The 134,342-nt window shown below is 37.9% G+C and overlaps 1 protein-coding gene across 3 annotated transcripts; it reads right to left on the reverse strand.

The window, feature by feature from the left end:
* Positions 1-545: 545 nt before the first annotated feature.
* Positions 546-82,521, reverse strand: ltl (larval translucida). Of its 3 annotated transcripts, none has more exons than XM_067757224.1 (5): positions 81,642-82,521; positions 79,773-81,242; positions 4,685-5,699; positions 2,816-3,014; positions 546-2,750 (listed from the first exon to the last, which is right to left on the reverse strand). In XM_067757224.1, exons 2-5 carry the CDS (start codon positions 80,072-80,074, stop codon positions 1,699-1,701), a joined length of 2,568 nt encoding a protein of 855 aa, XP_067613325.1. In that variant the 5' UTR covers positions 80,075-81,242; positions 81,642-82,521; the 3' UTR covers positions 546-1,698. The 3 variants fall into 3 exon arrangements, with proteins under 3 accessions (XP_067613325.1, XP_067613324.1, XP_067613322.1); XM_067757223.1 differs by having other exon boundaries at positions 81,567-82,521; XM_067757221.1 differs by having other exon boundaries at positions 79,773-82,096.
* Positions 82,522-134,342: the final 51,821 nt, after the last annotated feature.

The raw sequence follows: 134,342 nt of genomic DNA on the forward strand, positions 1-134,342 counted from the left end.
ATTTCTTCTATATCTGATAGATCTTTGTATATACGCAGTTGCTTCCATCTGCAGATATCTAACTTTCAGGAGATTTCGGTGAATCCTATTTGTTTGTTTTGTCAGAGTACTTCTAGGCAACATATAAGGCGCAGCTTTCAGTGGGAGTTTGCCTCTGACGCTAATATAAGCAGGAAAATGTTATGTTATCGACCAAGGTAATAAAATCTCGGGGTCTGGGTCTGTCCGATTTTACATTATACGATCATTGAATTCAATTCTGTTAGCGTTTCTTTTTGTGTTTTCTATTTTTTCTATTCGCGTGTGTCGATACAAACCTGAATGCACGAATTGATAATGTAAAAGTGGACTAATATTTGAATTCAAGATCTCAAAAACGATAAAGAAATACTATAATACAATACTTGGTTTTCTTCCAAATTAAAACCGCTAAAAATGTAAACGCACGTTTTTCAATGCTCTATTTTGAAAATTAAAGAGGAGCACGACGCAAATTGGAAGCGAAGCTCGGCCTAAAATCTCTTCGGAGGTTATCGCGCTTTACATTTTATTTTTTTTATTTTGAAACTTTTTACGAATACTCCAATATGTCGTCGCTTAGTCATATATAACCCATTGTTGCAGCGCGTTATTCAATAAAATTCTCCAAGAGGCCATTTTCGCAGTGGCAGTCGATATAGAGCGATATTCCACTTATCAGCCAATGTTTTGTTTGGGACTACCCTCTCTAGCTCTAACTGTTGCAGGGGTATTGGTTTGTGAGAAAAATGTTTACAAAATATCCCACAGCGCGAACCGATATGAATTTTGCGAGTTCTAACTTAAACCAAACTTAATGGGAACATGTGAGAAGAAACCGCAAACCCTGCTTATTACGATTATTACCATATATATACAATTTCGAGCAGGGATGACAAAACGTCAACTGACCTACCTTGAATTGACTGACTATGACCATTTCAAATTTCCCAAAGCCAATTAAAGTTATAACCATATGATATGGTCACGTCAATGTAAATGATATTGACATTATGACCATCCTACTTTAAATTTAATTTCTTTAAACTAAGAATAACATGCATTTAATTATAATTTCATTAAAGTTCAAAATCGGATTAAAAGCTGATCTGGTGTGGTTTCATTGAAATAAAAAGAACAACTTATCAATCCCGCAGAAATTGTGTGCTTTTGTGTTAATCTTAAATTACTGCATATAGTTATTACAGTTTTCTCCAGAAATGGTGAAAACGTCAAACAGAACCATTTAAAGTGGGCATATTAAAATTGATGTTATGGCCACGTGAAGTGGTCATAACGTCAATTTACCTTTTGGCCCTTAACCTTATGTCATAGCAAAAAAAATTTCCTAACTTGTTTACCAGCAGTAGTATGCCCATATATGATTTCAGTGTATGCATGTGCGTGTGTGCGTACGACGTATATGTGAGATTATGCAAATATCGAAACAAATTATATATGTATAATAATAATATTAATTTCAACTATAACTACTAAAAACTAAATACGATAAACAAATTTAAATTAATTTATAATTAACTTTTAGCGGGGACAAAAGACAGCACATTTTTTGGGAGTCTAGGTAGGGTTAAGGCTTAACTTAAACTTTTATAATGTAGTTACTTTATTTTATATATATTAATTTTGTTTTAATTGTGTTTGTGCGTGCGACCCTAAAATTTAAGGATTTTCAGGCGGCTCATCCGGTGTTAATAGACTTTGTGGTGCATTATCGAGATCGGCCAATACGACCGATGGATATTCCAAATGCACTGAATTCGAATTCGAATCTTCTTCAAGTGCATTCGGTGGTGGACGATTACCCGATAGGAATTCATTCAAATTTGGAATATACTCAACAGTGGCATACTCAGTTGGTGGCACCAATGAAGCGGTTTCATGTAGAGGAATTGCAATGGGAGTCTCTTCAATTGTGGACGGTGGTGGAAACACAATTGGCGTAGCTACAATTTTTGTTAATTCCGATATTGAGTGCTCTTCTTGCACGGATTTGTTTTGCATATTCATTAGAATTTCTATTGAGCCCTCGTCCACAGAAGTTGGCTGCACATTTTCTATATTGAGTCGATCGTCAGTTTTAGCTCCTACATTGCTTACCAACGTTGTGTTATTATTCAAATCAATCACTTGTGTTGCTTCTTTTGTTGTGTTTGGTGCTGTTGTTATTGCATTTGCCGCTCCCAAATCTTTCTTAATTCCATCAACTAAACTACCAATTACACCGGTCTCATTAGTTTCCACGGTAGATGCTGTGGGTCTGGTTGGTGCGCCCAAAGTCTCCATTGGTTCATGCACAATAGGTTCGATTGTAGTTGTGGTGGTAGTTGGTATAGTTGTTGTAGTAGTAGTCGGTGCGGGGGTAGTTGTAGTCGTAGTAGTTGTTGTTGTTGTAGCAGGTGTTATTTGGGGCATTGGCGCAATTATTAACGGTTTTATAAGCGGTTTACCTAATGGCGCAATCAACGGAGGTAAAATATCATCACCATTATTGAGTAGTGGCACTATGACGACAGGCTTAGCATTGGCCAAAACTTGTTGACTCAATTGTGGTGGTATAATTAAAGGATAACTATTGACGAATAACATTGGTAGCACAGTGCACACTTCCTGATCACTTTCGAAGCATTGCGATTTGCCCCGGATGCGCGTCTCCTGCTTCAACATGATAGGGCATATTTCATTCAGGCGATTGTCACAGAGTATTGGATTGTCTATAAGAAAATGGTAAACCATTTAGTCAAAATATACAAGTGGACTATTGAGTGGATTTGCTCACCATCTAAATACAATTCCAATTTACCAGGCACATTATGATTCATGCATCTTGTATGTAGCACTAATTCGGAAGAAATTGATGATATTTGGTTGCTGGTCAAGTTAGCTTGGCATAGCACCGGTAAGCCATGGAAATCTTTTTCCAATCGTGTAATGTTATTGTAGGCTGCTTTGAGGATCTTTAGATTTGGAAGGAATGTCTGAAATGGAAGAAAATTAAGTTTAAATTTGACGGATTCCAGTGTTAGTTATATGATACACTAGCAAACCCGACAGTCGTGGTCTTAAAAGAACTGTCTCTCCTGCCAGCACACTTTACGGTTTCTCCCACCCAATTGTCAACCTCACCTCCCCATGGCGAATCCGGTTTCTTTAACAGCTCAGTCTCTGACGACCCCAAGTTCCTCATGGATCAAGGGGGCGGAAGGTAGGGATGGCCTAGAAGGTTTCTGGTGGTCATACTAAATCGTTCCCGAGATGGACGGGCAAAGGACCATCAACTTCGATAAGGCCTCCGCTATAATAACAGACACGGACCTGCCTGAAATTTCCCCTACCTGCCTATTTTAAACTCTCTTTCTCTATTCCTCAATCTTCTGCTTCTTGCATCATCTCTCATCTCATTTTTGTCATTTTATATGTCTTTATTTTTCCTAACGTTCCGCTCTTCGCATCCTCCATTTTCTTGGGCTATCCCTCCCTCTCGCTCTCTAATTTATTTCGCCTTTTCCTTCACTTTCCATCTCTATATTTTCTTCAAGCAAATCGTGCTATAAATAAAATAGCTTTTGGGGTTTTTCCAATGCCAGTTCTTTAAGCATATTATCGACAGAGGTGTGGGTTTTTTGGTTTGAATCTGTCCCAAAGATGCCTTTAAGTCACATAATAAATATATCGATCTGTTTAGTTAGGAGGTGACAGGAATTGAAAATTCTCTTGTTGCAGTAAATCCCGACATTAGATTTATTCTCAGTCTGCATTTTCTGCTTACAATTCTTGTTCCTCTCAATACTCTTCTACCTGAAAGGAATTTGAGTGAAACAGAGGGTTGGGTGTGTGGGGCTTTACAAAGTTAATTGCATGTGTTGTACGAATTTCCAGAGTACTCGACCATTAGGAACTTATGTAGTGTTATCCGTGCTCTATCAAATAGTCTCAGAGTGGATCTGTTGAATATGCAAGCCTTAGAAGTCTGTAGACGAGACGTGATGGACAATGGTGGGTGACGCGCCAGTGAATGTCTACATATGTATGATGGGGGTTTTCAACCCAACTTCATATCTAGGCCGCGAGTCCGGAGGTGGGTTCGCCAGCCGATAAAGTAGCTTCGACCGCTCGAATGTTTAGTGACACTGCCGTCGGGTATCACGACCGATAGAATGCAAGACGTTTTAAGTAGGTAATCAACTGGTTGTAGTGCGCTTGCGGATTGAAAGAACTGGCGCCTTAAAAATACCGTGTTGGAAGACCTGTGTTGGGGATCGATTTGGGAGTATCCAGACATCCTCTTGCGAACTTTATATTCGCTGAGTTCGAGCAGTTTCAGAAACTTTTTTTTATTATTTTTCTAAAACTGTTTCGGCATCATTTCGTAACTATTTGGCCATTGTTTTCGGGACTATTTTGGGATGATTTTCGGGATTATTTTAGAGACCATTGCAATGATCCCAGGACCATTGCGGTCTAATATTCGGATTGCTTTGAGGATGATTTCGGAAAAGTTTCAGCACTATTTCGGGATCATTGTGGATTTCGGAATATTGTTCGAGTAATTTATAACGGTTCATGGCTTTCACTAATTCAATTCCTCTGTCGGGACAATTGTCACCAATTCCGACGGGTTACTATTGAAATCAAACATCTCACTTACCCTTTCCATTTCCTTCAGCGTCAACAGTTGATTATGCGACAAATCCAGCAGCTCCAATTTCGTCATACCAATAAAGTCCTCTGGTAAAATGCGTTCCAATTGATTATAAGATAAACTTAAAATGCGCAAACTATTCAAACCCATAAGCGCACCATCTAAAGATTTCAATTCATTATGATCTAAATTTAATTCAAATATATATGAATTCTGATCAATCGTATTTTCCTGATGACCCGTAAGTAGCCTTATTTTATTATTATTTAACATCAAATGACGTAACATAATCAAACCGCGAATTTCATTCATCGAGAATTCCTCAATTTCATTATAAGAAATATTTGCGCGATACAAAAGTCTCATAGGCAATAATGAATTATTCAAAGATTTTATATGATTAACAGAAAAATCAATATCCTCCAACATTTCACATTCCAAAAAATCATCTTGACGCAAATATTCGATTTCATTGTTGAATGCATGGAATTCATTCAAATTTCTGGCATGCTTGAAGATTGCATCGAAAGTGCGTATGCGATTATGTTGGACCTGTAAATTTTCTAATTTATGCATATAGCGCATAATCTCTGGCAGACGTTCCAAACGATTATTTTGTGCCATTATCAATTTTAAACGATTCGATTCGGGCAATTCATTATCCAAACTAATGATTGCATTCATATTTATAAATAATGATTCCAATTTATCCAAATGACGAAGTGTACCATTGAGATTCTCAATTTGATTGCGTCCAAGATGTAGTGTAACCAAACTTGTGGGGAATGCTCCCTTATCCAAACGTTTTATATTGTTACTAGGCAAAAAAATATTCTCCACCATTTTTATGCCTTTGAGGTCATCCTGCAGCACAGAGCGTATACGGCAACGTCCCATATCGAATGTCTTCACAATTGGCATATGATTCAGCATGTGTTTAGGGATTTCTTCGAGTTCATTGTCGCCAACACTCAGATACTCTACATTTGATAACCCTCGAAAAGGTAATTCAGGCACCGATCTATAAATAGAATTAAAAGAAATCAAAATAAGAGATATATATAGCGAGAAATTAATTTAAGAAAATAATAAGCAAAATGGCACTTAAAATAAAGAAAGAGAGTAAATAATGATGAAATGGTGTATGAATATGAATGGAAAGCCTTCCAACGCTAAAATGGACTCTAAAAAGTATATGTAAATACTTTATACTTATTACATAGTCACATGTATACGTATGGGGAATTCATATAGGGCTTATCTGTGTAATCACACTTTTATATTTATTACATTAGGATGGTCCTTAAACATGAAAGGAATTATTTTTTTCAGCCTCACCCCTTTCAAACGGTAACAACCCGGCCTAAGATGTGAAACTTACCTTTTAGGTATTATCGCGCCTTACATTTATTTTTTTTTTGTCGCAACAACTTTTTTTTGTTCATTTGACTACTAAAACGGTCAATAACGAATCAACGATTTGTGCGCAGTTGATTTAACATCTTGTTACGATGGATAAAAATTTACAGAAATTTTGGTTGAACTGACCCGTATTTCAGTTGATTTTACCAGTCTTTTTCTTTCAGTGTATTTGGGTGTTCGATTAATCATTTGTCGGAACCGATCGGACCGGACCACTATAGCATATAACTATCACCCATGCAATCGATTTTTCGAAGAAGAGGTTTTTTGTCATTTATTCCTCATTTAACAGCTAAAAGATTGAAGTCTCGCAGGATGATAGACATTAGGGATATATTGTTGTCTAAAAAAATTTTCAAGATCGGTCATATATATAATATATGTGTAGCCGACCGATTGTTCAGATAAGAGATTTAGTAATTTCTTCTTTATTTTAACCGCTATAAGCTCGACATTTTTTTGGGTGCCCACAAGTACGGCATATATTATTGCCTGAAAAAATCCTTAAGATCGGTCATATATGACGATATCTATATCTATTACATGTGAACACATCTACGTTTGCGGGTAAGAAAAAAACCGCTTATCATCACTTAGATAATGTTTAGAGGAGACCCATCCAGCGGCAATTATTGAATACTCGCGGCAGTGGTAAGTAAATTGCAAAACAGGTTGTACTAAATATTATATAACCTATAGCTGAATCGGCTGCGATGAATTGTAGACACACACCCTTTTCGGTCATAAAAGTAGAGAATAGTGTAGAGATAAAATGGAGAGACACATCTCAGTTGCAACTGCGTATAATGCACACTGAAATTTAGCAGTACTAATTTTCTGCCCAACAATTTCATAAGTTTAGATAAAGTTTAGATACATATACAGTTTAAGTGCATATGTATATACATAAAAAAAAACATAGCTAATGTGTTGAAATTTCAAAAATTCATAAAATCTGAACAATGAGTTGTATGGGATATATAATATATATCTATATGACCGATCCAGACCGTTTTTTCGGACAATAACGTATTAAGCATCTTGTAAAATTGTAAGCTTCTAGTTGTTAAAAAGAAGAATAAATTGGCAAAAACCTCTCGTCGTCATATATGACCGATCTTAAGGATTTTTTCAGGCAATAATATATGCCGTATTTGTGGGCACCCGAAAAAATTTCGAGCTTCTAGCGGTTAAAATGAAGAAGAAGTTACTAAATATTTTATCTGAACAATCGGTGGGCTACACATATATTATGATATGACCGATCTTGAAAATTTTTTTAACAATATATCCCTAATGTCTAAACATCCTACGGGATTTCAATCTTCTAGCTGTTAAATGAGGAATAAATGACAAAAAACCCCTTCTTCGAAAAATTGATGGCATGGGTGATAGTTATATGCTGTAGTGGTCCGGTCCGATCGGTTCCGACAAATGATTAATCGAACACACAAATACACTGAAAGAATAAGACTAGTATAATCAACCGAAATACGGGTCAATTCAACCAAATTTCTGTCAATTTTTATCCATCGCAACAAGATGTTGAATCAACTGCGCACAAATCGTTGATTCGTAATTGACCGTTTTAGTAGTCAAATGAACAAAAAAAAAGTTGTTGCGACAAAAAAAAATAAATTTAAGACGCGATAACCTCCGAAGAGATCTAAAGCCGAGCTTCTCTTCCAATGTGCGTAGTGCTCCTTTTTAATTTTTCCTACAAATTGGCGGGACGGGACCTACTTGTTTCATGCCGACTCCGAACGGCATCTGCGAGGCAGATGAGATTTCACTGAGAGTTTTTCATGGCAGAAATACACTCGGAGTTCTTGCCAAACATTGCCGAGGGGCGACTCCGCTTAGAAAAATTGTCTTCTAATTTCACAGAAAACAGTTATCGTCCTAGAATCTAAGCCCCTACCAAATTTCACAAGGATTGGTAAATTTTTGTTCGACTTATGGCATTAAAAGTATCCTATACAACTTAAATGAAAAAGGGCGGAGCCACGCCCATTTTGAAATTTTCGTTTATTTTTATACTCAGTTGAGCAGAGCTCACAGAGTATATTAAGTTTTATTGGATAACGGTTGGTTGTACATATATAAAGGAATCGAGATAGATATAGACTTCCATATATCAAAATAATCAGGATCGAAAAAAAATTTGATTGAGCCATGTCCGTCCGTCCGTTAACACGATAACTTGAGTAAATTTTGAGGTATCTTGATGAAATTTGGTACGTAGGTTCCTGAGCACTCATCTCAGACCGCTATTTAAAATGAACGATATCGGACTATAACCACGCCCACTTTTTCGATATCGAAAATTTCGAAAAACAGAAAAAGTGCGATAATTCATTACAAAAGACCGATAAAGCGACGAAACTTGGTAGATGAGTTGAACTTATGACGCAAAATAGAAAATTAGTAAAATTTTGGACAATGGGCGTGGCACCGCCCACTTTTAAAAGAAGGTAATTTAAAATTTTTGCAAGCTGTAATTTGGCAGTCGTTGAAGATATCATGATGAAATTTGGCAGGAACGTTACTCTTATTACTATATATGCGCTTAATAAAAATTAGCAAAATCGGAGAAGGACCACGCCCACTTTTAAAAAAAAATTTTTTTTAAAGTAAAATTTTAACAAAAAATTTAAAATCTTTACAGTATATAAGTAAATTATGTCAAGATTCAACTCCAGTAATGATATGGTGCAACGAAATACAAAAATAAAAGAAAATTTAAAAATGGGCGTGGCTCCGCCCTTTTTCATTTAATTAGTCTAGGATACTTTTAACGCCAATCCTTTTGAAATTTGGTAGGGGCATAGATTTTATGGCGTTAACTGTTTTCTGTGAAAATGGGCGAAATCGGTTGATGTCACGCCCAGTTTTTATACACAGTCGTCCGTCTGTCCTTCCGCATGGCCGTTAACACGATAACTTGAGCAAAAATCGATATATCTTTACTAAACTCAGTTCACGTACTTATCTAAACTCACTTTATCTTCGTATGAAAAATGAACGAAATCCGACTATGAACACGCCCACTTTTTCGATATCGAAAATTACGAAAAATGAAAAAAATGCCATAATTCTATACCAAATACGAAAAAAGGGATGAAATATGGTAAGGTAATTGGATTGTTTTATTGACGCGAAATATAACTTTAGAAAAAACTTTATAAAATGGTTGTGACACCTACCATATTAAGTAGAAGAAAATGAAAAAGTTCTGCAGGGCGAAATAAAAAACCCTTAAAATCTTGGCAGGTATTACATATATAAAAAAATTAGCGGTATACAACAGATGATGTTCTGGGTCACCCTGGTCCACATTTTGGTCGATATCTGGAAAACGCCTTCACATATACAACTACCACCACTCCCTTTTAAAACTCTCATTAATACCTTTAATTTGATACCCATATCGTACAAACTCATTCTAGAGTCACCCCTGGTCCACCTTTATGGCGATATTTCGAAAAGGCGAACACCTATAGAACGAAGGCCCACTCCCTTTTAAAAATACTCATTAACACCTTTCATTTGATACCCATATCGTACAAACAAAGTCTATAGTCACCCCTGGTCCAGAAAGGCCCACTCCCTCTTAAAATACTCATTAACTCCTTTCGTTTGATACCCATATTGCACAAACGAATTCTAAGTCACCCCTGGCCCACCTTTATGGCGATATCTCGAAACGGCGTCCACCTATGGAACTAAGGATTACTCCCTTTTAAAATACTCATTAACACCTTTCATTTGATACCCATATCATACAAGCGCATTCTAGATTCACATCTGGTCCATCTTTATGGCGATATCTCGAAAAGGCGTCCACCTATAGAACTAAGGCGCACTCCCTCTTAAAATACTCATTAACTCCTTTCGTTTGATACCCGTATTGCACAAACGAATTCTAGAGTCACCCCGAGTCTCGAAAAGGGGTCCACCTATAGAACTAAGCCCCACGCCCTTTTAAAATAATCATTAACACCTTTCATTTGATACCCATATCATACAAACAAATTCTAAAGTCACCCCTGGTCCACCTTTATGGCGATATCTCGAAAAGGCGAACACCTATAAAACGAAGGCCCACTCCCTTTTAAAAATACTCATTAACACCTTTCATTTGATACCCATATCGTACAAACAAAGTTTAGAGTCACCCCTGGTCCACCTTTATTGCGGTACCTCGAAAATGCGTCCACCTATAGAACTAAGGCCCACTCCCTTTTAAAATACTCATTAACATCTTTCGTTTGAAATATTGTGCAAACAAATTCTAGGGTCACCCCTGGTCCACCTTTATGGCGATATCTCGAAACGGCCTCCACCTATGGAACTAAGGATTACTCCCTTTTAAAATGCTCATTAACACCTTTCATTTCATACCCATATCGTACAAACGCATTCTAGAGTCACCCCTGGTCCATCTTTACGGCGATATCTCGAAAAGGCGTCCATCTATAGAACTTAGGTCCACGCCCTTTTAAAATACTCATTAATACCTTTCATATGATACCCATATCGTACAAACGCATTCTAGAGTCAACCCTGATCCACCTTTATGGCTATATCCCTAAATGGCGTCCACCTATAGAACTATGGCCCACTCCCTCATAAAATACTTTTTATTGCCTTTCATTTGATACACATGTCATACAAACACATTCCAGGGTTTCCCTCGGTTCATTTTCCTACATGGTTATTTTCCCTTATGTTGTCACCATAGCTCTCAACTGAGTATGTAATGTTCGGTTACACCCGAACTTAACCTTCCTTACTTGTTGTATTTTGTTGCACCATATCATTACTGGAGTTGAATGTTGATATAATTTACTTATATACTGTAAAGATATTAACTTTTTTTTTTTTAATTTGACTTACAAATTTTTTTTTTAAAGTGGGCGTGGTCGTTCTCCGATTTTGCTAATTTTTATTAAGCGTACATATAGTAATAGGAGTAACGTTCCTGCCAAATTTCATCATGATATCTTCAATGACTGCCAAATTACAGCTTACGAAACTTCTAAATTACTTTCTTTTAAAAGTGGGCGGTGCCACGCCCATTGTCAAAAATTTTAATAATTTTCTATTCTACGTCATAAGTTCAACTCACCTACCAAGTTTCATCGCTTTGTTCGTCTTTGGTAATGAATTATCGCACTTTTTCGATTTTTCGAAATTTTCGATATCGAAAAAGTGGGCGTGGTTATAGTCCGATTTCGTTCATTTTAAATAGCGATCTGAGATGAGTGCCCGTGAACCTACAAACCCAATTTCATCAAGATACCTCAAAATTTCCTCAAGTTATCGTGTTAACTAACGGACGGACATGGCTCAAAGAAATTTTTATTCCATACGCATGATTTTTATATACGGAAGTCTATATCTATCTCGATTCCTTTATACCTGTACAACCAACGGTTATCCAATCAAAGTTAATATACTCTGTGAGCTCTGCTCAACTGAGTATAACAACTCAAACTTTTATGCTGTCGGAAACATCAACATTAAAAAGGATGTTTTTTATTATCTTATTAGATTAGATACGTTCGCGTGAGTGAAAATTCGTAAAAACTTGAACAAAATGTTACTAACTTTGGAAAAATTCTGTTCGTTCAAACAAAACTTTTGTAACAAGAGGGCGCAATTTTGCATTTCGCTTGGAGGAGAAGTTGCAAAATTGTACCCGATAAATAGGTGTCCCGGTATCCCATTTTGTGTGTTTTTTCGGTTTGGTGGTTTTCTTATTTTGTTGTTTTTTTTTTTTAAACAAGTGGCACCATCGTCATAAGTGCAAAGTAGAGAGCGCAGTGAGCGTAAAATTCTCTTTGAAATTTGCTCATGTATTGACTGTTGATCGCTGTTGAAATGACCAGTCAGATCAGTTGTGTTAACAAAAAAATCTGTTAGATTGATTAGGAATTTGTCAATTTTACAGAATCTTGTTAACTTAAGAGCGACAATTTCTGTTCTGTTGAAATGACTAAACTAATTTGTTCGCTTGACAAAGAACTCGGTCGAATTAACCGTAATTCGATCAATTTCACCGAATCTCCGTTAAGTCAAGAACAGCAGAACAGATTTGTTGATTTTACTAACACCGTTTCTTTCAGTGTATGCCCGCTCCTCAAATTGATTAATCGAACACCCATATATGCACGCGACTAGTTTGCGTTCAAACAGATACACAGACGGACATAGTAAAATCAACTCAGCTCGTCAACCTGACCATTTCGGTATACTTATTGGTGAGTCTCTCTGTCTATCTGAGTCTGTCTATCTCCTTTAAGGACTTACAATTTTGAGATTCGTGCAAAACAGCAGTTCGAAAGGAACTGTAGCTCCGAAACGCAGTTGATTATAGGCCTGTCTTTCTTTTCTTTTGTGGATGAGTAGCAGGCTAGTGAACATTTTTTGAATCTCACTCCCCCTACCCCTACCCCTACCTCTCCCTCTCTCACTCCTTCTCTCTTCATCACTGAGTTTCCCCATTTTCTTCCAATTCTTCTTTTTTCTCCTTCTCTGCCACTCTTCAGCTTTTTCCGGGTTCTTTCCCCCAACAAACACAAGCTAAATTCCAACCAATACAATAAATAAAACTGCTCAATTATGTCTTACTTCCTCTCTACCATTTAAGCATCTGCCAATCTGTCAACACACTTGTCTTGGGCGCCACATTTAACAACCGATGTTACTATAAATAGATCTCATACCCATAATTACCAATCATTTGTCTGGTATTAGAATTTCTAATTTCCTTCAATATTGAGCGACAACCGTACCTACAACACTTTCTTTGTATGCAAGCTTGCGCGCATGCGCAAAACAAATCATATTAAGCTGGTTGAAGAAAATCTACTAGCCATGCATTGAATATTTGTCTGGCACCGCCCATTTAATCACAGCCTACAAAAACGCTTTACAACCTCCTCTATCGTTGCTTATAACTGAATTAATTAAACTGTTGCAAGAAATTCCGATGGCGCCCGCTGCAAAATGCTACTGGAATACGCACGCGATTCATGTATGTATGTAATAGGTACGTCTTATAATCCCTGTTGGAATATTTAGAGCTTAATAGCATGTCCAATTAGTGAGAAATGCAGAGTTTTTTCACAAGGAATTGTTATTTACCATAAGCCTTGAGAAGTGTTTTGGTTGGCTTTCTCCTAAATCAGGGGCAGATTCAATACGGGTATTCGGACTGACACCGCCTTCTGGCGGCACATACCTTTGAATTAGGCTTGGTCAGTGCTAGCAGATGTAGGAAGTGCAGGTTGGAGGAGGAAATGTTTGTGCTCGTGTCCTGTGCTTCTCCGGCTAAGACTACAGCTATTAGGAGTGATACAGCTATCAGATATAGAAGCAGCAAGTGGCTTAGGTCCTAAAAAGCTTCTAGTATTTGCCAAGAGGATGGAGTTATTTTATAACTTAGGTCCTGGCTTTTTATAGGGTTTTTCAGTTTGGTTGTTAAATAAACTTCTGGTAACACTATGAGCTCATTCAGCCTATGGACCGGCCAGTTCAACCTAACCTAACCTCCCAAATCAGGTAACCCTCTATTCCTTTTATCTGAAAATGTCTTGATTAAAGTGCAAATAAGGACAACGCGACGGTTGGAAGCAGCTCAATATGTATAAAGGAAAGGGAAGTCGGATGAAAGTGACTTTCATGAAGTGATGGATTACCTGTTGTTGTTTATGTTGCAGCGATAAAGACACCCCACGAAGGTTTTGGGGAGTTTTACCGATGTTGATGTGGGCTTGAAATGCAAATTGACTTCCAGAGGCAGTACTCAGGGACGCGTGTTATCGCCTCTCCTATGGACACTGGTATTTAACGAATACTTGAGTGCAAAAGAAATAAGGTAGGCAGTCCAGAGAACAACGTAAAGAAAGATATTTGCTTTAACAGACATGCTCCTTTAAGGTCATAAGAATCGTATTTTATAAAATCTGATAATCTGAAATCTGGGCTTAACAGTCTTACTAACTTCCTGACAATTTCACTGCTTTTGAGCGGAGGTATGACATAGAAAGAGCAGTGATACTGCTCCAGTACAGTCTCAGCGATAAATGCAACGATCTTTATGGACAGCATTACTGCCATAAAGTGTCGCTGGTGCACATAGGGCATCTTACTGCCTCCCTTCTCTGGATCCCCCAGTGGGGATTGAGTTTGTTGATGACCCAGCAAAGGTGGCTGTATAAATATAAATGAGGCAGACAGCCCAGCTCCAATGGGATGAGGGACTTTGAATACTTCCGCCGTAAGCATGCCCGTCATAAGGCGACGAAACTTACAGACCTGAAGTTTGGCGTAGTCATATCAAAGCGTTCCCGATATAATCGGATTACTACCTTAAATGTGCTAGTTGCCGGAACGTACCGGAGCAATATCGCAAGAACCATCATCAAATACTGTTATTGCAATGAACTTGCTGTGGACTAGCAGGGCTGGCTGTGACGATAAGAAAGGGATGAGCTTTCTTCTTCTTATCTTCTGTCAATCAGTGCAACATGCATTATAATTTTGATTTCCGTATATCTTATGTAAATTTCTTACAAGGCTTCTTCACACTTATGGCATGCTGCTTTCCACTTGAGCGAGACTATCGTAAAATGCCTCATTCGTGATGAAGGATGCTCTGGTTGTTTGGACACATGTTCGAACACATGTTCGAACACAAATAAATACACATGACTTTGTATGTGTGTACATACATTACTGCTTACAATGTGAAAATTGCATTATTCATTTGGGAGTTGCCTTACAGATAGTTATGATAGATATGTATGGGGTTTTTTTTCGCAGTGGCTTGGCGCCGTTGGACATAGTCTTCTAGCACCGCTATTAACAAAGTTTGCCAACTTGATCACAATCGCGATCGTGATTGGGACGTGCTTTTCATAATGATAATAATGTATATGTTGTTGTTGATGATAGACTATTGCGAAAAATGATTGGAATATCCTCGCGAGACCCGACCAATCACTTACATATGTACATCTTAACTATACGACGAGTCTTTAAGATGTGTCAAAGTATTGCACATTCCATGAATTCCGTTATCGCTGAGGATGATGAAATACCGTCTATTAGAATTTGGCTATTTTTAGATTCTACTTGATGCCTAACATAATAACGTGTGCACGTGTGTGCGTAAACGTGACAACTTATGTGTTTTTAATTTGGTCGAGATTCCTTTCGGTATGCTGTACATAAACTTAAATTTTTTGCTCAAGAAATGGGAGATGATGAAGAAATTGAAGTTTGCAGTTGCTCACGATGATAATTGCTTAGGAGTGCGAACATACCATTTAAGGACTCTATTACAGCAGCCAAGAATAACAAGGCAGGTAGGTGTGCAGCTCATATAAAAACACCAACACCTGCAGTTTATTCACCTCCTTATACATATCTTAATAACTCTCTTTCCATTCTTGATATTCTATTTCCAAGGTATCCATTGTCTTTAATTACATACATTCCGATTGTGTTGAGATATGCCGACGTTGTTTCATTGACTACTTTAGGAAAACACACCTTAACCATCTCCGATAGGGTCCAACATCGGCGCTGGTTAGTAATGATTACTTTAGTAATCAATTAGATAAAAGTTTTCCTAAGAGGGATCATCAGCACCTCAGCAGTTATTTGGCAAACACCACGAGTATATTGCTGCCATGAAAATTTCACAATGACACCTCATAGGCCTTGCAAATGCGTAAAACGGGACATACATGTTTTACGCCCACCAATTTGTAGGAAAGTTTAAAACAAACACGATGCAAATTGAAAGAGAAGCTCGGCCTAAATTCTCTTCGGAGGTATTGCAAGAGTAATTCAAAACTTTTTGTGTACAAAATATTTATGCGATTGAAGGGGTGATGGTATGTAGTCATACTTTAGATGATTATTATATTCCTGTCAGAAATCTATATGCGATAATTAGTACCAGAAAAGATACTGAGATGTTCCGTCATCTGTCACCTACCATACACACTGGCAATGAGAAGTGATGCCTAGTATAGCTTCACCAAGCTCTGCAAGTCGGTTAACGCGTTGCTATCATCGCTCCTTTAGAAATTGTCTCCGGTTTTGAAACCCTCCATCATATGACGGGTTTTTTTGATAGAATTTTTGGCAATGCTCTCTACCAACAAGAGATTTGTATAAACCTTTTGCTTGCCATTGTGCGCATTAAAAATAGAATAACAACCGACCTTTGCTTGCTGCTTGCTAATAACACAAGTATACACGGTTTTGGATCTGGGCAACTAAAAGTGGTTTTTAAGTCAATTTATGACGCTGAATCCGAATCTGCATTCCGCTTTTTAAGATTGATTCTAGTTTTTAATATAGTCAATAAATTCATTTTTTAAGATTTTTGTCAAATAATATTCATTTTATTAACTTAAAAGTAACAAATCAGAAATGAAGATTGGTGGAACTTTGCCTTTTGTATTGTTTAGTATCTGTTTCGTGTATTAGAGTCCAACAATAGTCGCTCATCATGCCTTCATCCCAAAATCCTTGGTATCGTCTTTCAATGTTGGCTAGATCTTGGTGTAACCGCTCTCCCTGTTCGTCGCTCGTATCACCCAAGTTTTCGGGAAAAAAATTGAGATGGGAATGCAGAAAATGCATCTTTAGAGACATCTGAGCTCCAGTCTTGCGATAATTTTCCAACATATCGCCAATAATTTCCTCAAAATTAGGGGATTTGTGATTACCAAGAAAGTGGTGAACGATATTTTGAAAAGATGCCCACGCGACTGCTTCATCGGGCGTTAAACATTTTGTAAATTCTTTATCAGCCATTAGTTTTCTAATATCAGGTCCGACAAATATTCCTTCTTTGATTTTTGCATATGACAATTTAGGAAACAACTTGACTAAGTACTGAAAAGCCGGTCCTTCACGGTTTAATGCTTTGACGAAGTTCTTTATAAGACCAAGTTTAATGTGAAGAGGTGGCAGGAAAATGTCTTGTGGATTTACAAGTGGTTCAGCGGAGACGTTTTGCTGTCCAGGCTCATATTGAGTACGACTTTTCCATTCTTTCCTCACATAATGATGTTCAGTTGCGCGGCTATCCCACAGGCATAAGAAACAACAAAATTTGGTGAATCCAGATTGCATCCCAGTTAAGATGCCAATAACCTGTTGAAATAATATAAAAAATAAGTGTTTTCGATTTAATTGGAATTAATGTTTATACCTTTAGATCACCACATATTTTCCATTTATGATCATTGTATTTGATGAAGCACAGGATCTTCCGCATTGTTTCGTAGCATTCCTTCGTTTGTACTGCATGAACAATCGGAATAGATGGTTTGCTATTCCCGTTGTGGAGAAGAGCAGCTTTTAGGCTGTATTTGGAACCATGAATAAACGCCATTCGTTTCGAACGTAGGGTACATTCATTTAATTAAATAAACCATTAATATCATTACAGAAACTTATGTTGTCTTCTTTTTTGAAGAACGATCGAAGTGCCTCATTTCTGTTTCTGTATACAGTAACTTTTGTTCGAGAGTCTAGATTTTTCCATTTTTGCAGCCGTGATCGTAGCAACTCTGCTTTTTATTTGGACAAATTCAAATCACGAATCAAATCGCTTAGTTCATCTTGCAAAATTAAATGCGGCCCTTCCATGACAAAGTCGCTTTCACTGCTCGGGGGTGATGGAGTTAAAGTTTCCAGGACGTTTGCACTTATACTTCGATAAACTGGCAATGGATAATTAGCAGTACGTGGAACTGGCTTGGATACTGATGATACATCAGGATAATTATATTTTGCTAATTTTTTTGCATTTATACCCGTAACTTTCATCAAACAAAAGTAGCAATCATTTTTATGGTTTTTAGGTTCTCTCCGGAGCGCTGGCATTGAAAAGGAAAAGTACTCACGTTCTCCCGATGACCACTTATACAGCTTTGTTTTGCATGCATTACAAATAAATTTCGGTATTCATAACTTATGACTGTCTGCTACTCTGAAACCAAATTAGTGCAGATACGCATCTTTGAGCGCATTTGTTATTATTTTGCCACTTTTTTTAATCATATAACCACCACAAACGTAACAAAAACACTTTGTATCAACTTTGCAACACTGTCTCTGCATTTTTATTTTTATATAATGGTGTCGATGGTTTAGAATATATTTTAATTCTGAGTCTTAAACTAATTTACATTTGCTTATATACTAAATCTTAAAACTATGTTCCTAAACGTAACTATACTTGTAAGTGCGTTTCTGTATCTAATGTTAGACAAAGGACTAATTTTAATGTCTTCTTAGTTTATTCTATTGTTTACTTCTATTGTTCTATTGATTCTATTGTTTGTTTGTTCAAGGGCATTGCTTGAATATTAAGAAACCATCTGTTTTGTATGAGGGTTGTTTATACTTATCTTTCCTCAAGTGGACTGTATGTGTGTACATATGTGTGTGTATGTGTGATAGGTTTAGGTACCTTATCCTGTTTGTTTTGTAAGTATGTATGTATGACAATATTATCTTAAATTCTAGTGGACTGTATAAATTTACTTATTTTAGAGCGGCGTAGTTATGTATATGTTCATACTTTTATGAACATTCTGCCATTTTTACTTACTTATCAAGCAGTGCCACGATTTAAAAGCTGCTATAACAGCACAATGGTGCTATCATGCGAGATCTCGGAAACTAGAATCAATCTTGAAAAACTGAATGCAGATTCGAATTCAGCATATCAAATATAGTTAAGAATCGCTCTTATCTGCTCAGATCCAAAAGTTGACCTGAATTTGTAAACTTGTGTAATCGAATCATAGTAAATTTTACCAAGTTGCGCAACTAACAGCTGTTCGGTGAAATCCGCACATTCCCACGCACAGTTCTCCACTCAGTTTCAAAAAAAAACTTTAGAATATTTAGCTTAAATTTTAAAGTGAGATAATCCTTACCAATTGATATATATATAGAATATATAAGGCTTTTTGTTGTTAATAAAAGAATCTTTTTAATTATATTAAAGTTTTTATCATTTATTTTTGAACTTTACTTTAACAATTTCATGCGTTTTTAAAGCATTTTCGTGAATATAAATACAACCATGTGCATATACGTTTTAACATTACATTTTATACACGTTCGTATTTGCCATTCTCATTGTTTCTAAATTCGTAAACAATGACTGAGATAATTTAGGCGAGGCATTAAAAATGAAGTGTTGAGTGTTCGGACAAATACATTGTCATTAATTTTTGCGAAACAACGCACTTATCAGAAAAATACTTGTTTTAGTGTTTAGATATTTCGATCGGTATTCAATTATTATACAGTTGAAACTTTTAAGACGCTTCATTTTTAGTCTGAGGTCAAAACTCACACTTACTGAATCTAGGCTCTGGTATGAAGTTTAAACTGTGAGTGAAAATGAAAGCATCTATAAAAATAGCATTAATACTATTGCTTAGTTTCATTTATGATTTATTGAGTTTGCCACAATGCAAATTTTTTAACCGTTCCTTACTAAAACCTAACTGCGCTATACATTTTATTTCATTGCAATCAAGCCAAACTAGATTCACAACGTTTGATTGGTGAAAGACATAGTCTTATCCTAAAAATTTGAAAATGTGATACCTAAAGGTACACTTTATTTTTGTTTGTGCAGTTTGAACTAAAGCCAAGTGTCTCCTTTATTAAAATTTTATATAGGACACCCCTGAAACATCCTAAAATTTTAGCTTTTTACAACAAATACGATACTCTAGTAACTTGCCGAATTGTTTGTATACCAATAAAATAAAATTAAAATTTGGTCCTTTTTTTGAGGTCTGGTCCTTTTTTCGATAAATTTTGGTCCCAAATGACAACATGATTTGGCAACCGTGTTTGAGAATGCACGTGATAAGGTTGCATTTTTCCGAACTTAATTTTTTTTAAATAATGAAATAGTAGTATGCAAGCGACTGCCATAGTAGTAGACATGTACATGAATATTATGAACAAAGTTTAAAGCTAAAAAAAATGTCTTTGAAATATAATCTAAGTGAAGATGGACACGAGGCGTAGCTTCATAGACGCGTATGAGGCATAGCATAAGCAATCTTGAGGTATAGAGAGATCTTAGCTGCATGCCATATTTTGCAGGCGTCTACGAAGCTACGCCTCTTTTGTATCTTGCCTAAGTTCAACTTTTTAGGAGATCTAACATTTTTAATTAATATTGGTAAATAACACCTATACGCTATATCGAAACATCGATGTATCGATATTGCTCCTCAAACTTTGCATCCCTATGCATGTGTATAAAATGCATGCAATTTATGAAATCATTTTTATTATATAAAATTAGTTTGACATATCAGATTTGTCAATATTATTTTAGTCCTGCTACTTTTAACACATTTATAATATTTAAGAAGAACATTTAAGAAGTAAGAAATATGATTAATGCTTACATTAATACGCGTTTCATTTACTTTCATTGGGGAATAAGTTCGTAAAACTAAAAAGCACGTTTTTATAAAGACATGCACATGAAGCTCCATAGTTAAAATGAGTAATAGAAGGAACATTGGTTTATATTGTAACGAATGTTAGCAGCACTGAGCGATGCTATCGTCTCTAAGCCGATGCTAACCAGTGACGTGAATGCACATCAATAATTCAATCATTATGTATCTACATAAACGAATAAATAATTGCGTCTACACATATGTACGTATACGAGCAGCGGAGCGGCAATGCACAAACACATGCATATATCTTATTTGAATTGTCACAAGAGAGAGCAATAATTTATGCACGTAGTTGTGGCTGGCGATTTTGTAGCCGAACTAACTAGTAACTTCTGGAAATCGAAGAGCCTAGAAGTATGCATTGTAAACTATAAAAGCGGGGCAAGCGAGTAAGAAGTAATTCAGTTTGAGTTGAGCAATCAATCAGTTATTGATTAAGCACGCAATCTGGCGGCCAATAGTAGAGTTTAATTTGAGTTATCAATCAGTTTGGTTATTAAGCCAGCGAGTAGCAAAGTATAAGTGTTATTGTGAAGTACTTTAATAAAGGCCATTTTTCCATTATTCAATATTGGAGTTATTTATTCAACAGTTTAGCGATACGAACTTAGCAGAGGATTGCAAATAAGAGGATTTGCAAGAAAAATCGTTACAATATATATACATACATTTTTAAAATGAAAATCTCCTGCCAAAAAGGAGCAAAACCTAACTAAATTTTTTCATTTTCGTACTTAACTGCACTCCCTTTTGTGATTCAGGATTTCGGGCAAATTTTGAAAAAACTCCGAACACCAATTCCTTCATTATTTGATATTCGTCTGCCTAGTCCACTGCCTTCCACTCTTTTCGCAACATAAGCTCTATTTAAGCTGCCAAACTATATAGTAAACAATGAATTGAATGAACTACGCAAACCGATGCATCAAGTGGTGTGTGCGATTATCGCCCTCTCACTAACACATCGGCATTTCCATTTTAAGCGGGAGTCATTGGTGCCGTATGTCGTATCGATGTAGTCGTATCCCTAACGTAGTTAGCTGTTTATCGTTACGATGGTAAACCAAAAACCAATTGGTTGGCTACGATACGGTTACGACCTTAGCGGCACCAATAATCGATTGCATTGATTCCCATAAGGTTGATCGAATCAGCTGTTATAAGGTTACCGATACGGTTACCGATAAAGCACCAATGTGTCCAGCTTTAGGGTCAGTTATACTTACATAGCCAAGGCAAATTCAGTATAGGTGGTGTTATCCCATCAGCTGATTGCTTCTTCTTGATAATTTTTCATACAAATCCTTTACAACAAAATGTCAGTTAATCGAAATCTATGAAAATTTTCTTTTGACTTGACATTCATCTGCACGGCGAATTGATTGAAGACGCTTTGCCACCACCTGGTATAGATTCGCCTTGTACATAGCATAGCAGGGCACAGCAACATTGCTCTCACAAACAATATCTGTTCAACGAGATTTGCGTGTACTTGATTAGACTATGCGGTGCATTGCATTGCATGGAAGTCTGTTGAATTTTGATTTTCATGTATGTGCTATGCGCGCGACTCTCTCACTCACCGTGCTGTTAACATTGTTATTGCAAAGAGTGGAAAAATGAGCACCACTCTCAGAGTAGCACATATTTCTTGCTTGTGGTTGTGCATATTTTACATACAAACTTTATTTGTGTGTGTGCTTGCCCTTGTCAACGATAGTCTATGTACGCTCCGTAGAGTAAATCACGTTTATGTTTCATATGCTATGTACTGTTTTGTCATGCAATTCACTGTAAGTATAACTGAGCCTTTTGCCGATGCCTGCTCTAGGGCATAGATGGGCAAAGCTGAATCACATGAGCAGTATGCTCATCACACGTATTCTTACGCTCTTCATTTCAGTCGTTGTTGAGAGCGCAAAAGCAATTGCGCCACAGTGGCGTAAAAACATAATTTTCATATCAGTCGTTTCACAGACGGCAACGAGGTAACAAGACAGTCGCTTAGTTCCTTACATTTTATGAGATAGCAGTTTATGCGCGATTAAAAATGAATGACAAACACTTTTTAAACGGTTTTATTTAGCTTGACTTGACAGGCAGACCAGACCGCACGGCCGTTGTGAACGAATTTTGTAATTGAAATTTAAGTAACCCCCAATAAGCTATAAGCTTGAAACTTTGAATATAGTTCAGAACCCGATGACAATGCAATAATAAGAAAAATATCGCTGCTAGGTGGCGCAAGCATCGAGATATTCACAAAAATCGCATTTGTGGTCCGATTTGGCTCATATTTGGAACAAATAATACATACATGAATAGAAAGCGACCTATGATGTCCGATTCGGCTCATATTTGGAACAAATATTACAAACAGTCCGGTAGAAGTGACATCAAAATATTTTGGAGTTGGAGAAGGGACAAGCATACGTGGTGCAGAGTCGAGTAAAGTCTTTGGAAGTATTATGTATTGAGGACTTAGATTGTAAGAAATTGTCAGGAAAGAGTCCTTGTAATAATGAGTCACTAAATGAACTAAATAGAATGAGAAATAATAGGCGATTAAATAAAGAATAAAAACTTGAAAATAAAATAATTAAAACAAATTTTTTAAGTTAAACGGTTTTATTGAAAACAATACTTACATGAAGTAATAATAAAACTAAAAGCTAGAAAATAAATAGGCAGGTCCTATGTACTAGTCATCACACTCCTCATCAATCTAGGGCGTTGATCAGACAATTAAATAAAAGCATTGGACGCATCAAATATCTATTGATAGTCATATATAAGACCAACTGAACCATAATAAGGGTATGTTACACCTCACATTTTTAGAAATTTCACGCGCCCAACGCTTTTATTTAATTGTCTGATCAACGCCCTAGATTGATGAGGAGTGTGATGACTAGTACCTAGGACCTACCTATTTATTTTCTACCTTTTAGTATTATTATTACTTCATGTAAGTATTGTTTGCAATAAAACCGTTTATATTAAAATATTTTTTTAAATTATTTTATTTATGATTTCAGATGCCTTTGGTAACGCACAATGTCTCTTGTGTTACGCTTCTATACAGGGGACCCGGCAATATAATTTTTGAAGACATTGTAATTATTTCCATACATTTTGATACATTTGATTCGAAATTTCGTGACTGTAGTTCGATTCTCAGCTCGGGAGAATATAATTTAAAAATACAAAGACATCTGATGAAATCTTTGGCAGGATGGAAATAATTGTAATGTCAGCCGATATGTTTAATTCTTTTCAGCTTCTCTGTCATAATAAAGCATAATAATTTAATAAAAACAACTATGTATATGACTCATTAAAATTTACAAATGTATAAGATGAAATGGCGATAAAAATTCAAGATCAGTCCTAAAAGTTAAAAAAAAATAAAATAGTTTCCAATAGCTTAGTGTTCCATTTTTATACTCAGTTGAGCAGAGCTCACAGAGTATATTAACTTTGATTGGATAATGGTTGATTGTACAGGTATAAAGGAATCGAGATAGATATAGACTTCCATATATCAAAATCATCAGGATCGAAAAAAAATTTGATTGAGCTATGTCCGTCCGTCCGTCCGTTAGCACGATAACTTGAATAAATTTTGAAGTATCTTGATGAAATTTGGTATGTAGGTTCCTGAGCACTCATCACAGATCGCTATTTAAAATGAACGATATCGGACTATAACCACGCCCACTTTTTCGATATCGAAAATTTCGAAAAACCGAAAAAGTGCGATAATTCGTTACCAAAGACGGATAAAGCGATGAAACTTGGTAGGTGAGTTGAACTTATGACGCAGAATGAAAGCTTAGTCAAATTTTGGACAATGGGCGTGGCACCGCCCACTTTTAAAAGAAGGCAATTTAAAACTTTAGCAAGCTGTAATTTGGCAGTCGTTGAAGATATCATGATGAAATTTGACAGGAACTTTACTCCTATTACTATATGTATGCCTAATAAAAAGTAGCAAAATCGGAGAACGACCACGCCCACTTTAAAAATTTTTTTTTTTTAAGTAAAATTTTAACAAAAAATTTAATATCTCAACAGTATATAAGTAAATTATGTCAACATTCAACTCCAGTAATGATATGGTGCAACAAAATACAAAAATAAAAGAAAATTTCAAAATGGACGTGACTCCGACCTTTTTCATTTAATTGGTCTAGGATACTTTTAATGCCATTAGTCTAACAAAAATTTACCAATCCTTGTGAAATTTGGTGGGGCTTAGATTCTAGGACGATAACTTATTTCTGTGAAAAAGGACGAAATCGGTTGAAGCCACGCCCAGTTTTTATACACAGTCGACCATCTGTCCTTCCGCTCGGCCGTTAACACGATAACTTGAGCAAAAATCGATATATCTTTACTAAACTCAGTTCACGTACTTATCCGAACTCACTTTGAATTGGTATAAAAAATGGCCGAAATCCGACTATGACCACGCATACTTTTTCGATATCGAAAATTACGAAAAATGAAAAAAATGCCATAATTATATACCAAATACGAAAAAAGGGATGAAACATGGTAATTGGATTGGTTTATTGACGCAAAATATAACTTTAGAAAAAAACTTTGTAAAATGGGTGTGACACCTACCATATTAAGTAGATGGAAATGAAAAAGTTTTGCAGGGCGAAATAAAAAACCCTTGAAATCTTGGCAGGAATACTGTTCGTGGTATTACATATATAAATAAATTAGCGGTATCCAACAGATGATGTTCTGGGTCACCCTGGTCCACATTTTGGTCGATATCTGGAAAACGCCTTCACATATACAACTACCACCACTCCGTTTTAAAACCCTCATTAATACCTTTAAATTGATACCCATATCGTACAAACACATTCTAGAGTCACCCCTGGTTCACCTTTATGTCGATATCTCGAAAAGGCGTCCACCTATAGAACTAAGCCCCACGCCCGTTTAAAATACTCATTAACACCTTTCATTTGATACCCATATCGTACAAACATATTCTAGAGTCACCCCTGGTCCACCTTTATGGCGATATCTCGAAAAGGCGACCACCTATAGGGTGAAGGCCCACTCCCTTTTAAAAAGACTCATTAACACCTTTCATTTGATACCCATATCGTACAAACAAAGTCTAGGTTCACCCCTGGTCCACCCTTATGGCGATATCTCGAAAAGGCGTCCACCTATAGAACTAAAGCCCACTCCCTTTTAAAATACTCATTAACCCTTTCATTTGATACCCATATCGTACAAACAAATTCTAGGGTCACCCCTGGTCCACCTTTATGGCGATATCTCGAAACGGCGTCCACCTATGGAACTAATGATCACTCCCTTTTAAAATACTCATTAACACCTTTCATTTGATACCCATATCGTACAAATAAATTCTAGAGTCAACGCTCATCCACCTTTATGGCGATATCCCTAAATGGCGTCCACCTATAGTACTATGGCCCACTCCCTCATAATATACTCTTTAATGCCTTTCATTTGATACCCATGTCATACAAACCCATTCCAGGGTTACCCTCGGTTCATTTTCCTACTTGGTTATTTCCCCTAATGTTGTCACCATAGCTCTCAACTGAGTATGTAATGTTCGGTTACACCCGAACTTAACCTTCCTTGCTTGTTTATTATGCACATTTCCTTTTCTTCACCACTGTAGTGAAATTCATCTCCCGTTTACCAATCCACCTTCACGGTTCAATTTGCCCACCTATGCTCTAGGGGTGTTCTTCGTCCATTCGCATAACATAACTTAGTCAGCGAAGCTTTGGGTTTTTATTCCCTGCACTATCCCCATATCTGCGTAAAGCTGCTACAACTCATCATTATATCTCCTTCGATACTCGCCTTTAGCATCACGGTCCGGATCATAAATCTTCAGGCATTATGAACGACTTGTTTATCGTGATTTTTGTTCGTCAAGAGAGAACTTTTCTTTTCAATTGCCTACTCAGTCCAAAGTAGCTCTTGTTGGCAAGAGTTATTCTCGTCAATGGTTTGGCACACCTTCCGAGTATATTCCCTGCAGCAAAGTGGGAGACAGTCACGTTAAGGACCAGTTTCGCACCACATTTTAATGACTGCCTCCGAACTAGTGGCAATCGGATGCAGGGCGTTGCAGTTGGCAGCCACACTTGTATCAACAGCGCAAGGGCTGCGATTATGTGAAAACTACCTACCGATTCCGATGCATACATCAGGACAGGCATTATGAACGACTTGTTTATCGTGATTTTGTTCGTCGAGAGAGAACTTTTCTTTTCAATTGCCTACTCAGTCCAAGTAGCTCTTGTTGGCAAGAGTTATTCTTGTCAATGGTTTGGCAAACCCTCCGAGTATATTCCCTACAGCAAAGTAGGAGACAGTCACGCAAAGGGCCAGTTTCGCACCACATTTTTAATGACTGCCTCCGAACTAGTGCCAATCGGATGCAAGGCGGCGCAGTTGGCAGCCACACTTGTACCAACAGCGCAAGGGCTGCGATTATGTGAAAACTACCTACCGACTCCGAGGCATACATCAGGACAGGCATTATGAACGACTTGTTTATCGTGATTTTTGTTCGTCGAGAGAACTCTACTTTTCAATTGTCTACTCAGTCCTAAGTAGCTCTTGTTGGCAAGAGTTACTCTCGCCAATGGTTTGGCACACCTTCCGAATATATTCCCTGCAGAAAAGTGGGAGACTATCACGCAAAGGACCAGTTTGGAACCACATTTTTAATGACTGCCTCCGAACTAGTGCCAATCGGATGCAGGGCAGCGCAATTGTCAGCCACACTTGTACCAACAGCGCAAGGGCTGCGATTATGTGAAAACTACCTACCGATTCCGAGGCATACATCAGGACAGGCATTATGAACGCCTTGTTTATCGTGATTTTTGTTCGTCGAGAGAGAGCTTTACTTTTCAATTGCCTACTCAGTCCTAAGTAGCTCTTGTTGCCAAGAGTTATTTTCGTCAATGGCCTGAGAAACCCTCCGAGTATATTCCTTGCAGCAAAGTGGGAGACAGTCACGCAAAGGACCAGTTTCGTACCACATTTTTAATGACTGCCTCCGAACTAGTGCCAATCAGATGCAGCGCGGCGCAATTGGTAGCCACACTTGTCCCAACAGCGCGTAAGTCTCAGCTTTATTTATTTAAACTAATCACCCAACGAAAGATTGAAGCCCACCGTGAACCGGCTGATTGGACCTTATCAGTGCGGCTTCCGTGAAAAGAGAATCGACACACATCACCTCTTCGTCGACTTTAAAGCCGCCTTCGACAGCACGAAAGGGAGCTGCCTATATGCCGCTATGTCTGAATTTGGTTTCCCCGCAAAACTTATACGGCTGTGCAAAATGACGTTGAGCAACACCATCAGCTCAGTCAGAATTGGGAAGGACCTCTCCGAGCCGTTCGAAACTAAACGAGGTTTCAGACAGGGTGACCCCCTATCGTGTGATTTCTTTAATTTGATGCTGGAGAAAATTATACTAGCTGCAGAACTTAACCGCACTGGAACAATATACTATAAAAGCGTGCAATTACTGGCATATGCTGATGACATTGATATCATCGGCCTAAACACCCGCGCTGTTAGTTCTGCTTACTCCAAGCTGGAAAAAGAAGCGGTAAAGATGGGTTTGATGGTGAATGAGGACAAAACGAAGTACCTGCTGTCATCGAGCAAAGAGTCAGCGCATATGCGCCTTGGCAACCACGCTACTGTTGGCAGCCATAATTTCGAAATAGTAAAAGACTTCGTTTATTTGGGAACCAGCATCAACACTAGCAACATCAGCACTGAAATCCAGCGAAGAATCAATCTTGCCAATTAATGCTACTTTGGACTAGGTAGGCAATTGAAAAGTAGAGTCCTCTCTCGGCGAACGAAAATCGTACTCTACAAGTCACTTATCGTACCCGTCCTGCTATATGGGGCAGAAGCATGGACCATGACAACAGCAGATGAAGCGGCTTTGGGAGTGTTCGAGAGAAAAGTTCTTCGAAAGATTTATGGACCTCTACGCGTTGGCGATGGCGAGTACCGAAGAAGATTTAATGATGAGCTGTACGAGCTATACGCAGACATCAACATAGTCCAGCGAATTAAAGCGCAGCGGCTGCGCTGGCTAGGCCATGTTATGCGAATGAAAGATGATGCTCCGGCCAAGAAAGTGTTTCTATCGGAACCCGCCTATGGAAGCAGAGGTAGAGGGCGGCCCCCACTCCGTTGGAAGGACCAGGTGGAAAACGATTTAAACTCCCTTGGTGTGACCAATTGGCGCCGGTTGGCGCAGCGAAGGAGCGACTGGCGCGCCTTGTTGGACGGCCATAACCGTTTAGACGGTTAAGCGCCAATTAAGTAAGTAAGTAAGTAAGTAATCACCCAACGGCTGCGACTATGTGAAAACGAACTAAGACTAAACCAGTTCAGAAAATGTTCGAAAAGTCTGCTTGGAGGAGGGTAATTGTCATTTCGTAGGACATCACTAAGTATGGAAAATGTGTCAGTTGAGAACACTGCCAGGAGATAGAATTAGCATTAGTGCGATTCGATGCAGGGTTTCGGCCACGGAAAGCATTGTAAATAAATAAAATAAATACCTACTTAAAATGGAATTACGTAAACAATGTTGAGAAGATTCCCGGCAAAAATTAATCTGACACAAAAAATGCCCTTAGATGTCGGTATTGAAAAGGCATACCCGAACTAATTTTGTTTTTATTATAGAACACATCGTTAGCTTAATGTGAAAAGGTGCTAAGTCACTTTTTACAAATTTTACAGGAGACGAAAAAAATTAATAATTTTTTAAATAACCTATTTTTTCAAAACTGTGAATGAGGATACCTTAGTTGCAATACTTCTGAGCGTAGAAGCTTTGAAAAAGATAAATAAAAATCATGTATGCTAACAAATTTTTTCTCCTGACTTAGCACTTTTTACACAATGTATTTCCCCATCACTCCTCCCCTTTAATGAATGAAATATAACACTAAAGCTATATACATATTTCAGAAAAAATACTATTTATTTGTCAAACTATTTCTAACGGCTCTGATCTGGACTCTTTTGTCGGATGGTGCGTACACAGTAATTTATTTTTAAATTCAAACAAATGCTGTGTTGTGTCTTATTCCATAAAAAAAACTGCCACATACTTTATCTACAAACTAAATACTAAATCTCTTAATCGTTGTCAAGAGAGAATAAAACTTGGGTGTAATTTTTTACTCCAAACTCTCTTTTTCTAGTCACATTGACTTCGTTGTTTCAAAATTTGTTGCAATGGTTGGGTTCAGTAGATGTAATACCAGTGACTAAAGACCCCATGACGTTGAAGGCACTTTATATATATATATCTCCGTTGGTCAGAAGTGGTCTTGAATATTGCTCAATAATATGGAATTCTTTCTATGAATCTAACTCCTATAAAATTGAGAAAGTTCAAACATTTTTTACAAAAATTGCTTTACGTATGCTTCACTGGCCAGACGGCCTCCCATAATATACCAGCAGGCACAAATTGCTTGGTCTTCAGGCTTTGCATGACAGAAGAACTTTTATCTCACTCATGCTTGCCTATAATTTAATAAACTTTAGCACGAATTGCTCTGATTTATCTAATTTGTCCATTCCAAATATTCCACTGCGCGATCTTCGGCATAATAGATTATTTATCGAAATAACTCATAGAACGAATTATGCTATGAATATAGGTTCATTCACACTAGGACTATACATCTAGCAAATCGATTCAGTAATGTTATTAATTTTAATAACAGCTTAAGCTTGAATTGTTTTCTATTTTTAACTAGTCTGTAAGAAAGCATGTAGTTATCGACATGTAAGAATTGAAGTAGATTATGGTCAGCGCAAAGCATTTATCAAACACTAAAGGCATGTCTCAATTAGGTGAATCCAATTTCAAGAGCTTGTGTTCGCAACCCTCTCAAGGATGGTCATATAAATAATTCCCGAGATGGTGGAGCTAGTACCTTAATACTGCTTTGTTCCCGGGACTTACCGGATCTATGTATATCCGGCAAAGGACCATCAACATCGGTAACACTCCCCAAAGCCTTCGGGTAGTGTCTTTATCGTTAATACAACAACAAAGCATGCGCGCACAAAGAAATGACTGGTAATTCAGATTGATATTATTGACAGGTTGACTAGCACATTCTTTTTAACAACTGACGACTTAGCACATTTACACATCATTGCCCACAGAACGTAAAAATTAAAAATTAAATTTTTTTTTTCTGTCATCGATGTATTTTGAATTCAGTTTTAAAACTGCATTAAAATACAATTTTTCAAAAAAAGTGACTTAGCACATTTTCACATTAAGCTAACGACGTTCTAATAATGGATGAGAATATTTTTTGTTGCACATTTTTAGGAAACTCATTTTACAAATTTTATGTGAAAATTCGATGCCTTTGCAAGCAATATTTTCGTTCCTTTGACAAACTAAAAAATAGCGCTTCCTATTAATATTATTACACTACGCGTGTGTACAAGAAATTTAATCCTAAATAAATAAATTCCAATCGTAGGTTTTTGAAAAAGATAAACTCATTCGAGTGAATAAATAAATATCTATCGATTCCCTCATTCTATCAATAATGTTTACGTTCTAGTGCTATTTTATCTGGGACAGGATGAAGAGTGTAATAAGAAATATTTATAATTGATAATTGATTTATTTATAAACTGTAAATTAAGGGCCGTATTCAACGTCTTCGTTTAACGCTAACTGGCCTTCTATTTGACATATCACCGATTTCTGTGGGAATGCCTACACAACATTCGATGAGATTTTGAGTATCATGTTGCTTATTAATGGAGTAGATACTGTATAATGTCATGACAGGTCCCATTGGTCAGTAATTTATTCACAATATTCGTTTTTCTTGTCAAATAGGTAATCTTTTGCACTGATGCACAAAAAACAAGAAATTTCCTAATAAAGCAATTTTATGTGAAACACGCGCGGTTAACGTCAATAAGACCATTGTACAGGTTTACAAGTATGATATGTATGAGAGGGAAACAATTTCTTTCCCTTTCTAACACACGGCAGTTTGACACTTCGGTCAGTGTCAAACTAGCGTGGAACCCAGTGGAACCTGCGTGGAACATGAGTTTTGACACTGAACGAAGTGTCAAAATTACCGGGGTTGCTTCGTCGAAAGCGACACAGGGAAGCACAAAAGGGATCGGAATATCAGATATGGGTTGCTGTGATGGTAAATTTCTTTTAACGAATTTAGTGGGAAATTTTAAGTGCACCCATGTGGGTCCTTCAGAAAATTATAAAAAAGTCTTCAATTGGGGTATCTGAGGACGCGTAGTTATTTCAGTATTAAGAATACAAACACGGGAGTTAAGTTTTTCTACCCGTTCAAAAGTTCTCCGCGAAAAACAGTTTGAAACCGAGGTCGACTGCAATAACCCGTCCAAAAAAGCGGAAAGAAAAATGAATAGACGCGTTTTGTCCTGTTGTCAATAGTCCGAAGATAAAAAGTATTCGAATTATTGGAAGCGAGGCAAAAACGCGTCTATTAATACCTCCCCCGACGGTTTTGGTCGTGTTTTAGCAATCGTCCCCGTAAAAAAGTATCACAATTTGTTAATTAAAATTGTCCAAAATATATGGTTATTAAAGAGAGATGTAATTAAGTGCTCGTTTGAAAGTAAATAAGTATATTTCTTTGTAATATAAGAAAAAAAAATTTTAAGCAGTTTTCGATAGCAGCTAGTAAACTTTGTTTGGTCCTAAGAAGTACAACAGTGCCAAATAGCATCCACAAAAAAAACGAACAAGAACAAGCATTTTATCAGGTGAGCGTGGCTGTGTATGTGCGTGCTGCTACATATCCTACTTGTAGACCTGTACAATGAATAAGACTATAAATAGCATAGGCAGATGATCGAGCCAGATATTTTACGGCGAATTCAATCCTCGACAGCTAGTCGTCCATCTGTGTATTTCAAGGCGAATCTATACCAGGTGGTGGCAAAGCGAATTCAACCAATTCGCCGTACAGAAGAATGTCAAGTCAAAAGAAAAATTTCATAGATTTCCATTAACTTACATATTGTTGTACAAGGCTTTGTATGGAAAATTATCAAGAAGAAGCAATCAGCTGTTGGGATAACACCACCTCTACTGAATTCGCCTTGGTGTATTTCAACTACTCTCCAGAAATCATGTTTTCTCTGACATTGAAGAATTACGAATACATCGGAATCGATTCGTATGGCATAAGCTCATTGTGTTTTTGCATTTCATTGAAATCCCAAAGGATCCCACATCATTGAGCACTTTTAGCGAACACAAGTGTTGATCAATCGTTGAGTGATAATTTTATGAACCCTGAGTATTTTTGATCCCCTCATCTGTTGGGATTCTACGTCAAATTACTGAGCATAAATTGTTTTCGGTACCTACATTCGCTCAGCTCAGTGATTATGAATACAATTTTTCCTCCTAATATTACAGTAAGTGTGAAAAAAAATTTAAGAAGTACCCAAACACGTCAATTAAGTGATAGAAATTTTATTTTATGAACGGCGAGTTGAGCCAACTGCCAAATGAATGAGCTATCTTTAAATTTTAAGGGAAAGGAATTCTTAAATTATTTTTACTCTTCAGCATAATATTAAGAGGACAGACGAATAAACACGTTGAGCAAATGTAGCGAAAAATATTTCAGCTCCATAATTTGAAGTAAAAATCCAACCGTTGAATGGATCGTAACCACTCAACGGTGCGTTCAGAACGTTACCACTTAACGACTCCTCAACATTTGTGTTTCCAGAAAGTGCACATTGATTCAACGATTAGAGGTATAATTGTACAATGCAACATTAGCCGTGTTTTTTTAAACGGTTTTATTTAGCTTGACTTGATAGTGGGGACGGCCGGAACGAATTTTGTAATTGAAATTTAAGTAACTTCCCGATAAGCTACAAGCTTGAAACTTGGAATATAGTTCAGAACCCGATGACAATTCAATAATAAGAAAAAATCGCCGCTAGGTAGCGCAAATATTGAGATATTCACAAAAATCGTATTTGTGGGCAAAAATTGGTTCATATTTGGAACACATAATACATACATGAATAGAAAACGACCTATGATATCCGATGTGGCTCATATTTGGAACAAATATTACATAGAGTCCGGTAGAAGTGAAATCAAAATATTTTGGAGTTGGAGGAGGGACAAGCATACGTGGCGCAGAGTCGAGTAAAGTCTTTGAAAGGATTATGTATTGAGGACTTAGATTGTAACAAATTGTCAGGAAAGAGTCCTTGTAATAATGAGTCACTAAATGAACTAAATAGAATGAGAAATAATAGGCAATTAAATAAAGACTAAAAACTTGAAAATAAAATAATTAAAAAAAATGTTTAAGTTAAACGGTTTTATTGAAAACAATACTTACATGAAGTAATAATAATACTAAAAGCTAGAAAATAATTAGGTAGGTCCTAGGTACTAGTCATAAATAAAAGTAAGTGTTGGACGCGTCAAATTTCTATTGATAATCATATATAAGACCAACTGAACCATAATAAGGGTATGCTACGCCGCACATTTTTAGAAATTTCACGCGCCCAATGCTTTTATTTAATTGTCTGATCAACGCCCTAGATTGATGAGGAGTGTGATGTGTAGTGCATAGGACCTACCTAATGATTTTCTAGCTTTTAGTATTATTACTTTATGTAAGTATTGGTTTCAATAAAACCATTTAACTTAAAAATTTTTTTAAATTATTTTATTTACATGTATAAACATCTACATTTGCGTGTAAAAAAAACGCTTATCATCTCAAGACTCATCTAGTGGTAATTATTGAAGACACGCGGCAGTGGTAAATAACACGTTACAAAACGGATTGTACTGTATAGTGGAGACACGCACCTCTGTTGGTCATAGTTTATATTTATAACCTATATCTGAATCGGTAGCGATGATGAGTGGACATGCTCTTTTCGGTCAAAGAAGAAGAGAATAGTCAAGGGATAAAATAGAGATAGGTAGAGTTATACACTTAGCAGTTCATATAAAGTTTAATTACTTAGTATTATGTTTGTTTTTTAAACTATGTGAAAAATGCGAATTGTATGGGATTTTACACTACAATACAAAAAACTTTATCTGTATTTAATTAGAGACATGATCAAATTGCTTTATACAATTGTTTTTCTCTAATATCAATAAAAAAAACACTAAAGCGCCAGTACTAAACAACCGGGGTAAATAACGTCCAGAAAAGTTGGGAGAGGTGTTTAAACAGTAGTCTGAAGGCTGATACTAAAAATTTTGCAGAAACACTATGGATCGGGTGCCGAGTTTTCTCTTTCTTGACAGAAACAAAATGTTTAGCTTTCCTTACGGATTATTGATATAAAACGTTTCAACTTCAAACACCTTTAACAGAGTGTGTTTATCCAAATTTAAGAAGTATTGTTTTTCTGGCATGGTTAACAAAAAAACCTTAATAATTTGTGTTCAGACCTGAGTAAAAATTTAACGGGTGTCGAGTGCAAATCAGTTGCTAAATATCGGACACCCTAGTGCATATATTTGTAAGTGCTACGAAGTAAAAGGATCAAAAAACTACCATAAAGAACGAAATGAACAGAGCCACCCTGTAGATCCAAAGTTGATTCAAATAAATATAAGGATAAAAAAGTTGTTGCATTTGCATGTTAACTTTTTATTGGAATATGGATCAGTGTTCATTGGAACTTAGCTTATGCTATAAAACTAAATACATATATACAAGTATGTACATGAAAAATATGGAAGACCTTTTCTTTAACCACACAGGGTGCAATACATATTAACCAACTTCCAACGATCACATTTTACTCAAATGTTTATAAAAATAATCTGTTTCGCTTTATCAATTAAAATTTGTTAGTTCAGAGATGCCATCAAAATATCAGTTTTCTGACAACAGATAAGAATTGTACACTACTACATAATTTTTGTTTATTCCTAACATATGTCAGTAATTTTGTTGTTTATTTGTTTTTTTTTTTAAGTCTTTCCTAGAAAGAATTTGGGCATTTAAATTTTTATGTCTGGCGCCTATTGTGCACATAAAATTTATTAGGTGTTTACGTACTTATGTTTTTATCAGCAAAAGTTTTTAATAGTTTTGCTTTTTTTATTTAAAATGTACTAGATAGCAACAATTATAGGAAAAAGGTAGTAAAGATGTATCCCAATGCGCAATCAAAAGCAGGGTTTAGACTTTAGTCCAATCGGAAGGGGTACACCCACATTAGCTTAATTAAAAAATAATAATCCGTTAAACTTGATATTATCTACAGAATACCAGCCACGCTTAATCAAAAATAACAACGCCAAAGTAATCATTTGATTTTTCAAGCAGTGCTTAGCAAAAAATTTTGTCCCAAAAAGTGTGGACGATTTGAAGCTCACATTAAACTAAAACTATTTGAGATTAAAAAGTGCACGACGCTTAGAGGAACAATTGATGTCCACGCGCGGTAAAAGCTACTAACTCCATCCGACAAAATTTTACAGTAAAACGAAAAAAATCAATTGAATGACGACTTCAGAACTGGACAATTTACTATCCACCAGATCTTCACGATACGTCAGCTCGTGGAGAAGACTCACGATAAGAAAATCGACAATCACTATGTTGTTGTTGTTGTAGCAGTGCTTCGCCTTATCCAATAGGTGCTACCACTCACATATTATCATCCATATCCTCAAACGGGAGTCCAAGCAAATTTGTAATTGAAAAGGTGGTTGGTGTCATTTGGGGACACATTTCAAGCAGAACATACATTACGTATGCCGGGGTTGATTCTGGATAGGTACGAGTTTAGTCTGATACAGTAACCAGATCGAAGTTAAGCTAGAGTGCCGCACGTCTCCCTATAGAAATAGCTTTCCTCTTCTGCGAGTTCAAGGAATTTAAGAACGGGGTTCGCCGGGCAATTTCTGGCTTAGAAGTCCAACGCCTTTTTGCGATATTACTGAGAACCTTTTTGTGTTATTCTTCAGTTGCGGTATATCACCATAATGCTTGCGGATATGACTTCTTAAGTCCCAGGGAGGCGGAGTCTCTTCCATCAGATGCCGTTTGGGAAGCCCAGGTGTCTGGGTATTTAACAGGAACTGTTCGTTCAGCATTTCTTTTTTCCCCCTAATGGGAAGTACTCTCTCCTCACTATGAAGGTGGTGTTCTAGGGACATAAGAAGACAGCCCGTAGCGGTTCTGAGAGCAGTGTTTTCACACGCCTGTTTTCTTCTTTTTATCGGCTTCAAAGCAGCCTTTGACAGCGCGAAAAAAAAGATGCTTGTAAGATGCTATGTCTGGATTTAAGTTCCCTGCAAAGCTAATGAGGCTCTGCCAAATGACGTTGAGCAACACTATTAGCTCCGTGAGATTTGGGAAGGACCTTTCCTCATTCGAAACCAAACCAGGCTACAGATAAGGCGACTCCTTTTCGTACAATTTCTTTAACATAATGCTGGAGAAGATAATTTTAGCAGTAGAACTAAACTATTGTGGCGAATATTAGCAGATATTTACATCACTATGCTGCTAGTAAAAAATGCACAACAGCAAAATAAGCAACCAGTAAGCAACCATAAATATGAACATGTAAACATCAAAGCAAGCAGTGAAGAGTGAAGAGATTATTTCACATACACACATGTAGTAATCACCCGACAGCAGAAACTATTACTCACACATACACGCGCATATAACTAGAATACAAAAGTGAATACGAGATACATAATGCTTGAAACACAATACCGAGCGACGACGATATACGCCGCGTTGGGCGATGACATTTTTCAAATTACGCCCAGACATTTCGTCTACTTAAAGCTGGAGACATTGGTGCTTTATCGGTAACCGTATCGGTAACCTTATAACAGCTGATTCGACCAACCTTATGAGAATCAATGCAATCGATTATTGGTGCCGCTAAGGTCGTAACCGTATCGTAGCCAACCAATTGGGTTTTGGTTTACCGTCGTAACGATAAACAGCTGATTACGTTAGGGATATGGATACAGCGATACGACATACGGCACCAATGACTCCGGCTTAAAACACAATGCCGGGCGAAATTGACGCTGTTTATTCAGAGTGGCCATTATTTAGAAATAAAGATGAAAACAATTAAAACTTTTTTAATTCTCTGCTTTAGCACTTGACTGCTAAAACACGCCCAAAATGTAAGAAATTAACAAAACAAAACAAAAATGTTAAGAAATTAAATAAAAAATTATATGTAAAGAAAAAAAAATTTTGTTTTTGGATATTATGTTTTCTTTTTTTTAAAAATTGAACAGCAGCAACCCTTGGGATGTTTGTCGTCATCGCCTGGCAGCGACGATAGAAATAAATCTATCGCCGCAAAATGACGTCGCGTAAATTTCGCTCTTGGCGTTCATTGTGTTCACCTTCATGTAATTATCTGGATTCTATTTTTGACAAGACGATGTTCGTCGCGTTTATTTCGCGGCGTTAGGGCATTGTGTTTCTAGCTTAAAGGAGAAAAGCAGCTGTTCGCGAAAAACCTAGACCCTAGGAACAACAGGCGAACGAGGCAACTGACAGCAAAACAGGAATAATGAATGACATTGATTTTAACACGCTTTAGTGAAGTACGCGAGTATTGTGATTGTGAAGTACTCCTACTACAGTAGAGTTGTAAACAAAGGTCTTATTAGTATATTAAATATTTGAGTTATTTATTCGACAGTTCAGCGATTCGAAAGATAGCAGAGGGTGCAAAATAATCAGAATTTCCTAAATTCGTTAACCCCCCCTAGAAGTTTTGCTAGATCCGCCTCTGATATCTCATTAATATTAGTTTTTATTATTTATTTTTTTTTTCGTTGTTATAATTGCGTTTACTATGCAATGGTTATCAGTGGTCATGGCTGAAGAATATATTAAGTATGGCATATAAAAAGATCAAAAGGGACCATTATTAAAAAAATAAGAACAGTTCGTAAAAATTGCGTACGAGTATTTCGATTCATTGTGGAAAATTTTCTTTCTGCTGTCTTATTTATGTACAAACGTGAGTACCATACGAGTAAGAGCATACGAAATATGCGTTTAATATGAAGCTCTTGCAACTTGGCATTGAATATTATTAAAAAAATATAAAAAATATTTACTTTCTCTAACAAAGTTCAATGAACATCTATCAAAAGCGATTAAGATTTGTGAAAACGTAAGCTGAAAGAATAAATATTTAAAACGCAACAGTTGTATGTTGCACGGAATGGTATGATCAGATCGTAGGGTCGATGACGTCGCAGTGGGAACATCATATAAGAGCTTTCGCAATTGACAATACTACATGTTTGTTTGCTGATCATACCGTTATTGCCAATTTTTAATAGAAATAAGAAATTTATTCTTCTTATATTCTAGGAAAATTATATATTTTCTGAGTTCATGCGTAAATAAATGATTTCGTCGAATAGGAATGTAAAATACTTAGATGCTACAATGTGCGCATATTTTGCATATGGGACTTTCCACGGTACTCATCCTATTTGTAAATATTGTCCAGCCAATCAGCAGGTATGAGTTTTCAAATTTCGGCATAGAGCGAGGTCACCGCCAAAGCAATTCTTAGAGGAAGCCTCCTGGTTGCCGGTGTTCGAAAACCAATACGAGGAGTTTTCGCAGCCTAGTTGATCTTTGTGAATGAGATTATCTCCTCTTTACTACCCCTTTGCTTATATAGTCACTTCTCAAGGAGAGACGTACCTCAAAATTTTTGTCAAATTATAGGGAAGGCAAGACATAGTTGATGATAGTAGATGTTGTACCACCACAGGGAAACGCATTCACGATACTGTTATAGTCAAACAAATGTGAAGGCCGAATGATAATTGGACTAGGATTATATGCTTTGTGCTCCCGTAAAACCCCTGGACAAGGTACAAGCTCCAGCCGACTATTCTGGTGCTTGAAATTTGGGCCGTAGACTCTGCCAAACAAAACGAAAACGGTCAGGTTGCTATGAAAACCAAATGACAAAGGAGTTTCATATCGATCGAAGTCATTCTTTTCGCCTGTAACACATTATACTGCGGTCTTCCCTTATTGTACTGTGAACCTGCGGTCACAAATACATAGCACCGCCACTATATCAAGCAACAAAGTACACTCAACTAAATCACCGTCTCAACTAAAACCGCTGTAACAAAGTAATGGTCCAGCTTCCATTGAGACAATAAAGGTGGAACGCAAATTATTAAAAAAAAAAACAAACAGAAACCGCTCTAGCTGTAAGTTGTAGGGCAGAGGGGGATAGTATCGATATGCGAACCACAGAGGTCACGGATGTGAAAATGGGCGATAAGCCAAAGGGAGGGACCATCAAAACTGTGGCCTGGCAGGGCGAAGAAGTTCCTGACAGTGGCGCTAATTGATCGTCACTATCACTTTGGACATATGTCTACCGATAGCTGAAGATTTGTGAAAAGGGCGATAGTTAACTTGAAATTATTCGGGATGAACAGAGTAATCTGCTTCCATCGATCCGTCATGATAGTAATAGTAAAGAAGTGATGGTTAGGGAGCTGATCCAAAAGCTAAGTTATGGATCACAAGTGCTATATGCTTCTTCTGCAGCGTAAGGAGCCGAATTAATCAACACAAAACTTGAAAACATATCTCGTTTTTCCACCCACTGAGGGTAATCACTACACCCAACAAATGAACAAGGAATCAGAGGATATGTTGTACTCAGAGCTTACAAAAATGTTCTGGCAGTTTGTTTGTGGGGGGACGGATAGCCCAATGGTGCTTAGGGACCTAAGAATAAACTTCAACACAGTAAAGTAGCTTTTAAAGAACTTCTCCTTATTCTTTAGGAGCGTCATTTGACGTAGCGCTTACAGAATCACGGCTTTCATTTGGAGGGAAGGTTTATGGGCACCGCGTGCGGTGAGAGGACTTAGTAAGGGTCTAGCAATCGAAGTCATCAAGTGGGATATGGCACATAACTTCGAGGTCCCCTTGGAAAATCTCAGAAGGCTGGTGGATGGGAAGGTGCTCTAGAGGTAGGTAGTTGGCGAAACAATTGTTGAAATTTAAGAACTATCGTATACACGTTTTTGGGGTTAACGTAATTTCCAAACCTAGGCATTATCCACCAATTTAATTCGGTATGCAAAATCCATTGCCAAAATAAGTTTCCATGGAGAGCCCCATTTGTACACCCTGTAGGAAAAAGATTGAGGCATATTTTTTGATATATATTAGAACGATTTTTCGTCATCCCTAGTCAAATTTGGTTTGGAAAAACCCGGTTTAGGCGCATCGCCGACAGATAGTTCCAAAATACATCAATAATTCACCCTGTCGGAAATTAAAAAAAACAAAACAAAACATATATTTTTGCATTATGCTTATCGATTCGGCAGTGGATACCTAGATACAAGAATTTATTGATACTGCAAAACGTGTCCTGATAATTTAAAATTTTTTGAGTTCAATGTGATAGTTCAATGATAAAAACCTGATTATTGTCGCAACCCATTCGCTTAACTTAGTAATTTAAAAAGATAATCTTGAGTGATATTCATAACTGAAAACTGAAGTTTTCCCCTATCATTTGAAAATATGTAGTTAAAAGACAATTCTATAAAGAACATTTTTACTATTGTAAACCAATGGATTTGAATACCGGTTAAAGTTTCCCTATTGGGTATCTCTACAAACTATTTGCAAATTATATTGTTGGGGTCATCGATGAAGGGGGAATGAGCAAGCTCTCGACGAAGATACTACACAGATATGTAGATATACTTAAATTGAATTTTATTATTATGTTCAATCATTGATCAAGAGGCCACTAAAGGTCGTGTGACAATTAACATATTGATCAAGTTCACCAACTCAATTGTACAATTTTTACTATATTTGTATGTGATTACGAAATTTTTTTCGAAAGCATAATACACATGTTTACATATGTATATCTATAAACAAAATTTTGAAATTCATCTCGCCGAAATTTAGCGATTTAATGATCCGTTGGTGAGACCAACCTCATAGGACTGGCACTTAGCCAATAGCCATTTTTCGGAGGCCAGAGTCAGATGGGCAATGGAATCCTTCAGAAATACAAGTCCCCAGAGGTGGACGGCGTCTACCCAGCCCTAATACAGCAAGAACCTCATCCCCACCTCGCCAGGATCATGAAAGAAGCGTGGCTCTGGAAAAGATAACAAACCACGAGATCAAGCCAAACGTCCATGGATACAGTTCTCTATCAACTGTCGAATGAAACCCAGAGGGCGTTCGGAGGAGGAAACAGTTCTTTGCGCTTTCCTTTACAAAGAGGGTGCTTTCAACAGCGCGTCTCACGAAAGCGTAAATATAGCACTGAAGAGAAGAGAAATATAGAGGCCTATCCAAAGATGGATAGACACTACTTGGTACGAAAATCACTGAAGCCTAGTTAGGGAAAAGTGCAGTTCAGGTCAATACCACGAGGGGGTGTCCTCAAGGAGGAGTTCTGTCACCCCTTATCACCTTATCACCTCTATCAAACAATGGCATCAGATGTCAGGGATACGCGAATGACATAGTAATAATTACAAGGGGTAAATTCGAGGTCACGCTTTGTGATATAATACATAGAGCATTGAGTATAACAAAGAGATGGTACGCCAGTGTGGGGCTTAACATCAACACATCTAAGAAGGCCATCAACCCTTTCAAAAGCTAAAACAACTAGGAGCACACATCGTAGTACTGGAGTTCCAGGCCACAGCAGAGTAGAGGGCAATAAGAAGTCGGACAGCCTGGGGAGGGAGGCAGGGACTGCACGACCCATCTCTCCTAAGCCTACCAGTTGGCCCACCCGAAATAAAGGGGCATTTATTCTTAGAAGAGATGGGAAGGAGAAAAGAGCACTGGGACAATGCGCCAGGTTTTAGACATACTAAGTCGCTACTAGGAGGTTGTAGTACCATTCACTATAGGGCACTCATAGTCCTTTCGAAAGATAACCTAAGAATTCTAAAAGCTATTCTTACAGGACGTTGTAGACTCAACAGACATATGCAGAAATTGGGCATACAATCAAATGACACCTGCCGATTATGTGAACGATTAGCGTAGACTGCGGAACATATCCTCATGGAAAGCGGCGCAATCTGAAGAAGTAGGACTTGGCTTTTGGGGGTGACATGCCCAGAGCATTTCCACATTCAACCCCTTAAGCCAAGGGAACTACTAAGCTTCATCAAGAAATTCGGCTTATATGAAGGGCTGTGAAGAAAATGAGGGCACAATAGAAGAATGGTCGCTGATCAATCCTTAACGATTTTTTCACAGTCATCGCAGTTGTCGTAATATTTAACGTAGAAATACGTAACCGTAATAGCCTTTAGCGTATGCGCATATTAACAGGCCAACGAGCTATCAGATTGCTTAGTAGTGCCGCTTCAGACCTGGTATATCTATTATCCACCCGATCTTAACGATAGCAAATCCTGAAAAAGACTCACGATAAGAAAATCCACACAAATGGTGGAAAGTGATGAAACAAAGTTTGAAAATTTTCTTAAGTGATGTTTACTGCTTGAAGAAGCGAAAACTAATTCATTGATTGCATCGCTGAATCTCAGTCGTTGCGCTGAATTCCGGTCGTCACCTGTATGGTTCCGCCATGTGAAGTCCGAATAGATTTCTAAAGCTCTGAAAAGCTCTAAAGGGCACCTCCCGCCATCCCTCTGTCGACTTCAAAGCTGCTGTTGACAGCGCGAAAGGGTGCTATGTCTGAGTTTGAGTTCCCTGCAAAGTTTATAAAACTTTGCTAAATGACGTTGAGCAACACCATCACCTCCGTAAGAGCCTATCTAAGTTATTCGAACTTAAACGTGACTACAGACAAGACGACTCCCTATTGTATGATGTCTTTGACCTAATGCTGCTGTAAAAAAAATATAAAATATTGTAATTGTGATTTTGGCGACCTCTTAATTAATTACTTATTTTGTTTAAAGCTGGCTTCAGGTCAAATTGAGTAAAACACAATATGCTTAAGTCTTACTACCAATATATTTCGGCTACTCTTCCGGTAACCGTCTTCAGGGCGTAAATTGCATTTATTTACACGTCTGCTCTGTCTGATGTGGAGCTGAGTACACAGCAAATGCAATTTACGCCCTGAAGACGGTTACCGGAAGAGTAGCCGAAATATATTGGTAGTAAAACTTAAGCATATTGTGTTTTACTCAATTTGACCTGAAGCCAGCTTTAAACAAAATAAGTATAAAATATTGTATTAGCAGCTCTAAGCCGCGAGGTTACAATCTGAAATAGGCGCATATAATGGCTGGTGTATGCTGATAATATTGATACCATTAGCCTTAACAAACGCATCATAAGATCTTCTTTAGAATGGATAATGAGAAAAAAAAATCGGGTCTTGCGGTGATTTAGGACAAGGCAATGTGCTTGTTCTCCTCCAAGAAATAGTCGGTGCATTTGCCGATTAGCAGCTACGTCACTGTTTCTGGATATGAATTCGAGACTGTGAAAAACTTGGTCTGTTTGTTAGAGCGGAAATAATGTGAGCTTTGAAGTGAAGCGGAGAATAACTCTAGACCACAAGTTCTTCTTTGGATTGAGCAGTAAATTATAAAGCAAAGTTCTCTCTCGATAAACAATATTACGCTCTACATATCGCTCATCATATCGGTCCTGATGTATGGCTAGGAATAATTAACGGTGTCGAGAAAAGACGGAATGGCCCATGGAGTGCTCGAGATAAATGTTATCCGGAAGATGGATCATAAATCATCTTTTCTTGATGCCAGCAGCGAGTATCGAAATAGGTTTAATGAGATTTACGAAGATATGAAGAAAAATTAACACTTGCGCGGTTTACTTCCAAAGAGATTTAGGCCGAGCTCCTCTTCAAATTTGTTCAATGTGCTCCTTTTCAATTTTATCTACAAATGGCCGGGGCGAGACGTACATGAATTTTCACTTAGAAGCTTTTCATGGCGGAAATACACTCGAAGTGTTTGCCAAACCACTGTCGAGGGGCCACTCCGCTTGGAAAACTTTTGTTTTTTTAAATTGCGATGTTGCTTTGCCTGAACTCGATGCAACTACATGCAAAGCTGGATCGGTCATGCTATGCGAAGACGCTCCGGCCAAGAAAGTTTTTCAATCGACAGTTTGGAAGCAGAGGAATGCAGAGATCTCCGTTGAGTTGTGAGAGGCATGTGGAGGCAGACTTGATCTCCCCGATTGTTCTAAGATATCGCGAAACAGGGATAGCTGGGTAGACTTTTTACGAAACGAGCAAAATCGCCCTGACGGTTAAGCCTCAATTGATGATGACGACGGACTTTTGAAATTCTTCATGAAATTACCACATTTATTAGGCGTTAGGGTTAAGTGAAGCTTGCCACTGCTTAAAGAACAGAATTATCCAAGGCTAATTATCATTAATTTGGTATTTCGTATATCTACTTACAAGATTTTCTGGTTGTAAATTTGCATTTTAATTAAATGTTTTTTGTTTTTTAGTTACTAATGAATTGGGTTGTTTACGATCTCGATTTAGTTATGCTTCTTAAATGTAATTAATTGGATTTCATTTGCCTCCTTCTTGCATTTTATACATATGTCTGTATGTGTACAATCATATAGGTACGAATGTAGGAAAAAATCGTGCGATTTATCCCTAAAGAGATTGGTCTCCGATTGTTCTCTCTTGTCTACATTTGGGCATAACTGATCCCCTTTAGTCCCTTTCGGGTAGAGTTGTGACTTTTTTATACTCAGTTGAGCAGAGCTCACAGAGTATATTAAGTTTGATTGGATAACGCTTGGTTGTACATATATAAAGGAATCGAGATAGATATAGACTTCCATATATCAAAATAATCAGGATCGAAAAAAATTTGATTGAGCCATGTCCGTCCGTCCGCCCGTTAACACGATAACTTGAGTAAATTTTGAGGTATCTTGATGAAATTTGGTATGTAGATTCCTGAGCACTCATCTCAGATCGCTATTTAAAATGAACGATATCGGACTATAACCACGCCCACTTTTTCGATATCGAAATTTCGAAAAACCGAAAAAGTGCGATAATTCATTACAAAAGACAGATAAAGCGACGAAACTTGGTAGATGAGTTGAACTTATGACGCAGAATAGAAAATTAGTAAAATTTTGGACAATGGGCGTGGCACCGCCCACTTTTAAAAGAAGGTAATTTAAAACTTTTGCAAGCTGTAATTTGGCAGTCGTTGAAGATATCATGATGAAATTTGGCAGGAACGTTACTGCTATTACTATATGCACGCTTAGTAAAAATTAGCAAAATCGGAGAAGGACCACGCCCACTTTTAAACAAAAATTTTTTTTAAAGTAAAATTTTAACAAAAAATTCAATATCTTTACAGTATATAAGTAAATTATGTCAACATTCAACTCCAGTAATGATATGGTGCAACAAAATACAAAAATAAAAGAAAATTTGAAAAATGGGTGTGGCTCCGCCCTTTTTCATTTAATTTGTCTGGGATACTTTTAACGCCATAAGTCGAACAAAAATTAACCAATCCTTTTGAAATTTGGTAGGGGCATATATTTTATGACGTTGACTGTTTTCTGTGAAAATGGGCGAAATCGGTTGATGCCACGCCCAATTTTTATACACAGTCGTCCGTCTGTCCTTCCGCATGGCCGTTAACACGATAACTTGAGCAAAAGTCGACATATCTTAATTGAACTTAGTTCACGTCCTTACTTGAACTCACTTTATCTTGGTATGAAAAATGAACGAAATCCGACTATGACCACGCCCACTTTTTCGATATCGAAAATTACGAAAAATGAAAAAAAATGCCATAATTATATACCAAATACGAAAAAGGGATGAAACATGGTAAGGTAATTGGATTGTTTTATTGACGCGAAATATAACTTTAGAAAAAACTTTATAAAATGGTTGTGACACCTACCATATTAAGTAGAAGAAAATGAAAAAGTTCTCCAGGGCGAAATAAAAAACCCTTAAAATCTTGGCAGGTACTACATATATAAAAAAATTAGCGGTATCCAACAGATGATGTTCTGGGTCACCCTGGTCCACATTTTGGTCGATATCTGGAAAACGCCTTCACATATACAACTACCACCACTCCCTTTTAAAACTCTCATTAATACCTTTAATTTGATACCCATATCGTACAAACTCATTCTAGAGTCACCCCTGGTCCACCTGTATGGCGATATCTCGAAAAGGCGTCCACCTATAGAACTAAGCCCCACGCCCTTTTAAAATACTCATTAACACCTTTCATTTGATACCGATATCGTACAAACATATTCTAAAGTCACCCCTGGTCCCCCTTTATGGCGATATCTCGAAAAGGCGAACACCTATAGAACGAAGGATTACTCCCTTTTAAAATACTCATTACCACCTTTCATTTGATACCCATATCGTACAAACACATTCTAGAGTCACCCCTGGTTCACCTTTATGGCGATATCTCGAAACGGCGTCCACCTATGGAACTAAGGATTACTCCCTTTTAAAATACTCATTAACACCTTTCTTTTGATACCCATATTGTACAAACAAATTCTAGGGTCACCCATGGTCCACCTTTATTGCGATACCCCGAAAAGGGGTCCACCTATAGAACTAAGGCCCACTTCCTTCTAAAATACTCATTAACTCCTTTCGTTTGATACCCATATTGCACAAGAGAATTCTAGAGTCACCCCTGGCCCACCTTTATGGCGATATCTCGAAACGGCGTCCACCTATGGAACTAAGGATTACTCCCTTTTAAAATACTCATTAACACCTTTCTTTTGATACCCATATTGTACAAACAAATTCGAGGGTCACCCCTGCTCCACCTTTATGGCGATATCTCGAAACGGCGTCCACCTATGGAACTAAGGATAAATCCCTTTTAAAATACTCATTAACACCTTTCTTTTGATACCCATATTGTACAAACAAATTCTAGGGTCACCCCTGCTCCACCTTTATGGCGATATCTCGAAACGGCGTCCACCTATGGAACTAAGGATAAATCCCTTTTAAAATACTCATTAACACCTTTCTTTTGATACCCATATTGTACAAACAAATTCTAGGGTCACCCCTGGTCCACCTTTATTGCGATATCTCGAAAATGCGACCACCTATACAACAACCACCACTCCTTTTAAAACCCTCATTAATACCTTTAATTTGATACCCATATCGTACAAACACATTCTAGAGTCACCCCTGGTCCACCTTTATGGCGATATTTCGAAACGGCGTCCACCTATAGAACTAAGGCCCACTCCCTTTTAAAATACTCATTAACACCTTTCTTTTGATACCCATATTGTACAAACAAATTCTAGGGTCACCCCTGGTCCACCTTTATGGCGATATCTCGAAACGGCATCCACCTATGGAACTAAGGATTACTCCCTTTTAAAATACTCATTAACACCTTTCATTTGATACCCATATCGTACAAACGCATTCTAGAGTCACCCCTGGTCCACCTTTATGGCGATATCTCGAAAAGGCGACCACCTATACAACAACCACCACTCCCTTTTAAAACCCTCATTAATACCTTTAATTTAATACCCATATTGTACAAACACATTCTAGAGTCACCCCTGGTCCACCTTTATGGCGATATTTCGAAACGGCATCCACCTATAGAACTAAGGCCCACTACCTTTTAAAATACTCATTAACACCATTCGTTTGATGCCCATATTGTACAAACAAATTCTAGGGTCACCCCTGGTCCACCTTTGTGGCGATATCTCGAAACGGCGTCCACCTATGGAACTAAGGATTACTCCCTTTTAAAATACTCATTAACACCTTTCATTTGATACCCATATCGTACAAACGCATTCTAGAGTCAACCCTGATCCACCTTTATGGCTATATCCCTAAATGGCGTCCACCTATAGAAATATGGCCCACTCCCTCATAAAATACTCTTTAATGCCTTTCATTTGATACACATGTCATACAAACACATTCCAGGGTTTCCCTCGGTTCATTTTCCTACATAGTTATTTTCCCTTATGTTGTCACCATAGCTCTCAACTGAGTATGTAATGTTCGGTTACACCCGAACTTAACCTTCCTTACTTGTTTTATACTCAGTTGAGCAGAGCTCACAGAGTATATTAAGTTTGATTGGATAACGGTTGGTTGTACAGGTATAAAGGAATCGAGATAGATATATACTTCTATATATCAAAATCATCAGGATCGAAAAAAAATTTGAGTGAGCCATGTCCGTCCGTCCTTTAACACGATAACTTGAGTAAATTTTGAGGTATCTTGATATAATTTGGTATGTAGGTTCCTGAGCACTCATCTCAGATCGCTATTTAAAATGAACGATAGCGGACTATAACCACGCCCACTTTTTCGATATCGAAAATTTCGAAAAACCGAAAAGTGCAATAATTCATTACCAAAGACAGATAAAGCGATAACATTTGGTAGATGAGTTTAACTTATGACGCAGAATAGAAAATTAGTAAAATGTTGGACATTGGGCTTGGCTCCGCCCACTTTTAAAAGAAGGCAATTTAAAACTTTTGCAAGCTGTAATTTGGCAGTCGTTGAAGATATCATGATGAAAGTTGGCAGGAACGTTACTCCTATTACTATATGTACGCTTAATAAAAATTAGTAAAATTGGATTAGGACCACGCCCACTTTTAAAAAAAAATTTGTTTAAAGTAAAATTTTAACAAAAAATTTAATATCTTTACAGTATATAAGTAAATTATGTCAACATTCAACTCCAGTAATGATATGGTGCAACAAAATACAAAAATAAAAGAAAATTTCAAAATGGGCGTGGCTCCGCCCTTTTTCATTTAAAAATAAAATTTACCAATCTTTTTGAAATTTGGTAGGCGCATAGATTTTATAACGTTAACTGTTTCCTGTGAAAATGGGCTTAATCGGTTGAATCCACGCCCAGTTTTTATACACAGTCGTCCGTCTGTCCTTCCGCTCGGCCGCTAACACGATAACTTGAGCAAAAATCGATATATCATTACTGAACTTAGTTCACGTACTTATTTGAACGCACTTTATATTGGTATAAAAAATGAATGAAATCCGACTATGACCGCGCCCACTTTTTCGATATCGAAAATTCCGAAAAATGAAAAAAATGCCATAATTCTATACCAAATACGAAAAAAGGGATGAAACATGGTAATTGGATTGGTTTATTGACGCGAAATATAACTTTAGAAAAAACTTTGTAAAATGGTTGTGACACCTACCATATTAAGTAGAAGAATATGAAAAAGTTCTGCAGTGCGAAATAAAAAACCCTTGAAATCTTGGCAGGTACTACATATATAAAAAAATTAGCGGTATCCAACAGATGATGTTCTGGGTCACCCTGGTCCACATTTTGGTCGATATCTGGAAAACGCCTTCACATATACGACTACCACCACTCCCTTTTAAAACTCTCATTAACACTTTAATTTGATACCAATATCGTACAAACACATTCTAGAGTCACCCCTGGTCCACCTTTATGGCGATATCTCGAAAAGGCGACCACCTATAAAACGAAGGCCTACTCCTTTTTAAAAATACTCATTAACACCTTTCATTTGATACCCATATCGTACAAATAAATTCTAGGGTAACTACTGGTCCACCTTTATGGAGATATCTCGAAACGGCGTCCACCTATAGAACTAAGGCCAACTCCTTTTTAAAATACTCATTAACACCTTTCGTTTGATAGCCATATTGTAAAATACTCATTACCCTCGTTTTTTTGATACTCATATTGTACAAACAAATTCTAGGGTCGCGCCTGGTCCACCTTTATGGAGATATCTCAAAACGGCGTCCACCTATGGAACTAAGGATTACTCCCTTTTAAAATACTCATTAACACCTTTCATTTGATACCCATATCGTACAAACAAATTTTAGGGTCAACCCTGATCCACCTTTATGGCGATATACCTAAATGGCGTCCACCTATAGAACTATGGCCCACTCCCTCATAAAATACTCTTTAATGCCTTTAATTACATCATACACATGTCATATAAACCCATTCCAGGGTTTCCCTCGGTTCATTTTCCTACATGGTTATTTTCCCTTATGTTGTCACCATAGCTCTCAACTGAGTATGTAATGTTCGGTTACACCCGAACTTAACCTTCCTTACTTGTGATTCCTTTTTGAAAATCGGGCGAACAACTTACATCAAATACCTAGATTTGGTGGATTGGCAAATCCTTGGATTATGTTTCTGCCATGAAAAATGCGACTGGACCCTATTTGAGCCGAAAAGGGACTACTCTTCACATGTTCCCATAAGGGTACAAAGGGGATTGATCCTATCGAGCCTCAAAATCAAATGTGCCCCAGTTTACCCTAAGTCACGGACCGGCCAGTTCAATCTAAACTAAACTACCCTCCTACTTAACCAAATTAGGTGTAAGGCATGTGCCCCCAAAAAAATATTGAAATCACCCTGAAGTGAGACGCCATGCTATAATAGATCTCGCAACTAGGCATAAAATTCAAAACTTAGATTTCCTTACTTGTTTGATTTCCCTTTGTCAGCTTTTGGTCCGGTCAGTTGCATATTATGGCAATAGGTCAATTGATATAAATTACTGCTAACGGCAAAGATTGAAGCCACTAATGAATTGAAGCATTGGCTGCTGAATAATTCGATTATAGTTAAATATTGTAAAAGAATACATACATGCATATGCGTATAACGCACGTTTTCACATATACACTTATGTATGTATATACATACATTAGGGTGGTAGTTCATAAATCAGATGAACGCTTTTCTTAAAGCGCCAAATACACGACACGAACATTTCCGCGAACATTCCGCAATCTGGTTCGCAGCTTTGGCCATACACCATACGAACTTTTGGCCGAACATTAGTTCTCTTTCAGACAGCGATGAATACGGACAACAATTGTGCTGCAGCAATATTACAATAATCTTTGCTTTTTACTTGCCACAAAGATGGCAAAGATTTATACATTTCAATAAATTCACTCAGAAATTTTTTATTGTCCATTTTACTTTTCCTCGCACGTCTGTTCCGTTCAGAAATTACTACGATTATGAGCTATTTCGCCATATACGCACGAACAGTTCGCGCAAATGTTCGCCAAAAATTAAAATATTTTGATTTTTGGCGAACATTTGCGCGAACTGGCAAACACCACCACCATACACGACAGAAAAGGTCGCAGAAACATGACATAACGGGAATGTTCGCGGAAATGTTCGTGTCGTGTATTTGGCGCTTAACCATCACCTCTACAAACGAGGTGTTATCGTTTTAGGATATAAGATATACATTTTGTTTGCGGTTGGTGTCTGACCTATGAAGACACAACTCAACCGTCTGCAACCGTTACCAAAACTCACATAATTTATTCAGCTCAATTCTAAACAAAATTTCCTTAAACATTTTTGTCTTTATCCCATTCCTCGAGTTCTAAATAAAAATCATTGTGCGTTTTTCCTTTCTCCCTTACCTCTTATTCTGAACAATGTTCGAAGAAGGGAAAACCGTTAAAGGAGATATTATGAATGTAATTGAAAGGGAGATTTCTCTGCCATTTGCCACTTGTTAAATTAAAGGGAACGCCTCATATTAGTTAATGTAAATTGTATCTTATACAAAAAAAAAAACAAATTTTTGTACAAACTTGTGCCAAAATACATTAATATTCTGCCACAATACTCTTTATTTTAAGTCGGAAAGTATATAAATAAACAACGGCAGAGCTCCTAGTAAATTTGATGCAGTCATCCAGAAATTGCACAGGTATCTTTTTTAAACGGTTTTATTTAGCTTGAGTTGACAGGCTGCACGACCGCATGCACGGCCGTTGTGAACGAATATTGTAATTGAAATTTAAGTAACTTCCCGATAAGCTTCAAGCTTGAAACTTGGAATATGGTTCAGAACCCGATGACAATGCAATAATAAGAAAAAAATCGCCGCTAGGTGGCGCAAGGATCGAGATATTCGCAAAATTCGCATTTGTTGTCCGATTTGGCTCATATTTGGAACACATAATACATGCAAGAATAAAAAGCGACTTACGAAAAAAAATCGCCGCTAGGTGGCGCGAGGATCGAGATATTCACAAAAATCGTATTTGTGGTCCGATTTAGCTCATGCTTGGAACACATAATACATACAAGAATAGAAAGCGACCTATCAAAAAAAATCGCCGCTAGGTGGCGCAAGGATCGAGATATTCACAAAAATCGTATTTGTGGTCCGATTTGATTTGGTCCATATTTGGAATACATAATACATACATGAATAGAAAGCGACCTATGATGCCCGATTTGGCTCATATTTGGAACAAATATTGCATACAGTCCTGTAGAAGTGACATCAAAATATTTTGGAGTTGGAGGAGGGACAAGCATACATGGCGCAGAGTCGAGTAAAGTCTTTGGAAGGATTATGTATTGAGGACTTAGATTGTAACAAATTGTCAGGAAAGAGTCCTTGTAATAATGAGTCACTAAATGAACTAAATAGAATGAGATATAATAGGCAATTAAATAAAGACTAAAAACTTGAAAATAAAATAATTAAAAAAAATTTGTTAAGTTAAACGGTTTTATTGAAAACAATACTTACATGAAGTAATAATAATACGAAAAGCTAGAAAATAATTAGGTAGGTCCTGGGTACTAGTCACTCCTTATCAACCTATGGCGTTGATCAGACAATTAAATAAAAGCGTTGGACGCGTCATATTTCTACTAATAGTCATAAGTAATACTAACTGAACCTTAATCAGTCACATTTTTAGAAATTTCACGCGCCCAACGCTTTAATTTAATTGTCTGATCAACGCCATAGATTGATAAGGAGTGTGATGACTAGTACCTAGGACCTACCTAATTATTTTCTAGCTTTTCGTATTATTATTACTTCATGTAAGTATTGTTTTCAATAAAACCGTTTAACTTAACAAATTTTTTTTAAATTATTTTATTTAATATTTTATTTCTCAAGTTTGAACAAATTCCCTATAATAAATAAAATTCTTAGTTTCTTAAACTAAAATAAAAATGCGCAAAAAACTGTCATTTGGCAAAACATCTGATTTCGGAAATTCGAAATTCCTATTCCGCAATTATTGTTCTCTTTAGGGAAAAAGAATTGTAGGAATTTTTCCGCGGGAATAAAAAACCCGCAAGAATAAAATTCCGAGGGAATATTTAGAATTGGACTGATTGTTGACCATGGTATTCTTTTAGAAGCGGGAGACTTAAAAATTCCTTCGCTTGATTTTTAAGGGAATACCCTATTGTGCGTATCTTCTTTTATGAACGCATATGTAAGCATTTGTTTTTATATTCAGCGTGCTTTGCACGCAGTAAATATTGAGATATTTTTCTGAAATTTGGTATATGGGTTCCTTGGCTCTCATCTCACATCGCTGGCGTGGCACCGCCCATTTGTGAAAAAATAAATTTTACAAATATTATTAATCATAACTCAAAAATCGTTAAACCTATTACAAACTTCGACAGAGACCTTTACTATAAAGAATGCTTCGAAGAACATGTAAGGAAGGCTAAGTTCGGGTGTAAACGAACATTACATACTCAGCTGAGAGCCGAGCAACTGACAAGTGGAGCAACTTGCCTTTGCTATCTTTCTTCAGCTATCATTTCGTTTTATTTGAATATTTTTTTTAAATATGAAAACTTGGTTAAACTTGAACGCATTTCTATATACATTTTTTTTTAAATCACTCCTGAAATATTTTTGAAGCGCTCTTTATTATGAGTCCGATAAGAGTCCGAAATTGTAGACCAAGGGTGACGTTTTTTAAACCGATTTTCCTTCATCCTTTGTCAAATAAGGGAAAATCACCAGGGAGGAAAATAGATCTAGGGTACCCCTGGAATGTGTTTGTATGACATAGGTATCAAATGAAAGGTATTAAAGAGAATTTAGTTCTATATGTGGACGCCTTTTCGAGATATCACCATAAAGGTGGGTCAGAGGTGACTCTAGAATGGGTTTGTACGATATGGGTATCAAATGAAAGGTGTTAATGAGTATTTTAAAAGGGAGTGGACCTTAGTTCTATAGGTGGACGCCTTTTCGAGATATTGACCAATATGTGAACCAGGGTGGCCCAGAACATCATCTGTCGGGTACCGCTAATTTATTTATATATTGATTTCGCCCTGCAGAAATTTTTAATTTTCTTCGACTTAATATGGTAAGTGTCACCCCAATTTTACAAAGATTTTTTCTAAAGTTAAATTTTGCGTCAATAAACCAATCCAATTACCATGTTTCATCCCTTTTTTCGTATTTGGTATAGAATTATGGCATTTTTTTCATTTTTCGTAATTTTCGATATCGATAAAGTGGGCGTGGTCATAGTCGGATTTTTATTCAGAACACAAAGAGTAATAGGAGTAACGTTCCTGCCAAACTTCATCATGATATCTTCAACGACTGCGACAAATTACAGCTTGCGAAACTTTTAAATTACCTTCTTTTAAAAGGGGGGCGGTACTACGCCCATTGTCTAAAATTTTACTAATTTTTTTTTTCTGCGTCATAAGGTCAACCCACCTACCAAGTTTAATCGATTTATCCGTCTTTGGTAAAGAATTATTGGACTTTTTCAGTTTTTCGAAAGGGCGTAGTTATAGTCCGATTTCGTTCACTTTAAATAGCGATCTGAGATGAGTGCCCAAGAACTTACATACCGAATTTCATTAAGATACCTCAAAATGTACTCAAGTTATCGTGTTCAGCGACAGACGGACGGACGGACGGAATTTCTTCTTTCGCCCAGATCATTTTGATATATAGAAGTCTATATCTATCTCGATTAGTTTATGCCGTTACAGGGTACCAAATTAATATTCTCTGTGAGCTCTGCTCAACTGAGTATAAAAAGGAAAAAATTTAATTTTTGAAAATGGGCGTGGCGCCTCTACTTCTATGTTTTGGAAGCCATAACTCGAAGAAAAATTCACGGATTTATAACGGGAAATATTTCTAGAAAAATACGACGATATCGGTTAAGGACCACGCCCACATGTATAAAAATACTATTAAAGGGGTTGTAGATGTATATAATAATCTATTACTTTGCGAAAAAGGAGCTTAATATAAATGATGTTTTACTTTCTAGTTGAAGTTATAACAAAAAGTTAGAAAATATTAAGATTTTTTAAAATAGGCGTGGCACTGTCCCTTTTTTGACTAAGCAATTTTCTATGTTTCGGGAGCTATAATTCGAAGAAAAACAAACATATCGTAATAAAATTGGGAGTACATACATTCCTTATAGCAGAAAATAAAATAAATAAAAATAAATGTAAGGCGCGATAACCTCCGAAGAGATCTAAGGCCGAGCTTCTCTTCCAATTTGCGTCGTGCTCTTGATTTTTCCCTACAAATTGGCCGGACGGGACCTACATGTTTTATGCCGACTCCGAACGGCATCTGCAAGGCAGATGAGTTTTCACTGAGAGCTTTTCATGGCAGAAATACAATCGGAGCGCTTGCCAGACACTGCCGAGGGGCGACCCCGCTTAGAAAAATTTTCTTCTAATTGAAAAATCTTATTTCTAAAATTTTGATGTTGCTTTGCCCGGGAGTTGAACCCAGGGCATACGGTGTGATAGGCGGAGCACGCTACCATCACACCACGGCGGCCGCCATAGCAGAAAATAGTTCTAGTAATAATGAACGGGATCGGCTAAGGACGCTGAAACTCACGCTGAGTATATAATGTTCGGTTATATCCGAATTTAGACACCCTTTCTTGTTTATTTTAATTTTGTGCGACATTATTCATCGTGCATTTTGCTGAATAAAATAGAAGTTTTTTTTGTATGGAATCATAAAAAGTATTTTTTCAAATATTTATTCGGAAAACTAAGTTAATTATCATTGAAAATCACATAGTTCAAACATCGCATGACATTTTTTTGTCTGCTAGTCAGTGTTTGTGATTAAATTTTTCTTACTATTTTAGTTAATTGTTAAATGAAATCCATGCTTAACAACTACAAAACGTGTCTGGAAGGGTTTGATAATTTCCAGTCGTATGCCGATTTGTTTTTTTCACAATCAATTTTACGTAAAGCGCGTGTGAAAAAATATTTTTTAATAAATTTATATGATAACCAACATGTTAATGTATTTCATTACATACTCTCAGCATCTACATAAATACTACTAGACTAGGGGCACAAATTTTGATACGATACCATACCGATGCTTTTACAGCTTGATACCGATCATTTGTACCGGTATTTTTAGGGATAACTACAGGAAGTTGGACGATTTTTTTCATTTTGCTATAATTGAGAAGCCGATTTCTGACACCTGTTCTCTCAACCCGGTGGAATGCAAGAGCTGTGGGAGAATATTTCTCACCGAGGAAAAAATTGGTTACAGGCGACCACGGAGAAACAACAGATATGATGAAGAATGCTGCGTTGCAACAGGAAGAAAAGACGCAGCCTACAGGGCTACATTAACAGCGAACACAACAAGAAGAGTGTGTGAACGCTACCGCGAGATGAAAAGGGTATCGAGACGCCTTTACTGGAATAAAGAAGCAGAGGGAGAAAGGCGCGAGTGCGAGGAGCTTGAGATTCTACCCACCAGGAATAACACCCGCAAGTTTTATCAAAAAATTCGGCGACAGAGGGAAGGTTTTATGTCCGAGTCAAACTTCTGTAAGAATGAAAATGGCGACCTTTTAACCGATTTTGTTATTGTTCGTAACAGTGCTTCGTCCAAAGGCAACTAGTAGCTTCAACAGTATTGAAGTATATGGATGTTGCTATTAATAGCGTAGGTTCCACATTACAATTAAAAAACAAAAATATAGTTGGTGTCGTGATTCAATTACTACAGGTTTGTTCTCCAATGACAGAGCTTTGACACTCCCAAGTTTAAAAATCTGGACGAGTCGCTTTTACGAAGTAAGGAAAAAGGGTAATAATTCAATTCCCCTCAGCGAAAATATTAGTAGAAAAGTAACTGTAGTAGAATATTAGTAGTGATAATAAATGTGTAAATGCCAACAGGTTTTGGGGTAAATAATTAATTTTCTACTAAATATTTCGTGAATTGACAAATGTTGGTTTGGTACGTCTGTCAGACTTTTTTGAAGAATACCGTACGTCAGAGTTTTATTCAAATATGTATATGCTGTCTCAAAATTTGTTTCAAAAACTCCCTATCTAAGCATAAGTTCAATGCATTTTGACATAACAGGGAGTTAAGGAAAATTATTCTGAGATAAGGCGTTCTTCAACCTAATTCTGATACAGAACATTTTTGTGACAAATCCTGAAATGGAACATTTTTGAAAAGAATTTTGAGATAGGGCGATTTCGAATTGGCAGCCGGCATGGGGTGATACTCTAATCAGCAGCCGCAATGAACCGACAAAAACAAAAAAATAAAGAAAATGGCTTATTGACTTAGAACTTTATATTCCGGCCTTGATTTTGTGCGGTCTTGCTACACAGGGAGTATATACCTTTTTATTCTGAAATTTTGGAAAACTCTTTTCCGCTGAAGTATTAATGGAAGTGTTTCGGATAAATCGTTAATTTAGAATATTCGGAACACGTTCGCTTAATACTACCTCACGAGGTCCGAATATTCAAAATAAGTATATACATAATATTCCAAATGTAAAACGACTCAACATATTCTTAAATGCAGACCAATGTTCCGAACATACGGAATGAATAAGTTAACTCGCCCAATGAGTACATTTCGTTATGTCATCTCCATTATTTACTAATTACATTTTTACGTGAATCGATTTAATACTCCAGTTTTTGACGTTGAACGATGAATTTTAAATTAGTTTAGGTTTCGTATATTCATAGGTTGACGAAAGTGCACGATTTCTTGGTGTCCACACTTTTCATAAAATTACCTATGTTCCACACTAATAGACCATGGCATGGTTAATAAATTCATCATAAAATTTAAAAAAAAATGTCTAAGGAATTATGCAGCTTAGTACTTATCGGGTATTTGTAAACTAATTGCTTCCCATTTCTACTACTAATATTTTTCGAAAAATCGCAAAGAAACAACACAGTTAACGCATGTCAACTCGATTTGGGAGCAAAATGGCTGCAATTGCCAAAAAATTTGTCAGCCGAGCAAACCTCTTGTGATTGAGTCATGAGTTGGTGTCATTTTTTGACACATCATCACGAGAGTACTTAGATAATGGAGGGAACACTTCTCTGCCATCCTAAATGGACAGCTGTACCATTCAGGGATGGTGAGGTAATCGGTTATGAGGGAACTATTATCCCCCGCCCGATTATGACGAAGACAGAATAGAAATAACCAGATTAAATGGCTACAATGCCGAGGGCGCAGATGAATTGCCTATGGTGCTATTCAAATACGGTGGCGGGGAGTTGGTAAGGCACATACATCAGCTTATTTACAAACTGCTCCAACTATAGCGGAATCAGCTTTCTTAGTATCGGAAATTAGATCTTGTAAAGCGTATTGTGCGAAAGATTGAAGCCCACCGTGCATCGGCTGATTGGACGATATCGGTGCGGCTTCAGAGCTGGCAAATCTATTATCGCAGAGAAACCGGGAAAAAATAATTGCCACACATCACCTATTCGATTCAATTTTAAAGTCGCCTTCGACATTCGCTATGTCTGAATTTGTTTCCTCGCAAAACTTTTACGTCTGGGCAAAATGATGTTGAGCAATACCATCAGCTCATGCGATTTCTTAAATTTTAAGCTGGAGAAAATTAAATGGAAAAAAGCGGAAAAGGTGGGTTTGATAGTGACTGAGGTGTCATCAAGCATAGAATCATCACATTTGTGCCTTGGAAACCATAATTTCGGAATAGTGCAAGAATTTCTTTATTTGAGAACCACAATTAACACAAAAAACCACATCGGCTTTGAATTTCGGCGAAGTTTCACTCTTGCTAATAAATGCTACTTTGGACTACATAGGCAATTGAGAAGTAAAGTCGTCTCTCGGTTAGCGAAAATCATGGGCAAGTCACTTATCGTACCAGTCCTGTTTAATGGTGCAGAAGCATGGACCATGACATCATCAAATGAGGCGACTCTGGGAGTGTTCGAGAGAAAAGTTCTTCCAAAAATGTACCGATCTCTACGCGTTGCCGAGTACCGAAGAAGATTTAATGATGAGCTGTACGCAGACATCAACATAGTCCAGCGAATTAAAACACAGCGGCTGCGCTGGGTAGGACATGTTATACGAATAAAAGATGATGCTCCAACCAAGAAGGTATTCCTATCGGAACACACCTACGGAAGCAGAGAAAGATAGCAGCCTCCATTCTGCTGGAAGGACCAGGTGGAAAAGGATTTAAGCTCCTTTGGTGTTACCAATTGGCGGCAGTTAGCACAGCGATGAAGCGACTAGCGTGGCTTGTTGTAGTGCCTTAACCGTTTAAATGGTTTTGCACAATTAAGTAAGTAATTGAGAAGCAAACGTAGCTGCAAAACCTCAGTGCACTTACCTTAGACCAATAACATTGTCGGTCTAAAATTGGAAGGTTCGGAAGCCTCTGGATTGTTACCTAGTAGGGTACCATTAGCCACTTTACAAGGAGAGGTTGTGTTATTCTATTGTTATTCGTCTGCCGAAAAAGTGGAGTACAGTCACGCAGAGTGAAGCTCTCGCGCCAGAGGTTTAATGACTACCTTCGAACTGGTGATAATTGGATGCAGAGTTAGCAGGCACGCTTGCACAAACAGTGAATAAATCTGGGCTATATGTAGTTAAGAACGCGTTCTTTAGGTCTATTTCGTAGGACAATACAATGAGCGCTTTCAGCGAACATAACTTTTATTGATACGTTGCAAACATGTTTCCATCAGTTCAGTGATAGAAGTTTTATTTTATGAGTTGGTAGTTGAGCCACCTGCGAAATGAAATCACTTTTTGAAAATTTTAGTAAATGGACTTCTTAAATTATTTTGGTATTGTGGTATTACTGTATTCCGATGAAAACTTGTATTGAAAACCAATACTCTAAAAGGCCAAGGAACTTCCGGCTTGCTGAAAAAACAAGTTTGAGTGAATGTTAATGTTGCAGTTATCACATAACGATTGATCAAAAGTTGTGTTCACTGAAACTATGGATACGAATCTCAAAAACGTTTTAAAAAAATCGCATATATTCTAAATTGCGAACTTTTTACTTAGAGTTTTCTGATTTTTTATACCCAGCTGTACTTGTACACAGGGTAATATAACTTTGATTGGATAACGGTTGGTTGTACAGGTATAAAGAAATCGAGATAGATATAGACAAAATCATCAGTATCGAAACAAAATTTGATTAAGCCATGTCCGTCCGTCCGTTAACACGATAACCTGAGTAAATATTGAGCTATCTTCACCAAATATGGTACACGAGTTTAAAAAAATCAGAAAACTTAAAAACACATAAAGAACATAATTAAAGTAATTTTCTTAGCTAATAAGTTGCATCACAAAGAAATTTGCAACGATTTCTATAAGTAAGTCCCATTTTTATTGCGAGCTCTATGTCCAGTTTAAGTTAATTGATGTTTAACCCTGCCATGATCAGCGACAATGCCCGACAAAGTTGATCAATGGAGAAAAAAATTGTCACGCCACAGCCGCTACATGTCGCGTCGCATAATGTGAACGCAGCTTTAAGCTACATTTATATCGCACCAAGTGAGTCATTTCAGGTACAAAATTTAAAATGTGATGCATTTCCTCAAACAAATCGCATTTCCGAAATTACCCATTTCATCGCACCATAAACTCCTCTATATTTATACTCAGTTGAGCAGAGCTCACAGAGTATATTAAGTTTGATTGGATAACGGTTGGTTGTACATATATAAAGGAATCGAGATAGATATAGACTTCCATATATCAAAATAATCAGGATCGAAAAAAAATTTGATTGAGCCATGTCCGTCCGTCCGTCCGTCCGTCCGTTAACACGATAACTTGAGTAAATTTTGAGGTATCTTGATGAAATTTGGTATGTAGGTTCCTGAGCACTCATCTCAGATCGCTATTTAAAATGAATGATATCGGACTATAACCACGCCCACTTTTTCGATATCGAAAATTTCGAAAAACCGAAAAAGTGCGATAATTCATTACAAAAGACCGATAAAGCGACGAAACATGGTAGATGAGTTGAACTTATGACGCAAAATAGAAAATTAGTAATATCTTGGACAATGGGCGTAGCACCGCCCACTTTTAAAAGAAGGTAATTTAAAAATTTTGCAAGCTGTAATTTGGCAGTCGTTGAAGATATCATGATGAAATTTGGCAGGAACGTTACTCTTATTGCTTGCGTACGCTTAATAAAAATTAGCAAAATCGGAGAAGGACCACGCCCACTTTAAAAAAAATTTTTTTTTTTAAGTAAAATTTTAACAAAAAATTTAATATCTTTACAGTATATAAGTAAATTATGTCAAGATTCAACTCCAGTAATGATATGGTGCAACAAAATACAAAAATAAAAGAAAATTTAAAAATGGGCGTGGCTCCGCCCTTTTTCATTTAATTTGTCTAGGATACTTTTAACGCCATAAGTCGAATAAAAATTAACCAATCCTTTTGAAATTTGGTAGGGGCATAGATTTTATGGAGCTAACTGTTTTCTGTGAAAATGGGCGAAATCGGTTGATGTCACGCCCAGTTTTTATACACAGTCGTCCGTCTGTCTTTCCGCATGGCCGCTAACACGATAACTTGAGCAAAAATCGATATATCTTTACTAAACTTAGTTCACGTACTTATCTGAACTCACTTTATCTTGGCATGAAAAATGAACGAAATCCGACTATGACCACGCCCACTTTTTCGATATCGAAAATTACGAAAAATTAAAAAAATGCCATAATTCTATACCAAAAACGAAAAAAGGGATGAAATATGGTAAGGTAATTTTGCTTTATTGGCGCGAAATATAACTTTAGAAAAAACTTTATAAAATGGTTGTGACACCTACCATATTAAGTAGAAGAAAATGAAAAAGTTCTGCAGGGCGAAATAAAAAACCCTTAAAATCTTGGCAGGTATTACATATATAAATAAATTAGCGGTATCCAACAGATGATGTTCTGGGTCACCCTGGTCCACATTTTGGTCGATATCTGGAAAACGCCTTCACATATACAACTACCACCACTCCCTTTTAAAACTCTCATTAAAACCTTTAATTTGATACCCATATCGTACAAACTCATTCTAGAGTCACCCCTGGTCCACCTGTATGGCGATATCTCGAAAAGGCGTCCACCTATAGAACTAAGCCCCACGCCCTTTTAAAAATACTCATTAACACCTTTCATTTGATACCCATATCGTATAAACAAAGTCTAGAGTCACCCCTGGTCCAGAAAGGCCCACTTCCTCTTAAAATACTCATTAACTCCTTTCGTTTGATACCCATATTGCACAAACATATTCTAAAGTCACCCCTGGTCCCCCTTTATGGCGATATCTCGAAAAGGCGAACACCTATAGAACGAAGGCCCACTCCCTTTTAAAAATACTCATTAACACCTTTCATTTGATACCCATATCGTACAAACAAAGTCTAGAGTCACCCCTAGTCCACTTTTATTGCGATACCTCGAAAATGCGTCCACCTATAAAACTAAGGCCCACTCCCTCTTAAAATACTCATTAACTCCTTTCGTTTGATACCCATATTGCACAAACGAATTCTAGAGTCACCCCTGGTCCACCTTTATGGCGATATCTCGAAAAGGGGTCCACCTATAGAACTAAGCCCCACGCCCTTTTAAAATAATCATTAACACCTTTCATTTGATACCCATATCATACAAACAAATTCTAAAGTCACCCCTGGTCCACCTTTATGGCGATATCTCGAAAAGGCGAACACCTATAGAACGAAGGCCCACTCCCTTTTAAAAATACTCATTAACACCTTTCATTTGATACCCATATCGTACAAACAAAGTCTAGAGTCACCCCTAGTCCACTTTTATTGCGATACCTCGAAAATGCGTCCACCTATAAAACTAAGTCCCACTCCCTCTTAAAAAACTCATTAACTCCTTTCGTTTGATACCCATATTGCACAAACTCATTCTAGAGTCACCCCTGGTCCACCTGTATGGCGATATCTCGAAAAGGGGTCCACCTATAGAACTAAGCCCCACGCCCTTTTAAAATAATCATTAACACCTTTCATTTGATACCCATATCATACAAACAAATTCTAAAGTCACCCCTGGTCCACCTTTATGGCGATATCTCGAAAAGGCGAACACCTATAAAACGAAGGCCCACTCCCTTTTAAAATGCTCATTAACACCTTTCATTTGATACCCATATCGTACAAACAAAGTCTAGAGTCACCCCTAGTCCACTTTTATTGCGATACCTCGAAAATGCGTCCACCTATAAAACTAAGGCCCACTCCCTCTTATAATACTCATTAACTCCTTTCGTTTGATACCCATATTGCACAAACGAATTCTAGAGTCACCCCTGGTCCACCTTTATGGCGATATCTCGAAAAGGGGTCCACCTATAGAACTAAGCCCCACGCCCTTTTAAAATAATCATTAACACCTTTCATTTGATACCCATATCATACAAACAAATTCTAAAGTCACCCCTGGTCCACCTTTATGGCGATATCTCGAAAAGGCGAACACCTATAAAACGAAGGCCCACTCCCTTTTAAAATGCTCATTAACACCTTTCATTTGATACCCATATCGTACAAACAAAGTCTAGAGTCACCCCTAGTCCACTTTTATTGCGATACCTCGAAAATGAGTCCACCTATAAAACTAAGGCCCACTCCCTCTTAAAATACTCATTAACTCCTTTCGTTTGATACCCATATTGCACAAACGAATTCTAGAGTCACCCCTGGTCCACCTTTATGGAGATATCTCGAAAAGGGGTCCACCTATAGAACTAAGGCCCACTCCCTCTTAAAATACTCATTAACTCCTTTCGTTTGATACCCATATCATACAAACAAATTCTAAAGTCACCCCTGGTCCACCTTTATGGCGATATCTCGAAAAGGCGAACACCTATAAAACGAAGGCCCACTCCCTTTTAAAATGCTCATTAACACCTTTCATTTGATACCCATATCGTACAAACGCATTCTAGAGTCACCCCTGGTCCATCTTTACGGCGATATCTCGAAAAGGCGTCCATCTATAGAACTTAGGTCCACGCCCTTTTAAAATACTCATTAATACCTTTCATTTGATACCCATATCGTACAAACGCATTCTAGAGTCAACCCTGATCCACCTTTATGGCTATATCCCTAAATGGCTTCCACCTATAGAACTATGGGCCACTCCCTCATAAAATACTCTTTAATGCCTTTCATTTGATACACATGTCATACAAACACATTCCAGGGTTTCCCTCGGTTCATTTTCCTACATGGTTATTTTCCCTTATGTTGTCACCATAGCTCTCAACTGAGTATGTAATGTTCGGTTACACCCGAACTTAACCTTCCTTACTTGTTTTATACTCAGTTGAGCAGAGCTGACAGAGTATATTAACTTTGATTGGATAACGGTTGGTTGTACAGGTATAAAGGAATCGAGATAGATATAGACTGCCATATATCAAAATCATCAGTATCGAAAAAAATTTGATTAAGACATGTCCGTCCGTCCGTTCGTCCGTCTGTCCGTTAACACGATAACTTGAGTAAATTTTGAGATATCTTGACGAAATTTGGTATGTAGGTTCCTGGGCGCTCATCTCAGATCGCTATTTAAAATGAACAATATCGGACTATAACCACGCCCACTTTTTCGATATCGAAAATTTGGAAAAATCGAAAAATTGCGATAATTCATTACCAAAGAGGGATAAAGCGATGAAACTTGGTAGGTGGGTTGAACTTATGACGCAGAATAGAAAATTAGTAAAATTTTGGACAATGGGCGTGGCATCGCCCACTTTTAAAAGAAGGTAATTTAGAAGTTTTGCAAGCTGTAATTTTGCAGTCGTTGAAGATATCATGATGAAATTTGGCAGGAACGTTACTCCTATTACTATATGTATGTTTAATAAAAACTAGCAAAATCGGAGAACGACCACACCCACTTTTAAATATATTTTTTTTAAAGTGAGATTTTTACAAAAAATTTAATATCTTTACAGTCTATAAGTAAATTATGTCAACATTCAACTCCAGTAATGATATGCTGCAACAAAATACAAAAAGAAAAGAAAATTTCAAAATGGGCGTGGCTCCGACCTTTTTCATTTGGTTTGTCTAGGATACATTTAATGCCATAAGTCGAACAAAAATTTACCAATCCTTGTGAAATTTGGTAGCGCCTTAGATTCTAGGACGATAACTGTTTTCTGTGAAAAAAGGCGAAATCGGTTGAAGCCACGCCCAGTTTTTATACACAGTCGACCGGCTGTCCTTCGGCTCGGCCGTTAACACGATAACTTGAGCAAAAATCGATATATCTTTACTAAACTCAGTTAACATAATTATCTGAACTCACTTTCTATTGGTATAAAAAATGGCCGAAATCTGACTATGACCACGCCCACTTTTTCGATATCGAAAATTACGAAAAATGAAAAAAGTGCCATAATTCTATACCAAATACGAAAAAGGGTTGATACATGGTAATTGGATTGGTTTATTGACGCAAAATATAACTTTAGAAAAAAACTTTGTAAAATGGGTGTGACACCTACCATATTAAGTAGAAGAAAATGAAAAAGTTCTGCAGGGCGAAATCAATAGCCCTTGGAATCATGGCAGGAATACTGTTCGTGGCATTATATATATAAATAAATTAGCGGTACCCGACAGATGATGTTCTGGGTCACCCTGGTCCACATTTTGGTCGATATCTCGAAAACGCCTTCACATATACAAGTACCACCACTCCCTTTTAAAATTCTTATTAATACCTTTAATTTGACACCCATATTGTACAAACATATTATAGAGTCACCCCTGGTCCACCTTTATGGCGATATATCGAAAAGGCGTCCACCTATAGAACTAAGGCCCACTCCCTTTTAAAATACTCATTATTACCTTTCGTTTGATACCCATAATGTACAAACGCATTCTAGAGTCAACCCTGGTCCACCTTTATGGCGATATTTCGAAAAGGCGTCCACCCATAGAACTAAGACCCACCCACTTTTAAAATACTAATTAACACCTTTCATTTGATACCCATATCGTACAAATTAATTCCAGAGTCACCCCTGGTTCACCTTTATGGCAATATCTCGAAAAGGTGTACACCCATAGAACTAAGACCAACTCCTTTTTAAAATACTCATTAACACCTTTTATTTGGTACCCATATCGCACAAACAAATTCTAGAGTCACCCCTGGTCCACATTTATGGCGATATCTCGAAAAGGCGTCCACCCATAGAACTAAGACCCACCCACTTTTAAAATACTCATTAACACCTTTCGTTTGATACCCTTATTGTACAAACGCATTCTAGAGTCACCCCTGGTCCACCTTTATAACGATATCCCGAAAAGGCGTCCACCTATAGAACTAAGGCCCGCTCCCTTTTAAAATACTCATTAGCACCTTTCATTTGATACCCATATCGTACAAACAAATTCTAGAGTCAGCCCTGGTCCACCTTTATGGCGATATCCCTAAATGGCGTCCATCCATGGAACTATGGCCTACTCTCTCTTAAATTACGCTTTAATACCTTCCATTTGATACACATGTCATACAAAGACATTCCAGGGTTACCCTACGTTCATTTTCCTACATGGTGATTTTCCCTTATTTTGTCTCCATAGCTTTCAACTGAGTATGTAATGTTCGGTTACATCCGAACTTAGCCGTCCTTACTTGTTGATATTTTTTTAACTTTCTATTGTTTAATCAATTATGTCTGTCTATTTTCTTGCAATGGTTTGGTGTACTGGCAGTCGTATCTTGCACGGACAATGCAAGCGAAAATAGCTGCGTTACGTACTTTCAACGAACGAATTTCAATACCTGTCCCTAAATATAATCAAGTAATGTGAGTACTGTAAACTTATTAATTCGACTTTTATAAATTTATTTTCTTTTTTGAAATAAAATAAAATAAAGTTGATAAGAAACAATGTTGCTTTGAAAAAAATAAATAAAAGCGTTTTGTTGTGATTGTTTTTGTCATCACAACGTCAACAAAATCGCAAACCATTTAGATCAGTTATAACATGCAGGGAGTAATAACAATCCTCGTGTTCCAATGACACATGCACCAGATACGGATAGAGATTTAACATGTAAATGCAACAACAATGTGATCCATATGGTTCACATTGTTGTTGCATTTGCATGTTAAATCTCTATCCGTATCTGGGTCATGTGTCATTGCAACACGAGGAATACTAACGCTAAAAATTTTTAAATATTACCAGCATCCAAATAAAGCCGCCAAGCAATCTCAATGACGAGAAAATATACTCACGTAAATTCATACATACATATACAAATATAGGTGCATATTATCAAGAGATTAAAAATTAAAAAAAAAATGTAAATAGGCACTTATACACACACACATACATACATATGTACATCCTACATAAAGTACATGTATTTATACTCAGTTGAGCAGAGCTCACAGAGTATATTAAGTTTGATTGGATAACGGTTGGTTGTACATATATAAAGGAATCGAGATAGATATAGACTTCCATATATCAAAATAATCAGGATCGAAAAAAAATTTGATTGAGCCATGTCCGTCCGTCCGTCCGTCCGTCCGTCCCCCCGTTAACACGATAACTTGAGTAAATTTTGAGGTATCTTGATGAAATTTGGTATGTAGGTTCCTGAGCACTCATCTCAGATCGCTATTTAAAATGAACTATATCGGACTATAACCACGCCCACTTTTTCGATATCGAAAATTTCGAAAAACCGAAAAAATGCGATAATTCATTGCCAAAGGCGGTTAAAGCGGTGAAACTTGGTAGATGGGTTGACGTTATGACGCAGAATAGAAAATTAGTAAGATTTTGGACAATGGGCGTGGCACCGCCCACTTTTACAAGAAGGTAATTTAAAAGTTTTGCAAGCTCTAATTTGGCAGTCGTTGAAGATATCATGATGAAATTTGGCAGGAACGTTACTACTATTACTATATATGTGCTAAATAAAAATTAGCAAAATTGGATGAAGAACACGCCCACTTTTTAAAAAAAAATTTTTTTAAATTCAAATTTTAACAAAAAATTTAATATCTTTACTGTATATAAGTAAATTAAGTCAAAATTCAACTCCAGTAATGATATGATGCAACAAAATACAAAAATAAAAGAAAATTTCAAAATGGGCGTGGCTCCGCCCATTTTCATTTAGTTTGTCTAGAATACTTTTAATGCCATAAGTCGAACAAAAATTGACCAATCCTTCTCAAATTTGGTAGGGGCATAGACTCTATGACGGTAACTGTCCTCTGTGAAAATGGGGGAAATCGGTGGAAGCCACGCCCAGTTTTTATCCACAATCCACCGTCTGTCCTTCCGCTCGGCCGTTAACACAATAACTTGAGCAAAAACCGATATATCTTTACTAAACTTAGCCCACGTACTTATCTGAACTCACTTTATCTTGGTATAAAAAATGACCGAAATCCGACCATAACCACGCCCACTTTATCGATATCGAAAATTACGAAAAATGAAAAAAATGCCATAATTCTATACCAAATACGAAAAAAGGGTTGAAACATGGTAACTGGATTGGTTTATTGACGCAAAATATAACTTTGGAAAAAACTTTGTAAAATGGGTGTGACACCTACCATATTAAGTAGAAGAAAATGAAAAAGTTCTACAAGGCGAAATCAACAGCCCTTGGAATCTTGGCAGGAATACTGTTAGTGGTATTGCATATATAAATAAATTAGCAGTACCCGACAGATGATTTTCTGGATCACCTGGTCCACATTTTGGTCGATATCGCGAGAACGCCTTCACATATACATCTAAGGGCCACTCGCTTTTAAAACCCTCATTAATACCTCTAATTTGATATCCATATCATACAAACACATTCTAGAGTCACCCCTGGCCCACCCTAATGGCGATATCTCGAAAAGGCGTCCACCTATAGACCTAATGCCCACTCCCTCTTAAAATGCTCAGTAACACCTTTCGTTTGATACCCATATCGTACAAACATTCTAGAGTCACCCCTGGCCCACCCTAATGGTGATATCTCGAAAAGGCGTCCACCTATAGACCTAATGCCCACTCCCTCTTAAAATGCTCAGTAACACCTTTCGTTTGATACCCATATCGTACAAACATTCTAGAGTCACCCCTGGCCCACCCTAATGGTGATATCTCGAAAAGGCGTCCACCTATAGACCTAATGCCCACTCCCTCTTAAAATGCTCAGTAACACCTTTCGTTTGATACCCATATCGTACAAACATTCTAGAGTCACCCTTGGTCGACCTTTATGGCGATATCTCGAAAAGGCGTCCAGCTATAGAACTAAGGATTACTCCCTTTTAAAATACTCATTACCACCTTTCATTTGATACCCATATCGTACAAACACATTCTAGAGTCACCCTGGCCCACCCTAATGGCGATATCTCGAAAAGGCGTCCACCTATAGACCTAATGCACACTCCCTCTTAAAATGCTCAGTAACACCTTTCGTTTGATACCCATATCGTACAAACACTCTAGATTCACCCCTGGCCCACCCTAATGGCGATATCTCGAAAAGGCGTCCACCTATAGACCTAATACCCACTCCCTCTTAAAATGCTCAGTAACACCATATCGTACAAACATTCTAGAGTCACCCTTGGTCCACCTTTATGGCGATATCTCGAAAAGGCGTCCACGTATAGAACTAAGGATTACTCCCTTTTAAAATACTCATTACCACCTTTCATTTGATACCCATATCGTACAAACACATTCCAGAGTCACCCCTGGCCCACCCTAATGGCGATATCTCGAAAAGGCGTCCACCTATAGACCTAATGCCCACTCCCTCTTAAAATGCTCAGTAACACCTTTCGTTTGATACCCATATCGTGCAAACATTCTAGAGTCACCCCTGGCCCACCCTAATGGCGATATCTCGAAAAGGCGTCCACCTATAGACCTAATGCCCACTCCCTCTTAAAATGCCCAGTAACACCTTTCGTTTGATACCCATATCGTACAAACACATTCTAGAGTCACCCCTGGCCCACCCTAATGACGATATCTCGAAAAGGCGTCCACCTATTAACCTCATGCCCACTCCCTCTTAAAATGCTCAGTAACACCTTTCGTTTGATACCCATATCGTACAAACATTCTAGAGTCACCCTTGGTCCACCTTTATGGCGATATCTCGAAAAGGAGTCCACCTATAGAACTAAGGATCACTCCTTTTCAAAATACTCATTAACAGTTTTCATTTGATACCCATATCGTACAACTAGAGACACCCCTGGTCCACCTTTATGGCGATATCTCGAAACGGCGTCCACCTAGGGAACTAAGGATCACTCCTTTTCAAAATACTCATTAACAGCTTTCATTTGATACCCATATCGTACAAACACATTCTAGAGTCACCCCTGGCCCACCCTAATGGCGACATTTCGAAAGGCGTCCACCTATAGACCTAATGCCCACTCCCTCTTAAAATGCTCAGTAACACCTTTCATTTGATTCCCATATCGTACAACTAGAGACACCCCTGGTCCACCTTTATGGCGATATCTCGAAACGGCGTCCACCTAGGGAACTAAGGATCACTCCTTTTCAAAATACTCATTAACAGCTTTCATTTGATACCCATATCATACAAACATATTCTAGAGTCACCCCTGGTCCACCTTTATGTCGATTTCTCGAAAAGGATTTCACCTATAGAACTAAAGCCCATTCCCTTTTAAAATACTCATTATCACCTTTCATTTGATACCCATATCGTACAAACACATTCTAGAGTCAGCCCTGGTCCACCTTTATGGCGATATCCCTAAACGGCGTGCATCCATAGAACTATGGCCTACTCTCTCTTAAAATACTCTTTAATACCTTCCATTTGATACACATGTCATACAACCACATTCCAGGGTTACCCTACATGGTGATTTTCCTTATTTTGTCTCCATAGCTCTCAACTGAGTATGTAATGTTCGGTTACACCCGAACTTAGCCTTCCTTACTTGTTTTTTTTTTAAATTTTACTAGGTGGAACAAACCAGAACAAAATTGTAACTTAAATTATGCATCATCTTCTACCTATTTAAAATGAGTTCAGAGAATTCACCAACGAATTTCTTCCTCAATAATGCAATGCAGGCTTCTAAATGCCTTAGAATTCTGCTATACTACTATCCGTATACTCACGCATCCATATTGAGGCCACCAAGCAAACCCTTACATTCGTTAACTTTTCTACTAAGATACATATTTCAACCAGTGTTGCCAGAAAAAAAATCCTTTGGGGCTAGAATTTAAAAAAAAAGAGCTAGAAAGAGCTAAATTTCTTCAAGAAAATTCAAAACCCGTTGCAAAAAGAGCTAAAAGTATATGTATATTTTTATACTCAGTTGAGCAGAGCTCACAGAGTATATTAACTTTGATTGCATAACGGTTGGTTGTACAGGTATAAAGGAATCGAGATAGATATAGACTTCCATATATCAAAATCATCAGTATCGAAAAAAAATTCGATTGAGCCATGTCCGTCCGTCCGTCCGTCGGTCCGTTAACACGATAACTTGAGTAAATTTTGAGGTATCTTGATGAAATTTGGTACGTAGGTTCCTGGGCACTCGTCTCAGATCGCTATTTAAAATGAACGATATCGGACAATAACCACGCCCACTTTTTCGATATCGAAAATTTCGAAAAATCGAAAAAGTGCGACAATTCATTACCAAATACGCATTAAGCGATGAAACTTGGTAGGTGAGTTGAGCTTATGACGCAGAATAGAAAACTAGTGAAAAATTGGACAATGGGCGTGGCACCGCCCACTTTTAAATGAAGGTATTTTAGAAGTTTTGCAAGCTGTAATTTGGCAGTCGTTGAAGATATCATGATGAAATTTGGCAGGAACGTTACTCTTATTACTTTATGTCTGCTTAATAAAAATTAGCAAAATCGGAGAACGACCACGCCCACTTTTTAAAAAATTTTTTTTTTAAATTCAAATTTTAAAAGAAAAGTTAATATCTTTACAGCATATAAGTAAATTATGCCAACATTCAACTCCAGTAATAATATGGTGCAAAAAAATACAAAAATAAAAGAAAATTTCAAAATGGGTGTGGCTTCGCACTTTTTCATTTAATTTGTCTAGGATGCTTGTAATGCCATAAGTCGAACAAAAATTAACCAATCCTTGTGAAATTTGGTAGAAGCTTAGCTTCTAGGACGATAACTGTTTTCTGTGAAAAAGGGCGAAATCGGTTGAAGCCACGCCCAGTTTTTATACACAGTCGACCGTCTGTCCTTCCGCTCGGCCGTTAACACGACAACTTGAGCAAAAATCGATATATCTTTACTAAACTCAGTTCACCGCCGAAATCCGACTATGACCACGCCCACTTTTTCGATATCGAAAATTACGAAAAATGAAAAAAATGCCATAATTATATACCAAATACGAAAAAATGGATGAAACATGGTAATTGTATTGGTCTATTGACGCAAAATATAACTCTAGAAAAAAACTTGGGAAAATGGGTGTGACACCTACCATATTAAGTAGAAGAAAATGAAAAAGTTTTGCAGGGCGAAATCAAAAGCCCTTGGAATCTTGGAAGGAATACTGTTTGTGGTATTACATATATAAATAAATTAGACAGATGAAGTTCTGGATCACCCTGGTCCACATTTTGGTCGATATCTCGAAAACGCCTTCACATATACAAGTACCACCACTCCCTTTTAAAATTCTTATTAATACCTTTAATTTGACACCCATATTTTACAAACACATTATAGAGTCACCCCTGGTCCACCTTTATGGCGATATCTCGAAAAGGCGCCCACCTATAGAACTAAGGCCCACACCCTTTTAAAATACTCATTAACACCTTTCATTTGATACCCATATCGTACACAAAAGTTCTAGAGTCACCCCTGATCCACCTTTATGGCGATATCTCGAAAAGGCATCCACCTATAGAACTAAGGCCCACTCCCTTTTAAAATACTCATTAACACCTTTCATTTGATACCCATATCGTATAAACAAATTCTAGAGTCACCCCTGGTCTACCTTTATGGAGATATCTCGAAAAGGCGTCCACCTATAGAACTAAGACCCACGCCCTTTTAAAATAGTCATTAATACCTTTCATTTGATACCCATATCGTACAAACAAATTCTAGAGTCACCTCTGGTCCACCTTTATGGCGATATCTCGAAAAGGCGTCCACCTATAGAACTAAGGCCCACACCCTTTTAAAATACTCATTAGCACCTTTCATTTGATACCCATATCGTACACAAAAGTTCTAGAGTCACCCCTGACCCCGCCTGGTCCACGTTTATGGCGATATCCCGAAAAGGCGTCCACCCATAGAACAAAGGCCCACTCCCTTTTAAAAAACTTATTAGACTTTTCGTTTGACACCCATATTGTACAAACGCATTCTAGAGTCAACCCAGGTCCACTTTTATAACGATATTCCGAAAAGGCGTCCACCTATAGAACTAAGGCCCACTCCCTTTTAAAATACTCATTAACACCTTTCATTTGATACCCATATAGTACAAACAAGTATGTAATGTTCGGTTACACCCGAACTTAGCCTTCCTTACTTGTTCAATGTAAGTTTTCACATTTATTTCAAATCAAACTTAAACAAAGTTTTAAAAAAGTACAGTTAACTCACAAAAAAAAAAGGTAAAATAGAGGTACGTGAATAGTTCATTTTATATTTTTTAACAACAAAAAATTGTTTCTTTTGTTTTGCCATATGGCGGTGAAGTATCGTGAGATATTTAAGTTTGTGTTGGGACGAGATATATATGAAGGGCCTTAGACTTCAAAATCTATGATTTGGTCCTCAGAAGATGAATTATTATTATTGCTATATTCATAAATATTTTTTGTGTTCATCAATTTTAAGAGATCTTTGTTTATTTCAAAGTCATGACAGCATTTATTCAGCCGTTTAAGACCACTTCGTATTGTCAGAAGCGAATTCAACATAACTAAATTCGTTTTGTTTCTGTGTTTGCTCTTAATTAAACTCATGTCTGAAAACGTTCTTTCAACTTCAGCATTACTTATTGGCAGCAAAAGAAATGTAAGCACAAAATCGACAAGCTCTTGAAATGGGTTTTCATTTAACGCGTTCTTAAACTCTTTAACCTCAAACCAAAAAATTAAAGTTGAAGTCTCATTTTTCCAATTTTGGAATTTTTGTATTTCTAACCTAGTTATTTCATTAGTGCTAGCCTTTTTTTTCATTTGTTAAATATGAAAATAATTGAGGTTTCACAATTCTCAATGTGTTTTCAACTGAAAAGAAATCTATTTTCTTAAGCGTTTCTATATTTTACGGCAAGCGTTGCCTTAATTGCTTTATTAATATTACGTATCTTTCTTTCAATAAATTCCTCTATACATTAATCTTCTTTTTTAATTCGTATATATTCTTCAAAGGTATAATGAAAATAAGGTACGGGAGACAAAAATTTATTATAATCTGATGTTAAAGGGTCGAAACTCCTGGAAGGTGACACTATGCTGTTGCACAAGCTGGAAGAGCAAATGTACAACCTCATGACACATAAAATATATAAAATGAAACTTCACACATAAGACACATAACAAATTTCACAATACGTATTGCCGAAATAGATTTGGAGCCAAAAAAGGGCAAACATTTTAAAAAGGGCCAAAAAAACAGCTAGGAGCTAAACCGGAATTTTTGGAGCTAAACGCAAAAAATGGGCTAGATTTAGCTCCAAAAGCACTAAAATGGCAACACTGATTTCAACGACGTACAATAAATAGTAAACATTATATAGAAACAATTATTAAGCTATCAATCGATTTTTATGAGAGGGAATGGAAGAGTTTTGATGCTGCATTTCCTAATTAAAAATTTGAATTCATTTACAGTAAATTTTATTTGGCATAAGACGCGTTGCATATAATTACGTTGTACATATGACTATCGTAGGGACACCCACCCATCGTATCAAATTACAAACAACAACAACATTACTTAGTAGCAGAAGATTTCGAAGAAAATTACAAGTCAAATTGGCTGAGAATATCACTTTGTTATTGTTTATATGGAAATAATTAGTTGATTGAAAGCATAGCTAATTAAATGCTATGATCATTATAATGTAATTTCTTTTTGTTGTATTTGTGTATGTGATGTATGTATGTATGTACCTATTCATAACACGACAGGCAACTCATTTAGAGACTTTCCCGATTATTATAATACAAGTCCCCTTAAAACAGATTTAACTTTTGTGTATTTACAAGATCTACAGTAAATGCTGAAGAAAAATTGTGTGTGCTTTCTAAGAAAGAATTTCTTTTATAATTGCTTTCGAACCATGATTCAAGCACAAGAGGTTTGCTGGCCTGACATATTTTTTGACAATTGCAGCCATTTTGCTCCCAAACCAAATTGACATCCGTTACCTTTGTTGTTTCTTTGAGATTTTTCGAAAGATATTAGTCATAGAAAAGGGAGACAATCAGTTTACAAATACCCGATAAGTACTGAACTGCATAATTCCTTAGAACAATTTTTTACATTTAATGATAAATTTATAAACTATGCCATGATCTATTAGTGGTGTGGCTGAACATTGGTAATTTTATGAAAAATACGGACAACAAGAAATGGAAAAGTTCATCGTTCAACGTCAAAAACTCGACTAGTAAATCGATACACGTAAAAATGTCATTAATAAACAAGTAAGAAAGGCTAAGTTTGTGTGTAACTGAACATTACATACTCAGCTGAGAGCTTTGGAGACAAATGTTGGAGTTGAATGTTGACGCAGTTTACTTATATACTGTAAAGATATTACATTTTTTGTTAAAATTTGACTTTTAAATTTTTTTTTAAAGTGGGCGAATTCGTCATCCGGTTTTGCTGATTTTTATTTAAAACACATATAGTAATAGGAGTAACGTTCCTGCCAAATTTCATCACGATATCTTCAACGACTGCCAAATTACAGCTTGGAAAACTTTTAAATTACCTTATTTTGAAAGTGTGCGGTGCCACGCCTATTGTCCAAAATTTTACTAATTTTCTATTCTGCGTCATAAGGTAAACTCACCTACCAAGTTTCATCGCTTTATTCGTCTTTGGTAATGAATTATCGCACTTTTTCGGTTATTCGAAATTTTCGATATCGAAAAAGTGGGGGTGGTTATAAACCAATTTCGTTTATTTTAAATAATATGAGTATCCAGGAAATTACATACCAAATTTCATTAAGATACCTCAAAATTTAGTCAAGTTATCGTGTTTACGGACAGACGGACGGACATGGCGAAATTAATTTCTTGTTTCGGCCAGATCATTTTGATATATAGAAGTCTATATATATCTCGATTAGTTTATGCCGTTACGGGGTGCCGTTATGCGAACAAAATTAATATAATCTGTCAGCTCTGCTCAGCTGAGTTTAAAAATGGGGATGCCATAACGAAATGCACTCATTGAGCATGTTAACTTATTCATTTCGTATGTTCCGAACATTGGTCTCCATTTAAGAATTTGTGGAATCGTTTTGAATATTATGTACATACATACACATATATACTTATTTGGAATATTCGAACCTCGTGAGGTAGTATCAAACGAACGTGTTCCGAATATTGTAAATTAACCCGGAACGCTTTCATGAATACTTAAATGGAAAAGAGTTTTCCGAGATGTCAGAATAAAAAGGTAAATACTGCCTCTGTAGCAGGACCGCACAAAAGCTTAACTCTTCTGTTAAAGTCACGGGGAAATATAAAGTTCTAAGACAATAAGCCATTTTCTTTCATTTTTTTGTTAGTTCATTGCGGCTGCTGACTAGAATATTACCCCATGTCGGCTGCCATTTCGAAATCGGCCTATCTCAAAATTATTTTCAACAAATTCCTTATTGCAGGATTTGTCACAAAAACGTCTTATATCAGAATTGGGTTGAAGAACGCCTTATCTCATAATGCTTTTCATTAACTCCCTCTTATGTCAAAATGCATTGAACTTATGCTCAGATAGGGAGTTTTTTAAAGAAATTTTAAGAGTGTGTCTTTAAATAAAACCTGTTGACATTTACAATTTATTATCACTACTAATATACTACTAAAGGTACTTTTCTGCTACAATTTTCGCTGAAAGGGATTGAATTATTCCCCGTTTTCCTTACTTCGTAAAAGCAACCCGTACAGATTTTTAAATTTGGGAGTGTAAAAGCTCTGTCATCATTGAAGAACAAACCTCTAGTAATTGAACCATGCTTCCAAACATTGCATAAAATTTTTAATGATGTTTGGGGGTTTTTGAAGTTTCATAATTTGTTTTGTTTAGTCAGCAGCGTTGGTCGGTTTTTGGTAGTCATTTTAGGATGACAATTTTCAGAAATTTCAGAGCTAATGGGAGATGACACCAAAGAAGAATTGTTTTTATGTACAGTGGGGGCCATATAGATAGACACCACATATTTATAGACGGTGTTCAAGAATTCAGGTTTAGTTTATAAAATGAATTGCACAACAATTCAACAAACTTCAAAAATTGTACATTAAACTTTTTAACTTTCCATTAGGAATTTTTTAGAATTTTTTTCTGGAGGGTGTTGCCATATTTCCGCATATACAGATTTTCTTCGTTCGTTGTATGAACAACACCCCTGGATAGAAAAAAATCTCTGAAATAAACAGTAGTCGATAGTGTTTTGAAACTTGCATATCATTACTACTATGTGGGACCAGGGGTACTTCTGCATGTTTTGTGTTGTGATCACCCAAATACGCGCACCTTATAGTTCGGATTCGCGTATGGCTAAAAATTTGCCGAACAATCGAGCTTTATCAGGTATTACAGTATTAACAACTTTTTATTAAATTTTTTTTGTCATTTATCGCGGGGATTGTACTAACAAATTAGCACAGGGCTAATATAAAGATTTCGTCTATTAACACAAACAAATCAGCCTTGAAATCCAGCGAAGAATCACTTTTGCGAATAAATGCTACTTTTGAGTAGGTAGGCAATTGAAAAGCAAAGTCCTCTCTCTGCAAACGAAAATTATGCTCTACAAGTCATTTATGTACCTGTCCTGCTTCATGGTGTAGAAGCATAGACCACGACAACATCAGATGCAGCGACTCTCGGAGTGTTTAAGAGAAAAGTTCTTCAAAAGATTTACGGATCTCTAAACCTTGGCGACGAGTACCGCAACAGCTTTAATAATGAGCTGTACAAGTTTTACGCTGACACCAACCCTGGCTTGATCACGTTATGTGAATAAAGGATGAAGCTACAGCCAAAAAAGTATTCTTTTCGGAAATCGCCTATGCAAGCAGATGTAGAGGGCGTCCACCACTCCGCTGGAAGAACCAGATGGAACACAATTTCAATTCCCTTGGTGTGACTTGTTGGCGCCAGTAAGCCCAATCGGCAATCGAGAGATTTTGATATATCAATTTTATCTTGTGAAACTTTGCAGCCACGGTCGTCATAGTATGCTTGCCTACCATATCGGAGATTTTAAGCGCATAAACTGGGCTGGTTAACATCATAAAATTACTTCAGAATATTAAAAATTCTCACAACGCCTTCCAGTTAAAAAAGATTTTTATTCTCTTTTTAAGTGAAATTGAAAGTATTTTGCTGTCTACTAATAACTAAAATTTTAATTATATTATAATTATTTGTTAACACATTAACACACTTACTTCAACGAATTCCACTGCATTCTCAATTTAACCAATTTCAATTTCATATCCATAAACGAAAGCATTTCCAAATCTTCAAGTTGTGAATGTGATATTTTTAAACTTATATTCACATCCGGATCAAATTTATTCGATAAGGCATTAACAATTTGATGAAATGAATCCACCTTCTCGCATGATAATTCCACATAATTATCAGCATAGATGGGCTCACAGGTACAGGGTGACAATTCAGGACGCACAGCACAATGCACCGAAGCGACATTGGTTATACTCCAAACGGCATAAACAAATGATGCCATTTTGGATGTTTTGAGTTAATTTTCAGCACTTTTATTTTATTAAATTTTATTTTTACAATTGTTAATAAAAGTCACTAATTTATGTGAGATAAAATTTTTTTGTATGTCACTATGTCGAGCATGCGTAATTCGCTGATATTTTTTTTTTATTTTTAATATTTATAATTACACGATATGCGGTTTTAAAATGTTAGTTTGTACCTTTTTTTGTTTTCTTGTTGTTTTTGCGATTTTTGTTTGATGCAATTACTATTGTTGTTGTTGCAGTCAACCCTTATCACTTTGACTTTCACGCCACTCATACAAATTTCAATACAAAACAATGCGCTGCAAAAGATTGTACAACACATACATATAGGCGCCTAAGCATGTGGTGTTACTTTACATGAATGTTTGTTTGTGTGTGTGTTGATGTGTGTGTGCCTGCCGGTTTTATACGATTATCACAGTGACTTTTTTTATCACCAAAGCTGCTGCGTTGTTGTGTAGGCGTTTTGTTTGCTTTTTGCTATTGTGTGTTCACATTCATAAATTTTTCCAAGGATATGAGGGCATCAAATGATATTTTAAGCAGGCGAACAGGCAGTTCTAATGCCCTGACTATGAGATGCCGTGGTCACTAAGGCGCAGTTATTGTTTGTTGTTGAATTTGTTTTATTTTCATGTGTGGGGATTTTTACACGTTAACGCGCAGTTTGAAGAAAAACTTTTGCCAAATTTCCGTAAATTAAGGGTTTTACCGTTTTTTTTCACATAGAATTCATTACGTACTTTTGAATGTAGATATATTAGGGAGGATCGTAAAATTTTTTTCTTCGTTTAAAATTTTCAGTCGTGCAATTTTTTTTTTACTGATTCGACAAGCCCTAGTCAGACCGAAATTGTGGTTTTAGTAGTTGATATATTTTTTAAATGGTATTTAATTTTTTTTTAATATTTCAAATATTTAAATTTTGTTATTTATTTATTTTTTTTAATTCTTCTTTAGTTAAAAGCTTTAATATGTATGTAAGTGTGTGTGCTGCTTTATAAATTCTTCTTTAGGCGCATTTCGCAATACTTAAGGCATATACAAAAACTTAAAAACATTTGACACTTGACATCTGTGCAACATTTAATGAGCTCGTATCGCTTGAAATAATCGCTTAGATTTTTTTTTTACAATTTCCTAGAAAACGCATAGTAATAAAATATATTACTTACTTTTTTATATTATTTGTTTGTAGAATTCTGTAAAAAATAATTTTTGTGTTTTATAAATGTAATTTAGTTGTAGTTTTTATATTTTTTTTTTTGTAGTAGTTTTATAATATTAAAAACTTGTTAAAACAACAAAATTTTGCTTTTTTCTTTTTTTTCTTTGAAATGGTTTATACAAATAGTTGTTTTGTGTCGTGCAGTTTTTTTTTAGTTTTTTATAAATTTTTATTCATTTTATACATTTTGTATCAAGAAATTTTTTTATCAAAATTAAAAAAAAAAGATTATGTACCTCCAGTCAACTGCGTAACATGGCATACCATTTTCGATAGATTTTTGTTTTTTTTCACCTTATCAGTTTACTTACTGTTTAATTCTTTTATTATTTCCTAATACTGGAAAACTTTCTTCATTTTCTGCTCTTCTTTATTATTATTGTTATTTTCCGATCTTTGTACTCTGTTTTACCGCTTCACAATTTAATCTTTTTCACTTTAAATACATAATTTATATATAGATTTTTTATGTATTTTAAATATACTAGTACATATAGACATTTTTGTCTTAGCCTTTGCAGTTCTGAGCTTCTACTGATATGCGCGTAACTGATCGTTACTGTTGATCTACTACACTTGGTTCACACTTCGGTCTATTTAAATATTTATTTCAATCTCAAATTGCTCCGCAATTGACGTCCGTTCACCAACATGTTCCGTTTACGACTGCTGGGAAAAAATATTTACTATGACGATGGAGGATAGTCTCGTTGTGAAGATCAGAACTGATTCTTGGATGGTTGGTTGGCACAGTGGTGGCCTTTTTTATGTCACTTACTGTGTGTGTGTGCTGTTGTGCGTATATGTGGTTTTATAGCAACGACATGCTAATTAGATGATAGTTTTGACTTTTTTTGAAAATATTATTTCTTTAATAAATGTGTAAGATCAAAACAATTGGTTCAAAATATGTATGTATGTATATCTTCGACCTCTTAACTACACTAATGAATGATATTCAGTTGAGGATTATTGGCCGCATAAGAAAGGGGTTTCCCATTTTTATGAGTTTTGATGCAAAGGAAAACATCGATGAAACTAATTTCGACTTGCCCATTCCCACACAAGATTTTGAGAAGCGCTATGAAATCATTCACACTTTATTTGAGAAATACTTGCTACAATTTTTGTCTCTCTACTGTTTATTATTTAAAATGCAGTTTTTGTTTGTGAAAACTGTTAGAAAATTACCCACGAGCTGGATAAGCAATATCACTTGCAAAGTCTGAAAGCACTCAGTGCAATAGCTAAAAAGCGAGGGACCTATCTGAGCCTTACCGAAAAAACGTCCTCGGATGTAGGAATGGACACTTGGGTTTTGCGGCGCACAAGGACAAGACGAGTTCATTGTTGACGGATATATATTCGAGGTAAGGTATGAGACTTTTTTAAAAGTCTTTCATCTTATCTGTACTGATGAGCGAGCTTTAGCCACATACGAGCGTGTCCGACAGACGTTGTACCGCTCTATATTTGTAAAGTGAATCTCCTTTCCCTCTATATCATCGAACAGACTACTACTTTATTACTTTTTCTTCATCTTCTGTTATTCCTGTCCTTCCATTATTTATTTTACATACACCCACTTCTCAGTCTAATTATCCCTCTTACTCCCACTGCTCTCCCTTCGCTCACTCTTATTGCCATTCCCACTAAATTACCTCATGTTTGGAATCTATATACCAAATATCAGGTACCCCTTTCAAAAAATTACGGAGACATTGCTAATTAAACACTCTCGCCCCTGCCCCCCACTTACATGCCCTCTTCCTTCTCCACGTGAATTACCTCATTTGTGGAGTTTTTATACTCAGCGTGCTTTGCGCACAGAGATTGGATAACGGTTGGTTGTACAGGTATAAAGGAATCGAGATAGATATAGACTTCCATATATCAAAATCATCAGTGTCGAAAAAAAAAATTGATTGGGCCATTTTCGTCCGTCCGTCTGTCCGTTAACACGACAACTTGAGTAAATAATGAGATATCTTCACCAAATTTGGTACACGAGCTTATCTGGACCCAGAATAGATTGGTATTGAATTTTTTACTTTTTATAATTTTTATATATATAACATTTTGGGAAACACAAAAACCTGATTATTTAGTAAATAATAAACCTAGAATGTTGAAATTTGACGTGTGGACTGATATTGAGACTCTTGATAACAAATTGAATTTTGTTAAATGGGCCTGGCACCGCCCACTTATGATAAACTCAAATTTACAAATATTGTTAATCATAAATCAAAAATCGTTAAACCTATCGTAAACAAAATTCGGCAGAGATATTGCCTTTACTATAAGGAATGCATTGAAGAAAAATTAACTAAATCGGTTAAGGACCACGCCCACTTTTATATAAAAGATTATTAAATGGGTCGTGGACGAATAAAAAAAGCTATATCTTTGCAAAAAAGAGCTTTATATCAATGGTATTTCATTTCCCAAGTGGATTTATAACAGTAAATAGGAAGAACTTCAAATTTTAAAGAATGGGCGTAGCACCGCTCCTTTTTAGACTAAGTAATTTTCTGTTTCAGGAGCCATAACTCGAAGAAAAATTAGCGGATCGTAATAAAGTTGGGTACAGAGATTTTCCCTATAGCATGAAATATTTTTAGAAAAACTGGACGAGATCGGTTAAAGACCACGCCCACTTTTATATAAAAGATTTTTAAAAGGTTCGTAGACGAAAATAATAAGCTATATCTTAGCGAAAAAGAGCTTTGTATCAATAGGATTTTACTTTCTAAATTGAATTATAACATTAAATTGGAAAACACTAAATTTTTTGAAAATGGGTGTGGTACCGCCCCCTTTATGACTAAGCAATTTTCTATGTTGCGGGAGCCATAACTCGAAGAAAACTTAACGGACCGTAATAAAATTGGGTTCACAAATTTTCCCTATAGTAGAAAATATTTCTAGTAAAAATGGACGGAATCGGTTAAAGACCACGGCAACTTAGATATAAAACAAGTTTAAAAGGGTCGTAGACTAGAATAATAAGCTATAACTTAGCAAAAAATAGTTTTGAATCAATGATATTTCACTTATGAAGTTTTATTGTAAGAGCAAATGGGGAGATATTTTTTTTAAACGGGCGGTGCCACGTGTTATGTACAAAAGTAATTTATCTGAAATGAAATTGAAGCTTACGAAGAGTATATAATGTTCGGTTACGCCCGAACTTAGACACCTTTACTTGTTATAACAAATACTGGATATCCCCTCAAATTATTACAGAGGCATAGCAAATTTACCACTCCCGTTTTCAATATCACTCCCGCGCCCTATACTTTTCCAACCTGAACTACCTCATATATAGAATTTATAAACAAAATGTTCTAAACATCATTAAATTAATTACCTAAATATACCGCATTTGAATGTATATTTCACTTCTACTCCGACTTCCAATCCCACTCCCACTATCACTCCGATTTCCACTCCATCTACCTCTAACACATATATGGCCTCATCTATGGAATCTCTACCTATACCAAATATTAGATACCCTCTCCAAATAATTACGGAGTTATAGGGATTTAATTTTCCTTTAACTCCCACTCTCACTCCTACTTCGACTTTCATTTCTACTCTGGTGGACATTAACATTAACCTAACTTTTTTGATGTTAAGAATTTCTTCTTCAAATATTACGGAAACAATAGATATAGCGAATTCAAATATTTCCCAGTAGGGAAATGGTACCGAATTTTTCGCTAGCCTCTATCGACTTGATCGGCTACTCGACTAAGCGACTAGTTCATTAGCCGAAAACGATAGCACACAAGTATCTTTAGTAAAGTAATGGGAAATAACGGCACACTGTTCTTTATCTCAAGATTTTGAATTCTTTTGGAAAAATGTGGCTTTTTCTAAACTTTTTTTCTTGTTCATAACTTCAGTTCAATCTAACTCGAATTAAGTTTGTAGATATTTTCTTATTTAAAAAAAAAAATTTACAATATTTTCCCATTTTTATGACCGCTACTGTATCCATAGTACGCAATATACGATTGTTGATCGCACAGCCATCGGCAGCAAAAGCATCCTCCTTCAGCCTACACAGAGGCTGCAGCTATTGTTTTTAGATAGTAATAGTTTTTTTATTGCTCGTTTTTACAATTAAATTACAATTCTTAATCAATCGGAATAGAACATTTGATTGTTCGGATAGGCGATCCGTAGACCGTCGGCAACAATACGAGTATGATATCTGTGTGCCTTTTTGAGTTGCAGCAATAACCAATCAGCAGCTATAAGTGTACATATCTATGTACATATATATATATATACTCAGATCTTACTTCGCAAGTAGATGCTTAAACGGTTGAGGTTTTAGATTGTGATGGATTGAACGTTTTTTTTTATCAGTTGCCCATATGATAAATACATCATATCAAATGCAATAATTGGATAATTATGCACGCAATTCGGCCGGAAGAAAGTATCAGAGCTTCTGTTGCATTTATTGAACCCCCATTATGGTATATTGTTTGAGGGTATGTATGTATGTAAGCGCCTTTGGTGGTTTAATCTCTTCCTCCTCCGGCCTTTTGTTATTTAAGTACTAATCACATTTAAACTGGGTATATTCGATAAGGCTATTGCTATTGTTTTGCTCAATATGCAATTCATGGAGTGTTTATTGGGTGAACCGAATAGAAAAGTTGAAGTATGTACTTTTAATTTCTAGTTTTGAAAAGATATCGTATGTGGTTACAAGCTCCTTCAAATAGAAACCAATTTTTTGATTTTATCTTTTCTTTTATGCGTACAAGCTAGCGATGCCATAATCTCGTGAGCCTTCCACTGGCCACTGATGCCACTCGGAAACATCAAGGAATTTAGTGTCATTCCCCACCAAGTTCTCCAACTCAGTCGAAGCGAAAACATCCTGCGTCGCAGCATCTTTATTCATTCGCATAACATGACTTGTACATGGAAGAGGTTGAACTTTTAAAGACCGGAAACTGTAAAATGCAGTTGTAATTGAAGGTAGCCAATTGCCACCGTATAGAGACTATGGTGAAAGATCTGTGATGGGTTGAAAGAACAGGTTCTTTCACAATGTTGTTGAAGCAGCCTTTTGCGATTGAGCAACCTCCCCTTCTCTAGAGCTGATTCCAGCTGTCTGAGTGTTTGTCCATTTCTCTTAACCCTGCCTGCCCACCTCGAATGTTCCCTGATGCTTCCTTACGCATGGCGGAGCGATATTGGATGTCGACGACGAGCGCGTCTCTCCAGAAACACAGAACTTCAGCACTGTTCTCGGGATGTCGGGTCACCGCTCTCAGCTCCTCCTTAGGTATGGAGGTTCCTTGTCCCTCCAAAAACCGTGCGGTCTTTAACCTGCCGTCAGGGTTCGCCGAGCATTTATGTGGATGACTCTGAGGGCCTTTTTATGCTCTTTTGGTTCAAATGGCTGAATATTTGTGTGCGGAGATGACTTCTTGTATCCTTAGGAGGCAGTGCGTCTTCAATGAGATTTCTATTAGGATGGCCAGGTTTCTAACGGCGTCAGACACGGAATGTACCCTAAGGCCTGCCAAGGTTTTAACGAAACGTGGGCAGCTGAGATCCTAGGGTTTCATCCCAATTTACTCAGGTTGAAGAAAACCACAACCATCAACTCAAAGCAATCTAGTCCTAAAGTTTGTCCTGAAGTAGTCATTTAAATCTGTCGACTTCAGTTGCGTGGGTGCCGTTTGGCACGTCCTCCCATCCATGACAGCGGCACCATCGCTCAGTGATGCGGTCATCGTCGTGTGGTGGTAGCGTGCTCCGCCTAACGTACCGAAGCTTCTGGGTTGAAGTCCTGGGCAAACTACATCTAAAATTTATAAACAAGTTTTTTCAATAAGAAAATAGTTTTTCTAAGCGGAGTGGCACCACGGCAGTGATTTGGCAAACACTCCGAGTGTATTGCTGCCATAAAACCCTTCTCAGTGAAAACTCATTTGCCTTGCAGATGCTGTTCGGAGCACGACGCAAGTTGGAAAAGAAACTCGGCCTAAATCTCTTTGAAGGTATGTCGCGCCTTGTTTTTTTTTATTTTTTATTTCCATCCAGGACTATAACGGTACAGGTTTTTATTAGGATTATGCAAGACAGTTTCAGGATCAATTCGAGATCATTACGCAATGATTTTAAGGATAACTCCTGGAAAATTTCAGTTTCATTTCCCGATTGTATTCATGATATCAAGATCTTTTATTGATAAATTCAGGATTGGGAATAAATTCAGGATTATAGAAGGATCATTTGTTATTATTTTCGTTATGGTTTCTTGGTCATTTGGACTTTTTTTCATGATAGTTTTCTGAATCATTTAGCGGATATTTCGATAAACTTCACGGTACTCTATCCTTACACTTAAGCATTTTTACACATTATCACAGCTTTTTTTTAGCTATGGACGCAAATATTTGGGTTCCGAGATACCAAATGTTTTTGAATTCAAGCTTCTCAGAAAATGCAGGAACAGAACCAACGATGAAAGCCGAAGCTAACAGAAAATATTACGGATAATACGAACATACTAATAGGACGGCTCTTAGGGTCCCTTTTTTTCAATGTAGGGTTAAGATAACCTCAGTTTATTGCTTAGTCTGAATTTTTCTGTACGAATTTAAGCTGTAGTTAAAGTTAAGCTCAGTCTAATCTTGTCACAATAGCTGTTTACATAAAATTTTACTGTTCATTACAGTTATAGGGGCAAAAAACAGGTATAAACTTTCGTTAACTTAAACTTGCATTGAAAACCCGGGCCTAAGAGTAAATTTCTCTTAGCATCACACTGATATTTGTTACTCGAGAGATATGTAAGTTTCACAATTGGCTTCTGAATTCTCTATAGCACGCTTCAGTAGAGTTAGAGTTCTAGTCTGACTGTTTCTCAAATCGGAAACTATTTTCTGTCCAGGGCTTCGTGATTTATAATAAAACATTGACATGTAAAGAGATGCTCACAATTTCGAGTAGATAATGTTGTAAGTTTAAAACCTTTTAATATTAGAAAGAGACTGTGAGTATCCTAATACAATTTGTTTTTGTTATAAACCAATACATCTCACATTGAGGCCTCTAATCTGACCTACCTAATCGGTTTCCATGTTTTTTCCACTTATTTCTGTGTAGTAGGATAGATTACTGTTGGCAATCAACAAACAAAAGCCAGCATAGCAAATAAAGGACAGCCTTACATCATATAAATATGTATAGACAAACCGTGCCCTTGTCGTAAAGGGTTATTTATATATATTTACCAAATATACCGACAGGCATATGTAAATATTTATATTACACACGTCTGTATATTTACTAGGGTACTTGACTAAGTTTTTCAATACGGATTGACCCACGTTCTTTATACTTTATTAAAAGGATTTTTACCATATATGGTATATGGGGCACTGTCCCATGGGTATCCATGCGGTACGTCTCAATATACTGAAAACTTCATCCTGCTGCAGCTGTATGGAGGGTGATGAGGTGGAATCACCAAATCACTTTATGGTTGATAGCACAGCTTTTGCCAGAACTAGGCGAAAGTACTTCGGTCGCGACTCACTTGGATCTCCCGAGGATTTATAGAAAGTTGAGATCGGTATCATTCGGAGCTTTATCGTTGCTACCCAACGATTCTCTAGTAGCTATATCTACGTTACCGTTATTTTATGGCATGTGGTATCACAACGGACCTTCATGTTGTCCAAGTGAGCTCCCCTTATTAGGGCAGCTACCACCTAACCTAACCTAAACTACCATATAAGTGAGATAGCTTCAATCTTTCAGTATTTGCTAGGACCTTTTCCGCTACGATTTTCGAAATAAAGGACTAAGCTACTCACAAATTCCAGGTTGATGCAGCAAAGGTCTTTTCAATATCGAGTTAAAACATATAAAAAATATTCTACATTTTAATTTCAAAAATTATTATTGCCTCTTTTTGATTTGTAAATAGCTTTGCACACATATGGGAGAATATTGAATGTAAGCGTAAACTGTAAGTGTAAGCGTTAGCGTATTATTTGTAACAGATATGCTTTATGGGGTATACATGTAGAATGTAAATGCAGGCATAGTGTGTAATATTGGTATATGTACTGTATAGAGTACTACATAGAAAACGTATAAGTGTTTTTTTTATACGAGGACGAAGCATGGAAAGCCTCAAAGTAAGTGTGGGACTTTAACCACACTAAACCTCCAACCGTCTGAATAGCATTTGCACCACGGTACTACCGTCAAGTATTCCGTCGAGAGGTAGGTTGAGCACTAAGCTCTACGTCTGTCGGGGTCACGTTTCTGTACTTTGATAGTCGCACGGCATAGTTAAAGCTGGGACTGGTGAAGTAATACTACGTAGCGTAGGGGAGAGCAAGATACGTGGTAGAGTTGAAAGGAGCGAAATCACACAGCAACTCAGGGCAAATATGTCACCTACATATAAATAAAAACTTCTGAGCATATACACAACCTGTGTGCAGGCAAGTGCTCGAACAAATGTAGAGACATGTTGGAAATATAGTGCCTGAGCAAATGCATGATTTTTGTTACTGATATACAAGGTTTTTACAAAAACAAAGCACGTGGTTAGATAATTAGGTTTAAGTTGAAATTTGTTTCTTTTTAGTGTTTTATTGGCTGTAACATATTTGTACATTTTTTGGTTGGATTTATATGAAATAATAATTGCACAAGGAAAAAAAAAATCAAACAAACGAATATAACAAAATTGCACAAAAAAAATAAAAATAAGATGAAAAATATATAATAAAAAAATTAAATTAAATTAAGCAAAATGAAATAAAATGAAAAAAAATAAATAAACAAAATACAAAAATATGAAAAACTTATAAAACAAAGTTGTATAAAAAAAATTTATTTAACAAGATTAATTTATATCAAATTAATAAATAAAAAATGGACCTTAATGAAACTGATATAAAATTAAGGGATTCATTCTGTATTGCGAAAGATAGCTCAGACGAACGATTCGCCTCCAAACAATTTCGTCTAGCAATAGTATTTATCATTTATTTAATGATTTGGGAAAAATTTAAACAACGTGACATCAGGATGGACAAGGTGACAGCTGTTTCGGTTATACTTTTTAAATCTCTTCAAAGCCTTTTCTTTATCATTTTCGTTCGGCCTTTATGTTTCTTACTTTATGTCAAGGCGAATTCAGTAGAGGTGGTGTTATCCCAACAGCTGATTGCTTCTTCTTGATAATTTTCCATACAAAGACTTGTGCAGCAATATGTCAGTTAATCGAAATCAATGAAAATTTTCTTTTGACTTGACATTCTTCTGCACGGCGAATTGGCTTTGCCACCACCTGGTATGGATTCGCCATGCTTTATGTCAAACAGGAAGGCGAAAGCAATTGTCAAATGATATCAAGCCGAATGCAGTACCAGGGGGCGGGGGGGGGGGGGGGGGGGGGGCGGCAATTAACGTTCTGTGAAGTGATAAAATGAAAATGAGTTTTCAAACATTTGAACAAATTTTTGTTAGAAATTTTTCATAGAACGCGAATTGTCCCCCAGATTTTGTTATCCCAACAGCTGATTGCTTATTCTTGATTATTTTCCATACAACGTCTTGTACTACAACATGTCAGATAACACTGTGGAACAAATTCAGGTTAGCAAAAGTTAGGTCGATTCTGAGAGTGAGGGGTGAAAATAGAGGCTAAATTAGAAGACCCGTATGTTGTTGTTGTTGTTGTAGCGATAAGGTTGCTCCCCGAAGGCTTTGGGGAGTGTTATCGATGTGATGGTCCTTTGCCGGATACAGATCCGGTACGCTCTGGTAACACAGCACCATTAAGGTGCTACCCCGACCATCTCGGGAACGATTTATTTGGCCACATTAAACGTTCAGACCATCCCTCCCTCCCCACCCCTAAGTTCCATGGGGAGCTTGGGGTCGCCAGAGCCTCGTCTGTTAGTGAAACAGGATTCGCCGCGGATAGGTGAGGTTGACAATTGGGTTTGGATAAGCTGTATATTGCGCTGGCAACCTGAAGGGTTGCGCTACACAGCCCCTTGAATATGGTATTTTAGTCGCCTCTTACGACAGGCATACCTACCGCGGGTATGTTCTGACCCCCAAACCCGCTGAGGGAAGAGAAAACCCTTATCGCGGCGTTCGTTTATGTTAGGTTAGGTTAGGTTAAAGTGGCTGCCTCTGCTGTGCGAGCTGAGACTCACGTAGGCCGTTGTGGCCCGTTGTGCTACTACGCGGGGCCCCTATTTCCTGTTACCCTACTTTCGAAGAAGAAGAAAGTTTAGACCCCAGTGAAGCTAAACCAGCGCGTTTGCCTAATAAAACGCAAGATGTCGTTTGGGTTTATAGATTCAAGCTCCGCAAGGCACCCAAAGGAGTGTCTGTGGAGGCTTTGGTACCTGGTTTTTGACAGTGCGGGACAGTGGCACAGATAGTGGTCTACGCTTTCTATCTCCTCCTCGTCCCTACAGATGCGGCAGAAGTCATTTGTCTGCAGGCCCATATAGGCACCGTGAGTGCCCATGAGACAGTGACCTGTAAGAAGGCCCACTAGTGAGCTTATAGAGATACGGTTTAACAACATCACCGATTGCGATCTCTTTTCTTACAGCTTAGGCCAGATTTGCTTGGATATACTACAAGTAGGTTCCTTGGCCCATCTGCTCCGTGAAAAGAGATCGCAGGCAGTGTTTGCAAGTGTTTAGAGGAGGGCTGGCCCAATCCGCGGAGGTTATTGTTTGCAGGTTGGTGCCTTCCCTAGCTAGCTCATCCGCGGCACAGTTTCCTGAGATGTCACAGTGGCCAGGAACCCATATTATGCTTAGGTTGCAATTTTCAGCTAGTTTGTTGAGGGTTTCTCTGCACTTCGATGCCACTAGGGACGAGGTGCTACTGCATTGCAGGGATTTTATGGCAGCTTGGCTGTCAGAGAAAATTGAAATAGAATTGGTCACCTGCAGGTTAGCAAGATAGAGGGCTGCTTCCCAGATAGCTATGAGTTCAACCTGAGAAACACTGCAGTGGTCGGGTAAGCGAAAGCTCTCGCTTAGATTGAGCTTCTCCGAGAATATTCCGCTGCCGACTCTGTTGTTTAGTTTAGAGCCATCTGTAAAAACGGAGATTTCGTGAGATCCCGGCTCCACGCCATTTTCCCACTCGTTCCTCTCTGGGATTCTTGTGGAAAATTTGTTGTCCCAGCAAGGGGACGATGTTGTATGGTCAAATTTCAAGAAGGTTTCGAGGACCTGCTTCAGGATCAGGGTGTGACCAAACCTGCAGTCCCTCCATGGTACGATAGCTTGAGCCTTGCCGCGTTGCAGGAGGCACAGTATCTACCATATAGATCAGTTGGGAGAAGGAATAATATGGCTTCAAGAGCTTTGGTGGGAGCATCGCCGCCATCCTTTGCACTCTCGTTACTTTGCTCTTGTTAGATTCGATATCGAGTGCCGTCCACCATACGGTGACGGCGTAGAAGAGTATGGGCCTCACCACTGCCGTGTAGATCCAATGGACTATGCGTGGCTGGAGACCCCACCTTTTTTCGGATTGCCGACTTACAAGCGTAGGGAGCCATTGTGGCTTTCCTGGATCGTTCCTCCATATTTCGCTTCCAGTCAAGCTTCCTGTCTAGAATAACTCCGAGATATTTAACCTCGGTAGAGAGTTTGATTTCCCTCCCATTTAGGGACGGGAGGGTAAATTCCGGTATAATGCGTTTGCGGGTAAAAAGTACCATCTCGGTTTTTTCACTGCTGGTGCTGAGTCCGCATTCCCTAGACCAAATGTTTGTTAGATTAAGAGCATTTTGCAAGAGTTCGCCAAGCTTTGGAAGGTGTTTGCCGGTAACTGTCAAGGCTATGTCGTCGGCATATGCAATGACTTGGCATCTGGTGGGCTGTAGTTTAGATAACAGAGCGTTCACCGTCAGGTTCCATAGTAGAGGAGAAATAACGCCCCCCTGGGGGGTTCCTCTGTTGGTATACCTTACTAACGATGAGCTGCCCAGCTCAGAGATAATGCTTCTCTTGTTTAGAAGGAGCTCGACGAATTTTACAAGAGGCTCTTCCATCCCTAGTGAACGTAGAGATTTTGTGACCGCTGTTGGGAGAACGTTGTTGAAGGCTCCTTCTATGTCGAGAAAGATACCCAGCGTAAATTCTTTTAAGGCAAGACCCTTCTCTATCTTAGTAGTGATAGCATGTAGAGCTGTCTCTACGGATTTGCCCTTAGAGTAGGCGTGTTGGTTGCTGGAGATTAGTGCGTTATTTGCCGATCGTCTAATATAGGCGTCCAACAATCGTTCTAGAACTTTTAGGAGCAAGGAGGTCAGACTTATTGGTCTGAAATCCTTTGGACTGTTGTCCGATATCCTGCCTCCTTTGGGTATGAAGACTACCTTTGCCTTGGTCCATTCCGTGGGGATGTACACCAGGTTGAGGCAAGCCTTGTAGATTTTAGCTAGCAGCGGGCTTATAAGATCGCTTGCAGCTTGCACCTCAGCGGGAAATATTCCATTCATTCCCGGAGATTTGAAGGGTTTAAAGGACTTGATTGCCCATATAACTCCTTTTTCGCTAACTATGTGGTCCAGGGGTCGAAACGGCCCTGGGTTAGATTGCGTGTTCAAGAGGTATGGTTGAGAGGTGCAGCCTGGAAAGTGAGTGCTGACCAGGGTATCTAGAATTTCCGTACTAGAAGTGGCCTATTCTCTGTTCGCTGTGCGAATTCAGCTGGGAGGTATGGGGTTTTTGGAGAGGACCTTTCGTAGGCGATTGGCCTCTGAGACTTCTTCGATGTCATTCGTGAAGTTCTTCCAGGAGTCCCTTTTGGCCTTCTGGATTGACTTCTTGAAAGATTTTAAAGCGTCCTTATAATGGGACCAGATTCCAGTGCGCTTAGCCTCGTTAAACAGTTTTCTGCTGTTTTTCCTCTGCTCGGAGATTTCTTGGTTCTGTTTGTTTATGTTAGTTCGAATTTTTTTAATCGACCTTCGAACTTTGCAGTCAAATGCCGATTTTCAGCATATTGTTTGTATGGTTTTTTGGCTGTAACTCGTCGACTAATTGATATTTTTTCAATCTGTTAAAGACAAATTATTGCTAGAGATCTGTGCAACAATTAAAATTAAAAAAAAAATTGGTTTAGAAAATTTTTGTAGTGCTTATGAAGCAAAATGTTGGAAATGAAAAAAAACCTCCAGTATTGATAAGTATTTAAGAGATTTAATGGCAACGCCTCTTTCTAGTGTAGTGATTTGCCTAACATCTGCTTTAAATACAATGGGTTAGATACTAGCGGCCCAAGCGAGTTTAGGCTGTAGAGAGTTCCAATAGCGTATCAAATAGCATCTTCATTCAGTAGTATATCGCATTTGTGGGTCTCACATATTCGCTCCCTCGGAGGAATAATCAAACACCCTAATATTTACATATGTAAATAAATCCTAAATAAATATATACTTGTTTAGCGCCACAAACAAAATAAAAAAATGTATCAATTGACACTTTTTACTTGATTGATAAGGATTGCATGCTCTCATATATACATACGCAACCTACATACATACAGACGTATTAATGTCCATATGCCTCTGGTGTCAATTTCATTGGGATTATCACCTTTTTCAGGCATAGCATGCATGCGTTTATGGTAATATAGTATTTATTTATTTCAGATAACGCGTTGTAATTGATTGACTTTAAATAATATATGTACGTACATATTTGTATGTCAATAAAAAGTCACTAAAAACATGTGCAACATGTGCAACGCATGCTAATGTTATTGTTTTTGTATTAGTTGTACTTATGTTATAAAAAATATGTATAATAAGGGCCGTACTTAGAGTTTCTAAGATCCGCGGCCAATAAGTATTTGGTGAGAACGCTCAAATTTTTTGACTGAGAAAAAAGTCGAAAAAAGGATCATATGACATTATTTATATCAGGGATGCACCTTAACGTTAAGCTAATCGTTTATCAAAAAATTTCCACCGTTTCGGTTGAAACACTTCGAAATATTATCGATAAAGAAATTATCAAGATAAATTGTATCTCGTTTTTAACCGAAACGAAAAGCTTTCGTTAACGTTAAAAACGTTAACGAAAACGTGATACTTTATGTTTGAATTGTGCTGGCAATGCTATAGCCATGGTGAAGCCGTAAGGTGGCAACAACGAGCGCACATACACACACAAACTCTATGTAATTTGCTTGTGTAATTCGTTGGTGGTAATGTCAAAAATACTCTGAGAAATGTTCGTACTGTCAAAATTCATGAGAAAAGTTGCAATCAGCTTGGATAATGCTTTCACCTTTAATGACTCCGCAATCAATCAGCTTTGCCAGCATAGTTTGAAATTAATAATCAACATAAACGATTTGATTTCGTTTTGATATGGCAGAAAACGAAACGAAATCATTTCGTTAATTTGACGATCTTAACGTTAATAAACGAAACGAAATGACTTCGTTTCGTTTATTAACGTTGATTATCGTAACGAAATGATATCGTTTCGTTGGTTAAGCATGCCTGATTTATATTGCTCCGAGGAAGGTAAAATATGTAAACATTTTTAGGATAATTTTTGTAGCTTTAAGTTTTAATTACAAAAGGTGCATACTTTGGCGAATATAAAGAATATCGATACATCACTATGCCCGTGTTAAATGCTATAAGTGAAGCACGCGAATACATTTAATAGTGAAGATCTACTACCATAGTAATGCTGCTAACAAAAAGAATTCTTAATACAGAACACTTGCGTTTATTTATTCAACAGTTCAGTGATTCAAACGATAACAGAAGTACAGAATTATAGAGAATTTTCTAACATTTGCTACAATACATTTAGAAATTTCGAGAAAATCAAGAAAATGTAATAAAAAATTTAATGTTGTGCTAGAAACACAAGCTTTTAATGCCAATTTTATGTATGTAAGTAAGTAATTCTTATAACTTTTCCCTTGCTAGCTCGAAGGCATTGGAAAGAAAAATATTATTGTAATAAAATCCGCAAAATTGTATGTGAACTTGTTGCGTTTAGATATGGTACTCCTTATGAACAACAAATGTATTTTTTAGTCGGCTTAAACTTAACAACTTACTTAACAACGAGTTTGTATTTAGAGTATCTTACGTATCTCTCAATATAGCATTTGTGAAATTAAAAACCAGACAAACCGACTTAACAAATGGGGACAGAAACATGGTGATTTGCCCACTGTCTCTATGATAAATCCGTTCCCATGTACAATGTATGTATATTAGGGTGTACCAAGAAATTACTATACTTTTTTGTCGCTCTCACCCGAAAATATCGGCGATGAAAATTTAGTTCGATAAATTTTTTTGTCCTGAATATGATCCATGTATTCATACTTTGCAGGACCAAAAACTAATGTTAAAAACCTGAGCTCCCGTGTTATTTAAATAGCAAAACTTCAAGTTACGTGGAGGACCTCTTAAAATTATAATCACTACACAATTTTTGTTAGGGCATTTTTGGCATCTCCTAATGTATATTGGTTTCAAATTACCTAATAGGAGAAGAAGTATTTCCTTTATTTAAAAGAGCGTGGGATGAAAATGTCCACTATAATACTTTTACAATGTACTTATAGCAGCGAACAGAAAAATAGCAGTGGAAATTATTCTCAAATTTCGACAATTAAGTCCAGTAGATTCTCTTCTAATTGAAAAAAAACTGGGGCGTGAGCCCAGGATCTTCGGTGTGGTATGCGGAGCACGCTACCATTACACCGCGGTTTATTTTAAGAATAAGCTTCTATTAATTTTGCAACTGAAACTGTGCAAACAAATCTCAAAAACGTTTTCGAAAAAAAATGTTTAAATAAGGGAAAACTTCGAACTTCTAATTTGGGGTTCTCTGATTTTATTAGCAGTTTTGTAGCCCAATTTTAGTTTAAAACACAGCAAAAAAAAAGTTAACTTCAAGCAAACTGTAGTTAGGTCCCAATCAAAGGCAGTTGCTTTCCGGAATCCCGTGAAATATACAAGTAATAGTTAGCCAGAGAAGAAAGAACGGTTATACTCTGTAAGTGTTTTTATCATGGGTAAAACTCTTCTTCTTTATATTTCTATGCATCTCCTTTTCCGGCTCCCTCCTCTCCTACATTTTCCACGACTGCTAACTCATCTTATTTCTTTTACATGCTTCATCTTCCAGTTACTCTTGGATTTACCTTCCACCTTAGTCCTGCCTTTTTTCTCGCTCTAACTTCTTCTCCTTTCTTCTCACATTCTACTTCCCCTCTTCATCTCCTTGTATTGAATTTGGGCTCAGATAGGGCAGTTTTGAAGAAAATCTGAGATAGGTATTTCTTAAACTGAATTTAGAGATAGAGCGTTTTTTTTAAATAGGGCGTTGTTCTCAATGTTCTGATATAGGGCGTTTAAAGACAGGGTGAAATTCCAAGCAGCACTCAATATGTAGTTGTTTGCTGATATGTTTCCATACTACTTTGGTTTTTCGGGATTCATGTAAGCTAATTAAGTACTACCATCAATGGTAATCACATCTGCCTTCGAAATTAAAACTAAAAAAAGAAAAAGATCAAACTGTAATAGCAATTAAACATTCCAGTTCTTGATTTTTGAATTAAAATGCTTGGAATTTTTCTTGACCATACTTCAACAGCGTCAACGTCATCAATTCAGACCAACTTATTTGTCTTTTGGTAATTGAGCGTATTGATGGAATCGACTTATTTACTGTTGGTTTTGGTGTGCAAGAATTTTCAAAAACAACGAAAAATATTTTAAATGCAAAAGTAAAAATAAAACAACAACCATTCACATATCATTGGCGCCAAATAACAAGCGTCAGTAGTCAATTAAAGTATGTAATTCTTCATCAACGCTCCGAGGGTTGGAATGCAGTTGTGTGTGATGACCTGCCTGACTGCATACGCTCCTGCCCCCTGCATGTTTCATGGATAGGCAGCGCGCATTGGCTGTCAGCCTATTTTGTCGTGAGCATCCGTCTAAATGAAGTAGTACTTCTCCTTTGGCATTTTGGGCGTTGCATATGGGCCACATACTTGCTTAAGTAGTTGGCGACTTGCAACCAAACTTACATACAGAAATGCACTTATGTAGAGACATATGTACCTATGCACATATGTATGTACTAGGTAAGCATGTTCGGCATATGGTCAGTTTTATTGTAATCAGAATTTTCCTTGCAAATGTTGACATTTTTTTTTTATTTAATGTGTAAATAAAACTCCTATCCCTGTACTACGCACATACATCATATATTTGGTGAACGCATCAAGTTCGCATGCACATACATAAGTGTCTCCTGCTGGTAATATTTTCTACTCACTAGCCAACTTTCCAGATTGATTTCCCGCCGGGCCACTTATTGCTTGCAGCCTGAAGTCAATCCGCTTGTTAACTGCAAATTCCTTTAATTTGACTTTTTATTTTACTTTAAGTATTTACTTAAGCAAAACAGCAATTATGTAAAGGATGTTAGTGTTTATGTTTCTGTTGCTGATGTTGTTGTCTTTACTGTGTCTGCTTTCGTTGCAATGCCATTGGCAACAATGCATTGCTTTATATTTTCATACTTCTTAAACTGTGTTGACAGCGAGAAATGTTGCCAATCAGGCGCCTTTGTGCTACAAACGCCTCGTGCACTCGAAATTCTCTACGCTTAATTTAATGAGAGTGCATTTCGAGTAATTAACTGGTTAAATCAACATATTTGGATATACATTTGGGGCTTTCCATGTCAACCCATGCTTCCGTTGAATTTTGCATTGAGATTGGGGGTGTAAGTGGCAGTTGGCCAAAGACTTTAGGGGCACCGTTCGATAACACTCTTACCTACAAGGCACATGCAACCGAAACTGTATCTAAAGTACTAAGCCGCAACAAAACCCTTGTTGTTGTTGTTGTAGCGATAGGGACACTCACCGAAGGCCTTGGTGAGTGTTATCGATGTTGAAGGTCCTTTGCCGGATGCAGATCCGTTACGTTCCGGTAACAAGTACCATTAAGGTACCTGCCGCGAGTATATTCTAAGCCCACTAACCCGCAAAAAAATCCTCAAGCCGCTTGCCGGAAGCACTTGCGGAAAAGATGAGGAAACATTGCTAACCACATACAAATTAATTGGTAGGTCGTTCATGTGCTAAGCGTCACCAGTTTGTTCGCCTGGTTTTAAAAACACTCACTGGAAAACGCTGCAGGCCTGCCACAATGTTGTCACGGGATGTCTTTTTATGACCCCTGAACACCATCTACTTAGTGAGGCAAAAGAGCTCAACATTGAAGAGCATAACAAAATGCCAAACATACAGTTTTTGCTTAATTGCCATAAACCTCGACCACCTAGCAAACAATTACTTGATCTAGCCCCGCCGCAAATATGGTGGGAACATTTCCATAAGCACTATAATAAGATCCGGCAATTGCCTACACAGCCATTTGATCCAGACAAGCATAAGGAGACTCTGCGCAAAATTTGAACAGAATCGAGAGACAAGAGTTAACCTGGATCAACTTCGTTCTGGATGGAAACTTTAACTGGTTAAACTCTTACTTGTCCAGAATCAACCCACACATACGTAATGTATGCCCTGCATGCGATTTGTCCCCACATGACAGCAACCATCTTTTTAATTGTAATGTGAAACATACATCAGAAATCGAAACAGAATCGAGAGACAAGAGTTACCCTGGACCAACTTCGTTCTGGATGCAAACTGTAACAAGTTAAACTCTTACTTGTCCAGAATCAACCCAGACATACGTAATGTATGCCCTGCATGCAATGTGTCCCCAACTGGCAGCAACCACCTTTTTAATTGTAATGTGAAACATACACTTCTAGCACCAACTTTCCTTTGGTATACTATTTCCTTGGACTCACGTTAGCAGACTTCCATGACAATTTGTGAGTGGTCGCGCCCGTTGAATGGGGGAAGCACTAATACAGCAACAACGCTAAATACGGTAGTATTAAGCTAGTAGCGTAGTGCAATTATACGCTTTTCCATATTTACGCTCTTACGCCTTACAACTACTAAACTCATACGCTTTCGCGTTTATGCGCTGTAACGCTTATGTGAATACATGCTTGCGTTGCTACGCTTGTATGCTAATGTTCCTAAGCTTGGGCTATAACGTTTAAGACCCACATCACGGCGACAATGCATTGTGGGACCATGCCTCTAATACCCATGTCTCTTTGGCACCACATGGTTGAAACCGCGTGTTTCCATGGACTTTTTGACTCATCGCATCTTTTGGATGCGGCGAAGCAATGTTATAAGAAGAACCACGCCTACAACCTATAATTTAAGTAGATCTTAAGCTTACATATATGACTGAGAACAAGGAAAAACAAGCAATAAAAAAACCCCCAGCGGGTTAAAAATATATATATATATATGTAAAAGGCGACTAAAATACCCAAATTATTTAACAGGTTGGGTAGCCCTTTTTAGAGGTTGGTTTATAGCTTTTTCAATCCAATTGCCAACCTCACCTATCCGTGGCGCATCCTGTTTCTTTAGCAGCCGGGGCGCTGCCGACGCCAACTTCCTCGTGGAACTAGAAAATGAGAGGGCGGAACAGCCTAGATGGTTTAATGTGGTCACATTAAATAGTTTTCGAGATGTTCGGGATAGTACCTTAATGGCGCTTGTTACCGGAACGTGCCGCATCTATATCCGGCAAAGGACCATCAACTCCTCAAAACCTTCGTGAAGTGTACTTAACTTTACAAAAATAGCAAGCCGTTGTCTCATATACAGCGAAAGTTGAGACGAGTCTGAGTGTATATCACATGCCCGGTGCCACATGTGGTTTATTCTTAATTTTTTCTTGCAACCGCTCTTAAGAAAATATTTTAAAAACATTTTGCGACTTTTTTCAAATGAAATCTCTGAAAAATGATGCAATAACGCAATTTATTTATTTATTTATTTATTCTTAATTTCTTCGTTCAAAGTTTCTTATCACTGAGGTGTTTGACTTCATTAGGTAATCCGATGTACCAGGTTCCAGGCTGTCTACTGATCGAAAACGAACAAGACGTATAAAACCCAAGCAGGCGCGTACACTGCTAAGTACATTGTAGACGTGGACCAACATCTTTTAGCAGCCTAGAAGCGCCTAGGTAGCCCAGCAAGCAAAATATGCTATGGGGAGGTGCTTACATTCATCTGAGATAAATCTTCGACTTTACGATATAGCCGAACAGTACGAGCATATCCTTCAATTACCACTATTCTGCCGTTAAGGTAGGTTTTTATCGATCTCGGAGGAATTATTCATCATTAACCGACATCTTGGTCATGTTATACAGTCCAACGCCTTTTTATGGATATCACAGAGGGTGTCCTTGTGCTTTTTTTCTACATACGGTCGAGTTCTCAGGTGCCATATTTCCTCATAATGTAACCCCATTTAATTTGAAACCCCTGGTGAGCCAGCCAACAAGATGTGTTGGGAAGATTAAGTAAATAAGGACGATTAATAGTTTAGGCCCAGTAAAAGTAGAACATTGCCTTGATGGGTTTCATCATTTTTGGCATAGCTGCATCGAGATATAATTAATAGGAACACACACACTTAGCCATATATGTATGTCATATCAACTATGTGGAAAATGCCGAAATATTTCTTGCATTCCTCATAAGTATGCAAACCCTGGACCCTTTTAAACTTTCTTTTTCTTCCATGATACGATAGCACAGACCAGTTAAAAATGGAAGCATATGATTTATTGACATGATATTACATCACATGTAGTCTTACGCGAAATTTGCGTACATGTTTTGTGAACAAAGATGTCAGTAGTCAGAAGTGTTGAATAAGTTAAAATATGCTTAAGTAAAGCGAAATTTAGTACCATATCAATGAATCACTACTTCTCTCATCACATCAGTACCATATAATAATATTGTGATGAATATTAGTGACACTAAGTTATACTCACATCACTAGTCTGATGCTAAGTAAATGAAGCCACACCAACAATAAAGCAGGCAATCACTTGTATCTACATAAACGAATCAATCATTATGTCTACACATATGTACATACACGCAGCGGAGAGAAAACGCACAAAGACATGCTTATGTCTTACCTGAGATGCGCTCAAAAGTAGGCAGTAATTTGTGAAAGTAACACTCACATATACACGCGCATATGAGAAACTATAAACGTAGTTATAGTTGGTAATTTTCAGTTTGATTTAAGCACACTATCTGTCGAGCAATAGAAGTGTTATTTTGAAAGTAGTCTTATAAAGACCATTTTGCATTAATATTGGGGTTATTTATTCAACAGTTTAGTGATTCGAACGTTAGCAGAAGTTTGCAGTAAATTCGTTACAATATGATATGATCAAGAGATAATATATGATTTATGAGAAACTTCTAGTATACCAAAAAAGCCCGGCTCAAGTAGCTGAACAACTAACATCTGGCGGGAAAACTAACATCCTAGGAGGCCATATGATATGATCAGTTATAGTCTATGTTGTGACATTATCTACAGATATGATATCATGTCGATATATTTTAGGATTTTTTTCCAGAATCAAATCAAATAAAGACATGCAGCAAAAATGATATAAAAAAATAAAAAATCTGAAATTTGTGTACTGAATTTTTCGGACGAATAGGAGCAGCCTTTATAATATCCACTGTAAAAAGTCACAGGAAAACATTCTCCGAATTTTTATATTGTATCTAATATAATGAAAGTACATATATGTATATGGTATGTGATACAATGTCACATACCATATGTACCTTCGAGGAGGCGACTTCCTTTCCCAGACAAAACAGCTGATTGACAGAAAGGTCATTAACAACGTTCACAAGAAGTCGAAGATTTGCAATTGACCGTTCTAGAATTCTATAGCAAAATAATGTCACTGTGGTCCGAGCCTATTCAAATGTCACGTTTCGTCGGATTACCATTAGATGATCTTAATGACAATATTTGAATGACCTTTTCTGCTAGGTAGGATAAAATGGTATTACAATTACGGTAGAATATCACATACTCTATATTTTGAGTGAAAGTTAATCAAATATACATATCTAAATAAATAAAAATAATTGTAAGGCGCGATAAACTCCGAAGAGATTTTAGGCTCTCTTAAATTTTTCCTACAAATGGGGGGACGGGACCTACATGTTTTATGCCGACTCCGAACGCCTTCTGCAAGGCTGATGAGATTTTACTGAGAAGATTTTCATGGCAGAAATACACTCGGAGTGTTTTCCAGATCAATTTCTTAGAAAAACTTTTGTTAATTGCAAAAACTTGTTTCTTAAATTTTGATGTTGCTTTACCCGGGGCGTGAGCTCAGGATCTTCGGTGTGGTAGGCAGAACACGCTACTAACACACCATGGCGGCCGCCAATATACACATCTACATAACTTTTAAAATTGGGTACCAAATGATGTTTAATTATAGATTGCAGTGTATTACAAATGGTCCATAATAAAGCATATGACATGCTATCAAGTCACAATTCCTGACATCACATCTTATCTAGAAATGGATGTGATATATTCGCAAGCATATTTTGTTAGGTTCTTATGATCTGTTTGTTTGAACCTTTGAGAGCTAATATTGTGAATTGTTTATATATTTCTTGGTCATTATTTTATCCATTTAGCACATTAAATTATTTTTCTTTTTAAATGGTAAACAAAACAATAAAATACTCAACTATTTTTTATCCACACAGCTCATATTCATTGGTATATGATCATTTTAAAAGTTCTGTTTTTATACCTTTCTTGCAGATAAAATGGTATAGTAACTTTGGTTCAAATTTCCAGGTAGCAAAAGTAATTTAGACTCACCAGTAACTAAACCGAAGTGATTAGCGTTATGAACTGAATCTATTTAATCAACTATCCCCTCAATCTTAGAGATATCTCGATGAAAATTGGTATACGCATAAATTTTAGTGAACATTTGTTTCCTACAACGCCGATAGCATATGACCACTATACCATATATTTCTCATAAAACCGATTGTTCAATTAAGAACAATTTATTATTCCTTCTTCATTTTATCAAGGAAAATATGAAGCCAAATAAGTGAAGTTTACTGCATTTTTGCAGGACAGCAGCATAATTTACAGTAATGAAAAGTATCAAATCTTTGCCTTAATGGTGCCAGTCCAGCCCTTGCTTGTACTAATTTCTTATTTTCTTTAATACATACAAAGGTGAGATTTGTATACGCTAATATTTTTTTAAAAATGTGTTACTCTGCTTGATATGTCATTTAAATTAGCCGCTTCGTCATATTGCTAAAATTCTATAATAAGACGTTACGCTGAAGATAAATATTTTGTATGTAAACGTGGGCAGTGACATGACGATTGATTTATGGAGAATTTGGCATAAGTTTTTGTTCGTCGTATTTCTTTTGAGGAATGTATGGGGCTTTCCACAGGAACTCATTCTGCCGATAGATTTTGTATCACCGATTTCGTTGAAATCTCAGTTTGGAGAGCATTTTGCTAGCTTCGAAAAACGTTATCACGACTCTTTTTTATTTTTTTCTCTTTCAGTTTTAAAACAGTTTTGTAATTTATTTCTGGTGAAAAATGGTCTAAAATTGGTAATTTCTTTCCCATTTTTGAATTGTTAAATTTATTAAAAAAAAAAAACAAACAATTATTTAAAAATTTGATTTTTTCACTTTAAAGTTTTAAAATATGGATTTTAGAATGTTTGCAACTTTAAATTTTTTTAAATTGTTCTCGCAATGAAATTATAAACTAAAGTTTTTTATTAACCTTTTCGGTGTTTATGCCAGGATTATAACTCTCACTCATCACACTTGATAGCTCGGACTCCCTTTGTTCTATAAAAAAGACTGTTCTCACCTATCTTAATAATTAATGTATAATACGCTTGCTTCTGTTCTCTTAAAGCATTACGCTTGGCTGATGATATCTCTTCTGTAGCTGAGCAATCTCAGATCTCGACGCTTCACAAACCGCTGCCATCAAAGACGGCAAAAAAAATGTATAATATTGTTACGAATTTAGGGCAATTCCTCTTATTTGCAACCTTCTGCTAACGTTCGAATCACTAAACTGTTGAATAAATAACTCCAATATTCGATAATGCAAAATGGTCTTTATTAGACTACTTTCAAAATAACACTTCTATTGCTCGACAGATAGCGTGCTTAAATCAAACTGACTTTTCGTGCCTCAACTGTTGCCGCTTTTATACTGTCCGGTTTCCTCGCCGACATATTTCTAGGCGCTTCTATTTCCAGAATTTACTAGTTAGTTATCAGCTATAAATTTCTCAGCTATATCTACAGATGCACGATTTTATAGCTTCTCTCATACTCCTTGCGCGTGTATATGTGACTGATACTTGCACAAATGAATGCATACTTTTGGGAGTATCTCAGATATATGCATGCCTTTGTGCGTTGCTCATCGCTGCTTGCATGGACATATGTGTACACATAATGATTAATTTGGTTATGTGCATACAAGTCACTGCTCAGTATCGGCTTAGAGATGATAGTACCCCTTAGTGCCGCTAGTATTCGTCACAATATATATATATATAATTACTCAACAAAAGGATTACACACTTGGTTTATGCTGAAAAAAACTCAAATGCAGTGGCTCACAGCTTAATTGATAATTTTCATTTAAAATATCGCAAATTCCCTAAAAGAAACCACATTCAAAAAAATGTCAAAGGTTATTCAAAAGTAAGGAGAATTAATCAAAATTTCAAAAATGATCATCAAAATTTGCAAATTATTTTTCAGAATTTCTAGAAAAAATTTTGAGTATGCATTTTTGTAGCCCAATAAATTTTAGTATAATAATGTGTAAGTTAGAAATACCTCAAAAATTTTCCTGAATTTTCAGAATTTTTTTCGTCGAGGGTGTTGAAAATTTCTTCCATATACCGCATGAACAAAAATGCATTTTGTATTTTTCTAGAAATTCTGAAACAAATTTGAAAATGTTGATGGTCATTTTTGAAATTTTGATTAATTCTCCTTACCTTTGAATAACCTTTAACATTTTGGTGAATGTGGTTTCTTTCAGGGAATTTGCGATATTTTAAATGAAAATTATTAATTAAGCTGTGAGGCACTGCATTTAAGTTTTTTTCAGCATAAACCAAGTGTGTAATCACCGCCATTTGTTGAGTAACTATATATGTATGTAAATCGATCGCGTGAACAGGATTAGCCTGGTTTGATTGGGCCACTTGCGGGCAGTGCGCTGCCACAACGTCCATTAAACTTAAGAAAAAAAATTTATAAATTATCTTTGCAATTTTTCATAGAATTCATCAGAAAAACTTTTCTTGACCAAGTAAGTAAAAAAATTTAATCAGAGCTGTTCAAAAACTCATATCTCCTCGAAAAGTTTCGGAAAAATCATAAAATTGTCTTTCGAAGGCTAATACAAGTTGGTGATGCAAAATGAGTTGGCATGGAAACCCCCATATGTACAAACACCTACGAGTAAAGAAGCAGCAGTATATATTATTTGGGTGTTATTTTCTGTTTCTTTAGCAAGCGAGGTTCTGGGGATCCCAAGTTCCTTATTGAACTAGAGGGTGGGGGGTCGGGACAGCCTAGAAGGTTGAATGTTGTCATATTAAATAGTTCCCGAGATGGTTGGCCTTGTACCTTAATGGTATTGCTGCCGGAACGTACCGGATCTATATCCGCCAAAGGACCATCAGCATCGATAACACTCCCCAAAGCCTTCGGGGAGTGACTGAATAGCTACAAAAAAACAAACCCAACAACAAAATTGTATACACAAAGGGTTTCCCAAGATCAAAATTTGGAAATCAGAATAAAGATTTTTAACATACTTGAAGAAATTTCGATAGCCAGGGTCACGTGAATATCCCAATAGTTTTAATTACACAGTCTGAGTCAGGAGCTGTTTAGAAGTGTTATAGTGTTTTCTTTTCTGGCTAAAGTGTTCGCCGCGCAAGGGTTGTTGTTCTATTCTAAAAAACAGGCAACGACTTTACGGGGTATTTCGTTCTTTTGTGAAAATTGTTGCCTGCTCGCAAAGCAAAAGCGTTACACTTTTACCCTGTATAAAATGGCGGTGTGGCAGTGCAACTCTGTGAAACTCTCAATTCGCTCTTAAGTTCCACATATACTCTGTTAATATGAGTGAATATGGTGAGTTGAAATGTCCTTTGTATGCACTATAAATGTTGAAAATTTTCTGGTGTAGGGTATTAAGGCTTTACCATTTACTTACGCAGCAATTTATTTCAGAAAAAAAACGCTATTAGTAAAACTACTTTATTTTATATTCATTATTATTTTATGTATATTAGTTACACCCACATGATTATGGGTGACTCATGAAAATGAAAATGAGTTTGAACCCTATTAAATTTTTTATTAAATTAACAAAACTATAACACGAATAAAATAAATAAAAAATTGAAAATCAATTTTGCTGCTCATTTTTTACTTGCATATGTACATACATATGTACATAATTGGCGCTCACCTGTCTAGGCGATTCTGGTTGCGTTAAGCAAAGAGTGTCAGTCATTCCTTCCAAGTTTTTCCGCCACTCGATTTTCCCAACCAGGCCAGGACCATACACCGGGTAAATTTTTCTCTCGGATACTGCGATAGCCACTCCATCTCGTCAACATCGACGTTGCAGTTAAGGGGGGAATGCACCGATTCTTATAGTGAGTATTCTTCAGGATTGAGCAAATCGTGGAAAACTGGTTGATAGTTGATTTATTAGGTATAAAAAAGCACTGAAATGGTTCAATCTTTTTTACACACGTAAAGTCAACGGTCATAGCGTCAATGGACCTTGTGACCACTTTAAATGGCCACAAAGTCAATTGACGTTATGATCATATGAAATCGCGACAACTTCATTTCATATTGTAGCGAATTTACTGCAATTACCCTTATTTGCAATCTTCTGCTAACGGTCGTATCGCTAAACTGTTGAATAAATAACTCCAATATTGAATAATGGAAAAATGGCTTTTATTAAAGTACTTCCCAATAACACTTATACTTTGCAACGAATAGCTTGCTCAATAACCAAACTGATTGATAGCTGAAATGAAACTGACTACTCGCCTCCACTGTTGTCGCCCTTTTATACTGTCCGACCTCCTCGTTGCATATTTCTAGGCTTTTCTAATTCCAGAACTTACTATTTAGTTATAAATTTCTCAGCTACTACAGATGTATAATTTTTATTGCTTCTCTCATACCCCATGCGCTTGTATGTGTGAGCGACACTTCCACAATCACAATTGCATACCTTTAGGAGCATTTCAGATAAGATATCTGCATGTGCTTGTGCGTTGCTTCTCCGACGCGTGCACGAGTATGTGTAGACATAATGATTGAATTATTGATGTGAATTTACGTCACTGCTTAGCATCGGCCTAGAGATGGCAGTACCCCTTAGTGCCGCCAACATTCGTAACAATATATTTTGGCGTCATTGTAGTGGAATATCGGATAAAAAACTTACCCAAGGAAATCCCCTTTGAGATAAGAATTCATTCAAATAAAAGTTTAGAGAAATTTCCTTAATGACCATGAAGTCAAATGAAGAAAGGTCTCAATAGATCTTATGACCATTTGCAGTCGTCATAAGGCCAATTAATGGCTATTTGAAGTGGTCATAACGTCAATTGACCTTTTGGCCGTTACCCCCAGCATGTTAGGGGGTTAGAATATACCCGCTGTAGGTATTCCTGTCGTAAGAGGCGACTAAAATACCAGATTCAAGGGGTTGTGTAGCGCAACCTTTTCATCCTCATGGAACTTGTGGGCGGGGAGGGAGGGATGGCCTGAAGGTTTAATGTGACCATATATGTAAATCGTTCCCGAGATGGTCGGGCTAGTACCTTTATGGAGCCGAGTTACCGGAGCGTACCGGATCAAAGGACTATCACATCGATAACACTCCCAAAAGCCTTCGGGGAGCAACTTTATCGCTACAACAACAACAATAACCTTTTGACCGTTCACCTTATGTCCCCAACCTAGTTGTCATCTGCCTCACTATCTAGTAATGAGGACTAGTGTTCCCTTCATAGCTGATGCTCGCTCTGTATGTCGGTTACCAGGCATTCATTATCATTACTGCAGGAATCTGCCCCAGGGTTGAAACCTTCCGAGAAGGTGGATCAAATGCGCCTGGTCTTTTTCATAGCAATTTGGATTGAAAAGGGGTCAATGAGTCTGTTCATAGGATATGCCAAAAAAAAATATCGTCGTCTGCGACTAGAACATTGTCTTCGCATATAACATATATATGTACATACACACATGTGCAATAGTATATTGTGTAATTGCTCAGCTGACTTTTCCGTCAAACATCAGTTTTATACCCAGCTGTACTCGTACACAGGGTATTATAACTTTGATTCGATAACGGTTGGTTGTACAGGTATAAAGGAATCGAGATAGATATAGACTTCCATATATCCAAATTATCAGTATAGAAAAAAAATTAGATTGAGCTATGTCCGTCCGTCCTTCCGTCTGTCCGTTAACACGATAACTTGAGTAAATATTGAGATATCTTTACCATGGTACACGAGTTTATCTGGATCCAGAATAGATTGGTATTGAAAATGAGCGAAATCGGATGATAACCACGCCCACTTTTTAAACTCAGCTGACAAGAGCTCACAGAGTATATTAATTTTCTTCGCATAACGGTATCCTGTAACGGCTATGTACCAGAGCGACTCGGGATTTTTCCCTACCAAGGACTGTCATTTCAGTGTAACCCTATTTAATTTGTTGCGTCCCTCCCACAAATTGTCATCTTCCCAGCAGCTCCTTGCAGCAGGACTGCTCCATATTCTCTTTCTCCGGGAAGGTATCGAATCCAATCCGGGTCCGTCTGATGACCCCGGTCCTGAAAAATGGTTTTGCTGCATCTGCCGGAAAAGAATCTTTTTAGGACGGTCATACTCGGTTCAGTGTGTCTCGTGTAAGGGATGGTTGCATCGGAAAGGTTGTTCTGGGCTTGATCCGAAAACCCGACGTCCACGTAACTTTTATAAATCGTTTGTGGCTCCTTGCTGTTCAAGCCCGAGGGCGCCCCGTAGTCTACGCCTAAGCGCCCCCCACTACCTGTCAGCAGCCCCGCTGCTCAGCAAGCCACAACAAGTACCCGCTGCTGCTCGCGCCCCAAGGCGCCAACAACTCAAACAGCTGCTACCACTCATAACTACTATCCTCGTAGTAGAGTCGGTAGCAATGCTGAGCATCAGCCCCTGCCCCCGTCTTCTCCCCCCTCTTTTCCGGCAGCAATCGTGTAGGTCAGGGAAACAGACTCTTAGTCCCTACCTCCGTTTGCACCGTTTGCCAGCACAGAATATATATGTTTGCGACATCCGCCCAATGCAGCTCCTGCGTTGGGTGGTGCCACTTTCCTAGATGTTCTGGACTCCTCGACGGCAACTTCCCGACGGGTTTCATCGCGCCATGTTGCCAGGTCGCAAACCCAAATCATCCGGGTACCCCAATGCTTGCCCAAGGACGCCCAGTCCCAGGGCCACAACAGCAATTGCGTCCTGGCCTTCCTCAACCCAGGCGTAGTCACCCGTCACTTACCCCCCGAGTGGCGACGTCTCCCCCTATGCACTTCAGAATTCTGCAGTTAAACTGTAATGGACTAACTGGGAAGATCACGGAGATAGTCGATTTCATGAAGCGGCACAACATCCACATTGCTGCGATTCAAGAGACTAAACTTACAGCAAGATCTGCATTGCAGACCTGCTCTGGGTATGGTAGGTAGGTAGGTTGAACTGGCCGGTCCATGAGGACCTCACATAGACTGATTGAGTCCGTAGTGTTACCAGAAGTTTGTTTTAACGACCAAACTGAAAAACCCTATCAAAAACCAGGACCTATCCGGCAGCCTGTAGGATCTGCTTATTTCCGGATCAGCGCAGTATACCGCAGACCCTACTCCTTCCACTACTTTGGAACCATCGGTGTACACATGTATCGCCTCGTCCGCCATTTGCGCACCCTTGCGCCAACCGTCCACCTCTATTGTGGCCTTAAGATCTCCCTCGAAGCGCAGATAGGGAATCATGTAGTCTGTTCGTCTTGTGATTGATGACGCTATACTACTATGGCCATATGGTCGGCGCTCAAGCTGCCCCGAAGCACCGAGCCTGGTTGCGGTCGTTAACGCTGTGTTCTTTGCTACCAGGTCTACAGGTGGGATGTGCAAAATGGCATACAGTGCAGCCGTCGGGGTGTTTTCAGGGCTCCCGTAATGCTAAGCATCGATAGTCTGCATACCCCCTCTAATTTTTTGAGGTATGTTGTTTTTTGTGTGGCTTTCCACCAAACAAGAACTCCATAGTATAGAATAGGGCTTACAATCGCTGTAAAAACCCAATGAGAAAGAGAGGGCGATAGGCCCCACGTACACCCCAGCATTCTTTTACATGCGTAGAGTGCCGTGAGGCCTTCTTGACCCTCTCCTCCACGTTGAGCTTCCATGACAGCTTACTGTCTAGGATGATTCCTAAATATTTTGTGCAAGGTTTCTCCTGTAAGGTCACCCCTCCTAACTTAGGCCTGGTCCAATTTGGGACCTTGTACCTCTTTGTGAACAAGACCATATCCGTCTTCTCCGCATTGACTTTCAACCCGACATTAGATGCCCAGGTATGAATATCGCGAAGCGCCCGATCCATCAAAGAACTAATCGTTGGAAGGCACTTTCCACTTATGACAATTGCAACGTCATCTGCGTAAGCCGTAAGTTTTACGGGTCTCTCATCGAATTGCCTGAGCAGTTGGTTGATGACCAGCGTCCACAGCAGAGGTGATAGCACCCCTCCCTGCGGCGTGCCCCTGTCCACTGATTTCGTGGCCTCGTACAATCCCCATTGTGATGTAATCTTTCTGAAATTTAACATGCAGCCGATCCATCTGATTAAGGCAGGATGTACTTTAATGTAATTAAGACCATCCATAATCGCCCATTTTGCAACATTATTGAAAGCCCCGGCAATGTCCAAGAAGACTCCTAGAGCATACTCCTTATATTCCAGGGATTTCTCTATGCTTATTACCACCCTATGCAATGCGGTGTCTACCGACTTGCCTTTGGTCTACGCATGCTGTGTTGTGGAGCAGCTTTTCATCCATGTTGGACTTTATGTACACATCTATCAGCCTCTCAAAGGTTTTGAGCAGAAATGATGTTAAGCTAATGGGTCTATAGTCTTTGGAATACATGTTACCGATCTTCCCCGCCTTTGGTAGAAAAGCTAAACGAGCAGTTCTCCAAGAGTGCGGTACATGATTCAGTCGTATGCACCCATCGAATATTATTTTAAGCCATTCCACGACCGCCCTACTTGAGACTTGTAGCATGGCCGGGAATATACCATCTGGGCCCGGCGATTTAAACTTAGAAAACGTCTTCACTGCCCACTCGATCTTGGTATCGGTCACCAAGCCCGGCACTACTAGCTCCGTGATCGGAGTGTGAGTGATGTCTGCTGGCTCCTCTAAACCGTCTCCCGATGGGAAATGTGTATCGAGAAGCACCTCAAGGGATTCCTCACTATTACGTGACCATTCCCCGTTCTCTTTCTTTATTAGTCCCTGGACTATGTTTCCCTTTGGTAGGACTTTTTTCAACCGTGCTGTTTCGCTGGAGCACTCTATGTCCGTACAGAAACTTTTCCATGAGTTTCTCTTCGCCCTGGTAATTTCACGCTTGTAGATCCTAAGTAGATCCCTGTACTCGTCCCGACACGCTTCGCTTTCAGCTGTCTTTGCGAGCTTAAACATTTCTTTAACCTGTCTTCTTAGAAGGCTCAGCTCATTGCTCCACCATGGCGGCTTTGCTTTTACTCTGAATCTTCTTAGAGGGCAAGCTTTGTTATACGCAGTCATAAGCGTCCTTGTTAGGAATTCATTCGACTCCTCCAGTTCCTCTACATTAGCAACCTCTTTGGGTTGTCCCAGTTTTGTTTCTACATGTTTCTGGAATTTTGTCCAGTTCGTTGACCTAGGGTTTCTAAAGGTTCCTCCCTTCTCTACCCTCTTTAAGGGGATGTTGAAGCTGATATATGCATGGTCGGAGAAGGATGGTCTCTGGGTATAATGTCCACAGAAAAGATCGCGAGAGCGGAAATGGAGGTGGCCTCGCGTTTATCATACACCACTCGGTGCAATATTATATATTTGATCCTGGCATCGACCGCAGGGACAATGGCTTAGAGAACATCAAGGCCTATCTGTCCGGTCAGGCGATGCAAACCTAGAAATCATCAACATCTACATCCCTCCTGCCACCTGCTGCCCCAGTGGATACCGCCCTAAATCAGCGCCTTACTCACTGGCAACAATCGCATTATCTTAGGCGATTTCAATGCCCATCACGATCTATGGTATTCAAATTTACGGGCGGACAGTAGGGGTGAGATGTTGGCGGATCAAATAGAAGAAACGACGTTCTGCACAATAAACGGAGACGCCCCCACACGTCTGGTAGGAAGCTGTCACAGTTCGCCAGGGCAGCCGATGGTAAGATTGGCATCCGACCACCTGCCTATACTTATTTCGCTCGAGCGTACCGCCGACTTCATTGTCACAGAAAAACGCACTTTCATAAACTTCAAAAAAGGAAAGTGGGACGAATATAAATCTTTTACAGACAACCTCTTTGCTTCCCTCCCTATCCCCACTGATTCCCGCCAAGGGGAGCGTGCCTTCCGCAAGGTCATTGAATCCGCCGCGGCACGTTTCATTCCCGCCGGGAGAATTCCCGAAATCCGGCCCCATTTCCCGGCGGAGGCCGCAAACTTAGCGAGAGAACGTGACCTTATAAGACAGCTTGATCCAGGCGACCCCCAAATAAGGGATATAAACCAACGCATCAGATTGCTTGTGGATGAACACAAGCGGGCGAAATGGGAGGAGCACCTAAGGGTTGTAACCTCTCTACCGGTGTGGGTAAACTTTGGTCCACCGTAAAGTCCCTATCGAATCCGACTAAGCACAAAGACAAAGTTTCCATCGCTTTTGGCGACAGTGCTCTCGGATGCGAAAAAATGCGCGAGCGCTTTCTGCCGACAATATATAATGCATTCTACGGTCGACAAAGTAGACGGAGGGCCAACAGATACGCACATAGACACAAATTCAGCGCGTCACCAATCACCATCACCGCTAAAGAGGTTGAGGACGCCATTGGTCGCGCTAAACCATCCAAAGCAGTGGGCCCAGACGGCATAGCCATGCCGATGCTTAAAAGCCTAGAGAAAGAAGGTTTCAAATATTTAGCGCATGTCTTCAACCTGTCTCTTTCCACCTTTGTCATACCCGAGAAATGGAAAATGGCCAAGGTGGTCCCGCTACTAAAGCCTGGTAAACCAGCTAACATAGGAGAGTCGTATCGTCCGATATCTCTCCTATCGCCAGTAGCAAAGACGCTTGAAGCTATTTTGCTCCTTTATTTCCAAGCAATTTTGCAGCTAGCCTGTCATCAGCATGGCTACATTAAACTCCATAGCACTACCACCGCGCTAAATGCCATTAGCACCCAGATAAATTGCGGTTTAAATCAAAACCCCTACCATAGAACAGTACTCGTAGCGCTAGACCTATCAAAAGCTTTTGATACGGTCAATCATGGCTCGTTACTGCAAGACCTGGAAGGGTCTACCCTTCCCCCATGTCTTAAAAGGTGGACCGCAAATTATCTGGGTGGTCGGCAGGCATCGGTGCAATTTAGAAACGAAACATCAAAACCAAGGAGAATTAAACAAGGGGTGCCACAGGGTGGTGTCCTATCCCCACTTTTGTTTAATTTATACATATCTAAGCCACCTTCACCACCGGAAGGAGTCACAATCGTTTCCTACGCCGATGACTGCACAATAATGGCCCAGGCCCACAGATCGATGAGCTATGCAATAGAATAAACGGCTACCTCCCTGATCTCTCCAGTTTTTTCGCCTCGCGAAACCTGGCATTATCACCGACTAAATCTTCCGCGACCTTATTTATAACATGGACGTCCCAAATGTCGACCATTTTGAACATCCACGTCGATGACACTACGCTGCCGACTGTCCTACACCCCAAAATCTTGGGTGTGACGTTTGATCAGGATCTACATTTTGGTGAGCACGCAGCCGCAATTTTTCCGAGAATTCAGAGCCGTAACAAAATCCTCAAATCCCTCGCTGGCAGTACCTGGGGAAAAGATAAAGAAAGGCTCATGACTACATACAAAGCAATTAGCCAGCCGATTACGTGCTGCACGTCACCCATATGGTCGCCAAGCCTAAAAATTACCCACTGGAAGAAGCTGCAGGACTGCCAAAATACTGCTCTCAGAATTGCCACGGGCTGTCTTCTTATGTCCCCAGAACACCATCTGCATAATGAGGCGAGAATACTCCCCATCAGGGAGAGAAATGAGATGCTGACCAAACAGTTCCTGTTGACACCTGGGTATCCCAACAGACATCTGATTGACGAACCAGCACCGCCTAGGGGCTTAAGGAGTCATCTCCGTAAGCATTTTGAGGAAATACAGCACCTGAGATCCCAGCCGTATGAAGCGAAAAACCACAAGCAGGTCCTTGGTGAACTCCACAAACAGGCGTCGGACCTTTATGCCGGGAATTGCCCGGTGAATCCAGTACTCAAAGAAAAGTATCCAAAACTCGCGGAAGAGGAACGCATACTCCCCAGGGAAACGCGTGTCACTCTTGCTCAACTTCGTTCTGGATACTGTAACAGGTTAAACTCTTACCCGTCCAGAATCAACCCCGACATACAAAATGTATGCCCCGCTTGCAATGTGTCCCCACATGACACCAACCATCTCTTTAATTGTAATGTGAAACCAACGCCTCTAACACCCCTCTCATTATGGTCCACCCCTGTTGAAACAGCAAGTTTCCTTGGACTCCCGGTAGAGGATATTGATGGCAATTTTTGATCGGTCGTGGCTGTTAGGTGGGGCAAAGTACTGCTACAACAACAACAACAGTAAAATTTTGGACAATGAGTGTGGCACCGCCCACTTTAAAAAAAAAGTAATTTAAAAGTTTTGCAAGCTGTAATTTTGCAGTCGTTAAAGATATCATGATGAAATTTAGCAGGAACGTTACCCCTATTACTATATGTGTGCCAAATAAAAATTAGCAAAATCGGATGACGAACACGCCCACTTAAAAAAAGAAAAATTTAAGTAAAATTTTAACAAAAAATTTAATATCTTTACAGTATATAAGTAATTTATATCAAAATTCAACTCCAGGCTCTGCCTTTTCCATTTAATTTGTCTAGAATACTTTTAATGCCATAAGTCGAACAAGTCGACCGTCTGTCCTTCCGCTCGGCCCTTAGCACGATAACTTGAACAAAAATCGATGTATCTTTACTAAACTTAGTTCACGTACTTATTTGAACTCATTTTATCTTGGTATTAAAAATGGGCGAAGTACGACTATGACCACGAAAATTTCGAAAAATGAAATAAATGCCATAATTCTATGCCAAATACGAAAAGAGGGATGAAACATGGTGATTGGGTTGGTTTTTTGACGCAAAGTATACATAACTTTACAAAAAAATTTGTAAAATGGGTGTGACACCTACCATATTAAAAAATAAATAAATAAATGTAAGGCGCGATAACCTCCGAAGAGATCTAAGGCCGAGCTTCTCTTCCAATTTGCGTCGTGCTCCTCTTGATTTTCCCTACAAATTCGCCGGACGGGGCCTACATGTTTTATGCCGACTCCGAACGGCATCTGCAAGGCAGATGAGTTTTCACTGAGAGCTTTTCATGGCAGAAATACACCCGGAGCGCTTGCCAAACACTGCCGAGGGGCGACCCCGCTTAGAAAAATTGTCTTCTAATTTAAAAACCTTATTTCTAAAATTTTGATGTTGCTTTGCCCGGGGTGCGAACCCAAGGCATACGGTGTGATAGGCGGAGCACGCTACCATCACACCACGGTGGCCGCCAACACCTACCATATTAAGTAGAAGAAAATGAAAAAGTTCTGCAGGGCGAAATCAATACTGTTCGTGGTATTGCATATATAATAAATTAGCGGTACCCGATAGATGATGTTCTGGGTCACCCTGATCCACATTTTGGTAGATATCTCGAAAATGTCTTCACATATACGACTGGGGGCCACTCCTTTTAAAAGCCCCATTAATACCTTGAATTTGATACCCATATCGTACAAACACATTCTAGAGTCACCCCTGGTCCACCTTTATGGCGATATCCCGAAAAGGCGTCCACCTATGGAACTAAAGCCCATTCTCTTTTAAAATACTCATTAACACCTTTCATTTGATACCCATATCGTACAAACACATTCCAGGGTTACCCCAGGTTCATTTTCCTACATGGTTGTTGTTGTTGTAGCAGTGCTTCGCCCCACCCCACCTAACAGCTGCGACTGATCACAAATTGTCATCAATATCCTCTAACGGGAGTCCAAGGAAACTTGCTGTTTCAACAGGGGTGGACAATAATGAAAGAAGTGTTAGAGGCCTTGGTTCCACATTACAATTAAAGAGATGGTTGGTGTCATGTGGGGACACATTGCAAGCGGGGCATACATTTTGTATGTCGGGGTTGATTCTGAATAGGTAAGAGTTTAGCCTGTTACAGTATCCAGAACGAAGTTGAGCTAGAGTGACTCGCGATTCCCTGGGGAGTATGCGTTCCTCTTCCGTAAGCTTTGGGTACTGTTCTTTGATTACTGGATTCACAGGGCAATTCCTGACATAAAGGTCCGACACCTGTTTGTGAACTTCACTGAGGACCTGCTTGTGTTTTTTTGCTTCATACGGCTGAGTTCTCAGGTGCCGTATTTCCTCATAATGCTTACGGAGATGACTCCTTAAGCCCCTAGGTGGTGTTGGCTCATCAATCAGATGTCTGTTTGGATGCCCAGGTTTCTGGTTATTCAACAGGAACTGTTTGGTTAGCATCTCATTTCTCTCCCTGATGGGGAGTATTCTCGCCTCATTATGTAGATGGTGTTCTGGGGACTTAAGAAGACAGCCCGCACTTCCCAAGGCAGTCGGTTCTATGTACCGGAGCGACTCGATATTTTTCCCAACCAAGGACTGTCATTTCAGTGTAACCTTATTTCCTACATGGTGATTTTCCCTTATTTTGTCTCAAAAGCTCTCAGCTGAGTATGTAATGTTCGGTTACACCCGAACTTAGCCTTCTTATTTGTTATCTATACTAATATATATTTTGAAAGCAGTTTTTTTCTGGACCGCAAAGCTCGACAACGACTGAACCGATTCAGATGAAATTTTAAGTATAGATTTGGTGGTGGCTCGACATGGTTTTAGGCTAAAAAAAACTGCAACGATTTAGAAAGGTTTTTGAGATATCGACCAAAATGTGGACCAGGGTAACCCTAAAATGTGGTCATGCGATATGGGTATCAAACGATATGTATCGACGAGGGTTTTAATGTAGAGTTGATTTCATTTCAATATCCAACTCCTTTTTTATAAGAAATTGCGCAACAGCGTTAGTAAGTGTTTACAGTCCCTGAGTGAGAAAAGTGCTCGTTGTCTTATTCAGAAAATTATTAATTTTGAAAAATGCAAATTAATACAAACAAACGATTTCAAAAGTGAGTTAAAATTTATATGATAAAATTGAACTAATCTATTTTTTTATTAAAAAATTATATAGAAATAAACGAGTTTTTAAATATGTAAAATTATAGCTAAATACATTGAAAACTAATTAGTAGTAAAAATGAGCAAATGTTAGTGTCCTATATATAGTACATTAGGAAGATAGGTGTCTACAAGATCTATTTTTTTGCAGGGGTCTCTGGCTTCATGAGGTTCTTGTTTTGTTGGAAGATGGTGAAGAAAACACTGGCGACATCGATGAAGTGGTTTTGTTTACTCCAGTTAATGCAAACGACGAAGATTCTGGTCCTGAGGAAGCTTTTGGCGTAAATAATTTTCCATCTGCTCAACTGCAAGCGCCAGCAGAAATAAAATTTAGTGCAGCCTGGCCTGAAAGCTCATCCTATGAGTCGGACGATAATATACCGTTATATATGTAGAACAACAGCATTTGATTTACATGTATATATCTAACATGGGAGGAGTGGAACGTTCTGACCAAAATATAACCTTGTATAGAACTTCAATGAGGGGCAAATGGTACCTGCCTTTGCTAGCCCACTGCAAAGATATGGCGCTCCAAAACTCTTGGATCATACATCGCGAACGGGGCGGAAGTTTTGACCAACTGAGCTTTAGGCGTGCAGTGGCTACCATGCTGCTGACTACCCATCAAAAGCAATCAACCTACCAAAAAGGCCATCCAAGTTACCCCAAAGAAGCCGAGATTCGCTATGACAGTATGTATCATCTTGTAAAGCCACAGGAAAAACAAACCCGATGTGGATTTTGCCATCAAAAAACCACTACAAGATGTGTAAAATGCAATATTGGAGTACATACCAAGTGTTTTGTAAACTTCCATTCCAATAAATAAAAATATGTTTTTATCCCTTATATTCCTAATGTACTATATGGGGTATTCCATCCCATTTCGACCAATTTTGAACCCGACTCCTTTAGAATTCGCTGAAAGTTTTTCTTCTTTTTCTAGCTTACGAAAGACGTTTTTCAGAATTTTTTCAAATGTTTTAGTCCAACTCAAAAAAAGTTATGAATTTTTAAAAAAACACCGTTTTTGTTTTCAAAATGCTATAACTTTTTCAAAAATTTTCCGTTTGGGATCTTTTTTTTTTTAATTTGTTTTTAACTGTACTTTTCGGAAAAAATACAAAAAAATTTTTAAAGTTTTTTTTTGTAATTTTTAAGTTTTTCGAGATTTTTCGAATTTCGCCATTTTTTTTTTCTCATAAAAAAGTTCAATCAATTCTGCAATCATCCCCACTAATCCCGGAGTGGGCCGATACTATAAGGAATGCTTTTAAGAAAAATTTACGAAATCGGTTAAGGACCACATTTATATAAAATATTTTTAAGTGTCGTGGACGAATAAAATAAGCTAAATCTTTGCAAAAAGAGCTTTTAACAATGGTATTTCATTTCCCAAGTGGATTTATAATAATAAATAGGAAAAACTTCAAATTTTGAAAAATGGGCGTGGCACCGCCCCTTTTATGACTGAGCCATTTTCTATGTTTCGGGAGCCATAACTCCAAGAAAAATTAGTTCAGAATAGAACCATATGTATATGTATCATGATGGAATTATAAATATGTGTGTGAATTGTGTATATGTATTATTGCGCAGCCTTGTAACACTATTAAGCACACAAAACAAACAACAACAGCATTTCAAGTGTACAGCTGGGTATGTAATGTTCCGTTTCACCCGAACTTAGACTTCCTTACTTGTTATCATTAAAGTGATACAAATTTTGGTAAGGAGGGCGCCAATGAAGTAATTAAAATATCAATTAAGTGCGTATATTCATATTTTGGTTATTAGCAACTTGAATAAATTGATCGAAATTCCATGACTATAGACATCAATATTTAATAAATAGAACTATAAAAAGAAATATTGCTGTCGTCATAACATCACATGCCGATGTGATATCAGCCTAGGAATGCGATTAAGTAAAATTAAAATTCAGCAGATTTAATGAATGAATTTATCAATTTCATTTTTGCATTTTCATACCACAAATTAGGGCTGATGCTGACGCCGTGCATGTTTTTATTTTTGGTATAAATACGTCTGGAAGGTACCGAAGATATAAATCCCGCTACAATTACGCGCGCAATATTTCGGGTTTTTTATACTCAGCTGAGCAGAGCTCACAGAGTATATTAACTTTGTTCGCATAACGGCAATCGGTAACGGCATAAACTAATGGAGATAGATATAGACTTCTATATATCAAAATGATCTGGGCGAAAAAAGAAATTTATTTAGCCATGTCCGTCCATCCGTCCTTCCGTCCGTCCGTAAACACGATAACTTGAGTAAATTTTGAGGTATCTTGATGAAATTTGGTATGTAGATTCCTGGGCGCTCATCTCAGATCGCTATTTAAAATGAACGAAATCGGACTCTAACCACGCCCACTTTTTCGATATCGAAAATTTCGAAAAATCCAAAAAGTGCGATAATGCATTACCAAAGACGGATAGGGCGATGAAACTTGGTAGGTGGGTTGACCTTATGACGTAGAATAGAAAACTAGTAAATTTTTGGACAATGGGAGTGGCACCGCCCACTTATGAAAGAAGGTAATTTGAAAGTTTTGCAAACCGTAATTTGGCAGTCGTGGAAGATAACATGATGAAATTTGGCAGGAACGTTACCACTATTACTATATATGTGCTAAATAAAAATTAGCAAAATCAAATGAAGAACACGCCCACTTTTTAAAAAAAAATTTTTTTAAGTAAAATTTTTACAAAAAGTTGTTTATCTTTACAGTATATAAGTAAATTATGTCAACATTCAACTCCAGTAATTATAAAAAAAATAAATAAATGTAAGGCGCGATAACCTCCGAAGAGATCTAAGGCCGAGCTTCTCTTCCAATTTGCGTCGTGCTCCTCTTGATTTTCCCTACAAATTGGCCGGACGGGACCTACATGTTTTGCCGACTTCGAACGACATCTGCAAGGCAGATGAGTTTTCACTGAGAGCTTTTCATGGCAGAAATACACCCGGAGCGCTTGCCAAACCCTGCCGAGGGGCGACCCCGCTTAGACAAATTTTCTTCTAATTGAAAACCCTTATTTCTAAAATTTTGATGTTGCTTTGCCCGGGGTGCGAACCCAGGGCATACGGTGTGATAGGCGGAGCACGCTACCTTCACATCACGGTGGCCGCCAACAAAATACAAAAATAAAAGAAAATTTCAAAATGGGCGTGGCTCCGCCCTTTTTCATTTAATTTGTCTAGAATACGTTTAATGCCATAAGTCGAACAAAAATTAACCAATCCTTATGAAATTTGGTAGGTAGGTAGGTTGAACTGGCCGGTCCATGAGGACCTCACATAGACTGATTGAGTCCGTAGTGTTACCAGAAGTTTGTTTTAACGACCAAACTGAAAAACCCTATCAAAAACCAGGACTTATGTTATAAAATAACTCCGTCCTCTTGGCAAATACTAGAAGCTTCCTAGGACTTAAGCCACTTGCTGCTTCTAGATCTGACAGCTGTATCACTCCTAATAGCTGGAGTATTAGCCTGGCAAGTGCAGGGCACGAGCACAGAACACGCTCGATCGTTTCCTCCTCCAACCCGCACTTCCTACATCTGCTATCACTGACCAAGCCTAGTTTAAAGGCATGTGACGCCAGCAGGCAGTGTCCAGTCAGAATACCCGTCATGAGTCTACAGTCCTCTCTTTTGAATGATAGGAGCAACTGTGTTAGTCTAAGGTTGTAAGACCTACACATAATCTTCGACACTTTACAGCCCCGCGCTTGAACCCACGCCTTTCCCGCTTGGTCGATCATGTGCACCTCTCGACTTCGCTTAATCTCGCCCAATCGAATTGGGATATCTACGGAGCAAGCTTCAAGGGATGCGCCCTTTTTAGCTAGTTCGTCCGCTTTTTCACTACCAGTACATATTTGTTTCCGCCGTTGCTAGTAGGAAATGGACCGGCGACATCCATAGCGATCCTTTCAAATGGCGCACCTGAGTTATATTGCTTCATCTGGCCATGACTTCGGGTTCTGGGCCCTTTCGCTCTGCTGCAAACCTCGCAGTTCGCAATCCACTCAGTGACCGACTGACGGCAACCAACCCAATAGAATCTCTGTTTAATCTTCTCGAGCGTCTTCGTGATTCCAAGATGACGTCCGCTTGGACCATTATGCAGCTCGCTGATCACGTCAGGAATCCTCTTTCTGGGAACAACTATCAGTTTCTTCTTGCATTTACCATCCTCACTCTCCCATATTCGATGAAGGCAACCGGATATCAATTCTAAACTGTTCCACTGTGCCCAATATGACTTCGCAATGGGACTCTCAGCTGACATCTCTTCTCTGTTTGGTCTTTCGTTTCGTTCAAACCCTTGCATAACACGTGACAGATCTGTATCTTCTAGCTGACATTTTCTTAGCTGTTCCTTGTCCCATTCATCTGTACATGTTATAGTCATTAGCCGGACATCTATAATGTCTTCTTAAGCTCGGCTTTTGAACAGTGCTTGCATTCCAAACTACATGGTCTTCGTGACATTGCATCAGCATTTCCATGGGTACTACCTTTTCGATGCTCAATGGAAAAGTCATAGCTTTGTAGTCGCTCGATCCACCGTGCTAATTGTCCTTCCGGATTACGGAACTGCAGAAGCCATTTCAACGCTGCGTGATCTGTCCTGACGCGGAATCGCTGGCCGTAGAGGTATTTGTGGAAATGTTTAATGCACTCTACCAATGCCAACAGCTCTCTCCGTGTAACGCAATAGTTCCTCTCTGGTTTTCCAATTGAACGGCTGTAATATGCAACTACTACCTTCTCCTGTCCATCGACCAGTTGTGGCAAAACGCCTCCTATAGCATATCCGCTCGCATCTGTATCTAGAATAAACGTTGCTCCTGGAATCGGATATGCCAACATTGGGGCAGTGCACAAACGCTCTTTAAATGTTTGGAAAGCTACTTCTTGCTCCTTCTTCCATTCAAAAGCTTTATTTTTTCTTGTTAGCTCGTGGAAACTATGGGCTACGCTGGCAAAATTTGGTACAAATCGGCGGTAATATGTGCACAGCCCAAGGAAACTTCTCAATTCATGCAGATTCTGTGGTCTTGGCCAATCCTTCACTGCTTCTATCTTTTCATTCGCGGTACAGAACCCTCCGTCGTTACTTTATGACCCAAGTAACTAACTTGCTTCTTGAACAGAGAACACTTTTTGGGACTAAGTTTCAGACCAGCACCAGCTATTCTCTGGAAAACTTCCTCTAAGTTTTTAAGATGTTCTTCAAAGTTCTTGCCCAATACGATGATGTCGTCCAGGTACACCAAGCATGTTTTCCAATGTAGTCCTTTCAATACCTGATCCATGAGTCTCTCGAAAGTAGCTGGTGCATTACATAGTCCAAAGGGCATTACTGTAAATTGCCAAAGACCATCTCCTACGCTGAAGGCTGTTTTCTCTTTGTCTTCCTCCTTCACCTCCACTTGCCAGTAGCGCTTTTCAAGTCCAGTGTGGAAAACCATTTCGTACCAGAGAGCGAGTCCAGAGTGTCGTCAATTCTTGGTAATGGGTAGCAATCCTTTTTCGTAACGTCATTCAACTTCCGGTAGTCCACGCAAAACCTCATTTTTCCATCCTTCTTCTTCACAAGTACTACCGGTGAGCTCCAGGGACTAGCTGATGGTTCGATGACGCCGCTGTCACTCATTTCTTGTATGATTTGACTCACAACTTCCCGCTTCGCCAGTGGAACACTACGTGGAGCTTGACGTATCGGCCTCGCGTCTCCAGTGTCAATTTGATGTTTCACAACATTGGTGCGGCCTGGTTTGGAATCATCCTGGTCAAATATGTTTGCGTACTTTAGGAGCAGTTGCTTTGCCTTACTCTGATAATCTTCCTCTAGCCCCTTCCATCCATGCCGTGATGTCATTTGAAAGATCAGTATTACTGATGAAACGTGTTCCTTGAGCTGTTCACAGTTAATAATTACTTCAGCGTCTTGGCATCTTCCCAAAATAGCTCCTTTGGTCAGTTTGAGTGGCGACTTGAACTCGTTGAGTACTCTTACCGGAATACGTTCACCTTGTTTTGTCATAGCCAGAGTTTTTCCTACAAGTATGTTCGGTGCTGATTTGTTTGCTGCTTCGACAACCCATAATTTGTTTGTCCCACAATCTCCATCAACCTTTGCTCAGATGACTGCTTCGGATTTTGGTGGTATTTGCTGACTCTCTTCCACCAGCACTCGTTTACTGCTGTAGCCTCTCTCGTAGCCGAAATTGAGTGGTACACCCATGTTCTCATATCGCATCGTCTTGCTTTGCATGTCGATCTTGATGCCCTGGTCGATTAAGAAGTCCACTCCAATTATGATTTCATCAACAATCTCTGCCACTATAAAATTGTGTACTACCGTGACGTTCCCAATTGCGACTTCACATGATACTTCTCCTAGAACCGTGCTGTCTTCTCCAGTGGCTGTACGCAATCTTGCTCCACGCAATGGTCTTATCTTCTTGTTGACTAAATCCGCTCGAATAATGGAATGGGATGCACCCGTATCTACAGTCAGTAACCGGTCTTTTCCATCCACATGTCCTCCAACAGTAAGATTGCTTGACCTTCTTCCAATTTGTGAGATAGAGATTATGGGGCATTCAATTGAGGGAGCCAGCTGTCGCCCCTTGCGGCTGACTCGCTTTAGTTTAACGATTGAGTGGACTTGGAGATTTGCTCATCTCCTTCAGCTCTGCGTTTACGGCCACCCACATTGTTGGAGCTATTGGGACCGGTGCTGCAATGTCGTGCAATATGACCTGGGTTGTCGCACTTGAAACATTTAATAACTTCGGCATTCTTCTGTTGTGATCCCTTCAGTGCTTCCAAAATTGTGTCTACCCAATCTGGTCTTTCCACTTCCACCCGATGAGCTTTGTATGCTGGTTTACTCAATAGTGAGGCAGTTTCCTGAGTCAATGCATGTGATACCGTTTCTGCAAATGTTGGCTTTGGGTTTGCGTATGTAGCCCGCTTCGTTTCGACGTCCCGTATGCCATTTATAAAGCTCTGAATTTTTAACCTTTCGGTGTATTCCACGGGTGTGTCGGCATTCGCCAAATGTGCAAGCCTTTCGACATCTGACGCAAACTCCTGCAAAGTCTCATTAGCCTTTTGGTAGCGGTTTTGCAACTCTATTGGATGTATCTGCTTCCTGTGTTCGCTTCCGTATCGCCTCTCTAGCGCGGTCATCAATGTTTCGTAGTTGTTCCGCTCTCCCTCGGGAATAGTCTGTAGGATTTCAGCAGCAGATCCTTTCAATGCCACGAATAGTGCAGCAACTTTATCTTCAGCACTCCAGTTGTTCACTGCTGCGGTCTTCTCAAACTGAATCTTAAACACCTGGAAAGGAACAGAACCGTCAAAGAATGGTGTTTTTACCTTTGGATTGCTTGCTGAAACAGCGGGGCGATTTAGTTGTAACTGCTCCATACGACCTTTCAAATCATCTACTTCTGCCTGAAATTGAGCCATTTTTGCATCCTGCGCTTCCAGTTTTGATGATACCTGTTCCAAAATTTCTGCCGACATTTCAGATATACGTGCCTCTTGCGCTTCTAATTGAGATGCCATATATGTCTTTTAATCTTCCAGTTGAGATGACACTTGCGACGTCATTTCTGAAATACGTGCCTCCTGTGATTCCAGTTGGGATGCCATATATGTCTTCTGCTCTTCCAGTTGGGATGCCATATATGTCTTCTGTTCTTCGAGCTGTGTTTCCATCTTGGATGTTATCTGTGTCGACATTTCTGACATACGCGATTCTTGTGCTTCAATCTTCGATGTTATTCGTGTCTCTTGGGATTCCATCTGTGATGACATATACGTTTTCTGTTCTTCTAGTTGAGATGACATTATCGATGTTTGAGCAGATATTGCAGCCAAAATCATGTTCAGGTCTGTGCTCGTAACTGTCTGCGATGTTTCGTTTTTCTCTTCAATTTTTGTTGTTGTCTCGTCCCCATCAGGATAAAAGACATACTCGTCCACATCAATTCCTTCTGCTTCCATTGCCTCACGTAGCCGTGCCTGAAGTTCGAGTTTAACGCCGCTTGTATTCAATCCACGGCTCTCCAACTCCTTCTTTAGTTGCTGGATCTTCAATTCACTGAACTTTGCCATGTCCTTGTTGTCCTCTGGAATTTATTCAACAATTCCTCTTCTGACCCCAATTGTAACGAATTTACTTGCAAATCCTCTTATTTGCCCTTCTGCTAAGTTCGAATCACTAAACTGTTGAATAAATAACTCCAATATTGAATAATGGAAAAATGGCCTTTATTAAAGTACTTCACAATAACACTTATACTTTGCAACTAGCTTGCGTAACAACCAACTGATTGATAGCTCAAATGGAACTGACTTTCAAAATAATACTGCTATTGCTCGCTAGATAGCGTCTCAATCAAAACTGATTATAGCGCCTCTACCGCTGGTGCTTTTATACTCTGTGATTTCCTCGTGGCATCTTCTAGGCGCTTCCAGAATTTGCTTAGTTGCCGTCATATAATTATAACTACAGATGCACGTATATAGCTTCTCATATGCGTGTATTTGTGAGCGACACTTCAACAATTACAATTGCATACTTTTGGGAGCATCTCTTCTCGGCTGCGTGTACGTACATATGTGTAGATATATTGTTTTATTCGTTTATGTAGATACATAATGATTGATCTATGGATGTGCATGCAAGGCGCTCCTTAGCATCGGCTTAGAGATGGCAGCACCCCTTAGTTTTGCTAATATTCGTAACAATACCTTTTTAAGTTACTGTTACCTGGAAGATAGCAATCTTTCAGATACTTTGATTTGTGAAATTCGTTTTCACTAACACAGGGTGACCAACCCTCGATGAAATCGATAACTGTGAATATTTTGTACAGCGAAACAGAAAAATCTATTGTGCATACACGAGAACCTAGTTTTTCGGTGCGAGCTTAACTCCAGTTAAAGTTGACTTTTGACTATGCCACTTTGTTCGATAACATAAAATTTTGCTGCTAATCTCAGCTTAAAGGCCAATTAATGGTGACTTATAACCATAAAGCCATAACCAGATAAAACAGCTGATCGAACCTACCTTATGGAAATCAATGTAATCGATTAATGGTGCCATACCATAACGCTAGCGCCATAACCATACCATTGGTTTTTGGTTTCTCGCCATATCTATAACCTAAAAATATTTGAGTTGGTGAATTTAATAACTCTTTGTAGATTTTATTCATTGTTTTGGATACGTTATGACTAAGAAACTTATTTTTTTGTGGAATATGTTTGTAATTTTTTGCGTTTTCTTCAATTTTATGAAAATTTCACGATTTTTAGGTTAAGACACCATTAATCGATCACATTGGAGATGGTTGTGGATATGGGTATGGTTACGACTATGGCGTTAAGGTTAAGGAGGTTTAATTCGCCCTTTAAGCGGCCGAAGTGGTAGGAACTTTAACTGGAGTTTAAACTCGTACTGAAAAATCGAGCATAAGCCAAACGGCTAACTTTTGATTATACTTGTACTTAACTAAGCCGCGAAGCTTCAGTTAGCATGGAGAAAATGAAAATATTGATGACTTATAGATAAGCAATTAACTGAAGATGGTGAAAAGGCCCCTTTTTTCTATAACTCATAGATATGTGTAACTGAAAACGGCCTTAAATGTTTTTTGGTAGAACAAATAAGCATGGTGATAAAATAAAGTTTCCGCGTGAAAATTTGAAGACTAAAGCAGGGCAAATACCCGAGCGCATCGTGCTCATGCCCTGCAAATAATTCCAATGTGGCACTTGGGCTTGCACTTCCAACACAAGGAGCTCAATGAAAATACATACTCTCATCTCAAATTCATCTGACTTCCAGATGCCGTTCGATGTCTGCGTAAAACTTATAAGAAAACAGTTTCACCATGTGATTCACGGTTCGAATCCCGGTGAAACCTTTGATAACATTACAAAATTGCCTGATGATGATTACGTTGGCGGTTTTCGAAATGGTTCCATCGCAATATGCCAGTAAATGTTTCTTTCTTTTCAGTTTCTCTTAGAAAACAAAATAATTGAAATTCAATTATTATAAGCCGGTGTTAAGCTCTTGAATTCTTAAATATAAGTATAAACTGAACACACCATTAAACAAACATACATAAATATGTAAAACTGAGCCCGAGTTTACAAAGCTTCTCATTAGCAACGAAGAAGAACTTTACAAAAACAAATCTACATGGCACACAAATTAATATAGAGACAAAATGTCTCAATTGTGTTGTTAGTGTAGAAATGAGAAAAACTGAATTAAGCATGAAAACAAATACCAGCAGGATAGCCTAGTGGTTAAAGGCAACTGCAGTTTCACCACGGTTCGAATCCCGGTGAAACCTTTGGTAACATTACAAAATTGCCTGATGATGATTACGTTGGCGGTTTTCGAAATGGTTCCATCGCAATATGCCAGTAAATGTTTCTTTCTTTTCAGTTTCTCTTAGAAAACATAATAATTGAAATTCAATTATTATAAGCCAGTGTTAAGCTCATGAATTCTTAAATATAAGTACTTATAAGAAAAATTAAAGTAGGATTCCAAATTGGAAGGCAAGCTTGACCTTAAATCTCAGGGAGTTATTATTATTCATGATAATATACTTACCCACTATATAACAGATGGTCTGATGATTTTTGTCAGTTGATATCGAATTAGATTAATCAAGTTGGTATGTATATTGGAAAGATTTTCCGTCATTCCTCGTAAAATCTGATTTGGTGGCTAAACCGGGTTTTGCTTTGTGCCGTCTTCAGTCCCCTTTTCTGTTTTGTTGCCGTTTTTATAGTTTGTCTCGTAGGTACATGCACAGATGATCAAAATAAAGGTTCAAATATTTCCTCAGAAATAATGTTTATTTGTTCGCTTATTATTCTACTGTAAAATTTGTTGTTGGTAGATTTCCATGTCTTCCAGCATGGCCTTCTGATTGCACGTAAAGGACCTTGACTTATTGCAGATCGTGTGATTCGCAAAGTTAGGCTCAGATATGATGGTGAGATGCCGTGTCTTTTCGTTGTACTTAGTCTCTGTTGTTTTTCTCGGAGCCTCGTTCTTACTTATCCTGCGTGTCCCATGTATGTATGTATGTTATTGTTGAATTGAAGAAAGTTTTAGTGTAGATTGTTTCTTTGCGTGTTGGTGACTTGCACACTTTTGATTTTGCCTTTTCTGTTGGGAAACGTCTCTGATAGTGATACTGATGGGTATTGATCCTTTATGAAAGAATTTTGTTGTCCTTAGTCAGCTCAACGGTGTCAAGTGCTAGTTATTGCAGGCTATTTTCTTCGCTCCTGTGTGTTCTTTAATATTGTCTATAGATATTTGATTTGGTGGTTATTCAAAAACAGAGTCAAATCATCCATCCCAGTGTGTGTTATGTATGAGCAGACTCAATACGCTCGCATTAGTGACAAAATCTCAATAGATCATTAAAATAGTTGACTATGGTCTGAAATTGATCTAGCAATTTTGTGAATATACATATATGTATTTTTTGTAGTTTTAATGAATTTAACTTAAATTTAAGTATTGGTACGTACTAGAGGTTTACGCCGATAACTATACCGGCGGCGCCGGCTTATGCCGGTGTTCTTACTTTAAAAAGCTTGATTTTCTACTTAAAAAATAATATTTAGGAAAGGTTTTATTTGTATGTATTGAAGGAAATCAACGTTTTGGCCACTTCGGAAAGATCCGGGGGTTTGCCTCAAAGTATCGCGGATCATTCAGCTCCTTGCGGAGGGACTGCCCTGCATTCACTTAATCCAGGGAGGCTTCGAACCTAACCGTGGTCTAAGGGACTGGTACTGCTGCGTCTGCCGAAAAAAATTTAAATGCTTAAAATGGTCACACTTTTGTCTGTATATCTCGTTCAAAGCGTAGTTTCACCGAAGGAGATGTTCTGGTCTAACTCCTAATACTCGTTGTAGGCATGATTTCTTTCTTATTTGTGGCCCTTTGCTGGCCACGCACAAATGCGACTTACGGTTGCTATTAATGGCCTTTTAATACTCATGACTTTCGTGGCACAGTTTTAACGATTAACACCAACGCTGGCCTATTGTTGATCGCGGCAAAGGGCGCCTCTAGGTTTTTCGGCTATTTTAAAAGCTATAATTTCCGATGTGCGAACAGTAGTAATCCTGTCCACCACCAGTAACTACCACGCCTCCTAGCCCTCATAACACATGCCAGCACAGAAGCTATAGGACTGCGAGTTCGAACTCATACCTTCGTCGACGTCACTTTCCTAGAAGCTCTAGGTGTAACACCGAAGACTTCCTAACGGATTTTTCATTGTCGCGCTATGCTGCCGCGGTGGTGTGATGGTAGCGTGCTCCGCCTACCACACCAAAGATCCTGGGTTCACGAGCCGGGCAAAGCAGATGCCGTTCGGAGTCGGCATAAAACAAGTAGGTCCCGTCCCGCCAATTTGTAAGAAAAATTAAAAGGGGCACGACGCAAATTGGCCTAAAATCTCTACGGGGGTTATCGCGCCTTACATTTATTTATTTATGCTGCCGAGCACTACCAGAGAAAAAACCTTAAAACATCAGGGAGTAACTATTCGGCCAAGGATGCCGCCCTTGAAATCGTAAGCAGTCCAAGTGGATATTATTACGTAACTTATACATAGTTAATTTTTATAATTTTTTGTAGACCAAAATTTGCAGATGTTTGTGCTCGAAACATTGATTTCAGTAGTCTTCGTTAAACCAAAATGAAATTTAAGAATGAAAGTCTACCGATTTTAAGTTGAAAGATCAGTCCAAACTGTTGTTTTCATGCCTTTTGATACAAGAATTCATTATAAGTAACCGCGTAGCTTCAGTTTTCAGCCTAGTTTGACTGACCACTACCTTAGGGTAGTAGCACACCCGGTCAATTATTCGACTGTCTTGGAAAAGCTTTTGCTTCACCACTTTGAGTGTTCTTGCGAAGGACAAAGCCTCACCTGGTAAATATATGTGCCTACGTATTCACATACATATGTAACAGGAGCCGTAACGCGTAGGTTATATTTAAACTTGGTTGGTAGGCTATAAACAATGTGATTCACGTCATTGGGCTAGTTGGGGATATGGCGCCAACTTTAAGAATTGTCAAACCAAGAGACTTGGGTATTGAATGATGAAGTGTGAAAATTAAAATTAACATTTAAGACGATATTTTAAAGTTTCGCAAATAAACAACAGATGTTTGAGTATAAGGCCAAGTGATTTTTTTCAAACCCTTCTCATACGTACATATATCCTCAACTTAAGTATGAGGTAAGAATCATTTCAAAGGAGTGTTTACGCCCCTAGAACCTACTAAAGAATTTTGCATCACTGATTTCGCTTATTATTTTAGCCATTCGCAATATACATTTTTTTTTAAATATGCACATTTTTTAGGTAATTTGTTTTTTTTAACAACTTGAGGACAATTTCAAAACATGTTCGCCTTGGGTAATTTTATTTGAATTCATTGTTCATTATTAATTTTTTGAAAAAATTATCCAAAGTGAGCATTTACATTTTTATATAACGTTTCTTTTAGTGATTTGTTTAATAACTGGGTGAATTAGGTGATGCAAAATACGTGTTAAGCTGGCATTGAACGCTACTGTTTTTAAACGGTTTTATTTAGCTTGACTTGACAGGCTGGTTGGCTGGCTGGCACGAATTTTGTAATTGAAATTTAAGTAACTTCCCGATAAGCAACAAGCTTGAAACTTGGAATATATGTAGTTCAGAACCAGATGACAATGCAATAATAAGAAAAAAATCGCCGCTAGGTGGCGCAAGGATCGAGATATTCAAAAATTGTATTTGTGGTCCGATTTGGCTCATATTTGGAACACATAATACATACATGAATAGGCGACATATGAAAAATCGACGCTAGGTGGCGCAAGCATCGAGATATTAAAAAAAATCGTGTTTTGCTCTGATTTGGTCCATATTTGGAACATATAATACATATATAGAATCGTATGTTTATTCTATATTTATTAATTCATTAATTAATTCACATAAAACTTAAACTAAAACTAAAACTAAGAAGAACAAAGTCGTGTCTTCAGAGAAAAATCCAGAATTATAATGATGCGTTGAAATTCAAAGTATAACTAGACGTTGGCTGTAGTTGCTAAAACTCAGCTGTTCTATGATGTTGCCACATATTGCTGCAGGGTCGATTTAGGTAGTCACTACACCACCTTCATTAATTAATTAAAATAAAACTTAAACTAAAACTAAGAAGAACAAAGTCGTGTCTTCAGAGAAAAATCCAGAATTATAATGATGCGTTGAAATTCGAAGTATAACTAGACGTTGGCTGTAGTTGCTAAAACTCAGCTGTTCTATGATGTTGCCACATATTGCTGCAGGGTCCATTTGGGTAGTCACTACACATACATGAATAGAAAGCGACCTATGATGTCCGATTTGGCTCATATTTGGAACAAATATTACATACAGTCCGGTAGAAGTGACATCAAAATATTTTGGCGTTGGAGGAGGGACATGCATACGTGGCGCAGAGTCGAGTAAAGTCTTTGGAAGGATTATGTAGGACTTAGATTGTAGCAAATTGTCAGGAAAGAGTCCTTGTAATAATGAGTCACTAAATGAACTAAATATAATGAGAAATAATAGGCAATTAAATAAAGACTAAAAACTTGAAAATAAAATAATTAACAAACAATTTTTAAGTTAAACGGTTTTATTGAAAACAATACTTACATGAAGTAATAAAAAAAAATAAATGTAAGGCTCGATAACCTCCGAAGAGATCTAAGGCCGAGCTTCTCTTCCAATTTGCGTCGTGCTCCTCTTGATTTTTCCCTACAAATTGGCCGGACGGGACCTACATGTTTTATGCCGACTCCGAACGGCATTTGCAAGGCAGATGAATTTTCACTGAGCTTTTCATGGCAGAAATACAATCGGAGCGCTTGCCAGACACTGCCGAGGGGCGACCCCGCTTAGAAAAATTTTCTTCTAATTGAAAAATCTTATTTCTAAAATTTTGATGTTGCTTTGCACGGGAGTTGAACCCAGGGCATACGGTGTGATAGGCGGAGCACGCTACCATCACACCACGGTGGCCACCATGAAGAATTAATAATAATA

Source organism: Eurosta solidaginis, chromosome 5 (assembly GCF_040869045.1).
Source record: "Eurosta solidaginis isolate ZX-2024a chromosome 5, ASM4086904v1, whole genome shotgun sequence".
NCBI classification, from domain to species: domain Eukaryota; kingdom Metazoa; phylum Arthropoda; class Insecta; order Diptera; family Tephritidae; genus Eurosta; species Eurosta solidaginis.

Excerpts from the sequence above, each read along its gene's own strand:
- ltl (XM_067757224.1), bottom strand. The coding sequence starts at position 80,074 with ATGGCATCATTTGTTTATGCCGTTTGGAGTATAACCAATGTCGCTTCG. Across the intron at positions 5,700-79,772 it reads ATGCAGTGGAATTCGTTGAA|ATCGGTGCCTGAATTACCTT; the intron begins GTAAGTGTGTTA and ends TTCTATTTATAG. Across the intron at positions 3,015-4,684 it reads CGCTGAAGGAAATGGAAAGG|ACATTCCTTCCAAATCTAAA; the intron begins GTAAGTGAGATG and ends CTTCCATTTCAG.